The 144,179-nt window shown below is 35.5% G+C and overlaps 8 protein-coding genes across 10 annotated transcripts; 4 read left to right on the top strand and 4 right to left on the bottom strand.

Moving 5' to 3' along the window:
* Positions 1–54,273: 54,273 nt before the first annotated feature.
* LOC111916327 (rubisco accumulation factor 1.1, chloroplastic) lies at positions 54,274–55,946 on the top strand. Its single transcript, XM_023911973.3, has one exon. It carries the CDS (start codon positions 54,388–54,390, stop codon positions 55,714–55,716), a length of 1,329 nt encoding a protein of 442 aa, XP_023767741.1. The 5' UTR covers positions 54,274–54,387; the 3' UTR covers positions 55,717–55,946.
* Positions 55,947–75,231: 19,285 nt separating this feature from the next.
* LOC111916325 (alpha-galactosidase) lies at positions 75,232–78,268 on the top strand. The gene is made up of 15 exons (XM_023911970.3): positions 75,232–75,455; positions 75,790–75,848; positions 75,933–75,989; positions 76,183–76,217; positions 76,297–76,400; positions 76,490–76,565; positions 76,653–76,711; positions 76,801–76,866; positions 76,953–77,036; positions 77,152–77,216; positions 77,304–77,386; positions 77,493–77,583; positions 77,650–77,699; positions 77,800–77,940; positions 78,027–78,268. Exons 1-15 carry the CDS (start codon positions 75,304–75,306, stop codon positions 78,111–78,113), a joined length of 1,209 nt encoding a protein of 402 aa, XP_023767738.1. The 5' UTR covers positions 75,232–75,303; the 3' UTR covers positions 78,114–78,268.
* On the bottom strand, positions 78,138–80,045 carry LOC111916326 (uncharacterized). The gene is made up of 7 exons (XM_023911972.3): positions 79,710–80,045; positions 79,300–79,409; positions 79,015–79,208; positions 78,838–78,929; positions 78,626–78,728; positions 78,397–78,539; positions 78,138–78,309 (listed from the first exon to the last, which is right to left on the bottom strand). Exons 1-7 carry the CDS (start codon positions 80,028–80,030, stop codon positions 78,211–78,213), a joined length of 1,062 nt encoding a protein of 353 aa, XP_023767740.1. The 5' UTR covers positions 80,031–80,045; the 3' UTR covers positions 78,138–78,210.
* Positions 80,046–85,716: 5,671 nt separating this feature from the next.
* Positions 85,717–89,432, bottom strand: LOC111916324 (AT-hook motif nuclear-localized protein 14). Of its 2 annotated transcripts, none has more exons than XM_052768638.1 (6): positions 88,900–89,432; positions 88,544–88,596; positions 88,301–88,432; positions 87,161–87,313; positions 86,803–87,088; positions 85,717–86,011 (listed from the first exon to the last, which is right to left on the bottom strand). In XM_052768638.1, the coding sequence occupies exons 1-6, from the start codon at positions 89,321–89,323 to the stop codon at positions 85,914–85,916; spliced, it is 1,146 nt and encodes a 381-aa protein (XP_052624598.1). In that variant the 5' UTR covers positions 89,324–89,432; the 3' UTR covers positions 85,717–85,913. The 2 variants fall into 2 exon arrangements, with proteins under 2 accessions (XP_052624598.1, XP_052624599.1); XM_052768639.1 differs by having other exon boundaries at positions 85,717–85,978; positions 88,900–89,431.
* A 5,217-nt stretch (positions 89,433–94,649) lies between these two features.
* On the top strand, positions 94,650–96,362 carry LOC111916323 (uncharacterized). The gene is made up of 5 exons (XM_023911968.3): positions 94,650–94,806; positions 95,634–95,706; positions 95,799–95,847; positions 95,930–96,053; positions 96,135–96,362. Exons 1-5 carry the CDS (start codon positions 94,804–94,806, stop codon positions 96,213–96,215), a joined length of 330 nt encoding a protein of 109 aa, XP_023767736.1. The 5' UTR covers positions 94,650–94,803; the 3' UTR covers positions 96,216–96,362.
* Positions 96,363–96,405: 43 nt separating this feature from the next.
* LOC111916322 (receptor kinase-like protein Xa21) lies at positions 96,406–99,640 on the bottom strand. Its single transcript, XM_023911967.3, has 2 exons — positions 96,950–99,640; positions 96,406–96,858 (listed from the first exon to the last, which is right to left on the bottom strand). The coding sequence occupies exons 1-2, from the start codon at positions 99,627–99,629 to the stop codon at positions 96,482–96,484; spliced, it is 3,057 nt and encodes a 1,018-aa protein (XP_023767735.1). The 5' UTR covers positions 99,630–99,640; the 3' UTR covers positions 96,406–96,481.
* Positions 99,641–105,898: 6,258 nt separating this feature from the next.
* LOC111916321 (SWR1 complex subunit 2) lies at positions 105,899–108,638 on the top strand. 2 transcript variants are annotated; one of them, XM_023911965.3, is made up of 11 exons: positions 105,899–106,385; positions 106,551–106,620; positions 106,703–106,774; positions 106,859–106,902; positions 106,976–107,228; positions 107,315–107,390; positions 107,485–107,604; positions 107,696–107,764; positions 107,866–107,908; positions 107,988–108,053; positions 108,113–108,638. In XM_023911965.3, exons 1-11 carry the CDS (start codon positions 106,321–106,323, stop codon positions 108,315–108,317), a joined length of 1,083 nt encoding a protein of 360 aa, XP_023767733.1. In that variant the 5' UTR covers positions 105,899–106,320; the 3' UTR covers positions 108,318–108,638. The 2 variants fall into 2 exon arrangements, with proteins under 2 accessions (XP_023767733.1, XP_023767734.1); XM_023911966.2 differs by having other exon boundaries at positions 105,901–106,385; positions 108,122–108,638.
* A 490-nt stretch (positions 108,639–109,128) lies between these two features.
* Positions 109,129–114,690, bottom strand: LOC111916320 (homeobox-DDT domain protein RLT3). Its single transcript, XM_023911964.3, has 16 exons — positions 114,268–114,690; positions 113,657–113,715; positions 113,250–113,552; positions 113,127–113,180; positions 112,834–113,050; positions 112,638–112,738; positions 112,453–112,539; positions 112,208–112,339; positions 111,977–112,117; positions 111,762–111,884; positions 111,262–111,678; positions 110,796–111,188; positions 110,118–110,717; positions 109,936–110,040; positions 109,643–109,841; positions 109,129–109,566 (listed from the first exon to the last, which is right to left on the bottom strand). Exons 1-16 carry the CDS (start codon positions 114,530–114,532, stop codon positions 109,538–109,540), a joined length of 3,225 nt encoding a protein of 1,074 aa, XP_023767732.1. The 5' UTR covers positions 114,533–114,690; the 3' UTR covers positions 109,129–109,537.
* Positions 114,691–144,179: the final 29,489 nt, after the last annotated feature.

The raw sequence follows: 144,179 nt of genomic DNA, 5'->3' as shown, positions 1-144,179 counted from the left end.
ATGAAGGAGAGACACCTTTTGCAATTAGATTGTATAGTGTATTTGTTCCTATCCATGTGAATTTGTCATAACCATAATCACAAGACAAGGTTTGTGACAAATCCAAACTCAAATGGACTGGACCTTTTCAATCTTAATTTCTTGTCATCTGGTAGCACAAGGGTCCTACCATTGCTTCCAAGTTATTATGCAGCAAACCTATACAAATCAATGTACTTTCAATGACCAAGGTGCTTTGCCTTATGCAATTAATTTGAGAACTTATAGAGCTCACATGCATAGTTAATTAACTGGAATGGGCACATAAACAAAATATGTCAACACGATAGGTTACAAACCTCAAGTCGTGCGCTAGTGATTAACAATAGGTTTACTCTTGATTAGTTCTTGAAACTTTTCAAGATCTTTAAGACTCCCACTGACCTCTTTACATATAATATTCTCTTCTCAAGAAACATTTCGTGACAAAAAAAATATTCAAGAGTTAGTGCGGATTCTTATCAAGAATGACACTTCATATAATTGGTCTCAGTTGGTCTTTGTATTATCCAAGACATCACAACTACCAATTACAAATGTGCAAGAACAAGAAAATTTATACTCCACATTGTATGAGGTGTTATAAACCTGCTTAAGATATGTCTCTCAAGTCATAATCTTGGAGTATGACTCTAAGACTCGATTTTTGAATGAAGTATGACTTAACCATTTCCACAATTCCTGATCCCTCTTTTTAGCCATATAAATGAACTAAGGTGTAATTTGAGGATCAATTGTGACATGTTTCCATAATCATAAGGATGATCATAAAACACGATACTCAAGTACTCTCCTTTCCTTTCAGATTGGAGAAACTTTTATCTTTCTGCCTAATTGATTCCTTTTATTCGTTCTGCTATACATTGAAACTTTTCAAGGTATTAGAATTACACTTAATCTTGTAAGCATAACCATATTTAGTGAACCATTAGTAAATCATGACGAATATCCTTTATCATTCTTTGTAGTGGATTTGACCAGTGCACATCAATGTGTACTAGATCCTCTCATCTTTCACTGGATTTACATTCATATGTAAATAAGGAATTAGTCTCAATTTCCCAAGTACCAAGAATTTCATACATCACATGACTCAAATCATATGATTCCAAGTTTATGTCCAATTGAAACTTGGGCGATGAGAATCTTTCCTTACTTAGAAAAATTACGACAGTACCACAATCGATATAGCTAAGAATCAAACTATTTCTATTAATAGAAACATACAAACAACAATTTTTCACAAATGTCATTGCAAGGAATCATAAAATAAGATAAAATCAAAATTTTATTTTATTTATAAAATGCGGAAAACTTGTCCTTACAATGCGAATTCAAATGACAACTATGTTGCTAAATATTTCTAAGCAATCTATCATAACTCCTAAGCAGCAACTCAAAAATCTGATCATCGAACCATGTGATCGAAATCCATTTCTTCGCGACCAGACTCAACTCACTCTTCCTTTATGCTTCCTTTCATTTCTTCGATCCTACAAAACATCAAAATGCAATCTTATAACATCATGTATTAAGAATCCACAAATCGGAACTTAATAGAGTTAGATAGTGGACTTACCTGAAGTAGAGTCATGCAGTTTGACTTTACCATCCGTACAATCTCTTAGGTAGATACGGCAGCTTCGCATTCAATGCCCCTTCTCTTGGCAATAGAAACAAACAGACTCTTTCGGAATGGTACATGGGACTATCTCAGATTCAGCGTTTCTCTTTACCATTTCGTCAAATGGTTTAACCTTGGCCAACCCCTTTCTATTGGAAAGAGAAAACTTTTCTGGACTTCCACTGTTGCCATTGTCAATGTACAAGGATGTTTGGGAGATTGATCTTTCAGTCAAATTTACTTCAATAGTACGCTAAATCATTGTTGATTCAGCAGCAATTAGTAAATATGTTAGATCAATAAGGTTCACGTCGTGTTCTGTCATATAATAGTCTATAACAAACTGACTATATGACTCGGGGAGTGACTGAAGAACCAAGTCAACGGCCAACTTCCTCAGGAAAATGACACCCAACATTCCCAGCGTGTCAATATGCGACTTCATCTTTAAGATCTGAGCACATACATACCTTCCATCTTGGTGTTTGCTTGCCAATAGGGCTTGAGTGACCTTTGAACTTTTCAAGTCAACGAACACTGGGTCAGGGAGAAAAATTGGAGGAGGTGGAGGAAGAGAAGTTCCACCAAAGCACGAAGAAAGGATTGATCTATCACCACGATCATCATGTGGAATATCATCTTCAAATGGAAAGCCTTTTCCAAAAGGATAAGGAAGACCGTAGTTGTCAGAACTAGACATATAAAAGGGAGAAATTCAAGTTAGTTGATTTAGTCCTTAATATAACTCCCAAATGAAATATCAATGCTAGGACCCGATACAATAATTTTCAATTCGGAAGAGGGATGTCGTAATCCGATTGCAAACTATTTTTCGGTAGGTAAATAACGACTTACCAACTCCACCACGAAAACGAAATTTTAAACGAACTGGATTCTTAAATGAAATTCCTAGATCTTTTGAGATTCATTGAACTTTTCAATGACATGTTTAATCTCGATTGTTCCCTTCAAGTTTGTGACTGGGATACCGAGGATCACAAACAAGGTGTGAATAACCATGCAAACTAGCTTGGTACTCTCGAAGTCATTTATCACCTAATCAATGTGCCGGTTAACCAGACATGTCCCATTGATCTATGACAAACTACGAGCTACCCATTGCCATCCTTTATTAGTCCCATATTAGTGTGACAGTTAACCACACAGGCTCCAGTAACACTACTAGAAAAACACCATTTTACGATGTGCAATGCATGTTGTAAAACGCTCAGACGACGCGCAAATGCGTGTCAAGGAAGGCTGTATCATAACGAGATACGACACGCTTTTACGCGTCATCTATTTATGACGCGCAGTTACGATACGTGTTTACGACGCGTAGTTATGACACACAATGCGTATCAAGGAAGACCCTGTCATAAAGAAAGACGACACACATTTGCGTGTCGTAACCTTACAACACACGTGTTTAAGACATGCAATGCATATCAAGGAAGCCCCTATCATAAAGGAAGACGGCATGCCATTACGTGTCATAATTTTAAATGTTTTAAAAAAATATATATTTTTGATAGAATTAGTAATTTTCAAATTAAACAACAGATTCAAATTATCATAATACAAAATAAAATATAATAAATAAGAAAGATAATTCATTGCACTAATATGTCAAATACAAATAATGATTCCAATAGTAAGTGAATGTAATACATTGCTAATATTGCATAATATTTATTATAAAAAAAACAAGACATGTACAACTGGTTGAATCCTTTTAAATGCTTGATTTGCCATCAATTCCTCCTAATTGTCCGCCCCACTACCCTTGCAATTCAATCAAGACACCTAATCAAGAAAAAACTTCAACAACTAATTTTTTTTCCTTTTTAAAGTTAGTTCGTTTACAACAAAGAAAAAAAAAGGTCAAAGGAGAATACGGAAATATTGAATGGGTAACAGTGTTAGCAATGCCACCATACCTACAAACATGTAAACAGACAAACGAGAACAGTAGCAAGGCCAAGTGGGTAACATCATCCCGGCTACTTTGCTTGACACTATGCACATCAACAAGACTTTCCCAATTCATAGTTAGTAAGAATTTTTAACTAATTTGCATACACGAGATTTACCCCTTTTATAATTCGTGAAGGGTAGTTTAGACATTTACCTCCAAAAAATTATATTGTCTTAGATAGTTGCATGTTACAACTTTCCCTAATAGGCAAGCTCTTGATCCAACCACATGTTTGACCATCCAATACCCTTGTTAAACACAATTATCATTCAACATCATATATTTAAAAAACCCTAGCCAAAAATCAAAAAAGATAAAAATAAATACATCCACAATGCTTGGAATCAATTTGAATCTTGAACCACGAAAAGTGTTTGTTCCATAAATAAATATTTCCAGCAAAGAGTCTTTGGCTATTGACCTGTCAGCAATAAAGTAGAGAACTAGGTTGTAATTTGGTTTAGCTAGCACCTGAAAAGAAAAACTAGAGTTTTCACCATTAGCAAAAAGTCGACCATAAGTCATGTCCCCATTAAGCCAAAAAAATAGAATGTATGAGCAGTTTGGTCAAAATTGTTAAAATCATAATTATTTTATCAAACAAATAGTATGTTGGGGCATTTTGGACAAAAGAAACGACCAAACACTTAATTTGTTAATGAAAAACCTAGTTATATATATATATATATATATATATATATATATATATATATATATATATATATATATATATATATATATATATATATATATCCTTTGAAATCTTATAATTTTTGCATGTTTAATAAATCTGTAAAAAATATAAAAAGATTCCATCACAAACCATCAAAAAAATACTACTAGAACAATGACAATAAAATCAAAAAAATGATGAATTGAAGACTTAATTTATAGGTTTTCAAAAGTAAATACAAAAAACAGAAACAAATCATCATAATTAATACAAAATAAGTATCATTTATAATTGATCTAATTTTACAAAATAAAAAAGAAAACCTTACATACATCAGGTATATACTCTCATTTACAGACAATTTATGATTACCTGAGCAAAAGGAATGCACTTGCTCCCAGGCACATAGACACTTCTTATTCCCTTTCTAGGCTCAGCTGCAACACCATCAAACTTGAAAACAAATCAAAATTAAAAAAACACCATTAAAGCTCATAATATATAATTTAAAATCATCAAATTTGACATTTTTTATACATGGCCTTTGACCGAGCATCTACATGTTGATGTGTTTGGTCTTTTGTGTTCTTTTTAACATGAAACAATCAATAACAATAAATACATCATAAAATGGGACCAAAAAACAAATTGAAATGAATTAAAAAAACATAAAACAACAAACCATCCTATGTAAGATCTTCAAATATTTGCATGACATCGGTATTGAGATGAGAAGGTTCCACAGTAGTAGCAAATTTCCCCATGTTTGTAGAGTCAGATCTCCTAACTATAGGCATGTCATCTTGACATAATTAACTATAAATTGACCTCAATTCTGCCATCAACATCTCTACGGCACTAGGGTAAGCAATGTGAAACAGCCCATATGCAGAAACTCTAGCAGTGAACCACTCACCAACTGCCAACCTTTGTAGATAGAGTAACAAAAGGTGTAAACATGGCATGGACTTACATTTAAAAGGAGAAGGAAAATAAGGTACCACAATGAAAAATTAAAGAAGAAAAACCCCAGTGAAAAGATGAAAAAAAATTTATATAAACAGTCTGTGTGCCTTTTAAGTTGCAATGGAACTGGTGCAGTTACTTAAATATATTGAAAATTCATTTTGAATTCATTCATAGTTTTTCCTTAGTTCTTTGCTTATTTATTTATTTAAAAAAAGCACCATATGGAAAAAATAAGTACCTTTGTTTTCCTCTTCGGTTCTGCCCATCTGACTGCTTTGGTGCAGAGCTGCTCAACCCTCTTGTGAAGAGCATGGGATTTACTGGTTCTTGGGTCTCTTCTTGAGAAAAAAAATCGGCTCCATTCCTCCATCATGTTTAGGAAGAGCAACCTGCAAATCCAATTGAATCGGATGAAGAACCAAAGTGATGTTAAGCCATTCCTCTTATGTCTGGAACACCAGAGGCGACGCCACAATGTATGGCACATCCAGCTTCATCAGCACCTCGATTTTTCTTGGATGATCTTTATTTACGGGTCCTCCCACAAATGCAAACCCATTCAGCGACACCACCGAGTTCACAAACGGCTTCTTTCTGATCGGGTCAGTCAGATACTTCTCGATGGGATCTGAGAAGTCAAACCCACCCGCAAAAAGCGGAATCAAGAGCTTTCATGAACCCTAAGCCGAGAGAAATTGAGAGAAAATGAGGGTGGAGCTTCCTTTGGCGTCATTGATGGATGACCTTGCTTCACTTGTTCTAGTAGTGTAGAAATAAGGCGACGAGAAGAAGGGCTTTTGCAGAAAATTATTGATTCTAATACTTATTGAAGAAATTTGTGAGAAGGGGAGGGTAGAATTTGCTTTAGGATTTCTCTATTTTTCTTATTAGAAAAATCGTAGTTGGGAGATGAAGTGTGGAGATAGAAGCAGCGTAAAAGAGAGAAGGATGGAATGAACCCTAAATCATCGAGGCGGGCTTTTCTAATTATTTTTGGATTTGATTTGCCCCCTTAGTTATTAGAACGTGTGTTTGATGAAAATTTTATAAAACGACATGAATAGAAGACACGCCTTTTATGTTGAGTGCCCTCCGTGTTTTTATTTTTTTGTTCTGACACTAATTTTAAGGGCACACAAAAATAAGTGTCCCAAATCCTTTAAATTTTAGAAGAGATGACGTTATTTCTAGGACACACGTTTTTGCGTATCGTAAATCATTGTGTTTCATGGTTCGTGTGTCATTAAAGGCCTATATTCTAGTAGTGTAACAACCAATAAGGTGCAATGTGCAATATCATGGATTAGCATCAAATTCACATTTTTGCTAAAGTAACTAAGATTGTGAATTTATAAAAGGTTTAGTTACTTTATATGTTCATTATACCTTTAATGAGAGCTTAGTGTCCTATCCTACCCGTTCGGCTAACAACCCTCCATTAGTCAAGTAGCGGTACGTGAGAGTGGACACCCATTTAATCGCCATTTTATAGGCAATTTTTTTTATACCCCCTTATAGACCAACTTCGTGAATAAGGTCTACTAACGGTAAGATTGACTTTTTACTTATACATATATATAATATATTAGACTATTAATTTTATATAGTATAAGAGTGTATTTTACACATTTAATATACTTGGTGGTTTAATCTATTAATAAATTAAACATTTAATTTAAATAAATTTAAACCATGTGATGATGGATTTATTAATTTTCTATTTTAATTAAACATTTAATTAATTTAATAAAATTCATAAAGGTGTATATTGAACTATTCAAAACATCAAGGTTCTCAATATGGAAAAATTCAAAATTAAAACTATTTAATTAAATTTTTAAGTAACGAAACCAAGAGTTGCACCTTTTGATACCTTTTCAATTACTAGGGTTCTGGAATTTAATGTTTCATAAGTAAGACTTTTCAAATTCCAAAACTTAAGGGCAAGTTTTGAAACTCTTCAAAACCTTTTGAATTTTAGAATTATAATGTTTCATAAATGAGACCTTTTAAATTCCAAAACTTGAGGGTAAGTTTTGAACCGTTACCCTTTACCGAGGATCGACGATTTGTTCGATCAGTTGTAGGGAGCGTCTTGGTTTTCCAAGATTAATTTGAGGTCTGGATATCATTAGGTGAGGGTGTTTGATGAGGACATCCAGAAGACAGCATTCCGGACTCGTTACGGGCACTACGAGTTCATAGTGATGCCTTTCGGGCTCACTAATGCACCTTCGGGCGTATCTGAACTCAAATTGAGGATTTGAGGAAATTTTTTGATAATAAAGTAATTTTCAAAGAGTAAAAGATTTTTGAAACAAATAGAGCAGAGCCGTATGTACGATCAACCAGCGCCCGAATGGTGATTTCCCAAAATACCTTACAGTAAGTGTTATGAGATACGTTATGCTATGATATATGATGAGTTATCTTATGCGTGATAGAGTAGACTAGGTATTCTTATTAGGACTAGAGTGGCCTGATTTGTGATGCCTTAGTCTAGGAGTCATGCTACTAGGGAAGCTTGAGAGTGATTAGATAGCAGCGAGGAGTTTATGAGAGATCTGCTAGAGAATAGCCTCTGATTATTGAGAATAGAGTGCTTGGGATTTGGGACCCAGGGAGGAGGACTTGGGGGAATGTTGATGCAGTGTGAACAGTAGTAATGGGCCCGTGCTACTGGAGACACCGGATCAGTACGCAGTCCAAGTAAGAATCTTCGGGGTACCAGAGGTCAAGTAAGGTTGAGTTATCGAGTGTGAGAATACTTAAGCGAGTCCCTGATACTTCTTATGTTGTATTTCAGAGACATCATGGTGGGGACACGCCACACACCAGAGAGCAGCGGTGCTAGTTATGAGGAGATCCGTAGGATCATTCACGAGGAGGTGGCTGCGGCCATTAAGGCAGAGATACCAGAGATGTTTGTGTCTATCAAGACCACGCTGATAGAGACTTTTGATGAGCGATATACTGCTCTTTCTGATGTTGTTGTTGTTGGATTAGTGTCAAAGTCCATAACTATTTTGGTATGTACTTGACCCGATTATGAGCATGGTCCTTTTGGGTTGCCTTCACCATAGCAATATGTAGGATGAATTAAGGATAGAAAGGTTTAAATATGATTTATTAATATATTATGAGAATAATATATTAAAGGAGAAATCATATTGTTTAATTAATATTAGTCAATAATTAATTATGAATTAATTTTGTGGCTAAAAGAGATTAATTAAATTTAGGGGACTGGACTGCAATTATTGGATAATTGAGTTATTGGGCTAAGGAATGCTAAAGGAGTAAGGGGTGAACGAAATTATGATGGAAGCCCATCATATTTTCGTCCATAGCCTTATCCAGAAAGTTCCATGGGCTGCTTAGAGTTTAAGCTGTCCATTAGGGTTTTGACTGAAACCCTAGCAGCCCACACAAGTATATAAAGGACCCCTTAGGCCCCAAAAACGTGTGGAACTGATTCTCTAGGGCTTCTAGTCGTTTTTGGGCAGCCTCTCTTCTTCTCCTCTTCATCCAAGTTGTATATGGTGTTTGTGACTCCATTAGAGGTGCAGCACTTGAGGCACTAAGCTTTCTAAGGCCAATCCAAGCAAGGAATTGATTGTTATTGCTATATAACAATCAAAGGTAATTCCCTAAACCCAAATTCAGTTTATAATATGTTAGATCTAAGTTTATTAGTCTTGGATTCAAAGCATGTACTATAGAGAAACCTAGATCCAAGCATTAGGGTTGGTATGAGCACATAGGATTGTTCTTATGTCTAAAACCCATCAGTGGTATCAGAGCCTTGATTGGTTTCAGTTGTATGTGATGCTTAACTGCTTTATTTGATGAAAATCGAGTTTTTGGCCCCTGCCCGACTCAACTCGGCAAGTTGACCCCTACTCGGCGAGTCCAGGTCTGACTCGGCGAGTCAGTTCGTCAGGCAGAGGGATTTTCGGGTTTTGGCTGCTGTTTTGACTTGGACTTGATGCTTAATTTGTTTTATGAAGTTAAAATCTGAATTTTATCTTAATTAAGTGTTTATCCATGCCAAAACAATAGATAATTTCAAATATTGGTTATTTATGTGATAAATATGGATTATTTAAAGTTATTTGGTAATTATCTAATGACTAAAATAAGATTAGGTCAAATATAGATAATTATGAAATTAATTGTTTAATTTATGTTATTTGATCCCTTATGTTTTGAAAAGTCTCAAAACTTGCCCTCAAGTTTTGGGATTTAAAAGTTGATTAAAAGTTTAATTTTGAAATGTTAAATTCTAAAACCCTAGTAATTTGAAAAGTTCGAATCACAACCTTATGGTTTTGTTAATTAATTAAAGTGTATAATTAAAAGTGATTTAATAAACCCATAAAGTTTACATTTAATTAAATTAAAAGTATAATTCACTAAATTAAACCACCTAGTATTTTAAAAGTGTAAAATACACCCTATACTATATATAACATTAAAAGTCTAATATTATATATGTATGAGTAATCAGTCAGTCTTACCGTTAGTAGGCCTCATTCACGAAGCTGGTCTATAAGGGGTGTTTAAGGAAATTGCCTATAAAATGGCGATTGAATGGGTATCCACTCTTACCCACCGCACTCTTGACTAGTGGAGGGTCGTTAGCCGAATGGGTAGGATAGGACAGAAACCTTCCATTATAAATATAATGAAGTACAAAGTAACTAAATGCTTTTTCAAATTCCCAAATCATAGTTACTTAAGGAAAAATGTGAAATTGTATGCTAATCCATAGAATTACACTTCGTACCCCTGTCAAACGTTAGTGGTGCGTGTGTGGTTAACCGGCACACTAATTTGGGGATGACATTGGTAGCGAAGGGTGACTCGATGTTTTTCATAAATCAATGGAGCGTGTGTGGCTAACCGGCACATTGATTAGGTGATAGTAGCATTGGGTGCACCACGTGATTCGTATGGTTATTCACACCTTGTTTGTGATCCTTGGCATCCCAGTCACAAATAGTAGGGCATAATCGAGATTAAACATGCCATTGAAAAGTTCAATGAATCTCAAAAGATCTAGGAGTTTCAATTCATTTAAAACTTAATCTTCCTTTTCGTTTTTCATGGTGGAAATTGGTAAATCGTCATTTACCTACCTTCAAATATTTTGCAACTAGATTACGGCATCCCTTTTCTAGGTTGTAGAATATTCTGTTGGATCCTAGCTTGATGTTTCATTTGGGTGTTACATCAAGAATTCTAATCAACATAACTTGAATTTTCTCCCATTTTGTAGATGTCTGAATCTTACAATGGTCTTCCCAAATCCTTTGGAACAAGCATTCCAAATGAAGATGACGTTCCGAGATACGATCAAGGAAATGAGAGTCATGCTTCACTTCCTCCACCTCCTCCAATCGTTCTCCCTGACCCACAAGTTCAAAGGCTTGAAAAGTTCAAGCTCACTCAAGCCCTTTTGGCAAGTAAACACGAAGATGGGAAACCTGTGTGTGCACACGTCTTAGAGATGAAGTCACACATTGATAGGTTAAGCATGTTGGGTGTCGAGATTTCAAGCGAGTTGGCTGCTGACTGGGTTCTTCAGTCACTTCCTGAATCATATAGTGAGTTCGTTAGAGAGTACTATATGATGGATCACAACGTGACCCTCATTAATCTCACCTATTTGCTTATAGCTGCTGAATCAGCAATGATTTGGCGTGCTGGTCAAGCAAACTTGTCTGGTGAATCAAACTCCCAAACTTCAATGGACACTGGCAACATTGGAAGTGCAGAAAGAACTAAGTCTGTGATTGTCCGATGTGCTGTGCCAAAGGGGTCCATTTGCTTTTATTGCCAAGAGAAGGGGCATTGGAGACGAAGCTGCCCTAACTACCTGAGAGATCTAAGAGATGGGAGAGTCAAGACGTATGGCTCTGCTTCAGGTAAAATCCATTATCTAACTCTTTTGAGTTCCTATTCTAGATTCTTAAGACATGATGTGATAAGATTAAGCTTGAGGGAAGAAGTGAGCTGAATCTAATCATGAAGAAATGGATTTCGATCGCATTACTTGAAGAAGGGATTCTTGAGCTACTACTTGGAGTTAGAATAGATTGTTAAGAAATATGTAATAACATAGTTTTTCAATTGAATTGCATCGTAAGGACAATTTTTTTTTCCGCAATAAAATGAATTTTGATTTTATCTTATTTATTTATCCTTGCGATGGCATGTATGAAAAAATTGATGTTTGAATGTTTCTATTATTAGCAACAATGGATTTGATCCTTAATTATGTTATTTGTGGACGTATCAAAATTTTACCAAATAGGGAGAGTTTCTCATCACCCAAGTTTTAATTGGACAGAAACTTGGAATCATGCAACGTGTATTGTATGATGAATGAAAAACTTTCATATTTGGGAAATTTAGACTAATTCTTTGACAAAGTGTCAATTGAAGGACACTAGGTCGTACGTTGATCAAGTCTACCACAAGAGTGACAAAGATATTCGTCATGATTTACTAAAGTTTAGTAAATATGGTTATACTTATAAGATTGAGTATAACTCTGAGTTGACTGAAATAGTTTTAATCAATAGCAGAACGAATAAGAAGAATCAAGAAAGCAGAAAGATAAAAGTTTCTCCATTCTAAGAAGAAGGGAGAGTACTTTTTATTGTGTTTTATGATGAAGTCTTAATGATTAAGAACCATATCTCAATTGATCCTCTAAGTGAGTCTTAGTGCATTTGCATGTCTAAGAAGAGGAATCGAGAATTGTAGAAATGGTTAAATCAAAGAGTCAATCATACTTCGTTCCAATATCAAGTCTTAGAGTCATACTCCAAGATTGTGACATTGAGTGACAAATCTTAAGTAGGTTTATAACACTCATCAAATGTGGAATTTGGAAAAGTTTTCTTATTCTTGCACATTAGAAATTGGTAAGTTGTGATGTCTTGGATAAGACAAAGACCAACTAGGACCAATTTGTGAAGTGTTTTGTCTTGATAAGAACTACACTAACTCTTGAATATTTGCTTTGTCAAGAAATGTTTCTTGACAAGAGAATCTTATATGTCATGGAGTCATTGGGAGTCTTAATGGTCTTGAAAGGTTTCAAGAACAAATCAAGAATATACCTTATCGATCATCACTAGCACACGACTTGAGGTTTGCAACCTATCATGCTGACATTATTTTGTTTTTGTGCCATTCCAATTGAGTTAATTACGTATGTGAGTTCTATGAGTTCTCATTTGAATGCATACTAGAGCCTTAGTCGATGGAAAGTACATTGATATGTAAGGACACATTACTAAACTACTTGGAAGACATGGTGGGCACTCGTGTTACCATAAGGCAAGAAATCAAGATTAAGAAAGTTCAGTCCATATGAGTTTGGATTTGTCGCAAACCTTGGTTTTGGCAAATTCACATGGATAGGAACTCATACACCATAAAATCTAAGTGTCATAAGATTCCCTCCTTCATGAAAATGACTGTGAGGAAATGCTTTCACTAAAAGAGATTTTAAGAAGATAGCGATTGTGAAAATTGTATTCTCAAAATTCGATTATGGTTACGGCATCCCTTTCCATAGTTCGAATTATGAGATTTGGCAATTAGTTTCAACATTTGGAACTTAGTAACATAAGTTCTGAATTGTTTAAACACACATATGAGCTATCTAAGACAAAGGTGTATAAGGTTAAGAAGCCTAGATAAAGGCTTATCGAAGCATCTGGTATTAGAAATATGAATTTCAGAAATTCAATAGGCATTGTTTTCTGAAAGTTCATTTGTTTTCTGAATACATGTCAAAGCTAGTGGGAGCATAAGTGTTATGCTTATATGATAATAATCATCATGATAGTGGGAGCATAAGTGTTATGCTTATATGATTATTATGGCGAGTATTGCAAGTTAGCAATATTAATTATAGAAAAACAAAGATTCAATTTGCAAAGTTGCATGGGTTGAAAAGTTGTTTTAATATAATTAAGGGAGAGAATATTATACTTCGTTTCAAAATCTAAAGCTTAGATTGAGAAATTTTAATATTTTCAGTCAAAGGATACATTGTGTGTTCTTAAAATTCGATTATGATTACGGCATCCCTCTTCATAGTTCGAATTGTGAGAACATGACACATAAAATATTATGGCAAAAGATAGGTAAAGTATCATATCTTTATGTAAGACATTATGCATCGCGTTCCATACGCTTCGGGTATAGGATCGATTGCAAATGTTATAATATTTGACCATTCTAAAATTTTCCAAATGTCTAGCGCATTAAGTGGGAAAAAGGATTAGAATCAGTTTTGACTAAAATAATTAAACAACTATCAAAGGACGATCCAAAGTTCACTGAGGATTGGTCGCTTGTGAGTAGTTGGAAGTATGGTATTGGATGGAGCATATCGACATTATTATGAATAGATAAGATTCTATTAAGAATGAGTTGTCATATGGAAAATGTGGAAATGTTTCCATATTGGGAGTTGGATATTGAGATTCTATGCCTAGATTAGAAACTTTTATGCAGGAAGGATGTTCAAATGAATGTACTTTGAATGTGAGACTTCACGTCTATGGAATTGTCTTGTAACAATGTCCGATAGAGTACTTCAAAATTTCATTAGCCAAGTCTTGGTGACTTTTGTGCTATGACTTTATGAAAGGATCGTTGCATAAGATGTTAGAATCTAACATATTCTAATAGTAGCAAAGAACCTTGTGTTCTTACACTAATGATAAGGATTGGGAATTGTGAAATGAGCATCATTGAAAAGGTTTTTCAATTGATCTATTTCATAAAGTAAGGACCATAGGAAACATAGTGTGCATGCTTTATGCATGGGACAGCTATTGTTGTAATTTGAGTAATAAGTTGATTTTCTGAAACAGTAAACGATAATAATGAGTAATCAATATGGTGGTTAAATAGAAGTGTTTTATTTACTCTCACAAGTTTGAGGCCATATAGGCTTAAGTATTATTGTTATGTTTCAATTTGCATGTTTTGACTTCCAGAATAACTAGGTTATTCAAACATCCACAGTCAGTCATACGTTGGGAGTAGGTATGAATAAAGATTGTCATGAATCTGTCTGTAGATTGTCTGAAGTGTTTAGACATAGCACAAGTTTGTTGCAGAGTTCATGAGTGCTTTGATAAGATTAGAGTATTGGATTAAACCCACACTCACTTGGATCACTTCATAGATTTATCACGAGTGATTAGTGAGACGATAATATTGTATATTCTTGAAACCGAGACATGTGAGTTGTTATTTGTTGGTCGGTTGCACATTGATAATAAGTAAACGCACCAGTAACTTGGTGTTATAAAACTTATTGTTGTGTATGATTCGATCAGTAAATGCAAGCAAGCATATTAGTCAAAGTTTATCCATTCCTTTTACTCAAAGTGAGATAAAAGCGAAATCTGTGGGCCTCTCGATGATTTAGTGATGACACCTAAGCGCTTGGCCAAGTCGGGACTAAGTTGATGTGTTCAATTGTAGTCTGTTATCAGTCGTCATAAATCGGAAGTCGGGAAACAGTATAGAGAGAATGATTGAAATTCATGTCTTTTGTCTATACGATATCTTGAGAATGGAGGAATATATAATCTCTTATCTAGAGGACACGCTATCTGATAAGATTAGAGTTGACAGCGGCTTTTGAAAGCTACGATTGCTGATCAGGTTCTGAAGTCATACGGAAAATAGTTATTAGACTTATCCAAGTGGAAGACTGTTGGATTAGTGTCTAAGTCCATAACTATTTTGGTATGTACTTGACCTGATTATGAGCATGGTCCTTTTGGGTTGCCTTCACCATAGCAATATGTAGGATGAATTAAGGAGAGAAAGGTTTAAATATGATTTATTAATATATTATGAGAATAATATATTAAAGGAGAAATCATATTGTTTAATTAATATTAGTCAATAATTAATTTTGTGGCTAAAAGAGATTAATTAAATTTAGGGGACTGGACTGCAATTATTGGATAATTGAGTTATTGGGCTAAGGAATGCTAAAGGAGTAAGGGGTGAACGAAATTATGATGGAAGCCCATCATATTTTCGTCCATAGCCTTATCCAGAAAGTTCCATGGGCTGCTTAGAGTTTAAGCTGTCCATTAGGGTTTTGACTGAAACCCTAGCAGCCCACACAAGTATATAAAGGACCCCTTAGGCCCCAAAAACGTGTGGAACTGATTCTCTAGGGCTTCTAGTCGTTTTTGGGCAGCCTCTCTTCTTCTCCTCTTCATCCAAGTTGTATATGGTGTTTGTGACTCCATTAGAGGTGCAGCACTTGAGGCACTAAGCTTTCTAACGCCAATCCAAGCAAGGAATTTATTGTTATTGCTATATAACAATCAAAGGTAATTCCCTAAACCCAAACTCAGTTTATAATATGTTAGATCTAAGTTTATTAGTCTTGGATTCAAAGCATGTACAATAGAGAAACCTAGATACAAGCATTAGGGTTTGTATGAGCACATAGGATTGTTCTTATGTCTAAAACCCATCAGTTGTTGCTCCGGCCACCGCAGCTGTAGCTACGGCTAGACCACAGGGGTGGTGATGCGTTGTTGTTCCGGGAGTTAAGCAACACAAAACCACCAGAGTTTGATGGGACACAGGATCCGATTGCGGTGATGAGGTGGATTTCGGACATTGAGGGGTGTTTCATCACATGCTCATGTCCAGAGCATTTGTGGGTTCGGTTCGCGCTGAACCAGCTTCGCTTGGGAGCGAAGGACTGGTGGAAGTTTGTGACGGCGCACTATTCGCCTGATAAGCTTGCTGCAGTGACCTGGGAGAGGTTCACCGCTATGTTCCGAGAAGAGTATGTTCCCCAGGTGGAGAGGGAACGATTGGCCCAGGAGTTTCTAACCCTAGGGTACTGAGTCTGTTACAGTGATTACCCGGATGTTCCACGAGAGGGCGCTGTTCTGCCCAGAGCACGTGTCTTCCGAGCAGGCACGTATGATCCGATATCTGAGCATTTTGAGGAGGGATATATGAGAGTTCGTGGCGAACTCGTCGTATCGGACATTTTTCGAGCTTCAGGAAAATGCTCGGAAGAGGGAGATAGAGTTGGAGACTCAGGCTAGGGAGGAGGCAGAGTCTCATGGGAAGGATAGGCGACCGGAACAGTCTCAGCCGGCAGCCAAGCGGGCCAAGCCCGCCGATTCAAGGACAGGGAGCCAGAAGGGTCGCACTTGTGGCAAATGCGGCAAGAGTCATGATGGGGGTGTGCAGAGCAGGGTCTTGCTACAAATGTGGCAAGGAGGGGCATATGGCCAAGGATTGCCCCAAGGGGTTTGCAGTCTGTTTCCACTGTAACCAGACCGGACACCGGAAGGCAGAGTGTCCGCAGTTGCGAGGGTCAGCGTAAGGAGCATATCCGGGATCCGCCATTGCTGTAGTGAGAGCTATTGATAATCGGCCATTGAAGGCCGAGGCACCGAAGGCACGAGGGAGAGCCTTCCAGTTGACCGCAGAGGAGTTCCGCGTAGCGCCCGATGTTGTGGGTGGTATGTATTCTTTCATCTATTTTTTTGAGTATGAGATATTGTGCTTATATTATGATATGCGTACGTACTTTTCTTGTGAGTTCTGTACCTGCCTTGGTGTTGTTTAACTCGAGTGCGAGCCGTTCTTTTGTATATTTGGCTTTTAGTCAGCACATCGGTATTAGTCGAGAGGTGTTGAATCGATCTCTGAGAGTTTCCATAGCTAACGAGAGGGCGGTATATGCCACGGAGGTGATCCGAGGGTGTGTACTCGAGATCTTCGGTGTTGAGTTCCCGATTGATTTAGTCCCTATGGCGATGGGAGATGTCTGTGTCATCGTGGGCATGGACTGGTTGAGCAAATTTGGAGCGGTTATTGACTGCGAGCGACAACTGTGACCATACAAGACCCTATTGGGGGAGTTCTTACGGTACACGGTGAGGGTACGCGTTCTGGGTCAGCATTTTGTTCGGCCACTAGAGCGAGTTAGAGTCTACAGCGGGGCTGCAGTGGGTTTGTAGCATATGTGATGGATATGAGGGTTGACTCAGGGAGACCGAGGTCAGTTGATGAGGTCCCGATAGTGCGAGAGTTCCCGGATGTTTTCTCTGAGGAGTTGCCAGGTGTGCCTCCTGAGAGGCAGGTAGAGTTCCGTATCGATTTGGTTCCGGGGGCAGCGCCTATCGCCTTGCACCTCCAAAGAGGCAGGAGTTATCCTCGCAGCTTCAGGAGCTGCTGGGGAAGGGGTTTATTCGGCCAAGCAGTTCGTCGTGGGGAGCGCCTATCCTTTTTGTCAAGAAAAAGGATGGTTCATACCGGATGTGCATTGATTAACGGGAGTTGAACAAGATGACAGTCAAGAACCGTTACCCTTTACCGAGGATCGACGATTTGTTCGATCAGTTTCAAGGAGCGTCTTGGTTTTCCAAGATTGATTTAAGGTCTAGATATCATCGGGTGAGGGTGCGTGATGAGGACATACAGAAGACAACATTCCAGACTCGTTACGGGCACTACGAGTTCGTAGTGATGCCTTTCAGGCACACCAATGTACCGGCATCATTACTGGATCTCATGAACAGAGTGTGCAGGCCGATGTTGGATCGTTCGGTGATCGTGTTCATCGATGATATATTAGTGTACTCGAGATCCATAGAGCAACATGAGGAGCATTTGAGGGAGATCCTCAGAGTTCTGAGATCGAAGAGGCTTTATGCCAAATTCTCCAAGTGTGATTTCTAGTAACGAGAGGTCCAGTTCCTGGGACACCACGTTAACCAGAATGGGATATTGGTCGATCCGGCCAAGATTGAGGCAGTAATGAGTTGGGAGGTGCCGAGATCACCCACCGAGATCAGGAGTTTCTTATCGTTGGCTGGCTATTATCGGAGATTTATCAGGGATTTCTCCAAGATCACCATGCCACTTACCAGGTTGACCCGGAAGGGTGTTTCTTTTTCATGGGGCTCAGAGCAGCAAGACTCCTTCGACACACTTCGCCAGAGACTATGCGAAGCCCCGGTGTTAGCCCTTCCGGAGGGGATGGAGGACTTTATGATGTATTGTGACGCGTCAATATCGGGGCTGGGAGCGGTGCCGATGCAGAGAGGGCATGTGATAGCATGCGCATCAAGGCAGCTGAAGACTCATGAGGCGAGGTATCCCACCCACGATCTGGAGCTGGGGGGCAGTAGTGTTTGCCCTCAAGATCTCGCGTCACTATCTATATGGGGTTCGGTGTACCATATACACGGACCATAAGAGCTTGAAGTATTGGATGGATCAGCCCAACCTGAACATGCGCCAGAGGAGATGGTTGGATGTGGTGAAGGATTACGATTGTGAGATCCTGTACCACCCGGGCAAGGCTAACGTTGTAGCTGATGCCCTGAGTCGTAGGGCGGAGGGCGCCCCGATACGAGACGTTTGTATGAGACTGACAGTGTTGACTCCGGTGTTTGACACCATTCGAGGGGCCCAGGTTGAGGCCGTGAAACCAGAGAACCGCAAGAGAGAGCAGGTTATCGGACAGGTATCAGAGTTCTTCACCGATAGCCGAGGGCTTATGACCTTCCAAGGACGGATTTGGGTGCCATTTTTGGGCAGGGCACGTACCATCCTGATGGAGGAGGCACACCGATCGAGGTTTTCAATTCATCCCGGGGCCACTAAGATGTATTTAGACCTGAAGAGAGAGTATTGGTGGCCCTGTATGAAGAGGGATGTCGCATGGTTCGTAGAAAGGTGTTTGACCTGTTGTAGGGTGAAGGTCGAGCACCAGCGTCCGCATGGTAAGTTTCAGCCTTTGGAGATTCCCGAATGGAAGTGGGAACAGATTACCATGGACTTTATCACCAAATTGCCAAGGACTGCGAGAGGTGTTGTTGCAATTTGGGTGATCGTGGACAGGTTGACAAAGAGCGCCCATTTTCTTGCTATCAGTGAGAGTTCTTCCGCTGAGAGGCCGGCAGAGTTGTACTTGATAGAAGTGGTATCGCGACATGAAGTACCGATCTCGATCGTCTCAGATCGAGATGTGCATTTCACTTTCAGTTTCTGGAAGAAATTTCATGAGGAGTTGGGTATGAGGCTGCATTTTAGCACCACATACCACCCACAGACCGACGGGCAGAGCGAGCGGACGATTTAGACGCTCAAGGACATGCTTCGGGCATGTGTATTGGACTTCGGATGGAGTTGGGACACATATTTACCCTTGGCTGAGTTTTCCTATAACAACAGCCATCATTCGAGCATTGGTATGCCACCCTTTGAGCTGTTGTATGGGAGGAGGTGTTGGACTCCCATTTATGTTTTATTTCTTTAATTATGTAAGGTGACTCGACGATCTGGTGCTTAGACTCGTCGAGTCTGGTCGCGACTGGATGATGTGGTTAATGAGGGGACTCGACGAGTCAGGGGAGTGACTCGCCGAGTCAGAGCTGACGAAAGAAACCCTAATTTCTCGGGTTTGGGACCTATTTAAAGGCCCTTATGGCCTTCATTTGCGGCCACCAGTCCATAAAGAGAAACCCTAGAGTGCTTGAGCGTTTTGAGAGAGAAAGGAAGCCATTCTTGACCTTTGTGGTGTTGTTTAGCAAGAAGAAGGAGGTCTGAGCCAAGAGGAAGCAAAGGAGGTTGCTATTCTGTGGATTTGAAGCTAAGATCATCGCATTTGAGGTATTAATTCGGCTCTTCTTCTGTTTTATGAAGAATATATGGATTTAGGGTTTCTTGTGCCCTTTGCTAGGTTGATTTGATGTCCAAATAGCCCCTTTCTAGTGATGAAACTTTGGATCTGGATCCATAGAGGTCCAGAGAGCCTTACTCATCAAGCTTTATGAAGAACAATGGAGGTTATGACCTTGGGTTAAGGTATTTGGGGCTAAATCATCATATATCGTCATATAGATGTTGCATGTGCATCAAGATAGAGACTTTACATGATTATTGAACTTGAGAAGGTTAGATCTAAGGATTAAAGGAATAGATCTGGCTTCAGAAGGTTGTTTGAGGTTGTACATGAAATGAACTCGTCGAGTCCATGAGCACACTCGACGAGTTGGAGCGGGTTGTCCCGTGACTCAGATCAGTGGATGACTCATCGAGTTGGGTGAGTGACTCGGTGAGTCAGAAAGGATTCAAAGGACTCGAGTTCACGTATGGAATCGACGAGTCTATGCAAGACTCGACGAGTTGGGTCAAAGGTTGACCGTTGACCAACATTGACCAGGGTTGACTAGTGTTGACTTAATAGTGTTAGTCAAACTAAGCCAAGAAAGTATTAATTAGAGATGTATTTATGATATAGGAGGACGATAGGTCGGGGAATCGAGCACGAGTGATTATCCGACATCCAACGAGGTGAGTCTTCTCACTATACTTTACCTTGAGTGGTAATTAGACTTATGTGACAGAGTTATTGTATGCTATTTATGTGATGTGTTGCACTGAATTATTTCTATGTGATTTATACTGTGTGTATATCAGTGTATATCAAAGTTAGAACCGGAAGGTTCATAGAGCTAGGACCAGAGGGTCCATAGAGTTAGGGCCCAGGGGCCCACAGAGTTATAGCCTCGAGTGGCTAGTATGTGTTATGTGTGGTATTTTGGGGAACTCACTAAGCTTCGTGCTTACATTGTTTTGTGTTATGCGTTTCAGTTACTAGTGAGGATCGCGGGAAGGCGCCGACATGATTAGTACACACACGCGGAGTTTTATATATGTTTTGATCTTGGGATTTTGACTTATGTTTGGATATATGAAACAATGAGTTTTATAATATTGTGAAATAAAGTGTTTTTAAAATGTGAAAATTTGTTTGAAATTTTACGACGTTAGATGCACATACAACCCTAATGCTTTGGATCTAAGTTTTCTCTAATTACACATGCAATTTTCATTTTCCAAAGCATGAAGCCTAACTAGCATACAACATTGATATTTAAAACATAAAAACAAGTTAGATGATTAACTCTTTGTTGTAGCTTGTAGAACTTGGCCTTACAAGAGCTTAGCACCTCAAATGTGATGTGTCAAATAAGTCACAAAACATCACCAACAATGGAGGATTATGGGAGAGAAGCTAGGAGGAACATAAAACGGATAGGGTTCATCTTGGAACTCTTAAGGGCCCTTTTGGTGATGCTAGGGATTACATTTATAGTGTGGAATTCCTAGGGTGGAATTCCTAGGGTTTCACTTATAAACCCTAATTCACTTCCTTGGGCCTTTAGTGCAATAATCCATATGATAAGCCCTTTGGACTAACTCTTCATGGTCTCCCACATAAAATTAGTCCATCCTACTTAACATGGATCATAAGCCCAAACTATATGTATTACTGATTTATTTAATCAGTCCCCGTTAATTTAATCAGTCTCTTTTGATCACTAAATTAATTCCAAACTAATTTTTGACCAATACCAATTAAATAATATGATTTCTCAAATATATTACTCTTATAATATATTATTAATAATAATATATTAATAAATCACAAATAACCTCTTTCTCAAATATCCTTACTATCAAATTGTTCTGGTGAATGCAACCCAAATGGACCATGCTACTATCGGGTCAAGTACATACCAATTATAGTTAAGGGCTTAGACACCTAATCCAACAAGTTATGTGTTGTTTATCAATTCCATACTTACGTGTCGAAGGCACCAAGGTTAACCCATTGGTTTGATAACCTGATATTTGTTGATATGCTGACTATGGAATTGATATGCATGATTATGCTAGTTATTGGTATGCTAGTCTAGTAGATCGGTAGGACTACCTATGATTTTGTCTGCATGGTTATCTGTATATGTTGTTATTGGTAGACATATTGTGTTGGGTTGAGGTTGTACTGCTTTGTGCTGTAGCCAACAAACCCTAGAGTATTTCAAATATGAGCTGAGGGTTGGGTGGGGCATGGCAGACTCATACTGACAGCTCAGATGCATTCCAGATACAAGCTGAGGACTAGATGGTATATCGGACTTGTACTGAGGGTTTAAGGGTATTGGAGCGTTCCACATATGAGCTGAGGGTCGGGTGGGGCATGCCAAACACATACTAAGGGATCAGATGCATTCCAGATATGAGTTAAGGACCAGAGTGTAACATCCCAAAAATTTCTATAAAATTTAAAATTTTCAAAACAACCCCTTTTCTATTGAAGTGTTTACCAAAACCGTTGTTCCAAAAACATTATTTAAAAATCAGAATCTCTTTCAACATAGTTTTCAAAACATTTACATCATCAGAGTTTCCCAGAAATCATAAGTCCAAAACGCGAGGATGTGTACGGCCACGCCTTCACCTTGCCACGATCCACTAAAGCACATGAAACATAATAAAAAACTGTACGCCCAGAGTTTAGTGAGTCTTCCCCAAAATACCACCACATAAACGTAACAGAAAACATCATTCATAAATGATCATTCAGCCTGACTGGACCGCATCGTAGGGCCTTTAGCCTATCTAGACCGCTCCCGAGCCTTCGACATGATTGGAACTCCTCGCAGGGCCTACAGCCTATCCGGACCGCTCGTCGGGCCTTCGGCCTGACGTGACCGCCTTGCAGGCCTTCAGTCTATCCGGGCCGCCTTGGGTCTGTTGGTCTTCAACACAAAGCAGGGCCACCTCAACCCAACCACACACACACACACATGTCGACATATACATAAGTCATAAACACATAATCAATCAAAAGGCAAGCACATATCATACATATCAATAAGCATTGAATTATCCTATCTACCAGGATACCGAGGATATGTCATACTCGTACTGAGGGTTTAAGGGTATTGTAGCATTCTAGATATGAGCTAAGGGATAGGTGGGGCATGCTAGACTTATATTGAGGGCTTAGATGTATTCCAGATACAAGCTAAGGACCGGGCTCAGATGTTTTCAATTAAGGCAATTATTAATTGAGGTGTAAATATGATGTGTTAATTAAGAAAAGATAAATAATGAGCAAAATGACAAATGGAAAAAACATTTATTCAAAAATACCAAAAAATGACATGTGTCCAAGTTAACGAGAGAGTGACATGTATCAAAATTCTTTTCATTTATTAGGGATGAAATCCAAACGATATCAACAATTTTGCTGAAAACTTCTAAGATTTTCTTTTATTTTTATAAATCTTCAGGAAAACCGATACTGAGAAACCCTCGTTCTAGATTTACGCCCAAGGAACAAAAAAACATTGAATCGACGCCAATGCTCTCCTCTACTCTCCTATCCATTAATTGTCTCGCCGTTTCTGTCACCGGAGTCGCTAGAGGCTAGATCAACCACCGCCCTTCAATTCTCTTGAACCACAGTTCTCGTATTCAATCACCACCGCTTGTTCTTTTGTAACTCGCGATGTATCTATTGCTCTCTCCCTATTCTTGTATTGGTTCCTCGTTGACTTCAAGTAAAGATGATATGCTTCTAGTTTTGTTTTTTCTTCATATACAATGGTATTATTAGTTCTCAACTCCTTTTGTGTTTTCTTCATATATAATGGTATTATTAGTTCTCAGTTCCTTTTGTGTTTTCCTCATATGCAATGGTATTATCAAATATGTATTTTACAATCCAGAGTATGCTTTATCACCTATTAGCTCTATTTCTATGTCTTTTCATTGTTCCTTAGGGTTTAATATTGTTTTTTTTCTATCGATGGATGTGATAAAAAACTATAAAAAAAAACATTATAAAATATGATATAATAATCAATTTTAACATAATTTTTTCTTTTATTTATTTAGGAAGTTAGTCGTGATATTTAGATTTTGATTTGGAAATGGTTAGATTATTTTTTCAAGTTTACTATTATGCATATTTATTAAGAAAAGATAATAGGGTTGTGCCACCATTGAAAGTCTCGATTTCGGCCCCCGAGCTTTTGTACTTGTGTTCCGCCCTATAAGTATGTATGAGGCATATTAATGTCATTTTTTATTGTTTGAATATGATGACTAAGCCGCATAATGAGGGAGTCGAACAGTTGCATGAGAGACGTCGGAGAATGGGTGGAGGTTTGCCGGAGAAAACCGTAGACAAAGACAAATATTACTTCGTTCTACGTGTCTAACATTCAACAAGACACCAACGCGAACATACTAAGAGAGGTGTTTCAAAAACACAGTAAGATTGTGGATATCCACATCCCGTGGAGAAAAGATAGAGCAGGCTCCTCCTTTGCATTTGTGAAATACACAGGGTCAAGGATACCCAGGCAGTGGCGTCCCTGGGGTGGTGCTGGCGGTGCAGTCGCACCAGGCCTCCGATCTTAAGGGGCCTCCAATTTTTTGGATAATTTATAGTTATAGTATTGGTATTTTTGTAAAATCTATTTTTATGGTTTATCAATAAATAAAATTAGCCCGGTAACATTTGGTTCCAATTTTAGATGCATTTTAATTATGAAAAAAAATCAACAAAAATCAAAATCTAATCATAAATTTAAAATTTATCAACAATTTAAGGAAAATATCTATATCCAAAAAAAATGCAAATTTGTTTTCTTTATAAATTTTAGATAACGTTTTTATATTTTATAAACTCATCAAAAAGTAAGAAAAAAATCTCATAGATGAATTTTCTTCTAAAAATGCTAGAAGGTTGATGTTTAGAAAATAGTAATGTGTCGTTCTTTTCTTTTTTTAAGTTGTTTATAACAGTTTTACAGTTTTTTTTGATTACCAATGAATGAAGACATTATTTTGTGCTAGTGAGTTTATGAAATGTTTTTTAGCAACTTTATGTTTTGAATTAGTGTTAACGAATGTAGTTAAAAAAATATTTACAATAATTTTTTTATGGGGTCTCACTTTAGTTTTTGCACAAGGTCCCCGATACTCAGGAGATGTGGAACTCAATGAAGCAGGTCAGATGTGGACATTGTATTTTAAAGGTGAATGTTGCCAAATACGAGAAGAGATACAGTAAGTACAAACGGGCATATAGACCTCGTCGAGGCCATCCTGTACAACCTTCAACAAATCCCGAGGTTTGGTCTAAGATAACAAATGGTAAAACTTTCGCAGATGCTGTCATAGGCAGGAAGGATGAAAAATCGGTTTCATCGGTATCTTTGAAGCAGGTTATGGCTATGAAATCTGAGGCGCTGCTTACGGGGGAAGTTATAAGCTTTCTGCTTCTCTATAATCTCCCGGAGTTGCTCAAAGTAGATGGAATTTCACCTAGTGAGGTATTATATGCTAGAGGTTTAAAACTTATATTACAGTTTTCCTTCCAGGAAGTAGCGTCCAGTTATCTAAAGAACGAGCAAGCTTGGAAATAATGGTTCAAATGGCTTAAACCCGACTTTACGGAGGACGAACCATTTGAAAGAATGACCTGGATGAAAATCGTTGTTCTTCCCATCCATCTGATATATGAAGAGAATGTGAACTTGGTTGCAGGAAAAATTGGCAAGGTCATAGAAGTTGGTAATTGTCAAAATTGGCACGGTATTGATCTGTCGTCCCCTCATGCAAGAATATTAACCAGCGTAAAAACCTTAATCAACTTAGAGGTCAACTATAATTTTCTCGATATGAACTTCATGGTGGGTGTGGTTGAAACTAAAGACATTTGGTAGCCGTTTTCAAAATATATCGACTCGGAATCGGAATCTGATACATTAAAGGATGGGGGTGAGGAAGACGACATGGAATCTCAAATACCTGGGAAGATGGTCGTCAACAGGAAGACATGGAGGAAGGGGAAACTGTCATGGAATCAAAACTAATTGTTGGAGTCATCAATGGAACCTCGGTGCCGGTAGAATTCGAAAAGTCAAATCAAAATATTGACTGTAATAGTGCATTAATTGGGGAAATCGGCAAGTCTCAAAATCATGAATCTGTTAAGGATGGTATTCCCAATTTTCCCTTATGGGAATTAAATGATACTGTCATCTCTAAGACCACGTCTCATAGTGGTTCTATTAGAAGCCCACCAGCCCAATTTCCTCCGGAGCCATCAGTTCATATCCGAACCCATAGGAATAACAACTCCCCTGATGATTTTTTTTTTGGAAGCATAAACTAGACAGTCGCGGTCAACCAGAATTCTCGTGCTCACTTCCTGCTCGGTGTCTTGCATCACAATTTCATGAGCAGCCCCTACCATCATCTCTACCTATGTGCTCGCCCGCACATCTGCAAACAACGATACCTTCCATTGACCTAAATGCCCCCGACAGATCACAAGGCTCTACGGGTTTTAATGATGATTGCTTATCTTCTAAAGAAACAGGGAAACTTATCCAGGTTGGCAACATGGTGGGATTCCATATCAATGAAGATAATATGGATATTCTGGAGGGAATCTCTTCCAAAGCGTGTGAAGGTGCATGTGGAACAAATAGTCATCAATGAATTCCCTAAGTATAAATATAAGGGGGTGGGTGAATCCTACAAGGTTGATTGGATCAGAAAAATTAAAAATAAGTACCATATCGATTTCATTGGAATTCAGGAGTCAAGATTCACAGACTATAACACTACTGATTTTGTTGGCTATTGGGGCTCTCTTAATTTTAATTATGAGGCTGTAAATCCTACATGTAGATATGGTTCCCTATTTTGCATCTGGGATCCCCTTATCTTCTCAAAAGTCAATTGTATCAAACAAAAAATAATATAGCTATTTTAGGGAACCGGAAGGGAGTAGCAAGTATAACTGCAGTGGTAAATGTATATGGACCTCAATCTATTGCCGAGGAAAGGGCGTTATGGGCGGAGCTTTCAACTGTCAAAAAATCATATCCGGAAAGCACTTGGATCTTTCGTGGCAACTTTAATGCTGTAAGATTTACACATGAGAGATTCAATTCTATTTTCTGTAAATCTACAGCTGTAGACTTCAATAAATTCATCATGGATGAGGGTTTACATGAATTTAATATGGTAGGCTCAAAATTCACGTTTCTGTGGGAGGAAGGACATAAATTGAGTAAGATTGATCGCTTCCTTGTCTATTTAAATCCTGTCATTCTGCAAGCGCTTACTTCGGTCATTGCTCTTGCTCGTGAGCACTCTGTGTCACACCCACGAACCAGGACGGCGGAAGCGTCCGAGGGCGGATAATGTCATTGTACAGTATCATAACAATTAAATATAAATGAAACATAGCATTCCAAGCGACATACATTGAAAATACACACTTACATAGTTTACATTTTGTACTTGTTCATTAGTTACACAAAAGTGACAAGAAATAAAATTTCATGAATTCGCACCACTTGATCTCATAGCAAAGCTGATTACCTGTTACTGGTTCCCTGAGAATACACGTCGTTTTGAAAAGCGTCAACTAAAAAGTTGGTGAGTTCATAAGCATTTTTGTATAAAAATAGTTTTGCACTTGTTTACAATAGTTCTCATAGTACTTTCAGAAAATGTGATATTTTCTATGAAAATTATTTGTAAGTCTCGTTCCAAAACTATGAGTATATGCATGCATGTCTTTTGTTATCTTTTGTTTGTCAAAGTAAAGAAAATGTTCGCAGAAAAGCCAATATTTTCTGATGTAAGAAAAACTGTAGTCTTAAACCCTAAGACCGGAAGTGTAAGACACTAAATACTTGAAAATGATTTGCAATTTTATAGTTTCATAAAACCGATGAAGTGTAAGCTTCCCGTAAACAAAAATCGTATTGTTATTCCCTATGTGAGTCGCTATAACCATGCTTGATATGACTGATATGTCTGTCATGACATTCTTCAACCGTCGGTTTCGGTAAGATATTTGACATCCTAGACTGGCCCCGTCTAGTTGTAGCGAACAGCTCAGGTGTAGGGGTGTCAACCCCGTATAGATCTATACACAATAACCTCGCTCTCCCTCCAGGAGATTTTGGTTATAACTACACGGTTTACGCCGACTTTGACTCTCATTATTGAATAATGAACATGAGATCACTAGTATAAATTTATGACTGAAGTTTTACGACATGCGTTTACAGCTTTATGACATATAGCTTACTGCTCATGCTTTAACAGCTTTATGATAGACAAGTTATGACACGCTAATCTTTCTGTCACGAAATTCTGTTTTGTATATCATTTTGGTTAAATTATTTATAATACTTTTTATAAATAATCATTAGTGAACATATCTAGTTGTATCATAAGTTGTGAAAAATAGCATAGTATCTCCGGTTTTAATCCATCAAAATAGTGAATACAAGTTTACGACTATTTTACGAGTAAAATCGTTTTTAGTAAAATATCAAGCTTTGTATTTTGTTTTATACCTTGTTGAAAGTTTTGTGCCCAAAATATTTTTATGTTGATTTGACTCTAGTAAGTCATGAATTTTGTATTATCACGAATGATAAACTTTTCAATTTTGTCCAAATCTTTCTGCGGGTTTTATAAAAATATAGTATGTATATATATCCAAAAGTTAAACATGCTTGGACCTAAATATGCCTGTTTTTGCCATTTTTGAGTGAACAACCCTAACCACGAATTTTTGTGTAGCAATTATGTTGTCAAATACGCACACCATGATTTTATGTAGCTAAAAATGATAAAAACCTTATTACCCAAGAATTTGTTCCGTTTTCAACATAATATTTAAGATGCACGCAATTACCCAAAGGTTAAACACAATACACATAGGTACATGCAAATATCCAATGGTTAAACGAGATTTGACTTGTATCCTCCCCCTGAAAACATGAAAAATACAAAAAAATAAGGGGGTATGAAGCTCACCTTGGTGTTTTTCGTGTGATAGGAAGAAGAAGCAAGAAGAAATGTCGAGCCTAGCCTTGAAATTGGTGATATTCTAAGAAGCTACACACAAAAATAGTGTGTAAATGTGATGATCTTAACCTTTTGGTGTATGAAATCACTTGAGTTACATAAGAACTTACTAGATTTCTTAGGACCACTTGAAGATGCAACTTTTATTTGAAGGTGGTTTTTCGAAAATTTGAGAGAAGAAGGAAGAGTTTAGAGGGTGGAATGGCTTGCAATTGAATTTTGGGTGTGTATGTGTGTGAGGGGTGCCCGGCCGAGAATAAAAGAGGGGGGGGGGGAGAGAGAAGAGAGTTGACTTCTTAGGTGTCTGATGGGATACATGCATGGACACATGGGGGTCCAAAGCATTGTTGTATGTAGGATAAACATGAGGTGGCAACCCCATTTCCCCATTTCTTTTTTTTTTGTTTTACACATGCTCTAGCCGAAACCCCATGGGTTTTTCAGCCTTAAAGACTTCTCAAACGGTTTTTAGTTTTAGGGTGGCCGAAAACACCCTAATTCCATAAGGAGTTTGCAATTTTGATATGTGTATGGATCTTCGGGTTTTATTTGATCCAATAGAAGGGTTTTCCACCCAATAAGGCCCCAAGGAAGGCTTCCGGCCCAATAAGGCCCAAGGAAAATTTTTGGTCCAATAGGGCCCAAGGAAGGAGTTTTCGGCCCAATAGGGCCCAAGAAAGAGTTTTTGGCCCAATAGGGTGTTGGGCCGAGAATTCTTGGACCAAGACCCAAAATGGATTGGGCTTAGTTATTGGATCAAGTTTTGGGCTTGCATGAGGCTATTTTAACTTGGTTCTCCATGTATGAACGTATGAACTCAAATAACATTGTAGTTTGAATTTCACTAATTTGGTGTTACAAGGTTACATAGAGGAAATTGTTGTACAAGAAACACCATCTCAACCCAAAATTTTGCTAGTTATGACACTCTGACCATGCCGGTATTATTCTAAGGCCTTCCAATTGTGATTATTAGCCATCCCCATTTCGGTTATTTAATTCGTGGTTACAATTAGAAGACTTCAATGAGTTATTCAAGAGTTCTTGGGTATCCTTTAGGGGTTTTGGGACCCCTGATAGGAGTTTGGTTGCCACAGTTAAATATGTCAAGAATTTCATTCGTGATTGGAGTAGGTTGAAATCCTATAATGAGCAATAGAATTTATTTCAGATTAAAACGAAGGTGGAGACACTGGACTCTATTGCTGAATCTCGTGTACTAAGTAAAATGGAAAGACGGGTAAGGCAGGAAGACTTACACAAGATTCTGGAGATTGAGCAGTTAATAAAGTTGGATCTTCAAAGGAAGGATAAAATTAAATGGGTTAAGGACGGGGATGAAAACTCTCGCTTCTTCCATGGTAGCCTTAAACACAAAAATTGGAAGAACAAAATTCATGGTTTAAACATTAATGGTGTTTGGAATTCAGACCCTAAGGCTGTGAAAACTGAAATCTTTAACTTCTTTGCCGAAAAATTCCGCGACAAATGGCCTCACAAGCCAAAATTCATTAATAGCAAATTCAAGCAACTCTCGACAGCTCAATCAAGCATTCGAGAACCTGAGTTCACGATCCAGAAGATAAAATATGTTGTTTGGCGGTGTGGAAGTGAAAAGGCACCTGGCCCGGATGGGTATTATTTGAAAATCCTAAAAGCTCATTTGGATACCATTGGTGGTGATATAACACGATCTGTTAAGCACTTTGAACTCAATGACACGCTTGCACCTGGATGCAATTCTTCAAATGTCATACTAATTCTAAAGGTACCTGATCCATTAAATCTCTGTGATTATCGTCGTATCAGTCTTATTGGTAGTATGTACAAGGTGATTGCAAAGTTACTTGCTACTAGACTGAAGAAGGTAATTAGGGTGGTGGTAGATGAAACTCGGTCGGCATATATTCAAGGCAGATTCATACTTGATGGTTCTCTAGTAATAAACGAAATTGTATCTTGGGCAAAACATAATAAGAAAAAAAAGTTTTTGTTCAAGATTGATTTCGAAAAAGCCTTTGATTCAATTAACTGGGGTTACTTGGACTCAGTTATGGAACAAATGAACTTCAGTTGTAGATGGAGGAATTGGATCTCTAGTTGGTTATCTTTAGCAAAAACATCAATTCTTGTAAACGGGTCTCTTACAAAAGAATTTCCAATATCCAAGGGGGTTAGACAAGGTGATCCGTTGTCTCTGTTTGTTTTAATATTGGCTATGGAAGGGCTAAATATTGCGGTGAAAAGGGCTTGCGAAAACTTCATTGTATGAGGGATTAAACTACCCGGCGATGGTCACTTAATATCCCATCTTCTATATGCTGATGACGTGATATTTGCTGGAGAATGGGACTGTGAGAACTTAAAAAACCTATTACGAATTCTGAAGTGTTTCCACATTTCTTTGTGGTGTGGGAATTGATAAAGAAACTTTGTCCAGCACTGCTCAGGCACTTGGATGTCGACATGGTGAATTTCTGTTCACTTACTTGGGGGTACCGGTTGGTGCTAATATGGTACTTCATAAAAACTGAAGCCGATTCTGGATAAATTATCTTCCAAGCATTCTAGTTGGAAAGCCACTTCCCTATTATTTGGGGGGGGGGGGGGGGGGTCTTACACTCATCAAATATGTTCTTGGCGGTCTTCCTACATTCTACATGACCTTTTTTAAAGCTTCATTGGGTATGATCGATCAAATTGAATAAATAAGTCGTAGATTTCTATGGGGAGGCAGTAAACTAAAGAGGAAAATTCACTTGGTAGAATGGAGAAAATTCACTACCCCTAAATCTGAAGGAGGTTTATTTTGGATAAGGTGTCTAAGTCCGTAACTATATTTGGTATGTACTTGACCCGACCCGGCATGGTCCATTTGGATTGCACTTCACTGAAACAATTTATATGGATAATCTTTTGAGAATAGTATAAGTTATGATTTATTAATATATTATAAGTTATAATATGCTAATATGAAATCATATTATTTAATTAATATTGATCAATAATTGATTTAGAATTAATTTAGTGATCAAAAGGAACTAATTAAATATGGACTCTTATATATATATATATATATATATATATATATATATATATATATATATATATATATATATATATATAGAATGGGCCAAGTTCATTTAGGATGGGCTAAGCTTGCATAGATAATCCATGGAGTTTTAACCCATGGATCCTATGGAAATGAAAGGTCATCGGTATTAGGGTTTACATGGATGTAACCCTAATCCTCCATACTATATAAAGAGGTCTTTGGCACATGAAATGGCACTAGTGTGTGAGTACAAAAGAGTGAGCCGATTTCTACTTGGTGCATACTATTCTCTCAAGTCTTCCAAGGTGTTTTAGTGATTTGTGATTCCACTTGAGGCATCTACACTATTGGTGCTAGGCTCTCAAGACTCCGAGCAACCAACCACAAGAAGAGGTATGTTATTCTACTAAAGTTTTTATATTACAAGTACCCCATAACATGATAGTTAAGTTGAGAACCTTGGAAAATCAAATTTGCATGTATAATAAATAAAACATAGATCCAAGGTTTCTAGGGTTGCATTTACACCTTAGGAGTGTTAGAATGCTCAAAACCCTTCAGTTTAGGTGTTGGATCAATATTTGTACAAAACAATGCATTACTAATTAAATGGTGGTGGAGACTCATGAACGAAAAGAACAGTTTGTGGAGAGGTGTTATTGTAAGTATTCACAATCTACTTAACAAACCAGCCTCTTATATGGCGAGGAAATCATTAAACAGAGTCTGGTGTAATATTTCCAAGGTAGTCAGGGCTATTAAAACGCTTCACATAGATTGGACAAACATTTTCTTCCTCATCCCAGGGTTAGATGTAAAAATAATGTTCTGAAGAGATCCTTGGTGCAGTAAAACTCATTTCTCTACCAAATTCCCTAACTTATATGCGTTGGAAACATTCAAATGTTGCTCATTGGGTGTAAGACTTTCCACAAATGGTTTCTCGTGGATGTGGAGATTTGAACCAACTGGGTCGGACGCATTAAACGAATTGTTACTGTTATACACGGATATTGGAAGTCTGAATTTTGATGTAAAATCCACATTTGGTTTCAGTTTCCTCCTAAATCCTAATGGGGAATTCACAGTAAATAGAATGAGAAAATTTCTGGAGTCAAAACTAAACTTATACAAGGGGATGACAATTTGGTGGACAAAGACAATCCGTTTGAAGGTGCTATGCTTTGTTTGGTGTGCAACATTAAACGGGATTTTGATGGTTGAAAACTTGGCTTCAAGGGGCATCTTTACTTTGTGACAACAACTCATCGACCATCGTTCCAGCCATGACACTACGACAACCACGCCAATTTTTGTTGTTCATGCTGCCACAACCCTCACCACGCCAACCCCCATGAAACAATACGCTGGAACCCTTCCGAAATGCAACAAGTGTAACTTCCATCACATTGGGGCTTGCCGAAAGATGCATTGCAAAAACTGCGATAGAGAAGGGCACATTGTTCGTTTTTGTAAGGCACCAGCACGACCCATCAACCAAGTCCTTGGCTTTGGAGTAAACCCCGCATGTTACAAGTGTGGAGAAACGGGACACTTTAAAAGGGACTGCCCAAGAACAAGAGATGCCAGTGGTGGTGGAAGGGTGCTTGCGATCACCGAAGGAGAGACCACCCCGAAACCCGCAAATATATGTACGTGTTTCTAACATCGACGTTTAAATTCTAAATTTCTTTATATGTTAAATCTAGCATCGATTAAAGCATGCATAGTATTAATGCCAAGGATTAAACTGAGAGCATAAACAATAAGAAATTCCAAGGCCGTCATGTGACATCAGGCGGGTTATTCCTCACTATAATCAATTTCTTGTACTGCGAAAAGTTTCCCCCATCTTTCCTCCGAATTAAAGTGCAAATTTCTGGACGAAATTCCCTCTAACGGGGGGGGGGGGGGGTGATGTGACAACCGTCAATTTCCGGTCAAGTCAAAGTCAACTGAAGTCAACAAGTCAAACCGGTCAACTCAACTAACCCTTGTGTACTAGGGCTTACGTTATGTAATTACTAAAAAACTCGCTATTCTAATGAGAGATCATAAATCGAAAAGTGTGTACATCTAGATCTCCTTAACCTAAAACTGTGGTACGTGGCGAGCCAAACTGATAAAACAATGTTGCATACTCATTGGGAGTGTGTAAGATCCTTAAACAAGGCTTAATAGGGTTTACGGACCTTGCATTGCGAAGCCGGACACTCACATTTGTCACACATGAAACTGCTCTCAGTCGTTTTCACTCTATCTCTCCTTATCGAGAATCTCTCCCAAATCTCTCTAAGTATGTGAAATCTCTCTCAAATATCTCTTTGTATGTGAAATCTCTCCAAGAATTTCAAATCTCTCCCAAATCTCTCCAAGAATGTGAAATCTCTCCCAAATATCTCTTTGTATGTGAAATCTCTCCAAGAATGTCAAATCTCTCCCAAATCTCTCCAAGAATGTGAAATCTCTCCCAAATATCTCTTTGTATGTGAAATCTCTCCAAGAATGTGAAATCTCTCCCTAATCTCTCTCAAAATTTCCCGTAACTTTTTGAAGTCATTCGGGTCATTCCGACCCTTAACCGGGTTAAAAACCGCTTAAAACGGGGTAAAAACGAGTAAAATAGGCTTAAAGACCCGAAACCCCTCTTAAGGAGTCGAAACCCCTCTTAGGGCCGAAAGTCCTCTTAGGGACCGAACTCTCTTGGACCGAACCCGAAGGCTGCTGAACCGAACCCGAAGCTACTGTTCATTCGGTCTATTTCGCTCCTGATGACTTCGGATCGAGCCTCCTTCTCGCTCCTACTGCCTCGCCTCGCTTCGGACCCAGGATCAGAAGGGACCAAACCTTCGCCCCCCTTCCGAGAAGCCTCGCTGGAAGTTCATTTCTTTCCGGATTTCGACTACGACTTCATTTTAGCTTCGTTTTAATTATTTTAACGCGTGATTTTCACCCAAAACTTTATTTTAACATATAAGGACCCATAATTAATGATTTATCACGTTTTTAACGATAAAACCTTATCCAAAAAGAGTGGGTGAAGTACAAGAGGTGGAGTGTTGACTTTCCTTTATTCTATGACACAAGCAACCCCCATACCCACTCCATGCCTAACCCACACTCCTCCCTACCATACCGTGTCACTTCCTTGTACTTTTTACCTCACTCACAAGTCATTCCCACGTTTTTGAGAGCTGGACATGCATCCTCTCTCCTCATTTTCTTTAACTTTCTCTCATTTCACCAAAAATACAACACAACTTTTCTCTCAAACTTTTTCTCTCTATTTCAAGACTCCAAGGCTGATTTTCAAGCTTTATTCTTCTCTTGGTAAGTATAATTCATCCTCCTTGTGATTATTTCACTTCCTTCTACTCAAATAATAGATTGCTTACACAAATATCATCATATTTGTTGTTAGCTCCTCAAATCTTCAAGCATCTCCCAAGTGTTCTTGAGTTGAACACTTCTTTTCTCCATCATCTATCTACTGAAATCACTCAAGGTGAGTTCATACCCCTACATTTTCATGTTTTCTCAAGTTTTTAGGGGGGGGGGGGGGTGGGGGGATACAAGTTAAAACACCAAGAACATAACTAAACTTTTCTAACAGCTTTCATCAGAAAAGTTGGACTCCATTCACGGACTGTTTTCGACAACTTAAACATTTTAGTTTTCAAAAGTGTTTTAGGTGCAAGTAGTTCCACTTCTTAGCTTTAAAATGACTACTTGCAAATCTCCACACTATTTTTCTATAATTTATGGTGATTTTTACAAAACAGTCTGTCTTTTCAAACACAAATCCGGACCAGTCTGTGAATATGAGCATTTTTATACAAGTTAAAGGCTTCCAAAAATCATGATAAAAATTATGAGTAAACTAGACACATTTTAGGAACTCTCAGAATTTATGGATCTAGTTTTTGACTTCGTATGATTTTTCTATGATTTTTCTAAAACAGTGCAGAAAGGTTAAGAGTTAGTTAACAACTTATAACTTTCAAAACACTTTGTAACATGTTGAGCAAAGTGTTAAATATTTGATGACTTCATATATTACATGTATTTCTTGTAGTGGTATATTTATATAATGGGAAATTACTTATTGAATTTATAAGAATCCTCCATCTTAACCATTAGTACAAAACAAAGCAAGATAAACATAGCTATATTGTACTATGCATTTGACTTACATAGAAAGGGTTCTTCTACACCACAAATAAACATACTAAACTATAATAAGTATAGTTAGGTTGCATATACATTTCAAAAATTTTGATAAGCTATAATAGGTATAATTTATGATCATTTACATTACAAAAGGTTTTCACACGAAATGGGGTACATTCCCAAGTACCGGATTTTCATATAAATGGGGTACATTCCAAAGTACCGGGTTTTCATATAAATGGGGTACATTCCAAAGTACCGGGTTTTCATATAAATGGGGTACATTCCAAAGTACCGGGTTTTAATATAAATGGGGTACATTCCAAAGTACCAGGTTTTCATATAAATGGGGTACATTCCAAAGTACCGGATTCACACAAAATAATTATTATGATATTAAAAGTATATTTCATCTTGAATTGTTAGACTTCAACTATAATCGTTGAGCGTATATGCTAGAGTCGTATAAGAATTTAGTCTCGATTGGCTTAGAATTGGTGGGGCCCGCCTCATCTCCTGTTCCTCGTTGGGTTGTGGACCTAGGGCAGACCCACTATATTCAACGTTTTATCTAACTTAAATCTTATATAACTTATATACGCTGGACGATTATAGGGGAAATCTACGGGTCATTCTAGGGTTCATTAACACATCATATAGGAATATTCTGTTCACACTTAACTAAGAAAATATTGGATTTTCTGGAAATCAAACTCTATCGATTTTACAAGGAAAACGGTTTCTACTTCAAACAAAACTCTTATGAACTCACCAACTTAATTGTTGACACTTTTTCAAAACTACTTGTATTCTCAGGAAATCAGTGAAACATGAAAACTTCAGCGCTTTGAGGATGAGACTTTAAACCGTCAACAATCATAATGTAATTGATTTTGAAACATGTAAACATATATTTTGGTGTAACTTTTTCAATTATATTTATGATGGTTGTATTTACTTTGAGCACTATTATACATGTTGTTGTGATACTGTACATGAAGTCCTCCACCCCCGGACGTTTCCGCCATCCTTGGTTTAGGGGTGTGACATACTTCCAGTTTGTTATGCCCAATGTGCAATTTGGAATCAGAATCGTTCGATCACTTGTTAGTTAGTTGTGATTATTCTAGAGAGGTACAACAATGGATACTCAAATGATGTGGAATTGGGAACATGATTTTCATGTGTGTGAGTGAATTCATAGATTTTGCTGCTACTTAAGGGAACTGTCCAAAGAAAAACGATATCCTAATCTTTATTTTCTACTGTCTAATTTGGAATATTTAGATCTCAAGGAATGACAAGAGCTTTAAGGGTATCATGGAGAACTCCACTAAACTCGCTGACAATATAATATCACTCGCCTATAATTGGTGCAGACATAGAGGAAATGTTGAGTGTGGGTGCTGGGCCGAATGATTTATATCACCTTTTACTCATCTGGTTTTTTAGTTCTCTTTGTATTTGTATCTGTTTTTTCTTTTTTCTGTTTTTTTTTTCTTTGCTTTTGTAGCTCTTTGTTATTGGGTGTTGCCCTCTTTTAATGATATATTTGTTGTTTCTAAAAAATATATATGATGATTGTATTGTTATGTATTGGCTTATACCACGTCTCAAGATTTTTTTTAATTGTTTCGTATGGTTTTGTGTCATTTTACATAAACTGCTGAGAGGAAATTAACAATTTGTAGTAGTATTGGTACAAACGCAACCTCGTAACTTTGTATATATAATTCGAAACAAAAGATAGCGAAGTTCTTTAAACATAAGAAGTCATAAAATGGTTGAAGCGAGTGTGGACTTATATGGGTAAAGTGTTCCAACTCTATTTACTAAAACAAGATATGATTTAATAATGGGAAAATATTATAACTTTTGAATTGAATTTATGAGGACTTAGAAAACTTCTAGAAGTTGGTTGCGTTGTACCATAAATTGTTTGCTTGACCAAGGCTGTGTTAATGGAAGACATCTTTTTTTTTCAGTTTTAGAAACTTTGACTTGGTATTTTATGTTACTGAATTATTTTAATCAGTATTTTTCATACATAAACAGTTTTTTCATACCCAAAACATAAATTATTAGGTATAGAAAAAATTTATTGTGTATGAATTATATCCCTTTAAAATATATTTATTTTGTTTTTTATTTAACCTTTATATTTTATTTCAGTGAATAAAAGCTATTCATTTTTTTTAATCAATGCAACCACTTTGACCCTTTATTTTTTATTTAGCATGTGGTAAACTGACAAAGACTTCTCTCATTTACTTATATAAAATCACATATATTTCATAAAATAACATCTTGTTTTTTGAAATGGATTGTCGTTTGAAGTTTTACATGCATACCATGTGGATTGGTTAGAAACTATTTTAGATATGTTGTTTTAAAATGTACATATGACATCACTTATATGAGAATTAAAATCAGTTTAACATACCTCAAACCAATTAATATAGAGGATCATAGTTGAAATTTCTTTCAAAAATATATAGCTTATAATGGTTAAACTAGGAAAAAACACAAATTAGGGTTTTTGTGTATATTAACCCAAGAAGATTTATCATGCTTTAGTATATCATTGCCATGTGTAATTACCACATCCAAGTCTACCACATCCAAGTCCGTGTAAAACATGGATGTGGTAAATAGAAACTCTCATGTTATGTTTGAGATTTTTTTTTTCTTTTAAAATGTTAACGATATTGATATTTCATGAAAAATAAAAATCAAGAACTTCTTTTAAGCATTATTGTTTATCGACCAGGGGAGTAAGCAAAGAGGGAGAAGGTAGGTCCTAAGACCATCTTTTTTCTTTTCTAATGCATTAAGGATTTAGCAAAAAAAAATAAGGATCTATCTTATTTTTATCAAAGGAACTACCTAATTTTTTTTGGCAAAAAATTTCTATCAACAACTCATATCTTTTATATGGGTAAATAGCACAAAAAACACTCTTTTTACATAGAAATTCGATTTTGACACTGTGTTTTTTTTGTGTCAATTTTGACATTGTGTTTTCCAATTTGTTACAATTCTGACCACTTGACCGGTTAACCAAGTTGCATGCTGACATGACATGATGACGTGACATGCTGACATGGTATGCTGATGTGTCAAAATTGAATTTTTTTTTTCTCACAAAAAACACCAAGTTTTCATTTTTTTCGATTTTGACACTAAGTTTAATTTTTTCTTCAACTTTGACACTGTGTTTTTTTGTTCCAAATCGAACATCATTTTTTCCAATTTTGTTTAATGTTGACAATTTTCTATTTGAAATCGTATAAATATTTTTTTAATACATTTAAACCGTATAAATATGTTTTTTTTTCATTTAAAAACCATAGTTTTGTATAAATACATTTTTATACACTCAAACCATATTTTTATGTATAAATTTGTATTAGTTATATAAAAATTGTATTTTATATTAAATATGCAACTTTAAAATGTGTTTGGAGGTTTGGAGGCGTGTGATCGATCAAAACTCGAATATCAAATTTGCAACCCATCAAATTTTTACATCTTATTAGAAGCTTATGGTTAGTTTGATTCTCATGATATAACTAATGCTTTAAATATAAGAAAAAAAAACGTTTTTTATTTAAATAAAAATGTGGTTTTTAAACGAAAAAATATGTTTATACGGTTTAAAATGTAATAAAAAATATATATTTATACGGTTTCAAATGAAAAATTGAACAAAATTTGATAAATGATGTTCGATTGGAACAAAAAAAACATAGTGTCAAAATTGAAATAAAAAATTAAACTTAGTGTCAAAATCGAAAAAAAAAAAGTGAAAACTTAGTGTTTTTTGTGGGAAAAAAATCAATTTTGATACGTCAGCATATCATGTCAGCATGCCACGTCATCAAAACTGACACGTCATCATGCCACGTCAACATGTAACCTGGTTAACCAGTCAAGTGGTCAGAATTATAACAAATTGGAAAACACAGTGTCAAAATTGACACAAAAAAAACACGGTGTCAAAATCGAATTTCTGTATAAAAAGAGTGTTTTTGGTGTCATTTACCCCTTTCATATTTAAAAGCTCATATCAATTAATCAATAGCCCAATCATCCAATGATCCATTAATTTAAAAAAAGAAGGAAAAAAAGAAATAGAAAATAAGAAACTGAACGTCGTATGGTGTCTTGTTATTCGCTTCTCGTTGTCCCTGTTCCGAAATCAAACACCATCCAACGATCGTCGGCTGCTCCGGTCACTGTCTGGCTAGGCCGTCGGTGTCGACTTCCTCCAGCCGTCCAACGACAATCGACAGCAGTCAAGCCCATCGGTTTCTTCTCCCCCAACACTCAGTCAACAACCTTGTTTCACGCTTGTAAGTTATACAAGTTTAGATTACAACTTTCTTTTTGTTTGAAATCGAAACCCTTTGTGTCTTTGTATGATTAATGATTATATAATCCATATCGATTTCATTGACCTATTGATCAGATTTCAAAAATCAAAACCCTTTGTGGCTTTGTATGATTAACATTTGATTAATATACATTCAATTTTAGAATTTATTTAGAGTTGTTATGTCTATTTGATATAAGAACATTGTTCAATGTGTTAGTTGTTATTGTTTATTTAGAGTTGTTAATTTGTTATTGTCTTTTTAATATAAGAACATTCAATTTCAGAATCAAGAATCAAGATTCAATCATTCAAAAATGTCTTTGTATAAGTTTTATAAAAAGAAAGAATATAGTGAATGCCAACATAAATATAAATATACAAAGGTTGATTTAAACTCACTACCCGTTGATCTATTTGAACGACCAAGTATAGAACCCGACCTGCATACAACCCAACTCGTCACCACTCGTGTTTTTTTAGTTTCATTTATATAAGGAACCACTTGATTTTTGGTTCTAGATTTGCCACTGTTATCGACATGTCTTTCTTATGTGGGAAGTAAGTAGGTCCAAGTAAAGTAACAAGAGCATGCAGACGATGTATTTTTTGATCAACTACTTGACAACAAAGATGATGTATCTACAAGTTGCTACTAAAGGAACATACTACGAAATAAAAATAGCTTAACTATGATTTTGAACCCGCCAACAATAATCTTACACTAAGGCAAAAGAAATCTTAGACTCCAGTAGAGTATCGAATGAATGATACGCCTGGCTCAGTCTAACAAAAGGAAGCACAGACTCTAGACAGTATCAAATGAACGATACAGCTAGCAAAGTCTAAAACATCCGGTAATCCTAAGTGGGTTGGTTTAAAGGTTTATAACGTGACCTAGTATATAACTAGGATAATAGGTTAAGATGGTTTCAAAAATACCGTGTTAATTCTTGTTACCTTAAGGCCATGAATTATAAGGTAAACATAGAGATACTTGTAACCATACTGATTGACAATCAAATACTTGACGCCCTGCAGGCTTCGGAATGAATTTGACATTTGTCACCCATTGGCTTGGTCGGCCGGGACTGTAGCTAGCAGTCAGGGTGTGGGAGTGTCTGTCCCGTATAGATCTATACACACAATGCCCGATCTCCCTCCAGGAGACTCTGGTTACCAACTTGACAACGGTGAAATCCGTGTCCAGAAGATGCATCTCGTATTTCGAATTCTATTATAAGTATTGGAACAATGATATAGACTCACGAATGAACTGACTCCTTCGGAATTCTCCGTACTGGAAAGAGTAAATAGAATCTCCTAACTATTCCTATAATAGTTACTAATGTTTCAGGTATATGATTGATGATTGGAAGGATGCCCTTGCTACCCAAGGGAAATGAACTAGTCGATGGAAACCTTTATGTCTATACATGTATACATGATATATAACTAATGTTTAAACGACCTTCGGACGGATAACCGATACCCCGAAGCCACATCCAAACAAGGAAAAGGAATCAAAGCGAGTTAGCCTTCCTAAGTCCTTTAAACATGACTTATATAACTATACATATACGGGCAGACATTTAACAAAATAAAAGCATAACAGAAACTTGGGTAAAATTTTTGGAAAACTTTATAAACAAGAATTTATGACTCGATATCAGTTTATAAAACAAGCTCTTGAAAATGATTTGATAAAATAGTTTAAGTGAAGAAAACCTTTGGAAAATCTTTACAATTAAGAATATACGACTTGATGTCATTTTATAAAACAAACTTTGAAAAACCTTCGGAAAACCTTTCGAATACTTATGATAATCTAAAAGATAAATTCGTACTTTAACAAGAGTTGAAAGCGAGATTGGAAAACCTTTTGTTAGATGAAGCCGTTAAACATGTAAAAATTCATTTGCTATACAGTTATTAATCATATGTGATTTATCTAATAACTGTATAGTTCAACTTGTATTCCCCCCTATAAAAGCAGTTAAAATCATTTAAAAGGTTAATTCAGGGGTATGAACTCACCTTCTGCGAGTGCATAGGATGGAGGTGTCAGTTGGGTGCTCGGTGTCAAGTAAAGACTTGAACACACTTAATGACCTAATAACATATGAAGACATATGTTTACATATAATTAGTGATTATAACACTAACTAAACACGTATAAGCATCCTAATGTGCGGAAAAACACTTTGGTCAAGTGCTAGGAGGCTATTGGGTTGCAATAAGGGGGTGTATGGCCTAGTTAGGGAGTTTACTCTTCAAGAGTAAACTCTTAGAGGAGATTTCGGCCCAATTACCATATCCCCATGAGTTTACGGTCGTAAACTCATGGGTGGTGTGTTCTTGGTTGCTCAAAAGTCTTATAACACTAGTAGAATTAGACTAGGTTCAATTCTAAGGCATAGGAAGTGGTTAAGTCCTCAAATGGACCATTTATGGGAGTTTATGGCTGTAAACATAGAGTTTATGGCTGTAAACTCTTACTTGTCCCTTCCATTTGTGTTTTGATGGTTCTAGGTTAAACACACATGATTCTAGTCCAATATACAAGCCATGGAAGGAAGTTAGGGCACCATTTGACCTCCTTAGAGGAGTTTACGGCCAAGGGACCAATCCTTGGGGGGTTTACGGCTGTAATCTACTAAGTTCATGGTTTCCTTGGTGTTTAAGGGTCCTACTTCGATGGTGGTTGGTTCTAGACATTATTCCAAGCCATAAGAGGTGTTTAAGGGGCAATTTAACACCTTAAATGGTGTTCACGGCCTATGAAGAGGGGTTTACGGTCCAAGAATGTTCTTGGGCTATAAACTCATGTTTACTCCTCAAATGACAAGTTTTTGGTGCTCTAAGCTCATACATGCAAGTCCCTAAGTCAAAGCTAAGCACTAGGAGTGATTTGGAAGGGTTTTGGGGCTTCAAAACCCCATTTATGGGTATTTGTCGTCCAAGAGTGTTCTTGGGCCATAAACACATGATTTTGAGGCTTTTGGATGATTTAAACACGAATTTGCATGTATATCAAGCTAAACAACAAGCTAGGATAGATTACTTACGATTTTGGAGCTCGAAAGAGGCGTTTTTGGATCAAAATTGGTTTTGTAGAGAGAGGGTGTTAAGATTGGGAAAGGCTTCAATGTGAGCACTCAATCCCTTATATAGGGGTTGAGTTTGTGGCCCGGTGGAAATCTACCCGATACCGACGTTAAACGGGGCTTATGGCCGTACCCGATTAAGTGGTCGTAACTCGACGTGGTCGTAATCTAAAAACTTTTCAAAGGGATACCGAGGATGTTTCACGCGTTTCTAACTCGTTTGGACACTCATGAAGTCATAATAAAGTACCAATTTAATTAACCTAATCCAGAAGGTTAACGGAACAATTTAATAAAGCGAGTTTTATTAGCGGAAAAGGGTTTACTGTGACGGGATAAATTTCAGGTTGTCACAAGGTCGGGGAAGGCCCTTCAGGTATATCCACTTTCTTGATTGAAATGGGATTATTTACTTTTTCATCTAACACTTGGGTATTAGATACTGGTTATGGAACTCATATTTGTAATTCGTTGCAGGGGTTCAGAAAGAGTAAGGAACTGAAAGCAGATAAGATGGTATTACATGTCGGCAATGAAGCACGTGTTGCGGTCCAAGCTTTAGGACATTTTGATTTATGTTTTCCATCTGGTCTGTACTTGACATAAGACAATGTGTGTTTAATTACTTCTATTACTAGAAATATCATTTCAGTTTCGCGTTTGAGAAAATCTGGTTATGATTTCAAATTTGTTGATGATGGCATTCACTCCTTCTTGAAAGGAATCTTCTATTTTGAGGCTAGACCAATAAATGTAATTTATGAATTAAACCTAGATGACACCTCAAACAATAAGTCCCTTTATCATGTTAACACCAAAAGTCCCAAACCAGATTTGAGCGAAACATATCTATGGCATTGTCACCTTGGTCATATAAACAAGAATCGCATATCTCAACTCCAAAAGAGTGGACTTTTGGGGGCAAATGACATTGAGTCATTTGACATATGTGAATCTTGTTTAAGTGGCAAGATGATAAAATCCCCTTTCTTTGTAACAAGTGAAAGGGCAAGTGTTTTATTAGGCATCATACACACTGATGTATGTGGACCTTTCAAAACATTGTCAAGATATGGTGAGAGATATTATATCACCTACACTGATGACTTCAGTCGTTTTGGTTATGTGTATTTGATGAAACATAAACATGAAGCATTTTAAAAGTTTAAATTTTTTCAAAGTGAAGTTGAAAATCAACTCGACAAAACAATCAAAATCCTTCATTCGGATAAAGGGGGTGAGTACTTGAGCCAAGAGTTCCAAGACCATCTAAGGAGTCGTGGGATTATCTCACAACTCACTCCACCTAGAACACCACAGATTAATGGTGTTTCTGAGAGGAGAAATCGAACCTTACTTGATATGGTTCGATCTATGATGAGTCGAAGTACTCTTCCTTTATCATTTTGGAGTTATGCTTTACTCACCGCAACCCGCATCCTGAATATGGCACCAACTAAGAAGGTAGAGAAAAACACCTTATGAGATGTGGTATGGAAAACCTCCATCCTTATCTTATAAAAAAGTTTGGAGATGCGAAGCTTATGTTAGACAAGAGATTTCCAGCAAACTTGAGCCTAGATCTACCAAATGCATCTTTGTAGGATATCCTAAAGATTGTATAGGATATTACTTCTACATCCCTAGTGAGAATAAAATCTTTATTTCAAGAAAAGATGAATTCTTAGAAAGCAAGTTTCTGATGGATGAGGCAAGTGGGAGGTGTGTGGAACTTGAAGAAGATCAAGAACCTAAACCCGATGCATCTTTAGTTGACACTAGTACTGTAACGTCCGCAGATCCGGGCTAGTTAACTTAGAGATAATAGGGGTCGAAAACGACTTTTCGATAAAAGATTATTTAGAATAAATAATCTTAACCAATTTGTATAATATGTATCAAGGGTTCCGTACATATAAAGAACGCCGAAATACGAGTTATAACGAAGAAGTTATGGTCCGTCGAAGTTTTTCGGCAAAACCGGCACGACACCGGGAGATGTAAATAGTGAATTTAAGATAGAGGAATTTCTAGCCTTAGTGATCTAAACAAAAGCTGTAGAATATGTTAAACCGAGAACATCCATAAAAAGAACGCCCAAATCTGACTTCGTATGAGGAAATTATGAATTTTCTAAGATTTTGCATAACAATGCACGACCTGAAACTCGAATTTTAATTCGAGAGGTTTTTGGCTTACGCTAACTAAATGAGAGTTGAATATCTCATTAATAGGAACTCAACAGTAAAAATACAGACGAAAACGGAGTCCGTATGAGGGAGTTACGAATTCTTCGCGGTCATTTAGCAGTCTAATCTCCTTGTACTGTTAAATTTAAGTCGGTCAAGAATTAGCCAACGGAGTCTAAATGAAAGTTGTAGATCTTGTCTTTACCTACGTATGGATATAAAGAACGTCGAAAACGGATCTCGTATGCGAAAGTTATGAATTATTGAAAATCGGCTGATTTCCACCCTATGTGCGATGCCATGTGTCAGCACCAGGCTGCGCCTGGCTGTAGCAAGCCTGGCTCACGACGTCCCCTATAAATAAGTGGTGAGGCCTCCATTCATTCCTTACAACTCCCCTCACTCCCCTCTCTCTCTAGAACTTCTCTCTAGCCCCGAAACCCCCCCCCCCCCCCGAAAAGCCTAGGGAACCTCCCTAACACGAGGCGGAAGCCCCAGAGTGCCCGACGGCTCCGAGAAGAAGAGCCTTTTGGCTCGGGAACGCTACTCCAGCGGCGCCCAGTTTTGAGAAAAACCCGCTGTAAGTGAGCTACGCCTAACCTATCTTTAGTATAACTTATGTTTTAATATGGTAATGTTATTAGGACCTTAAAATAATTATTTGGGCTATTATTATGAGTTATATAGAGTGTTGTTTAACGCTTATATAATAATAATAATAGCTATACTATTAATTAATCGCAGTTAATGTTAGACTAAACCCTAGTGGTATTGATACTAGGTTTTGTCGAGGGAAATTGCTTTGAGATAACGAAGTCTTGTCCGAGTACCGAGTCACCACCTTATCAAGTGAGTGCATAGTCCATTTCATGAACATGATTTTAATACAAGTATTGATTGAAGTATTAATTATATTTTTATGTGCGAGTTAATTGATGTTGCTTGAAATACGTGTTAAAGAACATACCTGATTATATATGTTAATTTAGGATAAAGAGTAGACCTAAATTAATTATGAGGAATATTGTGTAGTATTTTCTTACGAGTACAAGTGAGGTATACTCAGTGAATAGAACTTTAGCATATGTCAATTATCCGGGAGCATGGATTAGACACAGTCATTGTCCCTAGTCCGAGAGTATGGATTGGACATAGTCAACTGTCATTAATTCGGGGGTATGGATTAAGACATAGTCAGTTGTCCTTAGTCCGGGAGTATGGATTAAGACATAGTCATTCGTCCCTAGTCCGAGAGTATGGATTAGGCATAATCATTCGTCATTAATCCGAGAGTATGGATTAGTCATTCGTCCCTAGTCCGAGAGTATGGATTAGGCATAACCATTTGTCATTAATCTGAGAGCATGGATTAGGTAAAGTCGTTCATTTCTGATCCGGGAGTATGGATTAGGTAAAACGGTTAATCTTAGGTTTGAGAGTATGGATAGTCTCGTTGTGAGGATCGCGGGGTGGGATAATAATTGCTTATACATATAAAGTGAAATTGTATATTTTGTGAGTTCTAAATTATATATATGATATAACATTGTGGGATTGAAATCCCTATATACTCACCAGGTTTCCCAACTTGACCCACTCAGTTTATTTATATCACAGGTGTTGATATGAAGTCACATTACACTGAGAGATTTAAAAGAGATGTAGATCACTAGTGTAAATGAATGTAAGTTCTGTTTATGCTTATGTTTCTGTATTGACAATGACATCCCAAATGTTATAAAAGTGAATAAAAATATATTTCTTTAGAAATGCTTTGATAACGCAATTATCATGTTTTTCTGGGAACAAATTCCGCAACATTTTTATTAAAAGAGGTACTCTGGTTTTTATAAAGCATAAACAAAATCGGTCTTTTCTGGCCGTGAAAATAGGGATGTCACAAGTACCGAACAAGAGGTTTTTTGAAGATGAAGAGATCACTGTCCTTCAACCTACTGAAACACAAGGCGTTCACAGATCTGGTAGAATTCATCATTAACCTGAGAGATATGGATTTCTCATTGACGAGTGCTTCGTAATGATGAATGCTAATGAGTCGGTCAGCTACCAGTATGCAATGAAAGATCCCGAATCTACAAAATGGCTTGAAGCCATGAAGGTTGAGATACAATCCATGAGAGAAAATCAATTATGGGACTTGGTTGATCTTCCTCCCAATAGCAAGATTGTTGGAAGTAAGTGGGTCTTCAAGAAGAATATTGACATGGATGGCAACTTACACACACTCAAAGCAAGATTGGTTACCAAAGGATTCACTCAAACTCACGGGGTTGATTATGATGAAACTTTTTCACCAGTCGTTATGATGAAATCAATTAGGATACTATCTTCCATAGTTGCATATTATGACTATGAGATATGGCAAATGGATGTCAAAACCGCTTTTTTGAATGGACACTTGGAAGAAGATGTCTATATGGATCAGCCCGAAGGTTTTGTCGACCAAAAACATCCTAATAAAGTGTGTAAACTCAAGAGATGAATTTATGGATTAAAGCAAGCATCTAGTAACCGGAATCATCGTTTTGATGATGAAATCACAAAGTATGGTTTTATTAGAAATGAAGATGAATCTTGTGTTTACATGAGAGCTAGTAGGAGCTCAGTGACATTCCTGGTCCTATATATGGATAACATATTGATCATGGGAAATCACATTCCAACTTTACAAGGTGTAAAGACTTGGCTTGGAAAGTTTTTCTAAATGAAGGACCTAGGTGAGGCACAATACATTCTTGGAATCAAAATCTATAGAGATAGATCAAAACGATTAATAGATCTAAGCCAAGGTACATATATTGAGAAAGTATTGAAGCGATTTAATATGGAAAACTCTAAGAGAGGATTTGTACCTATGGCACATGGTACTATACTAAGTTCATCTAAATGTCCTAGCACAAAGGCTGAGCTAGATAAGATGAAAGATATTCCATATGCTACTGCAATTGGATGCATCATGTATGTCATGAATTTTAAAAGACCTCATATTGCTTATGTTATGAGCATGGTAACCAAGTTCCAACAAAATCCAGGGGAGAGTCATTGGAGAGCTGTGAAGAACATCCTAAAGTACTTATGAAGAACTAAGGATTTGTTCCTCGTCTATGGAGGCATGAAAGAAAGCTTAAGTGTGAAGTGCTACACTGATGCTTCCTTCACAACTGATCAAGATGATTGAAAATCACAATCAGGATATGTGTTCATTATCAATGGGAGTGTTGTATCTTGGAAAAGCTCCAAGCAAAGTATTGTTGCACAATCCACTACAGAGTCAGAATACATTGCTGCTTCTGAAGCTGCACAAGAGGCTGCTTGGATGAAGAAATTCATTAAGGATCTAGGGGTAGTCCCTACCATTCAGGACCCCCTAGACATTTCTGTGATAATGAGGGTGCTATTGCTTTGGAAAAAGAACCCCGCGCATACAAGAAGACTAGGCATATTAGCCGCATATTCAACTTCATCTGGTACAAAGTTGAAGAAGGTGAAATTAGTATTCCCAAAGTTCACACCGATCAAAATTCGGTGGACCCTTTCATAAAGCCTCTTCCTCAAGCAAAATTTGAAGGATATGCTCGAGGAATAGGACTTCACTATTCTAGTGATTAGATTTGATCTATGTATTAGTATTGAATACTGGAACATTATATAACATCATCTATTGTAATGACTATGATATATATGGCATATTATATTTTCATTAAATATTTGTTGTCTTCTTTATTAACATGTTTAATCCTTGAGTAAATTTATTCACTCTAAAACTCCATAGTCAGTTGTTATTGTGGGAGCAATAATGAAATAAGACTAATATGAAATAGGATGGTTGACAAAGCGTTGTAACCAGTTTCATAGATACTTACTAGAGAATAAGTATTGGAGTAACCCGCTCAAGATCACTTCATGGATCGCTGTCATGAATGATACTTGATAAAAGGTAATATTTGTATATCCTTAATACCTGAGATATATATTTGGGACTTGAGTATGAGGAACGTTATGCTTTGATGTATTCAAAAGTTGTTCTTTTATTAGGCAGTTATAAAAGCTACCATCAGGTATGATGTAAACCATGCAAGAGGCGTATGTAGTCAAGATGGGATTTGTTCCTCTTATTCGTTGGGAGTTATACATCTAGGTCCTGATGTAAAGTTGAACACTTACATGAGATTGACTACGATCCATATCTCATCTTCAACATGATGTATGTAGCAAAGGGATAACTGATAAACTTACCTTACTCACCAATTGTAGCCTTTGGGGCTTTTGGGGAATTGGGTGTTGATGGAATGGCACTACATCATATGTTGTTGGGGGCAGTGAAATGTTGTTAGACGTTCACCACTATCTATATCAATTTGATATGAGTCTTGCGCAAGTGGGAGATTGAAAGATCTAGTATGCTCAAGAGTCATATTAAAATGATATTCCTAATAACATATGATCCTAAGGGTCACACTAATAACAACTTGATACAATTTATTATTTATTAGAACTTGATTTTAATAAATATTCATAAACTCTTATAATAAATTGGGAAAATATTTATTTCAATGAAATAATTATTTTACAATACAAGTAACACATTATTTCATAATGTATGAATTAATAAGTCATGTACAACATTTTGGATTAGTTGAGTCTTTTTTCTTTTACCTAAAGACAAAGTTTATATTTTATAAAATTTGTGTTTATAAAATTTAAACATTTTCTCTTCTTTTAAGAGCCATGGCCGAAACTAGTGTAGACTAGTTAGGGCATGGCCTTTTGTACTTATTTAATGTAAAGAATACAAGCTAGAAGAAACATAATCATGACATAGGGACATGCTTGCAAAAAGTGTTAAGATCTAATGGGTATTGACTCCTCTTTATGGCTATATACGGGATGCACTCTTGCAACCTTTCTTCTTGCACCATTCTTGCTTAAAATCGTGAGTATCACTTCCCTTCTTCATCTTCTCTCTAAAGTCTTGCACTTTGAAGATATAAGTTGCTTCCATCCTCTCTTTAAGTCGTAAACTTGTTTTTTGACTTAAAGCTTTAGAGTTGTAACTAGCATTACATCAAGTTGGTACTTTGTTGGTGTCTTAAGGGTTCATCCTCACTCCATCAACTTCCAAGCCTCCCCTAGAGGACTCAAAGTTCTTTAGAGCTTGTTACCACTTCTTCCTTCTATGGTTGTGTTTTAAATCTTTCTTTCACTTGCAAGATGATCCTTGGTGGGTGATAAAATGTTTATGTTATTTTATAAAACTCAAGTCTTCCGTTTGCCAGTATTTGTATTTTTTCAAACTAAGTTTTAGAATAAAACCCAACACATAAAACCCTCACCGACTCGCCGAGTTTCCGACCAACTCGTCGAGTCTATGCGTGTCCAGAAGTCAGGAAAACCCTAACTGACTCATCGAGTCCTCTGCTGGCTCATCGAGTCCATGCTGAAACCAAACAACGAGAAAACCCTTCCCAACTCGTCGAGTTCCTTATCCGACTTATCGAGTTCATATTGTCCATTTATTGTCTAGATGATTTTGAGCCATTCCAAGGCTCCAAATGGCAGATCTAGCTTCCTAAGGCATACTTATCACGTAGGGTTTCAAACTTTATGTGCATGCAAGGCTCTGTAGGCTTAGAATACCAAATGCAAGCTTAAAATGGGGTTTAACTCAAGGAAAAAGCTCATACTTGCTAAAGTTGGAAACTTTACAGTTATAGAGGCCAAGATAAGTTCAGATCTGAAGTTGCAACTTCAAACCCTAGCCCATACCCGAAAATGGCTATCATATATGCTAGAAAAACCCTAATCTTAACCATGAAGAGATCTAGAAAGAGGAAAGTCAAGGTAACGACTTGTTACCTTCAAGAGATGCTAAAATGGAGTAGAGTTCAGGTCCACAACCGTTCCTTGCCTCATGCTTCTTGTTCTTCAAGCTTCTTTCACCAAGATCCACCTTCCAAGCTTAAAACACACAAATATAGAGAGAAAACGTGTTTTAGGGTTTTTGGACTCAAAGGAGGCTGTAAGGGAGGCTAAGGGGGCTAATGATCCTTTAAATAGGGTGAAAAAACCCCGAAAATTAAATTTTCATCCTCCAGCTCCAACTCGTCGAGTCATGCCTCTGACTCGGCGAGTTGGTCGCTTAAACACGTGGCCAAAACGTTCACACTCGACGAGTCAGGGCATCCAACTCGTCGAGTAGACCTTTTCAATATGAAAATATAGTTATATAATTAATACCTGAGAGTGGGGGTGTTATGCTTAGGAATGGCATCGATAACCAATATTCTTCAATGTTCAGATCTACAACTGGTTGAGTCTAAGTTTGTAGGAATGATTATCGGAGTTGTGCTCTTCTATGTACCTGATTTTGCAAGTTTTGGACTTCAATTTTTGCCAAAACAATTCATTTGTTAGGGATTTTTATGCATTCAACGATGTTTGTTTTCTTTGTTTGACTTTCCTGAACGGAAGAATCTTTCATAAGGTGTTTTTCTTAGATTTTGATTTAGTTTGATGGGCATAAATGATTTTGTTAAAGGATGGATAATCATAGTTGCTCCATATAGGCCTAGTTAGCTGCCACATATACTGAGGTTACAAAAAAAAACTATGATAATAAGTTAAGGGATGTTAACATGTAAAAATGGACTTTACCTCTCTATACTACTAAAAAAATAATTAATGAGAGACCTCATAGAATCCTAGGTGACATTATTTGAAAAACAATTGTAAAGACACCCCTTAGGGGCTGTTTGGTAGGATCTAAATTTTTAAGAGGTCTGATTTTTTAAAAAGTTCTGAATTTTTAAGATCTGAATTTTGAAATGTTGTTTGGTTGGAACCTCTGAATTACAGTGCTGAATATGAAAATGACAATTTTACCCTTTTGTATTATTTTTGTTGAATTTAATCTTTTTGTTTATAAAATAACCAAATCAACTTCTTGAAAAATTATATAGAAAAAAAAATATAAAATCAAAATTAAATAAATCAAAATTAAACATCAATCCGAATCAAACATAAATGTATGAATAATTAATTATTAATTTTTGTACACATCTATAATTCCATCTAGCCATGCATCTAATTACATACAAACAGAAACTCTTCACAAGTGGAATTCTATTTCATTTCAACGCCAATTCATTCTCATTATCTCCTTCAACTCTAACATTGTATGGGCTTTCTTCTTCTTTCACCAATTCCCTTACTCCATTCCAACTTTCTCTAGTCGATCTTTCTTCCTTTTAACCAAAGGTCATTTTGGGAAAATATGTTTTCTCTTCCTTTCTCCCATTTCTATAACCAGTGAAACCACACCTTAAAAACATGTGATGAAACCCGTCAAATTGGATACATGATCTTAAACCATCATCTTATCCACTAATCGCTAATCATAACCCAAAATTTTTCAAAAAAAAAGACCAAAATGAACAAACAGTCCATAACAAATGAATTCATCAAATGAACTAAATTTCAGCAAAGAAGACATTTTCAACAATATTGTTCAACAAATAAACACAAACTCAACAAATTTCAACAACATATTTCAACTATACACACACATACATTTCAAAATTCAACAAAAACAACAAGATCATCAACTTATATTTTAGAATTCAACCCATATCAACATTTGCAGAAAACAACATATACCAAGAGGGAAGACCAATTTCATCAGATTTATCAAGAAAACCCGCACATAACAAGAGACGAAAAATCGCACATAGAAAGAGGGAAGACCAATTTCATTAGATTTATCAAGAAAAACCACACATAGTAAGCGAAAAAACAACATATTGGCGAAGAAACTGTCTGCAGAAGTCGTGGGAGGCAAAGCTGTCGGAGGCGCAGCAGTCGCCGGAGGTAGAGAAAACATCGGCGACGACGATGGCAGTGACGAGCTTCAGCAGATTGTCGATGGCAGGAAATGTTTTTGTGTGTGTGTTTCGATGAGAAAGAACATAATGGAGGCGTGTTGAGAAGAAAAGAAGAGTGGTTTTTAAGGTAGGGCACTTCCGTCTTTTTTATTTTTTAGATGTGATATGAAGTTTGATTTTTTAAGAGGTTATTATGCAATTCAGTTGTAATTTATAAGAGGCAAACAAATAAGCCATATCTAAATTTTAAAAGGTTACCTCTTAAATTTTTCAATTAAAAGATAGAGCCTTAGTCCTAGTAATGGAAGTTGGGGGCATAAATATTGTTGGAATACAAGTTGAAGGGGGGAGAATATAAATGAAGAAAGCATCGATTCAAAATTATTTGTGAAATCCCTTCATCCTACTCCCTACTCCTCTTGAATCTTGATCACCTTCTTCGTAACTATCACACAGGATAAGGTTTCCCCAATTCCCTCCATTTCTTCAACCTTCAACCATGCTCTCTTTAGCTCTGAATTCTCCCAAACCTACCCCCACTTTCCTCCATTCACCCTTCCTTTCCTCACCGCTTCCTCTCACTTCCCACCACAGACCCAATAAACCCTTCCGAAAACCCATCTCAGCCACACTTATCCCCGCCTCTAAGCCACCGTCTCAAAAACTCTACCAACCCTTTCGCCCTCCGACATCGCAATCTCCAATACCACCCCAATATCGTAACCTCGACACAGAAGCTCGCCTCGATGTTCTTTCAAATCGCCTTGGCCTGTGGTTCGAATACGCCCCTCTCATTCCTCCATTGATTCTGGAAGGATTTGCCCCATCCACCCTCGAAGAAGTTACCGGCATCAGTGGTGTTGAGCAGAATCGACTCGTTGTAGCTGCTCAGGTTAGGGAGTCCTTGGTTCAGTCAGGTGTTGATGAGGAAACCCTCGAGTTTTACGATAAGGGTGGTGCGGAGTTGCTGTATGAGATAAGGTTGTTGAGTGTGAACCAGCGTGCCGCAGCTGCGAGATACATGCTTGAAAATAAATTTGAACCAAGTGATGCTCAGGAACTTGCTAGGGCAATCAAGGATTTCCCCCGTCGACGCGGTGATCGTGGATGGGATTATTTTGATTACACGATTCCGGCTGATTGTTTGGCCTTTATGTACTACAGACAAGCTCTTGAAAATCGGGATACAGAGTCGAAAATATCTGTATTGCAAAAGGCTTTGTCTGTGGCTGTGTCTGAGCCAGCAAAAGCGTGGGTGACAAAGGAATTGGATGGAAACGATGGTGATGGAGAAGGACAGGGAAGAGATGGAGGCGTTGTTGATGGAGTGAAAGTTCCTGTAGTGAGGTTAAATCTGGGGGAGATTGCAGAGGCTACGGTGGTTGCAGTTTTGCCGGTTTGTGGAGCGGGTGAGAGAGACAAAGGGGTGAAGGATGCACCATGGGAAACTGGGTGCAAAGGGGATTTTGGTATAGTGGAGGCTGAGAAAGACTGGAGGAGATGGGTGGTGTTGCCGGCGTGGGAGCCAGTGATAGGGTTGAAGAGAGGCGGAGTAGTGGTGGCCTTTTCTGATGCGAGGGCTTTGCCATGGAGAGTTAATAGGTGGTACAAGGAGGAGGCTATCTTGGTGGTGGCTGATCGAAGTAGGAAAGAGGTGGCAGCTGATGATGGATTCTATCTGGTATTGAGTGAAGATGAATTGAAGGTGGATAGAGGATCGACATTGAAGGAGAAAGGTATTCAAGAAAGTCTTGGAACTGTGGTTATTGTTGTTAGGCCACCAAGAGAAGATAATGACAGTGAATTAGCAGAAGAGGATTGGGAATGAAACCCTAGATGGAATTGAATTATTAGATGAGTTTCAATGGAGGAGATTTTGTTGATCCTTCTTCTTCTTCTTCTTCTCATTGGCCTTGAGGTTTGTGTATTGATGCTTTTTTCATTTTAGCTGCAAATATACACTTGTATTTATTTATATGTTGTACCATCTATAATCTATAATTGGTGTTTCATGTAGAAGTACAACGAGTTTTAATTTAATGCTATTTTTCTGAGTAATATGAATAACCTTAAAAGTGGAAAGTGATTAGCAATAAAAGCTTTTCTTGAACTTTTTAATACCTTTGTTTTACATCAAGCTTAATGCTATATTTTTCGATTTTTCGTCTTCAGATGTTCATGATATTATTAAATTTGCACTCAATTGATATCGACACAATTCAAAATGGCTACACAAGACTCGTTATCTTCAAGCCATTTCGAATTCACGACCCATATAATAACATGTGATTTTGGAAAAGTTGGATTCCTTGTGAATCGTGATGATGAAATTCCTGAAGACCATTTCATGATTGTTTTATCTTCTGTCGCTAGATAAATTACAAAACAAGCATCATAACACCATTTAATCAGAGTTTTAAAGAAGAATCATACCTCTAGTTCCAGTCCCCAAGAAAACTCAAATTTCAATTTGACTTTGAGCACATAAAGCTTCGTTGTTGTTAGAATTGAGATATGATTGCTTTGAGTATCAATATAGAGGGTGAACATGAGCAGAAGCCTTCAATGTATATAGAAGAAAACAATATATATACAAGGAAAGCACAAATATACATTGAACTAAGAGACGAGAAAGTTGAAGATATATCCCCCATGCTATCAATATGTACATTTACGTATTTGATCAACTTACAAAAAGTATAAGAAGTAAAGAAGAATAAAAACACACACGGTTTACATGGTTAACATGATTAGGGTAATCGTGTTATGTCAACAAGCGAATTAGAGAAATTTTGTATTGATTTTGTAATAGGTTTTTGATTTCGACCCTAAGATTGTATGTGGCCAAGTCTAAAAAAAATCCATCAATCTCTACAACTCAATAATCTTCCATTTGGAGAGTGATCAACAAACCAACTCTCCTCCAAGGCATGTACTTCTTGTAAACCCAAAACTATGTAAAGTCATCTTTCTAGTCTAGCACCTCAAGGTGAATTAAGCTAGACAAAACTTCAACTTCTCTAGCACCTCAAGGTGAATTAAGCTGGACAAAGCTTCAACTTCTATATTGTCACCATCAGACAAATACTTCTAAATAGATTCTTCATACCTAGGATCTTTCTTAATGACAATTTGTCACACCTATCATGTAACATCTGCGGATTCGGGCTAGTCGATTTAGAGATAAATAAACGTTAAAAATAACTTTTTGATAGATGATTATTTAGAATAAATAATCTTAACCAAGTTATAGTATATGTCACAAGGGTTCCGTACATATAAAGAACGTTGAAATCCGAGTTATAACGAAGAAGTTATGACATGTTAAAGTTTTACGGCTAAACCGACACGGCACCGCGTAATGTAAAAAGTGAATTTTTGATATATTACTTTTTAGCCTTAGGGATCTAAATGAAAGTCGTATTATATGTTAAATCGAGAACGTACATAAAAAACGTTCATATCTAACTTCGTATGAGGAAGTTATGATTTTTCTAAATTTAGCTTAGCAGTGCACAACCCGAAAATCAAATTTTAGATCGATCGATTTTTAGTCGATACAATCTAAATTAGAATTGAAGATCTCATTAATAGGAGTTCAACGCTAAAATGACAGTAGAAAACAGAGTCCGTATGTAGAAGTTATTAATTTTACACGGTCGTTAACAATGTAATCTTCTCATACTGTTAAATTTAAAATCGGTAAAGAATTAGTCGATGGCGTCAAATGGAAATTTGTAGTTCCCGTTGCTGCCTACGCGTGGATATAAATAACGTCAGAAACGGAGCTCGTATGCAAACGTTACGGATGTTAGAAGACAATTAGTTTTTGGAATAACCAGGAGGCGACGTGTGGAGCGATCTGAGCCACTGCTTCCTCACCACGGCTTGCCACCAGATGGTGAAACCTGGCCATGAATGCCCAGCATTCACGAATTCCCTACGTTCGGCTCTTGAATGTCCCGCGTTCGCATTGAACTCAACCTAAATAGAGGCGCAAATCTCCCATTTTCTTCACACCTTTCCACTTCTCTTCTCCCAGTTACTCCCAAACCTTCTAAGCTTTTCTCTAACACCTCCTAGGTGTTAGAAGCAAGTCTCGGAGCGCCAGAAGGCTCCAAAAAGAAGAACTTTCGGCTTGGAAGTTTTGCCCCCGTAGAGCCCGATTCCTAACCAAACCTACTAGTAAGTTAGTTATGCTTACCCTACTTTAAGTATAACTTATGTTTAAATTTATCATCGTTATTATGAACGTATAAACTATATATATATATATATATATATATATATATATATATATATATATATATATATATATATATATATATATATATATACAAACGATTATTATAATATCTTTTAACTACTAGCGGTACGGGGAATCTGGTTTGGAGGACCGCATAGGGTTGTTGGATTTCAGAAGTGCTATTTTGCCAAAATGGTCATGCCCTCCGGTGTTTCATGTATGGTCCATGTCTATACATAGTGGTTGAAAAGTATTGTTTAACACTTATAAAACAATATCGCTCGTAAATAGTCGTAATAAATATTAGACTAAAATCTAGTGGTAATAATACTACGTTTCGTCGAAGGAAAATAGAAATGTTAGAAGTGAAGAGCTGCCCGTTTTTGGAATCATTACTTTAACAAGTGAGTGTATAGTTACTTTCATCTTACATATAGATATGAAGTATTTAATATAAATTACGTGTTATGTGTGCATATTACCTGTGTTCTTGATATCTTATGTTGGATGAAACGAATATACATGTTTTATTTGATGTAAACTATATATGTATTTTATACCTATAAAAATATTGAATAAAGATGGATAGATGAATTATGAGGGATGAAAGATGATATAGATGAACATTAGCAGTTGCGCCACAACCTGTAGATGTTTTTGAACCACGATGTACTCTAAACATTCTAGCAGCTGCGCCTAAAGGATAATATCGACACCTGCGCCTAATAGAGAACATCATAATCCTAGCAGTTGCGCCTAAAGGATAATATCGGTAGTTGCGCCTAATAGAGAACATCATAATACTGGCAGCTGCGCCAAAAAGATAATATCGACATATGCGCCTAATAGAGAACGTCATAACCCTGGCAGCTGCTCCTAATGATAATATCGATAGTTGTGCCTAATAGATAACATTGGCAGCTGTGTCAATGGCAACGATGGACTTCGTGCCTGTTCTTTAGGACAATCCTTACGAATGAATGAGTGAATGATAGATGATTCTTAGGGTGGATGCTTAAAAAAATAAAAAAGATAATGTGGATGGGTAATTGGGTTAATTGTTTGATGATGAAACATAATAACTTTATTATTGTGGGTTGAAAACCTTATGTACTCAACAGGTTCCCAACCTAACCCACTCAGTTTATATGCTTGTGTTTCTATATTGACGATGACATCCAAAGTTTTAATATAAACAAAAATAATTTTCTTCGAAAATGCTTTGCTAATATATTTATCATGTTTTCTGGGAACAAATTCTGCAATATCATTCTTTAAAATGAATACTCTGATTTTCAAATAAGCATAAATAATTTTTTTTTTAATGACCGTGAATTTGGGGATGTCACAGTTGGTATCAGAGCATTAGTTTAAACGAACTAGGAATAATGATTTATTTGTAGACTTAAACTTAGAAATGCAAAGCGATGATTGTGAGATGAGTGTCTTCTATATTTAGGAAGTATGTCTATTTAGACACGAGCACTAACTTATTATAGGAAAGATGCCTAAAATGCTTTTATATGCTAAATGATTTATGATGCATTATGATGTCATTATTTGATCTAATCTATGGTCTGTTGCCGACTGGATCTGGAAGTTTCATGTGTTCAGATTTCTAAACTTTTAATTACGATATTAGGACTGACATATAACTTTTTGGAGTGATAAGGAGATTTATACGTATTTCGTAAATTAAGCTTTCCTATCTAAATTCTCGTCACTGCACACCGAACGTCTAATTTGGTGTATAGATCAACATAGTGGGAACTCGAAGCGGAGTTGGAAATGATAATGGAAATGCTAACGCTAATCAACGACCTGTGATTGAGCATGCACCAGAAGTAGCGGCTACACCCGAGCCAATCATTATGGCAGGAGTACAAGCAATGATTCAAATGATGTTGGATCATCAGATGGAAGAGACAAGGCGTCTACTTCAGTAGAATAGGGATGAACCTATTGTGCCTGGTGTACAGCCTGAACTGAATGAAGGTCAATCAGAGGAAGGAAACTATAGTAGAACCGTTAGCCAAGATGAACCGCCATTAGTTAGGAGAAATAACCAAGACGGAGGGATTGAAAGAAACAGATGCAAGTGCAAAGACTTCACGACTTGCAAACCATCAAATTTTACTAGGAAAAAAGATCCAATCGGAGTTATGGATTGGATCTCTTAAATGGAGCTAGCTTTCATAACGTGTGGTTGCACGGGCAAGCTACAAACCACTTATGCAGTGCGTCAGTTTAGAGGTGGTGTTGTTCGCTGGTGGAACACCTTGGGGAAGACCATGAGACCCAATGAGCCACTATAACTAACATGGGCAGAGTTCTTGGTCCATTTCAAACACAAGTTTTGCTCAGCCCAAAACATGTTGGAACTATAAAACTAGTTTCTGACATCGAAGAAGGGCAACATGTCCAATGACGAGTATACCAATGCTTTCACGGACAAGATGGAGTTTGCTTTGCGCATCATCCCTGACGAACTAACGAAAGTCGATAAGTATACAAAGGGACTACAATGAGAATATGATGTGCTAGTATGCCAGACACCTACTCTTAAGGCGACTATCTGGGCTGTTAAGTCTGTTAAGGAGATAATCAAGAGTAGAGCCTCCAACAAGGTCAAAGTTGGCGAGAAGAGAAAGTTTAAAGGAGCTTCAAGGTCCAATGTGAAGAGAAAATTATCGAAGTCTGGTTCGAAGAAGTTTAGAGGAGGAGGAGGCGAAGCAAGATGGTGCGATAAGTGCAAGAAGAAACACTTTGGAAAATATGGTGAGGAGGTGACATGTTTCAAGTGTGGAAAGTTTGGGCATTATGTCAATGAGTGTAAATTTAAAAAACGGGTGTGTTATAGATGTAATAAAAAAGGGCACTTCAAGTAAAATTGCCCAGAGAGGGAAGGAGCTACAAAGCCAAATGCACCGCCAAAACCAAAGCCAAGAGCATTCCAGATGATCCTCGACGAAGCAGGTGACTGACTCTCTAAGTCATGAGTTAACTCGTCGAGTCCAGGGAGGAACTCGATGAGTCGGAGCAGGATCCGGGATATAGAGTAAGTGACCGACTCGGCGAGTCGGCTAGTGGACTCAGCGAGTCTAGTCTGGACGAGAAAAGCCCTAATCTCGGGGGTGGTGCCCTATTTAAAGAACATTACACCCTTTCCCCAGCCTCTTTACTCCCCTTTTGAGATCCAGAAACCCTAAATCGTGAGTGAGAGTCTTTGGAAGCAATTTGGAGCTTAGATAAGGGAAAGTCACAAGGTTGCCAAGGCGCTAGTAATTGATTCAATTTTATTCATGTATGTCATTACCATCGTTTTGGTGATGACGAAAAAGATGATTGTTGTTCCGACCCTAATGGTCATATCAAATCAAGTTCGACTAATACGAGTATGTTATGTGGTTCATAGAACCAATATCGATGTAGCATCTGACTTAAGTCGGAAGATTGAAGTGAAAGATAATCTAAGTGATCAATATAAGTATGGCAATCACCATGAGAGTAAGAAACTTGTAGCTAGAAATGCTATATGCTAGAATGTGATTATATCACATTAGAACATGAAGGAAGGTATCATCCATTCTGGAATTTGACTCTAAAAGACCAGAGACTAAGCATTGCATCATACAATGAGAGGTCATTAGAACATGTCACATCGGTCTATTATGGTAATCGAATGAAAGAGCCTATCTTAAGGAGAAGAAGGAGTCTCCAATAAGGATTGATTTTATAACTCGAAGGTTACAATTGAAAGTCCAACACGAGGTAGAGAGCGGGTGCAAGATTGAGCACCGCCAGCAGTCAAGCAAGTCCAAGAGTTAGATACTCATTTGAAATGGCATAAGAGTTATGGTTATTACCTAGGATGAAAAGATAATATATGGAGTCATTATACAAGCCATGTTTTGTTGATGATTCTGGGGCGTAATCATCCTAAGGGGGAGATAAATGTAACGGCCATCGATTTGGTCTAGCCAATTTAGAGACAATAAGCGTCAAAAATTAATTTTTGATAGAAGATTATTTAGAGTATATAATCTTAAAAAAGTTATAATATATGTCACAAGGGTTCCGTATATATAAAGAACGCTGAAATCCGAGTTATAACGAAGAAGTTATCACATGTCGAAGTTTTATGGCTAAATCTGCACGGCACCGCGTAACATAAAAAGTGAATTTTTGATAAATTACTTTTTAGCTTTAGGGATTTAAATGAAATTCGTACTATATATTAAACCGAGAACGTACATAAAAAGAACGTCCAAAATCTGACTTCGTATGAGGAAGTTATGATTTTTCTAAGATTTAGCCTAGAAGTACACAGCCTAAAAATCGAATTTTAGATCGATCAATTTTTAGCCGAAACAAACTAAATTAGAATTGAATATATCATTAATAGGAGTTCAACGATAAAAAGACAGTAGAAAACAGAGTCTGTATGTAGAAGTTATGAATTTTACACGGTCGTTAACAATGTAATCTTCTCATATTGTTAAATTTAAATCGGTTGAGAATTAGCCAATGGGGTCAAAGGGAAAGTTGTAGATCCCATCGCTGCCTACGTGTGGATATAAATAACGTCAAAAACGAAGCTCGTATGCAAACGTTACGGATGTTAGAAGATAATTAGTTTTTGAAATAACTAGGAGGCGACACGTGGCGCGAACTGAGTCATTGTTTCCTCACAGCAGCTTGCCACCAGATGGTGACACCTAGCCATGAACGCCCAACATTCACGAATGCCCTGCGTTCGGCTCTTGAATGCCCCGCGTTCGCACCAAACTCATCCTATAAATAGAGGCGCAAATCTCCCATTTTATTCACACCTCTCCACTTCTCTTCTCACAATTACTCCCAAACATTCTAAGATTTTCTATAACACCTCTGAGGTGTTAGAAGAGAGTCCAAGAGTGTCAGATGGATCCGAGAAGAAGAGCTTTTGGCTTGGAAGTTCTGCGCCGCAGAGCCCGATTCATAGCCAAACCTCCTAGTACGTGAGTTATGCTTACCCTACTATAAGTATAGCTTATGTTTAAATTTATTATTGTTATTATGAACTTATAAACAATATATATATATATATATATATATATATATATATATATATATATATATTATAAAATATAATATACAAACTGTTATTATAATATCTTTTAACTACTTGCGGTACGGGGAATCTGGTTTGAAGGACCGCATAGGGTTGTTGGATTTCAGAAGTACTATTTTGCCAAAATGGTCCTGCCCTCCGGTGTTTCATGTATGGTCCCTGTCTATACATAGTGGTTAAAAAGTATTGTTTAACACTTATAAAACAATATCGCTCGTAAATAGTCGTAATAAATATTAGACTAAAATCTAGTGGTAATAATATTATGTTTCGTCGAAGGAAAATAGAAATGTTAGAAGCGAAGAGCTGCCCGAGTTTGGAATCATCACTTTAACAAGTGAGTGTATAGTTACTTTCATCTTACACGTAGATATGAAGTATTTAATATAAATTATGTGCTATGTGTGCATATTACCTGTGTTCTTGATATCTATGCTGGATGAACCGAATATACATGTTTTATTTGATGTAAACTATATATGTATTTTATACCTATAAAAATATTGGGTAAAGATGGGTAGATGAATGATAATGGATGAAAGATGATATAGATGAACATTAGCATTTGCGTCACAACCTGTGGATGTTTTTGAACTATGATGTACTCTAAACATCCTAGCAGTTGCGCCTAAAGGATAATATTGGCAGTTGCACCTAATAGAGAACATCATAATCCTAGCAGTTATGCCTAAAGGATAATATCGGTAGGTGCGCCTAATAGAGAACATCATAATCCTAGCAGCTGCGCCTAAAGGATAATATCGGCAGTTGCGCCTAATAGAGAACATCATAATCCTGGCAGTTGCGCCTAAATAATAATATCGGCAGTTGTGCCTAATATATAACATTGGAAACGATGGTCTTCGTGCCTATTCCTTAGGACAATCATTGGGAATGAAGGAGTGAATGATAGATGATTCTTAGGGTAGATCCTTAAGAAATAAAGAAGATAATGAAGGTGGGTAATTGGGTTAATTGTTTGATGATGAAACGTAATAACTTTATTATTCTGGGTTGAAAACCCTATGTACTCACCAGGTTTCCCAACCTGACCCACTCAGTTTATTTGTATCATAGGTGTCGATATGAAGCTACATTACACTGAGAGATTAAAGGAGATGTAAATCACTAGTGTAAATGAATGTAAGGTCTGTTTATGCTAATGTTTCTATATTGACGATGACATCCCAAAGTTTTAATATAAACAAAAATACATTTCTTCGGAAATGCTTTGCTAATATATTTATCATGTTTTCTGGTAACAAATTCCATAATATCATTATTTAAAATGAATACTCTGATTTTCAAATAAGCATAAATAATTTTTTTTAAAAATGACCGTGAATTTGGGGATGGCACATATCAACTTCTTGATAAAGTCATATCTTTTTTAGTGTATTTTGTATTATTATGAAACACTATATCTCTTGGTAAATGAACATCAGTCTGATTGTCATAATAAAGTAGATTGTCTTCTTGTTTCATACCTAATTATGATAGGAAAATTTTCAATCAAATAATCTATTTGCTAGCTTCTGCATTGTAATGCTCATGTACTATGTTTTTATAGTGAAAGACAAACACTCTTTTGTAATATTGACATCCAAGTGACTATTGTTCCCCTAACTATGAAGACATAACATGTAGTGATCATCCATAAATATGTACAACCACCTAGGTCTGTATCTAGAAATCCTTCAAAGCTAACCCTTTTTCATTTTTCTTCTGAAACACAAGGAAACCTTAAAGTGTTTTTAAGTAGCTTAGTGGCCATTTGACTCCTTCTTAATGCTTTTTGAAACATAAGCAACGCTAGCCATTTCTTTCTTGTCTTTATTTGATTTTGGTGATTGTTTTTCTTTGGGATCTTAATAGACTTCCCACATGTGAAATTTTGGATTTTGCATTTGTTATATTGAACTTCTCTAACATTTGAGGTACTTCTCATGGGAAAGTTTTAGAGTATATCATACTCTACCTCTAATTAATGTTCATGCCATGTAACGCCCGGATCTTGAGGTACATTATTCATAATTAAATTATCATTTTGAGGATTGTCACGGCGTGGTAGAGGCATCACCACGATGTGGCGAGGCGAGAAGGGTTTGCATGTTTCATTTAAGCCACCTCGGCGTGGCAACATTGGCCACAGCATGGTGGACGGCTGACGTGAAACCCCTATTTTTCCGGGTTTAATCCATATTTAAAGGAATGAGGAGGTTAGGGATTGCTCATCCTCAACCTCCATAAGCCCCCTCAAGCCCTAAAGAAAACCCTAATCACTTTCCTCCATTATTGAGCTAGTTTTGGTGTTCCTTGAAGCTAAAGAATGAAGAATGAGGAAGAAGGAAGAAAAGATCAAGCAAGCAAGACTCCATTCTTCACCTTAGCACTCTTATGGACCTTTGTAGTTGTCCAAGACTCGATTTTTATCATGCTAGGTTGCTAGATCTTGAGTTTTGTCCCATAAACTTCTTATTCTTGTTTGTTGGGATGGTGAGATCTCCTAAAGTTTGCAACTTTATGAATCTCCGGGGCATTTAGTGTAATTTGTGCCTTGGATTTGGAGTTTGGTTGAGTTTTCAATCCATGAATGAGATTTGGGTCATAAACCCTCATTTTGATCTAATATGGGTTCAAGAAACGCATTGGACATGCATGTCTATAAAGCACCAACTTTTAGGTTGGTTTTGGTGCTAGAATCACTTATGGAAAGGATGGACTTCATACTTTATGGAGTAAGTGCTTATTGATTAAGTTCTTGCATTTTTAAGCCTTTTGGGACTTAAGGATTTGGGTTTTGGACCTTTTGGATGGTCCTAATGGATAAATTTAGAAACTTTATCCTTCTATATCATATTTTGGACCAGATCTAAGCTTTGGAGCTCTTGGAATCGAATAAAATAGCTTAATGCATTAAGTTGTTTGGAACCTCGGCTACCACGGTGTGGTCATAGGCCACGGTGTGGCGGCTGAGAATTTCCCGACTGTTTGGTCGTATGCGGGCAACGACATGGCCAAGAAAGACCACGACGTGGCGGTCGCTGGAGTTAACATTGACTGTTGACCTTAAGGGTTGACTTTTGACTTGTGGATTTTTAAGGTTTAGGGTTTAGGGTTTAGGGTTAAGCTATTAATGTCCTAATAGGTAGATTAAGGTTTTTCCTTGTATGATTATCTAGGTGACGTTTAGCACCTGTTGTGGGATTTTGAGGCGTGTTGACTTTTGAGCTACTTTTCAAAGACTCTATCTACCATTTTCAATAATTGTTTATTTTGAAATGTCTAATATCACCGGTTTTCTAGCAATATTTTTATTTCTTTTTATCGTATCAATTTTCCATGTACTAAGTTTATTTAAGTTTTTGTTAGTATTCAGCAAAAAATTAAGCATTATCTTGAAATTTCAGGTTTATTCATCGATTTCATATATGTTTTTGAAATTGTAGAATATATTTTTCTCTTTGAATTTTGAAATTTGAATATGAAATGTTTTTTTGTCAAAAAAAAAAGTATTTTTAATGTAACAATCATTTAGTCCAAAATAATTCGAGATGTCCATATTCCAGACTGGGAACCACCCAAAAGGGGTTTAGGGTGTACAATCGGACAAGACTTTAAATATAAAATATATATATAAAAAAGACTGGTTTAATGGAATTATTTAGATTCTAGATTAATGTATTTTAGATTCGTAAAATTGAACGTGTTGGTTGGTTAACTTATTTTTGAACGCTCTTATTTTAGAAGTCACCATTCTACTTCAGTTACCAACCAAGTTCTTAACTTGGAATATATTTTTTACCATAATTTTCTAAGGTTTTTTTCTTTGAAATGTGTATATGGAAATTTGTTTATAAATCTTAACAAAATCGGCATTATTGACTTGGTATGTGTCTTTGTTTCTTATCAAACATAAATACGTGAGTCTAATTTTCATTTAACTATTCCTTTTCTAAAGTTTGTTAGGATATTCATATGATTATTTGTTTCAGTTTTCACGTGAAACTGTTGGTTTAAATCCTAGCGATTAAGATTTACTTTTTAAAATATAGGAAAAAATCATAATAATTGTGGGATTTAGTTATTTATATTTTAAAATTTAGCAAAAATCATAATATCATGGTTTCGGTGATCTATATATAAATATGTCGTCGAGGGTCAATTTTTTATTTTCGCATTGGACCTAGAGTATGTATGAACTCGCCCTGTTCCAGACATGATATTTTGATAAAGAAAATTGGGTAATTGATATAATTGTACACCTTCATCATCCATTTCCTAATCCAAGACCTTTACTTCAAGGAACAACTTTTTTTTTTTTAATCATTTTGCCACTATTCCAAAACCATTTATTTTCTTTCGATGTAAATCACCGAACTAATTGCGATACATTATAAGTTTATACATCAAAATACAATATAAGTTATACATATATAATTAATTGTGATTTTCTATATATATATATATATATATATATATATATATATATATATATATATATATATATATATATATATATATATATATATATATATATATATATTCCTTTTAAGATTGCAAAAAAGCGATAATGTTGCCCAAAAAAAAAAAAAAACTAATAGCATCTAATATGGACAAGAGAGAGGTCCAAACTTTTTGTTGAAGAGGTCCTTTTGGACCGATAACCAGAGTAGAAGTGGGTTTAACTCCTTGTGGACTCCACGTCGCACTATTTGAATTGTTTTTCTATTTATTTGTATTTGTATTATTTAATAGTTTTATATTAACTTAATTTATGATAAACATAAGAAATATATAAAATAAGTTATGCAATTAAAAAGATATTAGTGATACATTTAAATGAAACTGATATTGAATATGTTTGGTGAAAAGTATTCATTGTAAATTTTATTTTTGTTTTATAAAAATAAGAAAAATATCGAATGTGTTTTTAGTTTATTAGGTCTCTTAGAGTCAAATTCCAGAACAGACTATAACTTCCTTCATGTTCTAATCACATCTTAAAAGATAGCATTTCTAGATACAACCAACTATCACGATACATCTAATGATCGCTTTGATTATCTTTTATTTCAATCTTCCGGATTAAGTCATCGAACTTAGTTCACTGAACCATGTATCATACTCATCGTATTCGGACTCAATTTGATATGACCATTAGGGTTGGAATAACAACAATCTTCTTAGTCATTACCGAAACGATGGTAACGACATGCTTGAATAAAACGGAATCAATTATTGGCTTCTTGGTAACCTTGTGACTCTCCCTGATCCAAGCGTGAGTCACGTGCTTCCGGTAGTATATGCATCTACTACCTTTCTCACCTACTCATACTCGTCCCAAGTATTGTCTCGCAGTCCCCAAGTCCTAAAATCACAAAACAATTTAACACATACGAGTGTGTCCAAATAATCATAAAAAATTTCCCTAGACTCTACTAGGACTTCTTCCATCCATAACTTTAATCATCAATTCTGCTTCAACTCGGTTGGTGGTGGAAATTCCAAATGATAGGAAAACTTTAGGATTTACACCAATCGTTCTATCATCCCGCCAATCAAATGTGTACATTCAGATGTACCGTACTTCTCTAGACGTACTGCTATTTTATCAGACGTATTTAAAGGCAAGATACCTCTTATGATATCTTCCAATAGGTATCATTCACTATCATAAGCCATCTAATTTCCTCTATTTTCTCAGTCTATCATGGTTCGCATCAGTTCCTGAACTTCTGCCATTATGATAGGTTCGGGTGCAGGCATAACGACCGATGCATACCCATCACATTCTTAGGCTCAAGTTGTCATCTTCCTCGGATATTTCCTAGTCTGTCTTCACCATGACGTTTTGTACACCCAAACACACGTTCGGTGTACCGAGACGAGAATTTTAAGATAGGAAAGATTTTATTTACAATAGACGTATAGATCTCCTTGTCACACCGAAAAGTTATATGCCAGTTCTAATACTGTAATCAAACGTTTATAAATCTGAACACATAAAATTTCCAGATCCGGTCGGCAACAGACCATAGATCCGAACAAATAATAGCATATAAGGCATCTTTATAGCTATAACATAAAACATTTTAGGCATCTTTCCTAAAATAAACTAGTGCTCACACCTCACAATTATCGCTTAGCATTCTAAGTTTAAGTCTAGAAATCCTACAAATTCCTAGTTCACTTAAACTAATGCTCTGATACCAACTGTGACATCCCCATTTTCACGGCCAGAAAAGACCGATTTTGTTTATGCTTTATAAAAATCCGAGTACTTCTTTTAATAAAAATGTTACGGAATTTGTTCCTAGAAAAACATAATAAATACGTTATTAAAACATTTTTGAAGAAACGTATTTTATTCATTTTAAAACGTTTGGGATGTCATCGTTAATACAGAAACATAAGCATAAACAGAACTTACATTTATTTACACTAGTGATCTACATCTCTTTAAATCTCTCAGTGTAATGTGACTTCATATCAACACATGTGACATAAATAAACTGAGTGGGTCAGGTTTGGAAACCTGGTGAGTACATAGGGTTTTCAACCCACAATAATATAATTATTATGTTTAAACAATCAAACAATCAACCCAATTACTCATCCCCATTATCTTCTTTACTCTTAAGGATTTATCCTAAGAGTCATTTATCCTGCATTCGTTTATCCTGAAGTCCCTCACTTCCAGGGTTATAGGACTGGTACTAAATCCATAGCTACTAATGTTCGTTCATAAAGCACTAATTCCATAGCTGCTATAGTCTATTCATCGGGTACTAAATCCATAGCTACCAGTGTTTATCTAATAGGTACTAAGTCCATAGCTACCAATTCCTAGCAGGTACTAAATCCATAGCTACTAACGTCTAACTAATAGGTACTAAGTCCATAGCTATCAATTCCTAACAGGTACTAAATTCATAGCTATCAGCGTCTAACAGGTACTAAGTCTATAGCTACCGGTGTTTGTCTCATAGGCACTAAGTGTATAGCTGTCAATGTATACTCACATTATCTTATATCTCTCATCATTCGTCTACCCATGTCATACCCAACATATTCGTAGATATAAAATACGTATATAGTTTAAAACATTTAAAACATGTATAAAAACGTTCATCCAGCATAGACAGCAAGTATTCAGATAATATGCACACATAGCATGTAGTTTATGTAAAATACTTCATATCTATGTGTAAGATGAAAGGGACTATGCACTCACCTGAAAGGTGGTGACTCAGCACTCGGACAGCGCTTCGATACTCTCAAAACAATTTTCTTTTGATAAAACCTAATACCAATACCACTAGGGTTTAGTCTAACGATAACCGCGACAAATTAATAGTCTAGCTATTATTATTATTATATAAGCGTTAAATAATACTCAATATAACTCATAATAATAGCCCAAATACTTATTATAAGTTCCTAATAACGTTACTATATTAAAACACATGCTATACTAAAGATAGGATAGGTACAGCTCACTTACAGCGGATTTTCTCGAAAACCAGGCTTCGCTGGAGCAGCGTTCCCGAGCCGAAAGGCTCTTTTCTCGGGACTCTGGGAGCCTCGGGGTTTCCTTCGGGTGCTAGGGGGTTTACCTAGGCTTTAGGGGGGGGGGGGGGGGGGGTTGGGAGGCTAGAGAGAGAAAGTGAGTTTGGGAGGTGTGAAGAAGAGGCTAGACCCGACACCTCTATTTATAGTGAAAATATCTGATGGACTCGCCGAGTAGGGGGACCTACTCGCCGAGTTGGTGCATGTGGCAGCCTTCTGGTGGTGCCACGTGTCCAATTCTGGTGGTGTCGCGTCACCCCCTATCGCGTATCAGCCTTCAAACTTAGAAAAATCATAACTCTCGCATACGAGCTCCGTTTTTGACGTTCTTTTTTTCAACGCGTAGGTAAAATCAAGATCTACAACTTTCATTTAGACTTTGTCGGCTAATTCTCGACCGATCTCAAATTTAACAGTAGGAGGTGATTAGATTGCTAAATGACCGCGAAGAATTCATAACTCCTTCATACGGACTCCGTTTTCGTCTATCTTTTTACCGTTGAGTTTCTATTAATGAGATCTTTAACTCTCATTTAGGTCGCATAAGCCAAAAACCGCTCGAACTAAAATTTGAGTTTCGGGTCGTGCACTGCTAAGCCGAATCTTAGAAAAATCATAACTTCTTCATACGAAGTCAGATTTGGGCGTTCTTTTTATGGATTTTCTTGGTTTAACATATTCTATGACTTTCGTTTAGATCACTAACGCTAAAAAGTCCTCCATTGTAAATTCACTATTTGCGCCTCCCAGTGCCGTGTCGGTTTTGCCGTAAAACTTCGGCGGGTCATAACTTCTTCGTTATAACTCGGATTTCGGTGTTCTTTATATTTACGGAAACCTTGAGACATATTATACAACTTGGTTGAGACTATTTATTATAAACAATCTTTTGCCGAAAAGTCATTTTCGACCCCTATTATCTCTAAATTGACTAGCCTGGATCTAGGGGCGTTACATTTGTCTTCCACCACATGCACAACATCGGTATGGTGCGTCTTAAGATACACTTATATGATTTTTATTTGTTTATATTTTAGGGAAAATGATTTTTAAAACTAATGAAGTTTCGAAAGCATTCACAAAACTTCAATCATGTTTTGTCTGTCAAAAAAAACTTAATGAACTTAACATTTTGTCTAAAAAAACTTAACAAATTTACATTTTTGTTCAATTCTCATTAGAGGCAACCTAATTTATTAGATATACAATTAGCTGGCAAATGACATGACATTATATTTAATGACATGGAATAAACAGATCAGAATTGCCCTTTATATAGCAATTTATTGCTTGGAGAAGAGAAAAACAAACGACGTCTACGTTCGATCTTTTGTAATGGCTACTCCTTCTTCTTCTTCTTCTTCTTCATTGATGTCCAACTCAAGATCTACAGAGAAGATATTAGATGATGCACACCCTTGTGGATGTGGATGCCTTTCTCGGATTTAGACATCTAGAACGAATGATCATCTAGAGAAAAAGTTCAGGGTTTGTTTGAACAGATGGGTAAGTGTAATTGAAAGCTTTATCATGTCCATCTTCTATTTATTTGTTTGGTTCCTTCAAAAACAAGAACTTATTAAGATAATCAACCAAATAGAGAGAAGATGGACATGATAAAGCTTTCAATTATACTTACCTATATGTTCGAATAAGCTCTGAACTTTTTCTCTGGATGATCCTCCATTCTAGATGTCCATATCCTAGAACGGCGTCCACATCCACAAGGGTTTGCATCATCAAATATCTTCTTTATAGATCTTGGGTTAGGCATTAACGACTAAGAGGAAGAAAAAGAAGTAGCAATTACAAAAGATCAAACATAGACGTCGTTCATTTTTCTCTTCTTCAAGCCCTTAACTGATATATAAAGGGAAATCTAATATGTTTATTCCATGTCATTAAATATAATGTCATGTCATTTGCCAACTAATTGTATACTGGATGAATCTGGTTGCCTCTATTGAAAATTGAACAAAAGCGTAAGTTTGCTGGGTTTTCTAGACAAAACATTAAGTTCGTTGGTTTTTTTTAACAGCCAAAATATGATTGAGGTTTTTTTGAACAGTTTCGAAACTTCGTTGGTCTTACAAGTTATTTCCCGATATTTAATTTCATGTCATAAATCATGTCATTCGTTGACTTTCATTAGCCGGTTGACCCTAATGAGAATCAAACAAAAATGTAAGTTGGTTAAGCCTTTTTAGACAAAATGTTAAGTTCATTGAGTTTTCTTAAATAGACATACATAATTGAGGTTTTTTGAACGATTTGTAAAGTTCGTTGGACTTATAAATCATTTTCCTTATATTTTAACTTATAACCCACATGTTTTTAATATACCACATTAAATACAACCAATACGTAATTTCTATTAAAGGGCTTCTAGCCGGATGGATATGCCTAGGTAGAATAATTTAGGTATAGTTTAGTATTTGCAATTTCACAAAAAAAAAAAGAAAAAAAAAAAAAAAAAAAAGTCTATAACAGTCTTATTCAATATCTTATTGCTGTTATCGATTTGCGTTGAATTCCGGCATGTTCTGTGTATAATTTTTAGTTAAATTATAAAACAGATCCGTGTGGGCTGGGTTTGGCTTTTTTTTTTCTTGACAAAGATCGTCAAGAGAAGATGAAATGGGTGATGATTAGATTTCAAAGAAGCTGGTGGTGGAGGCAAGAGAATTCAAAGAAAGACGTGGCGTCACAATTACGGGAAAGTGTTGAAAAAAGCAAATGAGACAATCAAACCTGACAAAAGAGAGAGTATGCAAGCTATATGCGTAAAGGTGAAGCCTCTCAAGTCCCAATTTTTTTTTTTTTTTTTTTAATTCGTTTACATATAAATTAGTATACATTTTGTGCCCATGGGATATTAATTTAACCGAATAGAATTTTTTTTTCAATGCAATTTATATGTCTCAAATAAATTATGGAATAATATTTAGCTTTAAAATGGTATAATTTTGATTTGTTTGAAATAATTTTAGTAACAATTAATAATATATGTGTCATGGTATTTTATTATTTCATCAGAAGAATTCATTCATCTGGAATGAAACTCAATAATCTTTTTATGTATTTAACCTTGAAAATCTATATAGATACACAACTCAACTTAATAAAATAGTAATTTGTTAATAAATTATATTCCAATTATAGTTCTCAACCATCGAAGAGGATGTAATTAAGCAAACACTTGTTGGGCATGGAAAATTTAATGTTTTATTTTCTTGGTGTATACTAACAGTGACATCATACTCATACATAGGGAGATCAAATCGAAATTGAATTTGAGTATATGGGTGTGTTTGATTTTTAGGTTCTTTCTGAGGTGGGCATGGTTTATCTATAAATAGATGGAACTGAAATCCCTTCTTATCTTATTAAATTAAAGATATTTGTAAAGTTGTAAATGCATAATGCTGACTTGTTAATATAAAACTTGATGGAGCGATTTATAAAGGCGGGGGTTTCCATCAAGGTCGGGGGACAAAACAAGACCATACACGCTTGTAAACAAAAAGATAATACTTTATTTTTAAGGTTGGGTTTATATAATAACAAGATACTCCATAATTTAATTATTATATTTAGAGCATTAGATCATTTTTTGTATGTACTTTGCTTATGTGAATGTTTAAATATATTTAAGTAAAAATTACAAATCTTTAACCGTTCATATTCATTTTTGTTTTAACGTGTAAGGTAATATAAAAACAGCGACATTGTTTTCGATTCATCTCATTTAAATCAGTATTTTAACTTTCTAAAACCTATTCCCCAAACCATATTATATGATGACATTTGCATTATATAAATAATCATAATATCTTCTTAACCCAACACTATATTACATGATAACATTTGCACTATATTTTCATGTTGTAGTTTGCTTATACCACTTTGCAACCTCCTCAAATTTCTTTTCTTGTTGCATGTGATGTCATTTTTAAACCTATATATGGGATGTCATGCCAGCTGTAGAAGAAAATATTGTCAAACATATGAATTCCAAGATGCTACTATCCAAAATATAGTTTAAATTTCATTAGATTTGATGATTTAGATCTTTGACGTTCATTTTTGTACCTATCTTCTCGCTTTAACCTTACCTACTAACCACATTATAAGATAATCATTATATATGTCTGATCTTGACTTTTTGATGTCTCGTTTGTAAGTTTTAACTTGGATTAGTCGTTAACCTTATTTTGCCAAATACAACCATCCACAATGTTGGTCGTTTTTTCTTTCAAAATTGTGGGCCCACTGTAAAAAACGTGGCTTTGGGATACATGTTGACGATGACCTCTTAGTCTTACCTCATCCTAAACGGCAAAAAAAAATAATCATAATGCATAATTGCATATGCGTACAATACAATTCAACGAGTGTGTATATAAAATAAGAGTTCCATTTGCTATTTGCTAAGCTCACTACTTGTATACATTCATCTGTGTGAAAGGCTATAGTAATCGAAGATGCATCTAAGGGTTGTACTTTGCTTCTTCTCCTTGCTTCTAAGTATCGCCGGATTATCCACCACCGGCGCAGCACGTACAACCTTTAGCAGCACAAGTGACCGGAGGAGGAGCCTTTTGGATAATGGACTTGGCCGGACTCCCCAAATGGGGTAAGTTAAGTCTGTGTGCGTTAATGTTTGTTGTCGGTATCCATGCATTAGTAGCTTTATCAGTTGTACTCTTTCCTTGATTACTTGTACCACGCATTAGCTACACCATCATTGCCGCCGTCCGCCGGCGACAAAATCTCCAAAACATTACAACTTTTTTGCCGGTTGCCGGTGGATGCCTCCGTCTGCATGATTTGGCAAAATGTTGATTTTTTAGCATTCATCTTTCTATTTTTGTACAATATAATTAACCATGAAATCATAATATAAAATTAATAAACAGAACAAACCCTTTATATTAATTTAATACATACTTAACCTTTTTTTTTTGTAGATGGAATAGTTGGAATCACTTTGCTTGTAATATCGAAGAAAAGTTAATCAGGGAAACAGGTAAATAAATTTAACCATCATTTTGTTACATATTTAAATAGTTTTATTATTTTTTTTTTAAATATTTGTTTTGAATTTCAATAGCGGATGCAATGGTGTCAACTGGACTTGCTGCTGCAGGATACCAATATATTAATATAGGTAAGTAATAAACCATATTATATACAGAATTTGCTCATGTGATGGAGCGTATGATATCTTATCAGATCTTACAAATATTTTTTCAAAAACCGATGGTAAAGGATAATGTTTTTATCTGATTGGTGTTTTTAATATATATGTTTGTAAAATAAATATAAATATTTATAGTATATTTTTTATTGTGTTATTATAGATGACTGTTGGGCTGAACTCAATAGAGATTCAAAGGTGATTTAATCCTCCATTCATTATTTGATTTTTGTAAAATAAATATTTTGTCGTGTATTTAATTATTTGATTTTTGTAGGGGAATTTCGTTCCTAAAAGAGATACATTTCCATCTGGAATCAAAGCTTTAGCTGATTATGTTCATAACAAAGGATTAAAGCTTGGAATTTACTCTGATGCCGGGTATTTAAGACATAATTAAACCTTAATTACAAAAGTTTAATCCCTTTCTCTAAGGAGTATTTATTTACCTTTTTCTTGTTCCCAAACAGATCTCTAACATGCAGCATGCAAATGCCTGGATCATTAGGCCACGAAGAACAGGATGCGAAAACCTTCGCCTCATGGGTACATCCTTATTATTTCAAATCCCCATATTATTATTTCTCTTGGGGCTAAATATATTTAATTTACTAATTATTATCTTGTTTATAGGGGATCGATTACTTAAAATATGATAACTGTAACAATCAAGATATAAGCCCCAAAGAAAGGTAAACTTTCGGTTTAAACAATTTTTTGTTATAACATAATATGATAATGTATATAACTGACAACTTTTTGTGTAATTTGTGACAAAAAGGTATCCAGTAATGACAAAAGCTTTGCAGAATTCAGGAAGGCCCATTTTTTATTCTCTATGTGAATGGTGAGTGTTAAATCTTGCTTCTATATATATGGCATAAAAAACGATACCCCAAAATGACCAAAGGGCAAAACCGTCATTTCATTCAGGGGCCAAGAGGATCCTGCAACATGGGCACATGGAGTTGGCAATAGCTGGAGGACGACCGGAGATATTTCTGATAATTGGGATAGGTAATCACTGTTCACTACCCACAATAATGCACCATATGTATATTTCCATTATTATATAGTATTATTTTATAAAATTCAATTTTATACAAAACAATCATATTTCGCTTTCTTCTAGCATGACTAGTCGGGCAGACGAAAATGACAAATGGGCAGCTTATGCAAAACCGGGCGGATGGAACGGTTTGTATTTTACTTTTTACTGATTTTATGAACTGTTTACAATTTATAAGATCTTACAGTTTTAAGATTCTTATGATTTGGTTCTAGATCCTGACATGTTGGAAGTCGGTAATGGAGGAATGACAACAGAGGAATATCGTTCACATTTTAGCATTTGGGCACTAGCAAAAGTATACCATTTGTTTTTAAATACATTCTTTTTAATATATTATAGCAACGTATACATTCAATATGTAGGTTTTATAGCAAATGTGTTACTTTGTGACAATGTTTTAGGCACCTCTACTTGTTGGTTGCGACATACGATCTATGAGCAAAGAAACATATGAAATTCTGAGCAATAAAGAAGTCATTGCTGTGAATCAAGGTTTGTGTACTAAAAAAAAAAATTGTAATCTTTGTACATTTATTCATAGTCTTGAACTTAATGCAGATCCACTTGGAGTTCAAGGAAAAAAGGTTAAGAAGAACGGAGATTTGGAGGTAACATTTCTCTATGTTTCATGGCAATTTAACCTCTACTGAAACTTAATTCCCATGAAAACATAAAGAAGGAGTTGATTTGGTTATGTTTAAATTGTAGGTGTGGGCGGGCCCACTTGCACATAATAAAGTAGTTGTAATTCTATGGAATAGAGGAGGGTCAACAAGCGAAATTACTGCTTATTGGTCTGATATCGGGCTCAAATCATCGACAGTTGTGAAGGCTCGTGACTTGTGGGCTGTAAGATTTTTACAATTTGTTTTCATTTACTATTAACCGGTTTTTGTAATGATTCTGACATGACGTAATGGTTGTATCTTTTGCAGCATTCGACTAGAAAATCAGTGAAGGAACATATCTCAGCAAGAGTAGAATCCCATGCTTGTAGAATGTACGTTCTTACTCCAAAATAAGGAGGAAGAGAGTGTACACGACGATGAATCAAATAAATAAATAAAAATAAAGATTTGCAATTTTTGTTAAAAATCTTGTGTAGAGTGTAAAATGAAGTTACAATGGTTTTTGGAACTTCCCATGAACCCACACCCTATGCATTGTCTTTTGTTTACGCCTGTTCACTGACTTGACACAACAATATTCAAGCTCAACCTGCAAAATAAGAAACATGAGAATTTTGTTTCAATTTTATTTTTATAAAAATCAAAACACAATGAGAAAGATAAAAAGATTTATTACCTCGATAAAACCAGCAGCTAGGAAGAGATCTCGGGCAGTATTTAAAGAAAAAAAATAAGAACGGGTGCCATCGGATCGTTTGTATTCCCTAAATCCCACTCTTTGATCAGCCTCAAATCGAAGCATGGTCATGTCATAAAGTCCTGAATCAAATGAGACATGTTTTAAGACCCATGTAACTCATGCTTGAATGTTGATGGAGTTGTTAAGTTTATGTATGGATCATTACCATAATCCCTGAAGAAGAGTAATCCACCGGGTTTTAAAACAGAAAAGCACTCAGAAATAGCCATGGGCATCCTATCAACTGGTACAGCCGATAGGGTGAAAATCTGTCGTATAACACAAAATCTATAAAAAAAATACATATATATAGATATTCAAAATATTGTAATTAAAAAAAAGTCAACAAGGGAGAAGATGATATGATATGACACCAACCAATGTAACATAATCCACACCACCTATGCAGCACTCACTTTCCTTTGATGAACTTATAATATCACTTAAATCTCTCTTGTCATCATCAAAGTCTGAAAGAGAGTTCCCAAGAAAAAAAAAATTTGAGTCTGTATCATGTTTATATGTGCATATAACCACCTGAAAGAAATTTATTACCTTTAATCAATGAAGTTTCACGGCAAGAATCACAAATCAGCCACTTAGGGAATGGAGATGTAGAAAAATCACAACAAAAAGGGCGAAAACGACTTTTAGCCAACACCAGATTGGAAGCATATATGATTTCAGTTGCCCTCTCAAGTGCCTCTGTGCTACAATCGCAGGCAAATACAATGATGTTTTCTTTTCCACTACACAACATAAAAAAGAAAAGAAAAATAGCTTCCATAAGGCTAAAGAATCAAGTAGACATGACTTCAAGTTAACACGTTGTTAAGTTACCGCAAGATTGGTAGAGCAGTGCTTCCATTACCACACCCTGCCTCTAATACCTTAGAATGCTCCCCACAAGAATCTAATTCAGGAAATTCCTTCAACAAATAGCGTCTCTCCTGCACGAACAAATATGCTTTGAGCAACTTGACCTAGATTATCTAGAAAAGAAGAAATCTTCTTGTATAAATCATATATCCAACTAGTAAAAGCATAATTATTTTACTCATATGATTCATCACCTGTTTCATTCCGTTTAGTGGGTCTATTCTACAACATCTACCAACAATCATAAGAGCCTAAATAATAAGAGAAAAGGATGAACCTTGGTTTCTCGAAATCAAAATTAGTTCTGCGTCTGTTTATGGAATCAATGGAGTGGTTGTTAAATAAGATGGAGGAGGAAGAAAAGGAAGTACCTTGAAGAATTTTCCGGTAGAGTGACGAGCGTGAAAGTGGTTCCATGATTGGGAGTCTAGGGCAGATGAAGACAGAGATTGATTAGTAAAGGGAAGGAAGTGGTAGTGAAGGGTAGGATCATTCTCGATTCGTTGCCTCAGTTCCTCCCAATCAAAATCCTTTGAGTGATACACCGTTTCTTCGCCGTTCATGAGACTAATGGAAGCGAAGTTAGCAGAGGCAACAGACGGGGGAAGAACCAGATCAATTTTACCTCCGAGCAAACTGGAAAAAAAAAAATTCTTTTTCTGTGAATTGGGAATATGTTTTTGCAAAGACATTTGTTTCTTTGCAAAGACATTTGTTTCGATATATCTTCGCATAGGGTTTAATACTTTTTGAAATTTATATATTTAGTCTTTATTTTTTTTTAAAATAAACTCTTATACTTTATTAATATATACACATTATGTCATTTTCACCGGATTCTACAGATTTTGTTGACGTGGAAGGGTTTATTTTACAAAAAGAAAAAATAAAAAAAATAAAGACTAAATATGTACAATTCAAAAAGTATCTTACCCTATCAAGTCATTCTCCCTTTCTTTTATTTTGTTGAAATGAAATACTCAGGTGTCATCCGCATATCCACAACGAGATTTTTCAAACTTTTATTCATCATGAAAAAAAGAGGGAGAACTCCGATCCCCGACGACTCCTTTGTGTGTTCCTACACATCACTGATAGCAAGGAGGAATGATGGCAAAAACAACAAGGTCGAAGGGGGAGGCAGGAGAAAGTAGAGACGATAGTTGGCGGCGATGAGCTGATCTGGTAGCCCCCTCGTCAATTCTTTCTTTTTTTTCTAGCAAAATATCTCAAAGATGGAGGCAAAGACAAACAGATCGGAGAAACACAACAGGTAAAGGGTGTTTGGTTGTTGCTGTTCGACCGGAAGGAAGATAGACAAGAAAGAGAAGGGTCGCCACCCTTTTCTTGTTCCTGGAGGATCACCCACCTCTGGTGACTAAGCTAATTAATTGTTATTTAGTGCCACTTGTGCTTCCACATCAGCAAAACCTATAGAATCCGGTGAAAATAACATAATGTGTACATATTAATAAAGTATAAAGGTTTATTTTACAAAAAAAAAAAAAAAAAAAAAAAAAAAAAAAAAAAAACCTAAATGTGTACAGTTCAAAAAGTATTTTACCCTATCAAGTCATTTTCCGTAAAAGAAAATTTGTATATGACCGGTATGCCGGGTATAGCCGGTCACAAGGATTGCATTGTTACAAAAAATAAAGTATAAGGGTTTATTTTACAAAAAAAAAATAAAGACTAAATGTGTACATTTTAAAAAGTATCTTACCATATCAAGTCATTTTCCCCATGTATAATATTTAATGAAATTTAATGATATTTTAGGATACTAATATCACATATGTCATCATTTAAATGGATATGATGATTGATGGGAATAAAAGGTAGGAGTATATTTAATTTCTCTTTGTAAAATATTGAAATCGGGTTTTTAACCGTTTTTTTTTAAACCGGCCTAAATTAGTTTTTCAACCGAAAAAACCCCAGATTTATAGGACGATTTCGCTTCCAAAAAAAACCAAACGGATATCTGTGAACCTCTAGGGTACAAAGCATTTTTTATGCATGCATAGGTAGTTGGCCCGAAACATAAATATGTTTATGATTTGGTCTCTCTCAAACATGATTTTTTATAGATCTATCCACATAGCCTAAAATAACTAATGTCTCTTAAGCAATTCCTATTTATTATTACTCCTTTCCTTATATTATTAATAAAACCAAATAGCACTCACGTGTGTAGCATTTGAATGTGACCTCATTCATCTAATTTTGACTTGGGTTCTAATAAACTAATTATGTGGTACGATTTAATCGAGCCCTTTTGGAAATCCCAAGTCCACTCACCCACCCTTAAACATCATCACTCTCTCTCAAACCCACTGGTGAATTTTTTCCGTTTTTAGTTTTGGTCATCGCTATTTCAAACTTTCATGAGAGTTAGGTTCTTACTATAATCCAAATATATAAATTGGGCATACTAGAACCAAACACTTTGAAGGACCTTCAATCAACCTTCACAACAACCAAATTGCAAAAATAAATGATGAACTAACCTATATGCTAGATTTCTTCATCGAAAAACCAATTAGACTTCATGCATCCATTCCCCTACCACTATCAAAATACATATGCATACCTCTTCCTTTTTCATTGTTTCCCTTCAAAACATGTAAGGTTAAACTGGTTCAATTGCTTTGTCGTGCCACTATTCTCGGTATTTTCCATATCTCTTCCCCCATCGCATACCTGATCCATTGAAGGCTGTTAGTCTCCACCATGCTTCCATTATGTGATCTCGTGTTTGTTAAGAATAGGATTGCACATGATGTAATAGCATCAATGATCTTTCTTAAGTCATTTTGGTTCCAAAATGCTCTCATTGTTGGAGGTAAGAATGAAGTGGTTTAAAGACTGAAATGATAAAAATTTTAAAATCAAATATAAATATGGGTTGATGTTTCTAAAATCAAAGATGAATCAGGGTTGATGTTTCTAATATCAGAGATGAATCTTAGTTGATGTTTCCTAAAATCAAAGATGAATCTAGGTTCACATTATTGAAATCAAAGTGAATATAGATTAATGATCCTGAAAAAAACAAAAAGTGGGAATGAGAAATTATTTATCTTCAACCTCTTAACCAACACCATAATTGTCATTATAGGATCCCATATGGTCATAACTTTGCCCTTTTAACTGGTCTCAGATCTCAATATTCTCCATGACTTAACCGGAAAAAAGGACCCCTCGTGTTGCTATTTTCAAACAAAAATAAATAGAATTGTTACCAGATTCGTTCTTTTATCTATAAATCAAAGCATTCCATTCATTTAGGATTTAAGCTACAAAAAAGGGCAAAAATAAACAAAACATGGCTTTGGTTATGCAGTAAGAGATGGAACTGGAAGGGGGTATAGAGGAGGGTGGGTCCCTTTTTATTTCAAACTAAATAAAATATTAATATAAATAGAAAATTGGGAAAAATAAATTAAAATGAGAAAAATAGTCTTTTTAAATTTGATAGGTACAAAATCCAAAAAAAAAAAACCATATGCAAGTAAAAAAAAATCTTTTGGCCCATATTACAAATTTTCACAAACTAGACTTGAATTTAAAGTTTACTTTTTATTTTTTCTACTTTTTCTCTTTTGGTTCTTTCTATACTATAAGAATAAGGGATTTTTTTAAAGAGATGGAGAACTCATGCCTCGTGAATCCATATAAAAGAATCGAGGGTGCTTGGCTTATTTAAGGTTTTTATTGACTTATTACCGGGTTACAAATATAATAAGGAGTTTTAAGTGTTTGGATAATAAGATTTCATAAACACTTATTGATTTAAAGTGTGTTTTGAGTGCTTATTTAAAATGATCAACACTTTTTAACTTAATAACTTATATAGATACCAAAACAAAAAAAAATTAAAAAAAGTGTTTGGGAGCTTTTGATAAGGTAATGAGGAGTAACTTATCAAAAATGATTTATTTTCGGTGTGGAACTGCTTAAGCTATTTTTGGAAAAGTTCATATCCAAACACTAATTTAACTTATACTAGTATGGAACCGATCATAAATTTAAAAAAAAAAAAAAAAACTTTTTAAATAATCTTAGCCAAACATCCTCTTAAATTATGAGTTTTTTAATAAATTACTTATTCATTACTTATTGATTTATTTAAGAAGTTGGTGACACATTATTTCCTAGTTACACAAATAAGCAACATTTGTCAAACACAAAAAAATAATTCATCATCTTATTACGATTTGTTATCAGATAAGCGAAAACCGAATAAAATAAAATAAAATAAACATTAGATTTTGACACCATATAAACTAATAATCACTTTTATTAAATAAAACATAAATCATTTTAAATAAGCAAATCTCAAACACCCCTTAAACAACCGCTTTACTATTTTGATATATCAAAATTTCCGAATTTTGTTTTTTGGGTTCGTTTTCTTAATTTTTGGGGGTTTGGTTTTTTTTACAATAAGAGCATCTCCAACCCATCCCCTAAACTTCATTTATTCCCCCATTCTTCTCCAACCCTACCTCATTTCCACCTCCATGTTTGATTATATGAATAGTATTCCCCCATATATGGGGGAATACTATTCATATCTCCAAAAATTGAGGTGAAGTTTCGTTGCCAATTTTAACCTCTCTCATTTTTAATTTATACATTTCTAGTTTATTTTATTTACTAATTATAATTTAAATGCAATATTTAATATTTATAATATCATGTTGTATACTAATTTATATTAAGTAATCATAAATATAGAGTTTATTTAGTAGAGGGGTGTATATATATACATATATATATATATATATATATATATATATATATATATATATATATATATATATATAAGTTATTAAAATGAAATATTCTAGAAATATATTTTTTGGGGTAAAAAATGGGGTAGAAAATGGAGTAAGGTTGGAGATGGTCTAAACCAAGTGGGCTGGAATCTTTGATAAGACAAATTAGCTTTGATTAAAAAGTTGAAAACAATCTTCATTATATATATATATATATATATATATATATATATATATATATATATATATATATATATATATATATATATATATATGAAATATTTTAGAAATATACTTTTTGGGGTAAAAAATAGGGTAGAAAATGAAATAGGGTTGGAGATGGTCTAAGCCAAGTGGGCTGCAATCTTTGATAAGACAATATATATATATATATATATATATATATATATATATATATATATATATATATATATATATTGTCTTATCAAAGATTGCAGCCCACTTGGCTTAGACCATCTCCAACCCTACTTCATTTTTTTACCCCAAAAAATATATTTCTAAAATATTTCATTTTTATAACATATATATATATATATATATATATATATATATATATATATATATATATAATTTTAAATAAGCAAATCCCAAACACCCAACAACCGATTTACTATTTTGATATATCAAAATTGCTGAATTTGGTTTTTGTGCTCGATTTTGGTTTAATTTTTGGGTTTGGCTTGTTTAAATAAGCCAAGTGGGCTGGAAACAAATTAGTTTTGATTAAAAGTTGAAAACAATATTCATTTTAGAGACAAATATATATATATATATATATATATATATATATATATATATATATATATATATATATATATATATATATAATCTTAGAAATAAATAATATAAGTTTAGGTTGTAAGTAAATGTAGTTTTAGAGTTGATTATTTTATTTCTATATGTATATCATTAAACTATATAAAAACTGTTATTCTTTGAACATAATACATATAGAAAATCAATTTTTAGAATTCTAAAAATAAAACATGAGAATAATGTCTATATGTAGACAAGAAACTAATATCCAAATATGCAATAGTAAAACTAATTTTACTATGCATCACATATTATTAAATTATTAAGTATGGAAAGTGATATTTCCAATTATAAAGTGATTCAACCACTTAAAATGTATGTTTTTACCAACTTTTACGATAGCTATAAAAGTGTTGTATCTCATGTGGACGGATCAAATTATCAAGTGGAAATATCAACATTAATTAATTACATGAGAAACTGTTATCAAGTACAAGAAAATGATAACTTAATACTAATCATTGAATACATAACGCAGTGAGAAAGAAATAAATATTTAATATGTCAACATGAAAATTAAAAATGGTCAGAAAAAGCAATATGTTAAAAAAATTCAAAAGTTTTATCTTAAATGTTTGTGCAACATAGAACAATTGAGTTACTGAGCTTATCTACCAAATCTAGGTGTAAATGTGGTAAGTAGTTAGAAAATCTCACTCTGAATTGGCATATAATCTTATAGTGAATTTCTTCAAAAATAATAAACACCAAAATCAATGTGAAATTAGATGTCAACTTACAAATAAGAAAGAAGAAATAGGAAGAAAAAAATGCATACTTTAAACATGATTTAGGTACATTAGTTAATCCAACAAAACAAAACAAGTTCAAGTAAAGCATATGCTAAACTGCTACAAGTACACATCAAAACATATTCGACAAGTATGTTTTTGGGTTAACTGTACAACTTCCAACCATAACCGGTTAAGCCTTAACCATACTCCCCCAAAAGCTTCAGTCTTGGAACCGATCATAATCCCCATTCTTTGGAGACTGATGCACCCCATGGTTCACCCTTCCTGCAAAACCAAAAGTTCCCGTGAGCCATGGGGCTACGGTTTACATTCACCTTTTTTTATGTAATGAAAAAGTCATCTAAAATTATTGAGTTGTAAAATTAGAAGATAAATCAGACACAAAACTATAAGGTCGATTATAAAAATTGCATACTTAAAGTTGCCTTAAATCCTGGTTATTGATTTGAATGTATTAACAAGTTCTTTATAATAAATAAATAAAAAAAAAAGTGAAAACATAAGCGAATGAGTGCTTGGATATTGCACAAAATAGCTTTTGTTTATCGACTTAAATAATCATTTTCGGATAAGTTTGTTATATTTACACTTATCCATTTATTGTGTTTTGGTATCGCATAAATTGTTTTATTTTAAAACTAAATAATAATTTATCAACATATTGAGTTTCGGCATCAATAAGCTCTTGCAACCGTTTTCTACAGTATTTTAATATAGCTAATAGACATTTAGTTAATTTAGTTAAAGTATAAGTTGTTTTATGTAAGTAATCCCAAACAACCTTTAAAATATAAATTTATAAAGAAAGTAAGTGTAAGAAAAAGTTCTTTTAAATAACATGCTTTTAGATTTATAAAAAAAAAAAAAAAAAAAAAAAAAAAAAAAAAAAAAAAACGTTTAATAATATATTAAAAAAGATTGTTATGCAAGTGGGCGCCCACATGTTTTTTTTGTCAAACAACCCCATATTTACAAATAGATTTAAACTGCCCTATTTTGCAAAAAATATTTCTAAACAGTTCTATAACCGAGAAAAACTCCAAACTGTGTGATGTTTCATTAACCCAAAAATGCAGGGTGATATATACCTGAGAAATCATAACCACCAGTGTTCCTTGAATCATTGTTATTCCTCCAATCACCTACAGGCAAACTCCTATTGGCAATCATGAACTGGTACCCATCAATACTTTGCTGCTCCTCACCACCACTAACCACCACGTTTCTTCCGGAAGACTCTGGCGGCGATAGGAAGCCAAGGTTCGGAACCGGTGGCGGCCCGACATTATGTGGTGGCAACTTGGTAGAAGCATCACCTTTTATGACTGTAACAGCTTCTTTCTTACCCTCAATAGCAAAGGTGCCAACAATTACCTGAAAAAAGCAATCAAAATATGAGAATAAATGTCACAGCAAAAAGTACACCCCAACTTAAATGAATAATACCTGCACGGGGCCCGCGGCTATGAGCGGCCCATCGATGCTGCCGCCTATAATATGCCCGTCTTGACTAGATAGACACACACTTAATCCACCCGTGCTACCACCAAAATCAGTACGTACATATGATCCACAGAGTGATAGGATCTCGAAACGACCCTGGTATCAAATAAAAAACTCAGTGTCTCTGTTAAATCCATTAAGTAAAAAAGAAACAAAAAAATTATCGATATGCCAAAGTGATAGAATTGTTATGACAAAAAATAGTTTAGAGACCTTTAATGGACAAAAAATATCTATAGTTGATTATTACTATATAATTTAATTAGTCATATATATTTTTTTGTAATTATATAAATTCCTTAATTTATATTATTTTTATCCATCAAATTAAGGTTAAATTCAATAAATAGTAGCTTATTATTTGTATATCAATATATAATTTTAGCTGCTATAATTTGGTAGATTATTCATATTATAATTTTCGAAAATTTGGTAGATTATATAAATTACAATGTTTTAACAATTTATTATTGTTATCACCTAATTATTTGTTGTTCATATTTGGCCACTTTAGATTTTTTTTTTGTCCAATAAAGGTCCTAAGCTATTCTTGTTGTATTGATTATACCCAAGGTTGTAAATGGTGTGAGACGGGGCATGACGGCTAGGTCAAGCCTCAAACTTTTACATACATGACGTAGATGTTTTTCAACATCTAACTTAAGACGACAATTTTATATATATATATATATATATATATATATATATATATATATATATATAGTATTTGGTTTTTAGAATAGTCATATGAGCACCTAATAACAAAAAGTTAACCAGTATTCAATGGTTTTATTCATTAAAAAAAGTGTCATAAAAAAACCCGTGTCATAACACGTCTTGACCCGCCATGATACGCACCACACCTAATATTTCTGCCATGAGATGGCGTAAAAACCATGAGTATACCATTATAACCGTCAGACAACATGCTATAAAATTAAAAGGTCATGATGGTGCATTTTTTTATGAGTTTAAAAAGTTTAGCAATTTGGATGTTGACAAAAATATGCGAACACTTATATAAAGGATTTCAACATAAAACCTATAAAAATGGTGGATATAAAAGTGCTTGAACTAGTTTACCTCATAAGCAATATTTCCCCCGGATGTGGCTGGCTGGCTTAAAGATGCATTAGAAATCGAACCAGATGCTGAGAGGACACACATCTCTAGCTTACTTTGTTGCATAAACGACATGATTTTCTGGCCAATATCCTGCAAAGAATCCAAAAATATCACAAAAGCAAAAAGCAAAAAGTGTGGCATTGTTTAAACTTAACACCTTCAACAAAAACTATAAGGGAATTATAGTTTCGTATTTCATACCTCTCCAGCAGTCACTGTAATGACATGAGGTATAAAACCTTGCCCGGTGTTCCCTAAATTAACAGAGAAAGAAATGGAGTTAAGTTTGTAGATGATTTTCCAACTAAATCGAAGAAACAACAATGGACAAATTCATGTTTGCTGAAAAAAACACATTAAAAGTTTGGAGTAATATCTGGAGATATTCCAAGCACAAATCAATAAGCAATGCATCATATGCATGAAAGAAGCAACGAACAGAGACATATAGCTCATATACAAAGCAAATATAACAAAAGAATACTCAACAAACCCTTTAAACTCAATGGGATTTAATTCATAATGGTATAAATTACAGAAGTTAAAGAGATACCCACCAAGAGAAGATTTCTTGAAAGAAGTAGAAGCGGAGGAGCCGCCGACACCCAAAGATAAGTCCTTTTTCCTCGGCGACAAAGGTGGAACAGAGGTGGACGGAGAAGACGAGGAGGATAATCTCTTTGCAGCGGCGGCTTGCTCCGGCGTTCCATACTTTCTGGGTCTCCCTCTCTTCCTCCGGACGGCGGTCTCTAAGGGAGACGAGACGGCGGAGGGGGCAGAATTATGAGCATAGAGTATTTGAGAGGGTCTGGGATCGGTGTTGGTGTTTTGTAGCATTCCATTGGTGATGGTTGTGGGAGGTTGTGATGGTTGCTGGTGTGGGTGGCGTTGCGGTGGGGGCTGGGGCTGGGGCTGGGGCTGCGGCTGCGGGTGGTGGTGGTGGTGATAGTAGGAGCCTAGACCAAGGTCATCCGGTTCCATCAGAATGGTGTGAGAAAAAAAAAGATTTAAATTTTAATTTATTTTATAATTTCGGTTGATATTGTTTCCCTATTTTTGAGGAATTTGGATTGGGATTAGTTTGTGTTTGTGTTATTTTACAGTTCTTTCGGATGAGGTGTTGATCCTCTGCCGCATGATTGGTGGCGGGTGTGAACAGTTGATGGAGTTTGACCCTCGCAATTTTGACTCTTGATCAACAATGTGGTCAAATGTATTAAAAAGTCAAAACTATTATACTTCATAAATTTGGATTATATTTTTTTCTATATATACAAATACTGGTACACTCATACATTAAGTTGTTATCAATAAATTACAATTGAGAAAAAAATAAATTAAACATACCATATTTGAATATACATGGAATGAAACTTAAATAAAATACCTTGTATTCGGTACTACAAAATAATTATAATAGGACTAGTTTGATATTTATTGATTGGGTCATATATGATTACGTCAATACCTAATTAAGTCGGGCACAACCTTTTATCAGACCAATAAAAAACATATCAGATTCTATATGACTTATGCATCTAATTGAGATATCAAATAGTCTAAATTTAACTTAATCTTTGCAAACTTAGTAAGAAACATATCAAAGAGTCTCTAAATTCATGAAAAACATAATATAAGAATTTTGGATCGTAAACAAACTGAATACTCAATTAACCATTCATGAATCATTTAACGTAAAATTCTTTTATGTTTATCTATTTAATAGACCAACAAAAATGAATAACTTTTTTCATTTACTTAAAAAACATTATGTTTGTTTTATATTGATTATTACGTTGTAGTATTATATTATACAACCGATGATAATAAAGAGGAGCTTCTAAGTGTGGTTCGATCTTTGCAACATATAAATATGGTAACATTTCAAAATTAACACCTTTAGATACAATCAAAGAGAAAATGACAATTAATTTTTTCTCAAACAAACAATCATGTAATAAACATTCACATTAATGAGATAAAATATTTAAAAAGCAATCCTAAAACAGTGACAACACGAAATTAATTTATAACTCAATTCCAGACATATATTTCTAGGCTTTTGATAATTATAAAGAAGAGGCTTAAACTTAAAATCAATGATTCAACTTATTTTAATAAAAAAAATAAATTAAACGGTACATTATTTAAACCATAATATTATTTAATATAATATTAAAAATACAATGTTATAACTATGTTAAAATTAAAAAAATTAACATACTTTTGTTAATTATAACATCATGCTTTTGTTTATTTTCTATTATAGCATTGTACTTTTAATATTATATTACATAATATTATGGTTTAAATAATGTACCGTTTAACTTGATTTTCTTAGCAATTTCATAATTTTATTAATTATAATCATACATTTGCGGTTAAGTTTTTCTTTAATAATAACATACTTTTCTTAAAGCATTCTATTTTCACTTCTTTTTGTTATTAGTTTTTTTATCTTCATTTTTCTTTATCTTTTTGTTGTTTTTTTGAATTATAGCATTGTATTTTTTCATATTCATATTATCCAAGCACTTATCAATGTAGAGTTTTTTCCATTTCATATTCAATTATACCATTGTACTTTTCTTAAATTGTATTGTTATCATTAAGCATTTATCAGTGTAGCACTTTATCAATTTAACATTTTAACCATTTAATCACCAAACACTTATCATAAAATGAAATACAACACTTTAAGCACTTATCAATTAAGCACTTTATTACTTCATCTTATATGCACTCAAACTAATAAAACTAAACAACTTACACAATCCTATATATTATATTTTAGACATCCAATTCCAGTTTCCTTCAATCATACAATACTACTTTCATACAATCATACAATACATACAACCACAAAATCAAACAAATTATACCTAAAATTAGTGAATCTTAATCATAAAACATGAGCAAAATCAGTTCAATACAAAACAAATTATACCTAGAATTGGTTTCATACAACCAAAACCAGAAAAAAAAAATGGGACTAAAATGAACTTACCTATGATGTTGGGACAAACGACGGTGGCCGACAATGGTGGTGATGTCTGGTCCCCAAAAAACCTCAAATCTTTCTACGAAATTAAACCCAAAATCCTCAAAAACCTTCCTAAAACATTAGAAAACAACAAAAACACGAAGGAACGAAAAATTTATCAGTTAAAAACTGATGGAATATGTCGGAGTCACATTTTCGTCAAGAGAGAATGTGGTGAAAAGTGGCGATTGTGAATGGGATCGATTAGGGTACCAAAGAAGATGAAACCATATACCAAGGTCGACATAGGGTACATAAACACGACGTCGTTTCGAGTTTTCCTGCTAAATTTCAAATAATAATAATAATAACAATAATAATAATAATAATAATAATAATAATAATAATAAACATACTTCAACGACTTGTTTTCGGCATACATTTAACATGGATCGACCTACCTCTATTCCGACGACTTGTCGTCAACATAGAGGTAAAACACACAACATCGTTTCTCTTTTATATGCATCATTAAAATTTAAAAAGTAGACATTATTTATATAAAATCTATACTGACGACTTGTCGACGGAATATATTTTCAGAAAAGCGAGATTTTTTTTATTTACACGCCCTATCTACGCAGACAATATGTTGTCGGATTTTGGTCAACATGACATTTGGTTAACCCTATTTCGACGACATGTCGTCGATATAGTCTGACTTGTACAGAAGACGGTTGTCGTCGGCATAGGTGTCGTCAGCATAGGTGTGGATTCTTGTAGTGAGATTATTTACTATTGATTATTAAAAGAAAAAACAACCATATTTTATTTGAAGATATGCCTAGAATCAAAGGTGTTTACTCTTAAAAATAGCTATTACGAAGAGACTGAGACTCCGACATATATAGTAACTAGGGGCATAAACGAGCCGAGTTGAACCCGAGCTTGGACAGGCTTGGCTTGGGAAGTTCGGGCTCGTTTAAGTTATGAGGGGCTTTAGCTTTGTCACAACCCTGAACCAGGACAACGGAAACGTCCGTAGGCAGTTGACATCATTGAGTAATATCATAGTAGTTGGATATAAATGATACATAGCAACCAAACATCGTACAATACAATATACCAACATTCATTGTTTACAAAAGTGTATTTGTTCTTTGATTACACAAAAATCACCAAAAAGTATGATGTCTCTAAAAATAGTAACATGTCCAGATCCGAGTTCCGGAGAATACAAGTCCTTTTGAAAAGCATCAACATAGAATGTTGGTGAGTTCATAAGCACAGTTGTAGAAAACTTTGTATTATCTTTGTTCATAGTAAGTTGTAAAACTCCAGAAAATCCAATATTTTCTTTAAAAAGTAGTTTGTGAGTCTCGTTCCAAAATTGTGTATAATTGCATGCATATTCTTTAGTTTTCCTTTGTTCGTTTCTGAAAGAGGGTGTTCCCAGAAAATCCTATATTTTTTGTATATAAAAGATATTGTGGTCTTAAAACCCCGAGACTGGAGTTGTAAATTCAGTTTACAAAATATGCGAAACATAGTTTTGTATATTATAAAACTAGCAGAGTGTATATTCTTTGTAAATTCTAGTGTTAATAGGACCCTACTCTATGTGAGTCGTTACAGCCAGACTAATATGACGAGAACGATTAACCTGACGTTCTTCAGGCGTCAGCTACTATGAAAGATATTTGTTACCTTAGACTGGCATGTCCAGATGAAGGAAAAGAGGACATGTGGCAAAAAAACCTTCATTTATTAAGGAGCGATGTTTTAAAAACCGGTTTTTTAATTGAACCGGTCGGGTTACGTTTTCTGGTTCAACCGGTTTAACCAGTTCAACCGGATGGTTAAACCGGTTCTATATTCTTATATGTTTTTAATTATCTTGCATACATTTATTATAAAACTTGTCATCTTTTTAGTATTACAAACGTAAATAGAATTCAACATATAAAAACAATCATTATAGAAGTTAAAATCAAACAAAGAAGCACAAAACAAACACAAAAATCCAAGAATGTTCGTTCAAACCCGGTCCATTCCGGTTCAATTCAACCGGTTGAACCGGTTTTTTACCAAAACCGGTCGGTTAAATCCGGTCAGGAAATCGTTATAAAACCGGTCCAAATTGAACTGTCCTTACCCCCGGTTCCCGGTTCGACTAGTTCAACCGGCCGGTTCGAATCAATTTTTAAAACACTGTTAAGGAGGATGCTCTCCATTTCTTTTTTTGATAATTATTGGTGATTAAATTATTGATTAAGTTGATAAAAAAATCTACTCACTGTACAAAAATGTGTAACAAAAATTTTACTATATTTTATCTAGATACAAAGAAAAAAAGCGAGAAAGATATTCCGGTCCAAACAAATTCACATCGTATATTTATGCCATCTTGATGATATGAATCACAAAGTATCCATTGAGAAAATTCGCCAAATAACCAAAAGGAATAGAGGATTTGAAGATTTTGACCATTAAAAAAAAACCGATTTTGGTAAATGACCATCACTTCCGCAGAGGGTGCTCTGTGGAAGCCTTAAATCATTACTAGGAAGGTGAGTAATTCTGCGGAAATGAGGTGGAAAGGTAAAATTGTAATATCACACCAAAAAAAACGATTCTCACTTTGTTGGCTGCGGAAATGACGAATTTTTGGAATGGAGGTTGGGGCTTTGCTGCGGAACGAAGGGAAGAAGACGAAGAAGAGATGTCAATGAATGGCAGAACACGAGGATGGTGAGGCGATCCCAATTTTTGCCATGGTTAGCCAAAGAACAGTTCCTCAAAGTCATAGGTGTGCTGACGAAGAACAGATTTGCAGTGCCTCAGCAACCTTTCCGCAGAGCCCCCTCTGCGGAAGTATGCAACAAACTGTTTTTTTTTTTTTTTTTTTTTTTGTCTTTTTTCCCTGCCACCTCAATTCCTCGTTAATATTCACATTCCTGGTAAAAGGTTTCCGTAGAACCCCCCTCTGCGGATCCCCTGGTAATTTTACAAAACTCAAATTTTTATGGTCAAAATATTCAGACATCTCTTACCTTTGGTCATTTTACAAAACTCAAATTTTTATGGTCAAAATATTCAGACATCTCTTACCTTTGGTCATTGGATGAAATTTCTCGTATTTATTTGCTTGAGTCAAATTTAGATATCTACTATAAGATTTAACAAGAGTAGATAAATTATAAATCACGATTAATTTCATAATTTCTTAATAGTGTGTATAATAGATAAATACTTACAAAAATATTTTACAAACAATTTATTGCTATATATTGTTTTAATTTTGTTGTAACAGTATTTCGGGTTTTCTATCTTTTGCATAAAAAAGATGATGATCTTTGGGTAGTTATTCCCCACCCGAAATACCATCAAACATACCTTCCCGACATTTATTGCTCGAGTTGTTCCACATCTATCTCTCCATTCCAGTGATTCAAATCTATGATTCAGTAGAAGAACAATGGTCAGTTTTTACTAAATTTATTCGCTTATTTACTTCTCTTAAGTTCTGACTTGGTCATAATTGTATAAAGATACCGCTTTGATCGATCCGTGTGTTCTTATTGCAACCAAATCGGAGTAACTGTTGTGCTCCTTTTCCTCCCGATTCTCCTTATTTGTGTCTGTAGAATGGATTAGCAACTTAAGTGAGTAGTCTAGCGTATAAATTTGTTGTCGGTGATGCAAAATGAGAGATCCCAAATTCCCAATACCTCCGATTCAGGAAATATCTACGATTTTCAATTGAGATGTCAAAAGGGTTTCCTATAATTTTCTGGGAATATTTTTTGTATTAAATTCAATTCTTTAACAGGTAGTACTATAAATTGCAATAAAATCGCTGTATTGTTCTTGAAAATTGTGGGTTTGACATCCAAAATCATGATTAGGGTATCTACTGTTTCAGTCACACCTGCACAAACTGATTTTTTTTAGTATTTTGTATGCAATCAAATGAGAATCAGCAATGCAGTTCATTTTTTTAGTTTAGATCTATTAGGCCATCTCTCACCAAAAAAAAGCTATCATTCGATTTCTGGTTTTCATATATCTGACTTACTCTTTGCATTTCATCCCATCAGGGAACCAAAAAGACCTTTGGAAATGGCTGCACGTATAAGTTAACATAAGCTTCTATAATCATATCTAAAACATAAATTTTAGAATCTTGATTTACAAAATAATGTGATTACTCAATCATTACAAGCACGTTGTTTCATTTGATTTAGGAGCACATCCACATCAAACCCTACATATTGTTAACTGCTGAACCCTATTTCTTGTTTACAGGAGAAAGAAGCAAAGAAAGAAGCTTTTAGAAAGTATTTAGATTCTAGTGGCGTTCTAGATGCTTTGACTAAAGGTTGACCACATAATGATAATGTTGTTTAGAATTAGATACATTACTTGTTTCACTAAATAACCTGTCTTTTGAACTTTCTATATCATATGTAGTTCTTGTGGCTTTATATGAACAGAGTGACAAACCTTCATCAGCTGTTGAGTAAGTTCAAATGAATCTTTGTTTTTTCCTTTTCTTGAATGTTTCATGTGGAACAACTTAAACCTTATTATTTGGTCAACAGGTTTGTCCAGCAGAAACTAGGTGGTCCTAGCTTGTCTGAATATGAAAAATTACAAGCCGAAATGTCTGATTTGCAAATTAGATATAATGAGCTTTTGGCACTTCATCAAGAAACATGTAACCAGGTATACTTTCTTTTTGTTGATTCTTTTCATCTCATCATAGCATAATAATAATAATAATAATGGAGGTTTGTTTTTTTGCAGCTTGAAGAGTTAAAAAACACCCACACTGTAGTGTCATCAAAAGAGAAGGTTGAAGGGGAACTTCCAACAGATAATTTATGAGGATATTTTGGTAAAATACACGAAGAAACAAAATGTTACAATAACCACTCTGTATACAAAAAATTCATTTTTCCCTTATCTGATGCTCTGCTATGCTGGATGCTAATTTCATTTTTATTTTCTCATATGTTGTACTTTGTGACACTATTTCTGAGTTCTCTCACCTTTATGCTAACTTCAAACGTGCTACTTATTTACCAAAAAGTTGTTAATTTTATGATAAGTATATGAGAATACAAGTACATTCGAAAACTTTAAATAGAAGATTAGAAATCATTAGAATTCCCTAAAATGGCATCCTTGATCAGATGAAGCTCATGGATAACAGTAGCTGTATCTATTCGATGCCTTGGTGACTCCATGGAGCATGAAACTCCAATTTTAAGCAACATAAGGCAACACATGTCGTTTTTCACATAATCTTTATCTTCCTTATTGCTTCTTATGTCATCATCCTTCAGAAGAATTGGATCAATAACCTCAACTGAACCATCATCCATGGCTGCTTTAGCATAGTTGTGTAAACCGACACCATCTTGAAACATGACATATGTAGGTTTCTTACCTGTCATCATCTCCAACAACAAAATCCCATAACTATACATATCTCCACTTGTTGACACCTTGCTTCCAACCCCATATTCTACAATAAATAAATAAAAAATTCATTAAAATTCCATTCACAAGAGATAATGTTATCAAGTTATAAATTAAGAATTAAGAATATAACATACCTGGAGCTGCATAACCGATGGTTCCTCTAACTCCAACTGAGCTACTATGATTCCTGTTTTGATGCTCAGAATCAAGAATCTTTGAGAGTCCAAAATCTCCAACATGTGCAACCATGTCTTCATCAAGTAGAATGTTGCTTGGTTTCAAATCACAATGAACAATTGTTTTTCCACCATGATTATGAAGATAATCAAGTGCGTAAGCAACATCTAATGCTACAGACAGTCTTTGTAAGAGATTGAGTTGAGGGACCTCATGATGCAACCATTGGTCTAAAGTTCCATTCGACATGAACTCATAAACTATGGCTTTGAATTCGTTTCCTTGAAAGTCAATCCCACTGCAACAAGTTATCACCTTTGTTAAGTTTCTATGTTTGGCGTTTCTGAGTGCTTCACACTCAGATATGAAGCTCTTGGAACCACCTTTACGATGGAGGTTTAGTACTTTGATAGCAACAATCACATCATCTTTATCGAGGTATCCTTTATAAACTGATGAAAAGCTACCTTCACCTATGAAGTTCTTGTTGGAAAATCCATCGGTTGCTTTGTGTAGCATTTCGTAAGAAACTTGAACGAAGGATTCCCCAGAATTAGGCTCGGATACTTCATCTTCAATCTCCTTTCTTCTTCGATAGAACACGCAAAACAAAACCATGGCTATACAAATCAGAACTGAAACTATCGAGATGGATAATATAACTGCAAGGCTCAACCGATTTTTTCTCTTAGGGTTTGTGGAAGGGCAATTAGGTAACCGGAGTTCAGGTAGCCCACCACAAAGACCATTGTTGCCGATAACAGAAACTGAAGATCTGTTACCAAACACTCCTTGGTTCGATACCTCCCCTTCAAAACCATTGAATGATAGATCGAGATTCACCAAAGGAATTTCTTCCAGATAACTTGGGATCCGACCAGTGAAGTTATTACGTGAAACGTCAAGGTTTTGGAGGGCGCGTAAAGAGCTCAACGATGGTGGAAGAGAACCCTGGAAGAAGTTGTTGCTTATGTTTAGGTTTTCAAGGCTGCGGCAGTTGCCTAGGGTGGTCGGAAGGTTGCCTGAGAAGCGATTGTTTGCCAGGATAATTTCTTTTACGTTTTGAAGATCGCCGATCTCTCGGGGAATCTGTCCCGATAAATGGTTGCTGCCCAAATTTAGCGTAATGGATAACGACGAGAGTTCAAATAGTTGACTAGGAACGTCTCCAGTAAGGTTATTCCGATCGAGGGTTAACCCTAGCAGCCTGTTACAGTTCCCTAAACTTAATGGAATGGCACCATTCAGTTCATTTAACCCCATGTGAAGTTCAATAAGTAACGATAGGTTTCCAAAAGAACCAGGAATGTTTCCTGAGAAAGAATTGTTTGTAAAATCTAGCATCCGTAGATTTACAAGATTGCCGATGCTCGCCGGAATTGTGCCGGTGAGTTGATTACTCGACAAGTCGAGGGAAGTTAGGCCGGAGAGACTCCCAACTGATGACGGAAGGCCACCGGAAAAAGAATTCGAACCAAAGCTCAGAAAATACAACATAGTCGACAAGTTTCCAAGAGATTCCGGCAAGAAACCTCTCATCTGATTGAACCCAAGATCCAACACTCCTAAGTTATTGCAAATCGACAAAGCATCTATAAATTTCATTTCATCGTTTTCCCCACTCCCGAAATGATTCGTACTTAATGACAAGATTTCAAAACTACAGGCGTCCCGGGAATTGATAACTAGCTTTCCGGAGAAATTGTTTCTAGCTGCATCTATGACTCCTAATTCTGAAGAACTGAGAACAGAGGGTGGAAGAGGACCTGTAAATAAGTTATCGGGTATAGAAAGAACTTGAAGACGAGGCATGATTGAACCTAAGTTCATGGGTAGTCTACCCGAGAGTTGATTACTATCGAGGAATAGTTGTTCTAAAACGGAGAGATTGTAGAAAGAAGGTGGAAGGTTGCCAATGAGGTTATTTCCGGGCAATGCAAGTCTTCTCAGGTTAATCAGTCGGTGGAAGAAATCAGGAATGTTTCCCCCGAGTCCACAATTACCAAGGGAAAGAGTATCTAGGCTGGTAAGATTTCCGATGAACAGTGGAATCCCACCTCCTAGATTGTTCCGGTGAAGAATGAGTAAGTTTAGCTTGGATAACGATCCAATCCCATCGGGGATTTTGCCGATTAGGTTATTGTTACCTAAGTGAAGCGCTTGCAGGTTGGAGCAATTAGCTAAGGTGGCAGGAATGTTGCCTTCAAAAGAGTTGTTGTAAAGACGTAGTTCGTCTAATCGAAACAACCGGCCGATTTCAGGCGGAATCTCGCCGGAAAATGAGTTGTTATGGAACCGAATCGACCTGAGAAAGCTAAGGTTTCCGATGGAAGGAGACAAGGTTCCGATTAAGCCTCCAGAAGAGAGGTCCAAGGCGGTGACTCTTTGGTGGCGGGAGCTGCAAGTGACACGTGGCCATTGGCAGAATTGAACGGAATCGTTCCATGAAGTCATGATACCTTGTGGGTCATCTTGAATCATGGATTTGATTGCTAGCAACGCCGCAAGGTCACCTACGACACCGGTGGTGGTGTTCTGAGCCGCCGCCGTGGGGACGACTGAGGAAAACGCTGCAATGTGCAGCAAAGTGACGAATAGAAACGTAAACAATGATAGCCGTTTGGTTTTGGCACTCATTTTTACTTGAATCAAATCAATTTTCAAATCTGATATTTTTTTCTATAAATTGCTCTTCAATATAAAGGAGGCGTCTCAGCTGACCAAGTCAAAATTATCCGGTTCGATTATGACGTGAGTGGGCTGGTTTTGTTTTGTCTTCCACAATCCAATGTCAACTACTGGATTATTTTTTATTGAACTAATTTATAATTCTTACGAAATCTAAGAGCTCGATTTTGAGATGATTCACCCGTTACTCATACAGTTATACGACAATATGTATTATGATTAACATTATGTATTTATGTTATCTTTTAATATTAATAACAACTAAATATTTAAATTTATAAAAAGATACTTATTATATTCTGCTTAACGGAATCGCATTTATGAATTATGATAGAGTTGAAGTTCGTACCCAGTAAAGTCCAGCTAAATTGATTGTGGGTCACCCCATTCAAGTCAACGCTGCAAACTCAAAAGTCAAAAGTCAACTAAAGTTCATTCTATTTTATTCAGGACGTCTTGGACTTTGGAGGATCTGTATAGGGTTAGGTTCTGTATATAACAAATGAATTATATTACGATTGATCGATTTATTTCACGTTAGACTTTGCAACAGCATGGCGCTTGGCCATACGTTTGAATTTTGGGTTTTATGATATATACAGTATATATTTTTTTTAAATGTATTGAAATAAAAATATATCGTTTATTAATCCATGCTATGATTTAGCCATCTTGATAAAATTTATAAAAAGTACATACGCATAGTATGCCAAACTGCAATCACGGGATTTCGTAGTGGGCTGTATGGATATTGCATATTGTGAAAACACATGCACAAGAATACTTGTGCATGTGTAATACTTAATTTATAAAATTATGAAACACGTGATTTATTCAGAAATCACATCCAGAGTACTAGTCTAGAGTAGTATAATACTTGTCTCTTCTAACATATAATTTTATTATTTATATAAAAGGTGCGTTTTTTGTAAAATTTAAGCGCAAGTTGACGAAGTAATACAAAAGAATGAATGAAACATGTTCTCGATTTTGTTTGAAATTTTAAATTCCCTTTTAACTTTCTCAAATAATAATTTTGATAGTAATGCTAAACATATAATTTATCGTCAAAGTCATTATAGGTGCATAAAATCTGGATTGAATAAAAGCAAATTTTGCCATATCAGATTTCAGATCGTCATGATTTTGGGATATTGGATTGAAATGGTATGATTTTTCAGATAAAATTCCGGTTTCAAATTGTTTTGGGTATCCAATCCATATCCAACGGATCAGATCTACTTTTGAAAATCTAAAAGTCGGGATTAGGTTTGAGCAATTTAGTCGTTGGTTGTTAATACATTGTCAATACTTTGTATTCTAGACGCTTAATGGTTTTGTAGACGTAATCGATTATTCGAGTTTGTTAATATTAATCTCGCCAATCCATGACTGGGATTACCGGTTTCTTTGTTAATTTGACATATATGAATCATACATACCAACTACTAACTATCACCGTAAAGTTATTTTTATTGAGCTTCAAATTATTTTTGTCGAGCAAGCTCATATGCCTTGATTCACAGATATCATCTTCATAACAATTCTATTTATATTATTGTCAGGGCCGGTCCTAAGGAATTAAATATCCTTAAGGCCCATGACGAGTTAGATAAAAAAGGTCTTTATCGTTGTTATAAGTTTTTATTTTTAAATAAATTAGGTCTATGTATTGTTACTCTCGAAACCAATGAGAAGGAAGACATGGCCAGAGGATAAGCCTACCTAGAGTTTGCGGTAATTATTTAGTAATCAAAGGTAATATTATCTATGTTAGACCATCCGTTACCCACCACATACCACATATGTGGTGGGTGCCACATCAGCACCACATTCTTCTACCACTAACTTACCACCTCACCTTATTTTTTTATTTAAATTTAATTCAAAAATACATTAAAACACAATAACACATTTTTTTAATTAAATTTAATTCAAAAAACACAATAAAACATATTTATTTATTAAACTAGTTTTTTATTTAATAAAACAAGATTACATTAATTCAAAACAAACAACATTTAAAAAAAAAACATAAAAAACCTTAAAAATACAACCACAAACAACTTAAAACTATCTTTTAAACCTTATTTTTACTCACTAAATTTTGGGCACTCTCTTAATATTCGCCAAGCTTCAACGTGTTTAAACGGTGTGTGTTTCGTGTCTTCATATTGGTTCATGGTCAAAGCAAACAGGTCGCCTTCGTGTACGTTGTTTATAACAAAGTTATAAATACCATTGAATTCAACGCATTTAGCTTTTATATCGCGATACTTCGAACATATTTCATCAACACTACGATTTTGGCAACCCATTAATTCATGGAAAATGTTTCTAACCTTTATCCAAAAATTAGGACGCGTTACTGGGTCTTCTAAAGCCGCTACCCATGCTCGTGCTAAGTTCTCTTCTTCATTTTCTGACTAATTCATCCTTTTAGGAGCCATTGGTTTTGGAATAATATAAAAGAAGTGTGTGATTTTGTGAGAAAAAAGAAGAAATTATGTGAATATGTTTAATAGAAAGTGTGGTATTTATAAAAGAAGGTTAATATGTTTGAAAGGTAAAAAAGAAAAAAAAATCCGTTGGAATCCAAAACTAGCCGTTGCAACATTGAACCAATAGAAATGTCCGTTTGATTTCGTCGTCGGGAGCACGGACGAGCACGATCACGCCCGACCACAGAACATCGGGGTGGTGTGCATGAGAATCTCTTGTTGCCAACTAGACAACGATTGGCTTCTTGGTATGTATACCACAAGACCTTACTTGCGTTATCTTTAATTTTTATGTTTTCTTTCATGACGTAGGATTCGAAGATGACATCTGACTTCTTTTGAGTGGATTGTCCCAAAACTTCCAAAAATGACACTAATTGATTATTTTGTAAAAATAAAAATAAAATAAAATAATAGAAAAGTCTTTGATATTATAGAAAAAGTTTCACTTTAGTTTTAAATTTTATTTTTTGAACAGAAAAGTCCCGATTATTTGATTTTACACGATAATATGTCATTTCCTGTTAAAAGAACAAAAATTTGAGTTTTTTGTTAATTTGAGCCAAATGAAATAATCGATACTTTTCTATTCAAAATAAAAATTTGGGATAAAAATGAAACTTTTTCGAAAATATTAGGATTTTTCTGATAATTTTCCTTTATAAAAAAATAAATCTAACCAATTTATTAATTACATTTCAAACAATAGCCAAATCTCTCTCTCTCTCTCTCTCTCTCTCTATATATATATATATATATATATATATATATATATATATATATATATATATATATATATATATATATATATATATATATATATATATATATATATATATATAGGAGTAGGATCAAATGAGAACACCAAAAAGGTTGAGAACGCGAGAACAAGTATATTCATTTGTGATTTCATGTATTCATTTGTGGAGAAATGATAAATTTTTACGTCTTTAATTTCAATTGAAAAGAAAAAACATATTCATGTTGATTGTGCGTAAAAATTTATCATTTATCCACAAATGAATACATGGAATCACAAAAAAATATACATGTTCTCGTGTTCTAAACCTTTTAGGTGTTATATATATATAGGGGATGACTCATGCAAAAATACAAATAATTTGCAAAAACAATGAAAACATGTGAGTTTGTGTCACCTCAACCTTATATTTTAGACAATAGTTCATCCAAATTTTAAACTACATGATGATAATCGATGATACATGAGAAATTGTGTCATATTAACAAAACATGTTTTTTCACTTTTTTATTATGAAAATTTGAATTTAAAATGGTTAAAGACGTGAAAAAAAAAACATTTTTTAAAATCACCTTTAAATCTATATTAACATAACTTATTATCTTGCTAATAAATTTAATTTCTAAAGTATATGCGTATATGTGTTTGATTTTTTAAGATAAAATTTGTTTTCGTATTTTCGCAAAATATTTATGTTTTTTCATGAATCTAGTTATATATATATACACACACACACACACACACAAATTGAATATGTTCATTTTTTTGCTAGACAAAATTACAGATGGCATCTGACCAACTACGATTTCCTCTATCCACCTGCGATTTCCTATTGAGTATAATTATTTTCTTCAAACCTTAAATACATTGGAATAACAAGATTGGTGACCAAACCGCAACCCATATAACGTTATGTTATGCATGCTACAATGGACTTACTAAAATGATGATCATATGTTGTTTTAAGGCGATATTATGCGATATTTGGTAGAATTTGAATGATTCAATGTTGAACTATTAAGAGTATTGAATGATTCAATCTTGTTTATTAATGTTGATAAACATAACTGTTGATGAGAAAAATTATCATGTTATCCTTATAACAAAAACAAATTTAAATACATATAATACAATCTTTTACAATACAAATTCAAATACATATAATACAATCTCCGAGAGTTACAACTTGGAATGCGGTGTTCAAGTGGATGGATATTCAGCAAATATGGTTTGTTCGGTGCAATGATTGTTTTTTTTAATTGATAAGTTGGCCATCAATTCGAAGAAGGATATTATCAACACTAATGTATGCATTCCGATATGGTACATTTGGAGATTTAAGAATGATTTGTTGTTTGGAACAGACCGATTGAAGAAATGTGATATTTTTATTCGATTAAAGAGTTCTCTTTTATTCGATATTCTAATAGAAATAGGAAAATGTGTGTTTAAGTTGGGTTAATTGGTTAGAATTCCCTTTAAACCCTTTGTAATTGATTATTTTCTCCGGTTTTTTCATAGAGTTTTTATATTTTTATATGACTGGTTGTTTCTAATAAAAAAAACATTAATAACAACTTAATTATAAAGCATGATCTATCTCCATGAGTATTTTATGCACCTCAATATTGTCTCAATGGTTTCAGAATAACTACCAAACTCGTAAAAATCCATCACAAATGAATCAAAAAGAGATAATACTAATAATCTAATATGCTCAATCAACAAGAATTACAAGGAGAATGTTCCCTTCTTGCATTCACTTGTACTTGAATTCCTATATAAACATTCACACACACTAGTGAACTCGACATGTTTGATGTCATAAATTATAAGGGGATGTTACGTTCTGACTGAGGTTTGCACAACTCATAATCATATCCAAGGTTGTAGAACTCGCTACTCGGTACCTGCCCGGCCGAATGGGGAGTAGCGAGTACTCGGGAGTACTCAGATTTGGTAATTCGTGTAGTTATATTTTTTGGAAAATTATATATGCCAAAATTATAAGTTAAAATCTTAATTTGATTGAAATATATAACCAAAATTAGATACATATGAATACATAAAAACTGAAATACACACAATTGTCTCACTATGTGAATAATTACTGAAAATTTAAGATATATATCTAGTAATAATCACATGTGTGTGTTAAATAATAAATCATTAAGTGCGTTATATATATTAATCTTGAAACTCTTGATTTTTTCTCTTTTAATGACAATTTTGACCTTTTGACCGATTTTGACCGAGTAAGGCCGAGTAGGCCCGATTTTGACCGAATCCGAGTTTTTTGACCGAGTTCACATTACTCGCCTCGGTACATATCATACTTATATGTTCAATACATAAATTACAAGGAGATGTTGCGTTCTGACTGAGGGTTGCACAACTCCTAATCATATCATACTTATATGTTCAATACATATTGACAAAAACCATATTGAAAATTGATGAAAATTTGATTAAATACATAGAAGTAGAGAAAAAAAATATGGAATAGAAATACCATGTTGATTGTTGCGTGGTGACCAACTATAATGTCTTACCATCATCATTTGAAATTTGTTAAAAATCGAGCTTGCCACCATCGTTGATAACAGATTTGTATCTCAAAAAGAGAAGGGTGATGCTATTTACCCACAAGATGCAGAGGTCTTTGAATGATGTTATTTCAATATTTTTTATTTTATTAATTTCGTTTAAATTAATTTTAAATTCATAAATCAACTTATAATTAATATCAATAACATAATTAGTTATAATAAATTTTTTATCAAAAAATGTAATCACATACGACATGCATTTATTTAATTAATTAAAAACGTACTAAATGGTTAGTTGATAGCTTATTCTTAACCCAAAAGCAAACAAGTAGAAAGTTGGGTCGTCATATTACATTTCAGCAATATATTAGGGACTGTGTTTGTAATCACTCTAAAGTATAGAATCCAAAGGGGGCTATTTTCCCCCCTGTATGACTGTATCTATCAGGCTATCACCACTGCCGATATATAAAATTTCTCCGGCGTTCTTCTTCACACCCCCCCTCCGTCAATCTCATTATTTTTCGTTCCCTGCCCACCTCGATCAAACGCCGGATTTGAGTTTTTTGACGGATAAACGAGTCAAATTTTACTAGGGTTCACTCTAAGGGTTCGGATTTCGCGCAGAGGAGACGATTTGGCATTCAAGTTAAACGAATTTGGTAACTTGGATACTATAGTCTAGAGATATTGGTGTGGCCCAGGTTATATTTGTAACGTGTTTGTACAAAATTTCCGTTGTCGTATGGTAGTGCGTATTTTGAGATTGTATCAGGGTCTTCTAGAAAGCGATCTTTATTCTAGAACATAAGGGTTTATCGATTGAATTCATGGAGTCTGATAAAGAGGATGTCGTTTTTCTTGATCGAGCTTCTCGGGCAACGAGAGGAAGACGGTAAGCATCGAAATTCTGCAACTTTGACATGGATACGATTATGTGCATCGATTGCGCTCTTGAAGTATTCGTTAAAACGCATTTCGTTTGAGTACTACAAAACACTAGATTATGCTCTTTAGTACGATTTAATTCGTTGATTGTGGATTTTGACTGTTATTGTAGGATGACCAAATTGGTTGATGAGGAGATTGAAGAAGATGATGAGTTCTGGAACCAAGAAGCTTTGAAAGATGTAATAAACTAAGTGTGATTTGAGTTGTACCACTTACATGATCTGTTATTCATTGTCTCACACCATGGTGCTTTCTTTTTAGGAAGAAGATGATACAAACTACGTAGAAGAAAAGGAGGTTGCTGATGTTTTTGACAGTGACTTTGATGAAGATGTATGTGTAATATGGTTCGCCATGATTTGAATTTGTATTTGAATATAGGTTGATTTTATGACCAATTACTTGCTTTGACTACAGGAACCAGAGCCAGAGGAAGAAGCAGAAAATGAGCCAGATGAAAGGTTAAATTTCTCTAGTGAATATTATAAACTGGAATAAGGAAAAAAAAAAGTTTGAATGTAAGTTTTTATACAGGAAGAGGCCAAAAAAGAGATTGGCATTTCCAGGAAAGCAATTGCCAAAAAAGAAGAAGAAGAAGGTTGTTTCAGAACCTGATAGTTCTAATGAGGAAGAAACAAATGTTGACCAGTCAACGCCCCAAGAAGAGCATGAAGTTCCTGATGATACAGAAGTTGAGAAAACAACCAGAAAGTCAACAAGAACTTCAGTTATTGTTAGGCAAGCTGAAAGAGATGCAATACGTGCAGCACTTCAAGCAACAATGAAGGTTCATATGATTATTCTTCTTGTTCTTTAAATTTGGTGTTTTCAGGATGAATATTGTATTTATGTAATTATGTTACGAGTTCTTAGCCAATAAAAAGGAAAAAGGAAGGTGAGGAAAAGAGAATGACCCAAGAAGAGATGCTTCTGGAAGCTGCTCAAACAGGTTTTTTAACACATAAGCTTGCTGAAATAAATCAGAATAATAAGTAACAAATAGTATAGATTTGTGAGTTTTATGAGTAAATAAAATTTTGCAGAAATTATGAACTTGAGGAACTTAGAACGGGTGTTGGCAAGGGAGGAAGAAGTAAAAAAAAGAGCAATTGTTCATAAAGCTCACTACACAGGCCCTCAGATACGATATCTTTCTAAAGATGGCAAGTTTTCTGGATTTAAAAAAAAAAAAAAAAAAAAAAAAACTGTCCAGTTTAAAAAAAAAGTATGATAAAATTCCTGATTCCTTTTCAGGTTATACATACCTTGAATTTACAAATGGGGTGTCATTTCAATCACAGATTCCTACATCAGCCCCTCCATGTGAGTAGTTGTGTGCATATGAAATTAACATTAAACTGACCGCTTTTATTATTTTTAATGATGCTAATATTGATATATGTTTTTATATGTATATTTTCAAGATCCAGAGAAAGCTGTTTGTGTGGTTACAGGATTACCTGCAAAGTAAGCTTTTTCTATTTGTTCTTTTTCATAAGGTCAACCAACATTGATTATGAGTCAATGATTTTGTGTTTCATGACAGATATCGTGATCCTAAGACAGGCTTGCCTTATGCGACAAAAGAGGCTTTTAAGATTATTCGTGAAAAGTAAGGTTTTTTTTTAAGAAACTCAATATAATGTTGTGTTTGTTGAAAAAACTAAAAAGCTTGTGTAGGTATATGAATGATGGGAGTGGGATTAAAGAGAAGAATAACATGGGAGTGGTTTATGAATTGGCTTGTGGGGAAGGAGGGGGTTTCAGAAAAAAGAAGAGGAGAACAGTCAATCCAAACGGCAAAGAGAAGTCTTATATGAGATCATTGGCTCGTTTTCGCCAGATTCCAGCTTTCGAATACCAAGACTCTGAATGACACTGCAAACATTGAGATGGAGAGAGCTTTTTGCATTTTTTGAAGATGGCTTGGCTTCTAATGTATTTGAGTTGAGTTTCAGAAATGGCTGGAAAAAGAAACGCTAATCATGATTATCAATTTTAGAGGGAAGTTTTTATTAGTACATGCATTCTTGTATTGGTAGGGATTGATTCAGTCTTTTGGTTTCTACCAAAAGGCCTCATCTCTTCTCTTAAGTACAAGAATAAATTACAGTTTTTGTTCTTGTGTACTATCGTTTTTTCCTTGTATAAATTTGCATTTCTTATATTTTAATCTATTACTGTTAGTTTTGTAGAAGACTGATAGGTTTTGTAGCGTTTGGGAATGCTATGGTGATCTTCAAGAAACCCTAAATTACTATGATCTTGGGGTTGATTTGGATAAGAATGATGGATCGTTACTTGTTCAGCTTGGGTTTTCTTTAATTTGTTCTTTGTACTTTTAAAGGTGGTTGAAGATCTGAAAATGAAGCAAGATTGTCGTTTGGTCTATGGGGTATCTTCACTTGTGAAATACAAGCCACCTCATCAAGCCATTTCACAACGGTGAAATATAAACAAAAGTAGAAAACTGTACTTGTATAACTTTTGTCTTCAGTAAAACACCAATCCACTTCAATAAAGGTGGTCAAAGGTTTAAAAGTAAATAATCTATTTACATCAATTATTAGATTTTTGGCTGAAGGGAACCAATCTAACAGCACAAAACACATGTTCATTTTGATGTCCTAATAAAAACAATTTATTTATATATAAGAAATGTAAAGAAAAACACCAACAAGAGATGCTTATTGGGCCAGTTGCAAATTTTGTTAATAGAACAAAAAGTAGGTGTTCTCAAGAAACTACAGCATACATCTCTATAAGGAATGAAGAAATGTAAAATGTAAATACATTTTCTCTGGTAAAAAGTCAAAGAAAGACTTCAGGAGCACCAGTAGTATTATTATAAGGTACCTAAAGCTGTAAAAGTAGTTCAAGATTTAACCACCGTCTATTTCCCTTCTCCCTGTACAAACATATTTCTTTCTATCATCTCCACTAACTCCCTCCCAAGTAATCACCAAAAATGGAACCCAACTCATGCATCTACCAGTCCTTACACCATTATAATTATCGTTTTTTCATGTTCAAATCTAATGGTGATTTTTGCATTTCGTATACATACATTCTTACTCATCACATAGAATAGAATATCTACTTCACTAGAGTGTCTATGTCTTTACCTGAAAATGTACAAATCATAATTATTATTATTATTATCATGATTATTTGTTGGTGGTTGGTAAGACTAAGACATACCTTTTGATCTATTTCTTGTAGTAGTCTTTTCAGCTTCAACATTTTGTAAATGAGGAGCAATTAACAAATCCAATTTCACCAGCCACAATGCAACCGCAGATGATGTTTGTGGCATACATCCAAAACTTGTAATAACATTATCCCCATCACTTCCATACAACCACCCCTTATTGATCGCACCAACAAAATCACCAAGAACCTACATAAGATTATATATAACAGTTATAAGTTATATATATACATAATATATGTAATATAAGTCCACTAAGTTTTTTTTTTTAAAATAAAAATACCTGTAGCAACTCCACCAGAGTTGAAGTTCGTCTTAACCGCTTCACCCATAGATTATGAGCACATTTCGTCCAAGCACCCACCATTGCACCCTCAGGCATACATGACTACATTTACATATATAGATTATATAAATGAAAAAAATACAAGAAATCAAACAAACAGATATGGGTCTATGACTCACCTCAAGTGTGTATGCTGCAGCCTTGAGTGACTGTAACTGTGATGACAACACTTTATGTTTCGGAAACATATCGGGTGCTGACTCATCCCGACACGTGGCAGCATGAATCGCGTATCTTTCTTCCAAATCAAAATCAACCTCAAACGTCGTATGACAAATCCTACAATGTTTCTCATCTCTCCAAAACAAATCATGACACCTTTCACACCTCGCAAGCGAATCAAGAAACGATTTTTTTCCATGTTTCACAGCATTAAGAACAGAATGAAACGAATCCCATAACCAAACATCAAACTGTTGAAGGCGACACCATTTCTGTTTAGCTTGTTCCCTGTTTCCAACAGTGCTAGTGGAAACAAGATTATTATTATCTATATTTAGGACGCCCAGTAGGTTGTCCACGTCAGACACAGCAGATGAGCTGTCGTCTCGGGAAATACTCCTTTCAGATTCAGACGAAAGGGCAGGCTGCCCGTGCCCGACTCTTGCATCACTTGACATGGATTCATAAAGAAGAGCTGCCCGTTTCTCCAAAGATGAAAGAAGATGACCTTCTCGTCTTCCCCTTTGATCCAAACATGATAACAAGTTGGCTAATGCCTGTGACAATTGACAATTTTTATATTTAGTTTTCTTCGATTAAGAAAAAAATAAAAAAATAAAAATAAAAAAAGGTACCTCTTCTGTTTCGATAACCTCCCAATGACCATCTTCAGATGATTCAAAGTAAATCCTTTTGTGGCCTGGATCACATGTGGTACACGGGCCCACGAAAAGCCAGTATCGATTATACCTTCTATCAGATCCCAAAAATATCGATTGCATAGGATGTAAATCATTTATAACTTCTATTTCTGTTGCATTTTGGATTAATGAGATAATTGCTGATGAATCAACAGGTTGCATATCTTGCATTTCATCTTTCTCACTATGAATCAGCTGATTGAACTCGTTCTCAAGTTGCTTTGATGTTGATCTCTTTATTTTTGCTCCAGAACCAATATGATAACCATTGGGAGGAACACACTGAACACCCGATAATGATGATGATGATGATGATGACACAGGTTCCTGAAAGATTATATGAATTATGATGCAGTAAATTTGCAAAATACTATGAAAGAAATTATATTAGTTAACTTACCTCTATTCTTATACTGGAACCTGCTTTTAATAGATCAATCAGAGCCAAAAGAGCATTCAATTTCTCTTCAATATTTAAATCTGAATATTCACCTTCCATCAGTCCAGACAACCACATTTCTCCAGGATGACTCTCATCGATTTCAGAAGTTACAGTTAAAATGTTGTCTTTGCTTTTAATGTTCTTTTGTCCATTTTCACTTGACATTAATGCCCCTGAATCATTCGGATTATCATCAACACTACCACAGTCTTCAAGGTCAGATTGGTCATCTTCAGTATCCTTAACAATGGAGTTGCTACGAACACGATAAGCAGAAGAAGAGATTTTCTCAAATAAGGTGATGTCACTTGACAACATTGAGCTTATCAATTGCTCAATGTCATCACTCGTGGTTGCAAGCTTCAATCCGATGATCTTCATGATTAAAAATGAAGTTATTAGATTAAATATTCAGTGAAACTGACAAGAAAAGATGTGGTAAGTTACTAATTACTTACTGATGGAAATGTAGCCAATTCGGAAATTTTCATCCCATTATTTCCTTTTGATGATAATATTGTGAATATTTCACCCTTCAGAGTACCTGGGCTTAAGCCATAACTAGCCATCAGAGCAGCTTCCTGTTAATCAAATCAAATATTATTTGCATGTGAGAGATGGTGTGTCACGTTTTTAGCAAAAACCAGCTAATATTCTGAATTTTTTTTATTACCTTATTGAGAGGTTCCTTGGATGACATGTCACGTTTTGAACCAAAGCCAGCTGAAACTAACACCTGGCGTAGTATCTCTATCCATGTCAGCGAATTTAAGGATCTTTTCCATAGTTTCAGAACAGATTCTTGATGTTCAACCTGCCAAGAGACATGCTATTATGTTAATAAGAATTATTAATGCCAAAGGTTCTTTTTGAAAATTACTATATCGCCCTCTATGATACTTACTGACTGAAGCAATCCACGATACTTCCAGTTTTTGATGATATGAGATAGATATCCACTTTCTAGTTCCTTTTCAACACCAGTGAGAAGCAGTTTCAGAAGGGCTACATTAAGTTTCCCAAGTAACAAGGAATCCTGAAAAAATAAGCACAAAGAACAAAATATAAATCCTTACTATTAAAAAGTTCATTGAGTTGATATAGTGAGTAACAACCTTATGACAACTTTCCAACACAATAAGCACTAACCTTGTCTACAAATGCTTGCGCCAGCTCATCAAGCGTGAAGGACTGGATACCGATTATTACAGCATAAGTGCTTATAAAGTGAAATATCTGCTAACAAGAGTCAGGTTAGTAAGAATAAACTTAACCCTATTTTTCATTGAAATTGGATATAAAATCTAATGTTTGTTTAAGGACCTGAAATGTACCTTGAAAAGTTTTTTGACAAGTAGTGGAGAAGAATCCCATGGTTGGACATGTAATGGTTGCTTCATTCTTATAGAGTTTGGAGGGAACTTTGCCAGTAAATCTACACCAAATTAAGAGCAATTATTTCACTTTGAAAGGTTTAATCAAGAAAAAGAAATGAAATGAGTAATAAGAAAGCAGCTAAATGAACCAGACCTTTGCAAAGGGAACAACCATGCAACCTATTTGCTGAACAATGAGCACAACATGTTAATGGATTTGATGTTGCTTGTAGTTCTCTTAGTTCCAGCTCCTCATCATCTTCTAGCATAGCATATTGACTTGGGTCTTCTTCATTTCTCCCTTCATTCAGAGCAATTTCACATATTTCTCTCCCTTGTTGCTTTTCCTTACTAACTTGTTCACATCTCACCTTCAGTTTTTAACACAAGTCAATGATAATTGGCAAGCAATATAGTAGATACTTACATCAACGTATATTAAATTACCTTTCTACTTCTGGTTGAAGACTTCTTCTCTTGTAACTTGTTCGCTAGCCTCCTCTGCAAATGAATCACTGTCAGTTGTCATGCTGGAAGAAACAAGAACAATATCTAGAAAAGAACACAAACCGTGACAGGTTGTTGTTTTCTTGACTTCTTTTTCAATTGAATAGGTGGTTTTTGTGATGTAAAAGGTGGAAACTGAGAACAAGCTCCATGACCATTGTCAACACATGTTGGAAGGTTTCCAGAACCAGGATTTATTAACCTCTGAATTGTCATCAAGCCTTTTCCAACACCATGTTTCTTCACTGGATTAGTCTCCTGGTTTGTAAGTCGCCATACCGTCATCAAACCTTTTCCCATACCATGTTTAACTGGAGCACTATCAAGAGGGGTAGTTTGGTCCTCAACATTGGTAGGCTTCAAAGTCTATGATAATAAAAAAAAATGACATCTTTAGATCAAAACTAGAATAAAACAGATGATTTGACAGCATGATACCAACTGAACAAAAAGAGATATACTCTATGTACCTTTTGCCTTTTAAATGCTCTTTGTTTTTCTTGGCAAGCACGATGTGACATCCCTGAATCTGGTAAGAACAAATAAAATATTTCACAATTAACTAGGATTTCCATTATAAAGGTGCTTCAAACTACTACCTACATTCATTCTCAGTATCAGCAAACCAAAACACAAAAACAACAATAAACAGGAGAAAACACTTAAGATAAGAAGCCTATAGAAGAGCATCAAGGGGGAGGCGGGAAATGGAAGGTGGAATTCATGATTATATCATAACCTCAGTTCAGAAAATGTTGCATACGGTTGTATCACTCAACAAAGCAAGACTGATCAACATACTAGGAAGTCAAAAGGCTAACTTTATCTGTATAGCGGAAAGATTGATAACACTTTTAGGAAGCCACAATATCAAAATTGTCAAGTGCAAATGAATTGAAACACACGATACAAGTTGCTGAAACTGATTGCTAACGGTATCTCTGAAATTATTAAAGCCTTCAGACATTTCCGCTCGAATTGAATCCGCGAAACATTAAATCAATCGCTGAAATTAACATTCCTCCGCCTATAATTACTACAACTATACCAAATAAGAGATTGAGAAAATGATTGTAATCACCTTTGACATTACAGAATCGAAAAGCATGAGAAGGAAGATTATCAAACTCCACGCCGAGGGGAGGCCCATCTTTCCTGAACACTTTCCTCAAAATATAATCAGGAGGTAACAAATCGTCCACCAAGCGTAAACCAGATTTCGAATTCAGCTGTTGCGGCTGCTTTCTCTTCTTACGAACATTCGAATTGGCGGCAACCTTAATATTCTTTTCATTACATTTCTTCCGAGGAATTTGCTGCTTACCACGAGATTGCTTGTTCGACATCTCACAAAATTAGAAATAAGAACAGAAAGAAGAAGGCTAATTCGTTAATGACTTCTTGATTTTCATGGTGATTATACAGTCACTCTCCCTGTGTGCGAGTGTTAAGAGGAGAGAATTGCAAACGGACGAAGCGTTTGGGAGGTTTACAGGAGTAGGGTTTTGGGTTTTGTGGTGATATTATTTCGACTCATTTTTACTTTTTCTTTTTCTTTTGGATTAAAAATCAGGTTATTTTCCAAAGGATATTTTGGGCAATATTCACCCCTCCTTCCTGTAAGAAATATCGTGCGTGTTTCAAAAATATTTTTTTTTTACTTAATCTCAAGATTTTAAGAAAAAATAATAAAAAGATAAATTCAAAGCTCAAACAATAATTTTGCAAAAACCCCAAATACCCATCTTTTTTGTAGAAATCCCTGTAAAATTAACAAAGTCTCTACGAAAACATTAAATGATGCCGTTTTTGGCAATTTTGTAGGTTTTTTTATATTTTCACAGGATTTGATGAAAATGAGAAAATTCAAAATTTTCTGTATATAAACCTTAATTTTCATATTTTAAATTTAATTCAAAAATTAAACTTAAAATTCTCTGAATCCATTCTAAACACTTAAATGAGAAACTTAATCACAAACACAAATATAGATTTAAAGTCCTTATTTAAATATATTATTGATTCCAAGTTTCTACAAATCCATTCTCAAAAACTTAAATGAGAAGAATAATCACAAACACAAAATTTAGGTTCAAAGTTCATATTTGAATTTATTCCAAGTTCATATATTGTGTTTAATATGAATAAAATAAAAACCCAAATAAAACAAATAATTGAAAGAGCACTTATGTTTGTAGGAAAATACCATATGTTTGTAGGAAAATATAGTGTTTTTATTTAATAAAACATGAAAAATACCATATTTGCGTAGGAAAGTATGTGTTTACTCGTGAAGACATGAGAAAACACCATATTTTTTATTTTTATGATAACTGAGCTAAGGTCATATATTTGTAGGAAAATATGATTTTTTTTAGGAAGACATGAGATAACATCATATAATTAATTAAGAATATGGTGTTTAAGAAAGCCTATTTGGTAGCAATTTTGGCCTATGTTGTAGAAAAAGGTTGTGAAAATTATGGTTAATGGAGTCTTTTTGTTAATTTTTAGATGAATCGGGTACAATTTATTAGATTTGTCTAAAATTGTATTTTCTCTTTAAGAAATTTCGAGTATACAAACGTTTGGTTAACACCCGAGCTTGAATAAATTTTATATCCTGCAATTAACAGTATTGTTGGTTTACAAAATCAAATAAATTATAATTCTTTAGATTCTATTAAACTTTGTGTTCGAAAAATTGGTTACTTGAGAAATTTTATATCCCATTTCATAATTCTTTTATTATAAAGACATAAATGTTCTTCTACATCATCTTTATTTTAGAAATGATCCGTCGAATTAAAACATATCATCAAAGTTGTAAAAAATAGTTTTTAAGTTGAACCGGTTTAGTAATTGGTTCGAGAACACCAGTGAACCCAGTTTCTAGAATTGTTCATGTCTTTTTATTTTCTTGTATACATATATACATCAATCCACACTCCGTTATCTAGGAGATTCGTGCCCCGCCCACACTCCGTTGTCTAGGAGATTTGGGCCCCGCCCACACTTCGTTGTCTAGGAGATTTGGGCCCTGCCCACACTCCATTGTCTAGGATATTCGAGCCCCGTCCACCCTTTGTTGTATAGGAGATTCGGGCCCCGCCCACACTCCGCTACTAACAAGCATACAAGTATCACATAGAAAACAAGTATATCTATCAAGCAATCACATAACTATCTCAAATAATACTATGAGGTTCGGGCCCCGCCCACACTTGACTACTAACATATCACATATACAGGTCGGCCTTGGTGCCTTAGACCCGTTCCTACTGAAAGGGTGTAACGCCTGTGTTTTCGGGCTTGCCATTTTTAGCAATGTAATAGTCTAGGTTAACCTCTGTAACCCGTTTTGAAATAATAAGATTGTATTAATTAAGTATTGTGTGTTTTGTGCTTAATTGCTTAATTATGTGGTTTGATTAATTAAGAATAAAAATAAGCGTCAAAATTTAAGTGTAAAATAAACTTAATATCTTTGAATAATGTTGTAGTAGTTGAAACGAGATTTCCGAATATATATAGAATGCCCAAATCTGACCTCGTATGGAGAAGTTATGATTTATCGAAGTTTCGGCTTAGCGGTGTGCAGCCCGAAATACTCGATTTGAGATCGAGCGGTTTTTAGCCGAAGCAATCTAAACGAGAATCGAAGGTCTCGTTGTTGGTATCAAAGCGATAAAAAGTTAGGCGAGAACGGACGTCAAACGAAGAAGTTATGAATTTATAACGAAGTTTTTCTGTCGCGGCCTATTAAAAATAAATAATAAAAATAAAGTCGAAATTAGCCGATGGAGTCTAAACGAAAGTTGTAGAGCGTAGTCTCACCTTCGCGTGGATATAAAAAACGTCGAAAACGGAGTTCGTATGAAGAAGATATGAATTTCCGAAGTTTATTAATTATTTTGTATTTAAATTTAATTGAAAATTCAGAGGCATTATCCGAAGACGAGTCACCGGTCCGATGCGACGTACGCCCCGCGTACTCCGAAGAACGTCGACATTTCGGATGACGCATGCAGTGACGATTTCGAAAGCAGTACGCCCCGCGTACTCCGAGGCTCCAGCCTCCTATAAATAGGAACCGAAGGCAGCCGAGTCTTTTGCCAATTTCCTCTCTTCTCTCTCCCGTTTTGCATCGTTTTGCGTGCCAGAAATATCCCGAAGCCCCGATATTGTTCTCAAGCCCCGAGGCAAGTCCCGAGATCCCGAAGATCCCGAGAAGTGCGGTTCCCGAGCCGAAGCTCTGTCCACGAGAAGTTTGATTTTTGAAGAGATCTTCCAGATCTGCTGAGGATTACTACTTTTGCAAGTCGTAGTGTTGTCCGATCATCTTCTGATCAAGTGAGTGTGTGGTTACTTTCTTCTAACGCATAATTATGAAGTATTTTATACGGAATACGTATTATGTGTATAATTTTGTGGTTATGTGTGTGAATGTGTATTCACTTTCTTCTAACTCATAGATATGATTTATTCTCTATGAGATATGTGTTGTGTGTGTGTGTGCCTCATCTGTTATGTGAAATATGTGTTGATTAAAGCATGCTATACAGGTTTTTAAACTATGTATACAAAATGTATATTTTATGTACTAATATGTTGGGTAGAACGTGGGTAGATAGTTGGTGTGTAATAAACAGATAAGAGGCCTCGTTGTTGTTTGATTTAGTCATCTAGCGGAGTTTAGATGACGACCACTGGCTATTCTAGACAGTCTTGTGGAAACATTAGCAGGTTCTCCACCTGTAGGTGTTAATGAACTTGGGTGTTCATTTGCTGTACTCCATCCCCCTCATGGTTGCCTTATTTGACTTATATTGCTGAGGTACCCCAGAGGCATGTGTTGTCGCCCTGATGATATATTCTTAGACTAGGTCCCTTGTGTTAGTTGTTTTAGGGACATAAAGTGAGAATAACGGGAATGGGTAATTGGGTTATTGTTGGTTGGTGAAAATTAAATATGATTATTGTGGGTTGAAAACCCTATATGCTCACCAGGCTCCCAAGCCTGACCCACTCAGTTTCTTTGTATTACAGGAAGTGGCGCGAGGGCATGAGATGGATGAATCATCAGTTGTTTTGTTTACAAGTCTGTATATGTATATATTTGTTGAATGACTTGTAATGTTATCGTTTATGCTTATTGGTCTGTATCGGAACATGACACCCCGAGTTTTGATTATATAATGAAAAATACATTTCTTTTATGAAATGCTTTGGTAAACATTGTTTTATCATGTTTTGTTTTTGGGAACAAATTCCGCAACTCTTTCAAATCAAAAGGATTTACTCTGAAAATATTTTAAAAGCATAAATGAAAATCGGTCTTTTCTGGCCGAGATTTTGGGGATGTCACAAAGGGAACTCATCTCGTATGACTAACTGCTGAAAACTCAAGTGAGGAAGCCCTATCTACTGCTCCGGCGACTCTCCGGCTATCGATTCCATAACAACGCTTAATCAAAATATGGTAATTCTTCTTAGGGTAAAATGACCATTTTACCCTTTGTCAAAGTCAACATCCTGGTCAAATTCAACCTTTCAGGTTGCCCTAACCCGCCGAGTCAACCTATTGACACGTTGAGTTCTAGAACTCATAGACCCTAACATCGCGATTCGGCTCGCCAAGTCACCCTATGACTCGTCGAGTTCCCAGGCTACCCATCATCGCGACTGGACGAACTAACTCGTCGAGTCGTCCTCATACTCGCCGAGTCCTAGCATAATCAGAAAAAGGGACAAGATGATCCACTCGTCGAGTTCCTTGGCAACTCGCCGAATTTCATGAACATCATCGGAGATCCTCGATCGGACTCACCGAGTTCCCTTATGAACTCATCGAGTCCCTTGCAGATCTACCCTAAACAGTTGGTTTCACACTTCTAAGGCTCCAAAAAACATATCCATATTGTTTCCATGGTCCATTTGTATAAAGTTGGATACTTGACGGCTGCGCACGCCTCAAATGGACCCAAACTCAAGTTATAACAACCTACTTCCATGAACATGACCATTGCTTGGACAAAAACGGGTTCAACACCTCCTATATGGTTCTAGCGGCTAAATATCACTAGAAAAAGGGATTTCTTGGCATACAATCCATGGAGAGTAACTCATTCTTCTCAAAGGGGCCAAAAAGACCCATAAATCAACACTAAAAGAAATCTAGGGTATGGGTTATGAAGCTAAGAGCTTTTTACCTCAGAAGGTTGCCAGAGATGGATGAAATCCTGGATCTTGATCTTTCCACAAACTTGATGGATCCAATCTCTTCCAACTATCTTTTAGATCACAAAACACACTTAAAATCTCAACAATCACTCGAGGATGAACCTCACAACGAATTAGGGTTTTTGGAGGACATGGAGGCTGGTAAGGGAGGCCCAAAAGGAGTTAAGTGGCTTAAATTGTTGGATTAGTGTATAAGTCCATAACTATAATTGGTATATACTTGACCCCACCCAGCATGGTCCATTTGGGTTGCATGGCATCATGCATTTGGATAAACTAAAATGAGAGAAATAACACTTAAGGTTTATTAATATATTATAAGTTCTAATATATTAATAAGATTATTTAATTAGTATTGATCAAGAATTAATCTAGAATTAATTAAGTGATCAAAAGAAGACTAATTAAATACATGGGTTGATTGTGTAAATCATCCATACTTATATAGTGGACTGTAGCTCCATGGATTATCAAGTTGGGTTAAAACCCATAGGATGCTCAATGGATGCTCCATGGGGTATTTGAGCCCATGGATCCAAGGAAATGGAAAGTCATGACAATTAGGGTTTACCCTAATTGTGTCACACTATATAAACATATCATTCTTGTCAAAATCGGCCACTAAGTCTATGTGTGGAGAGCAAGCCGATTCCATGAAGTGATGATTTCTCTCTAAGTTATTCCAAGTGCATTTGATGTTGTGTGAACCATTTGAGGTGTCACACTTGGGGCACTAGGCTCTCAAGCTACTTGGAATCAAGCACCAACAAAGAGGTATGTATTTCTACTAGTTTCTATATTACTTATGCTTCATAATATGCTAGTTAGAATAAATACCTTGGAAATTGATATTTGAATGTATAATAGAGAAACACATAGATCCAAGGTATTTAGGGTTGCATGTACACCATAGGAGTGTTAGATTGCTCAAAACCCAACATAAATAGGGTGCAAAACCCCCAAAATAGGGTTTCCTACTGACGGACCTACTCGTCGAGTCCATGCTTCGACTCGCCGAGTAGACCATTTAAATCTCGCGTCCCATCTGGCATCTACTCGACAATTTAGGGCTACCAACTCGTCAAGTAGCTTTTACAAAAATGAATATTAATTGAACTGATGCGTACCAGGAATGGGGCATTATAGGCTGTCTAAGAATGAGAGGGACACTGATATCTAGGGCATTATGTTCTTTATATGGTGCTTAGCCCCAAAAATTAGGGTTTAGGAACTCCGAGCCTACGTTGGGCGTACTTCTCGTACGTTAGGCGTACTCCTCCCACACCTGCGTCCACTTACTCCTCTACATTGGGCGTACCCCTAGCTTATGCTGGGCGTACTTCCGTGTTGGCCACCTTGCATGCATGGTATATTCTTGCCACTTTTCTCCATTAGGGACCAATATTGCCCATAACTTCAAAGTGCTATAACTTATTCATTCTAAGCCCGTTTCCGACGAACTTTATATCCACGAAAAGGTGGCGGGAAGCTCTACACTCCTAGCCACACCCCTAAGCCTAAAACCTTCCAAATAAGACCCGAGACCCATAAAAGACCGAATCGCCTATACCCTTGGCCTCTAAAAACACAACCAATTACTTTCAAAATTGGGTGTTACACAACTAGTAATCGATTGTGGTTTTTAGATTCATGAAAAGCTTATTACAAAAATATAAAAGATGAATAACCATAGATCCTATATTAACAATTATAGATCAAACATTGAGAAATTAGAGAATTAATAATCATAAATCCACTCCCATGTATATTTGTTTCCCTTCACCATCATATCTTTGTACTTTCCACCGTCGTTGTTGGTAATGTAGTAGCATCATCTTTGTTTCTCTCAATTTTCGTTGCTACCATATACTTCATCATTTTTGTCGGTAATGTAGTAGCAGGTGTCTAGATTCTACTTTCTAGTACTAATTTCACGTGTTGAGCAAAAATAAAGGGTGTAAGAGGAATGAAGGGGTTGGATGGACGCGTCAATAGAGTGGTCATAAAAAGGCGAAGGTAGATAGGTACTCACCGAAGGTAAAAGATATGGTTGAAAAGAGAGACATTGATGAACGAAGATTTGAGTATATAAGCAAAGGGAAAGGGAACAAATTAGAGAGTGATAAGAGATGGTGCTTTGTGGTGTAGGCATCGATTTGAGATGCCAAGAGGGTTCGACATGTCATCTTCATATGGGCTAGCAGTTTTAGAGTTTTTTTTTTTTTAAATCTTTTACATAAATGGTCCTTATAGCATAGTAAACAAATAATAAAATACAAAAATGTGAAAAAGAAATGTAAAAATATCTACAAAAATTTAACAACATTTTTTGACGCGGTGTGTCGGAATGACCATTTACACAATATTGTCAAAACAAAAAGACTAAGTTTGTCTTTTTTTTCTAAAGTTAGACTAGAAGCGTTTATTTCCCCATACCACAGGGACTATTTATGTAATTTTGTCTTTAAATAATTAAGAGTTTTAAAAAAGAAATAAAATCCGAGCTCCAAAAACAAGTTCAGAATGGGAGCAGCCGGTTGCGGTACTAATTAATGGCGCAGTTACTCTAGACTCTAGAGCCTCGAAAACCCAGCAGTCGCGCACCCTCCAAAGACAAAGTCCAATCACCTTTTTCTCTCGATCTTTCTTCCTGTTAGCTTTTTCTCAGCAGTCAGGCATCCATGTCGACCTGTATGTGTTGGAAGCTTTATATAAATAGCTTCATATTGTCTTGCAAATAAATCAAGCCAGCGAGGTTTCTGCTCTCTAAAATTCTCTCCCTGTCAAACATTTTTACGTGATAACTTGCATATTAATGGAAAAACGGCCTACCTTCGATCAAGGGCGAAATGGGATCATACCGAAGGAATGGGGAGAGCTCAACTACCAACCATCACCAATAATGGGGGAGAGGTTTGATCCTGACTACTTTGTACCTGATAATTCGGCATCCGATACCAGGGATGTTGTCTATTCCCTTGGATGGAAGTACGCAGCCAATCTTGATAACGAAGAGGAGATTGCCTGCATGTACGCTAGTACCATATCAGCTTTCGCCCTTGAACTGGAAGATGAGTTTTTAAGGTCCATGAAAGGCAACAAAATACGTCCCCACCGAATTCATATCCCAAGTCAAGCAAAAGCGAGCCGAATAGCACTGAACGAGCAGGAGAAATACGGGCCAGATAAGAAGCTTGTGCTTTTCGGAACTGGCCTGCATATTCTGTTTAAGAATATTCACATGGTGAAAGAGGTCAATTATAACCGATTCGTGACAAATAGTATCAATGTGTTAGGAGGAAAGCTGGGCATGCCTCATGAAGTGTTAGCTCGGCTCAAATTCCCACTAACTCATAAGCAGGCTTGTGCTGTGGTAGGAGTGTTTTATTGCTTCGAAGGACTGAAGGCCAAAATCATAAGGTATATATCTGATGTCAGCATGTAAAGAAAAGGGTAATCTGTCTATTGTTGCCAGTTATATGTGTGAAATTCTGGCTTGGTCTGAGATGACCGTATTCTTCACTATCAAAGAGATGCTTCATGAAACCAAGTCGCCTGTTTTGCAAGACATGTTTATACAACACGAAGTTACAGCATTCTATTGCATCAAGAAGAAGATTGACAATTCTGAGTACCCTCAGTTCTTTCGCTACATCTGCAGAGGGTTAGACGATATGTATTTGGAACGAGAGAATTTTCCTGTTTTAGCATTGGTGGCTGAAACTGTGAGGTCTGATGAACTCAGGGCTTCCTCATCTGAACAGGTTGTTGCACAGCCCAAGGTAAGTTCAGCCAATGTTGAACGGTTGGTACGTCGTCACCGAAGCTATGTTGCACTAAGCAAAATCAAGTCTACTGCTAAGTAATTTTCCTTGTTTTTCTTTAAGTTTCAGTATATTAAGCTATGTTCAGGCATGTTTGCGATCCATGTATTGTCTAGGTTGGCAATCTTTTTTTTTTTTTTTTTTTTTTGTAATGGTGGGGGGTTTAGTCATGATTGAAGTAAGGCGGTGGTATGTTTTAGGATCTTTAATATAAGTAATTATCCTTGCCTTGTAATTTTCAGTATATTAAGGTAATATTAACAAGGCTTTAAGTTCCAAAATTCAGTCAAATATATAAATATTATTTTTCTGTTATTTGCATGGGGTTCATGAAAGATAGAAGAGATGGTGTTGGATCGAATATAGAATAACCGCTACTTTGGATAAAGATTTGCAACTTAAATAAAAGTTTTAATTAAGCACCTTATTATTTTTTGAAGCGTATTGTTACGATAACACCTGCCAAATATCTATTTCCCGTTATTCAAACTCTCGGAATTTTTGAGAATTATCAAATAACTCAAACCATTACAAAAATTTGCAGTGTGTGTAATTTCTTTTTGAATATTTAAAATTATTATCTGGGATACTAACTTTCTGAAAGCTTAAGGTTAATTGTAACAAAATAAAACTACAAAATTAATAAAACTGGAAGTGTTCATTTAAAAATATAATGCATAAGAAGCTGTTTCAAAAGTTAAAGAATTCATTTTAGTAAAATAATCATGTATGATATCAACTACTTGTTTTTCCAAGTATATTTAAAACATAGTATTTTGTTTATGAAAGTTAACCCCTCTTAAAAGGAGACGTCTTATATGGACGGGGATAGAGATATTTCATTATTACAAAAGCAATGTAAAAAAATTTGCAATTTAAAAAATATTCATCAATTTGACATATTAGCTAAAAAGATAGTCTTTTTAGCTGATAAATTAATGGATAACTGTTAATCTAGCTTTGAATTAAGCTTAACTGAAAGGAGGCTTGGTATATATCCTAGATGACATGCTTTTGCCCCTTGCGCTCTGGTGCATGAGATTATAAAGGCGGCAAGAGAACTAGGTATCTCAACGAGTCTCTCTTAGGGAGGGAGGAGGGAGTCGTTTCCATTGAACCCACCACTACATCAGCTTTTCTTTTTGATTTTGTCTTCATCTTTCGGAATTCACAACACACGGAAATCCTATCTTTTTCAACCCACTCAATTGAAAAAAAAATATTAAACAACTAAAGTACAAGTCTTAAAACATATGGTACAAGAGAAAATAAGAGAGAGAAAGTAGAGAGAGAGGATGAAGTGAGTTCGTGAAACCAATTAAACAACCCGCCGAAGACGGAGTGGTACCGACGGTAACTCTATTGCTAATTAAGAATTTACCTTGATTATTTTGTATATTTTTTTTTAATTAAGTGGGTTGAGAAAAATAGGATTTCCGTGTGTTGTGGGTTCGGAAAGATGAAAAAAAAATCAAAGAGAAAGCTGATGTGGCAGTGGGTTCGGTGGGTTCAATGGCAACGACTCCCTCCTCCATTAGAGATGGAATCAGAACCAAGAAATGTCGAGGACCTCAATTCTCATCCTCATCTCCGAATTATCATTACAATCCCCATCTTGATCCACATCATGGAATATAAAATGTATTCTCATCCCCACACACAATGGGGCCGTGGATCTTTAGCGGGGAATTGATGTTTTTTTTTTCTATTTTAATATGAAAATTTTACGTAAAAAACAAACTCTAAATTTAAATTTTACCAACATAAGTTTAATGATTTTACAAAACATAAAAATATTTATAGATTGCATAAAAACTGCAAAACAAATTTTCTATCAAATTAAATAGATGCAAGGAAAATCAAGTAGAAAAAAATTACCATAGTGATATTTGAAGTAACAACAGATAAACTAAGGAGAAAAAATATACACGATGTTAAATTAGATAAACAAGGAAGGAAAATTATAACTTCAACCAAATAATTACTAATGAGTTAAGTTACTTGGATCAAATTTTAGGTTTTGTAAATTTTTACTATAAATATATGTTTTGTATTTTTTTTATATATTAACATCTACCGGAATCGGATGTAGGAATCGGATGTAGGGTCAGTGATTACGGGTATCTTAATCCACACTTTGTTTATTTGGGGATTCTCCATTCTTAGTGTTAGGGTACAAAGTCATGCTTGGATGTATTGTTTAGGCTTTTCTCTTTGTATGTGTAAATGGGTTGAGTCTTTCCTATAAATAGAAGTGAGCGACTCCCATTATGTAAGGATGTAAGAGTCCATTTTGGAGTGTTAGACTAGAAAGAGAATTTGTATACAAAACCATTTGTATAATCTTTCTAGATCTAATAAGAGTTTACAAAGAATTATTTACTCCTTGTGTTCTTGAATTTGTATGATGAATCACTAGATCTTTCTAATTCCGCACATGCCATCATAATCAACATTACTACAATTGGTATCAGAGCGGGTGTTCTTGATTTTCATCAAGAATTGATCCTTGATGGCGATCTTGATTCGGTGATTCTTCATGTTCTTATGGATCTTCGTGATTAGAGTGTTTTTGTGTTCTTGAAGTCGAATTTTTCCTTGATTTGATCCATAATTCGACTTTCTCTCTCTAGAATACTTGTTTGTATCACTTTCTCTTACTAGAATTTGGTTCATATTCACTTTCTCTCTCTAGAGATCTCCTTGATTTACACTTTCTCTCTCTAGAAAACTCAAGTTCATAACATTTGATTCAAAAGAAAAGAAGCAATTATGGAGCAATGGTTGGTTCGGAATGAAAGTTTTCTATACGTATACACTTCTTTTGAATGCATTCTTTATCAATTGACTGTTGGATCGCAAAGTGAAGATGCACTTATGTCAAATGGAGAAAGGGATAGAATAGGAGATTTCATTGGTTATCCAATTTATCAAAACAAAGATTTGTTTGATCGATTGATTACAACATATAAAGAAAGACGAAAAAAATAAGAGGAATGGTGAGGTCATAAAAGGAATTCCTCTTGCTAATTGTAAACCGGGAAGAAATAGACTTGAATATTATGCAAATTGTCGTGAAGCGCAAGAACATGTTCTTGATGATGTTCATCGTGTTCATGATGTTCAAGGAAAAGAAGTTCAAAACAATGGAGTTCAATGTGATGTTCTTGATGTTCAAGAAAAAGGAGTTCAAATTGATTCTCAAGATGAAAAAGTTTTTTTCTCAATTGGAGTTCAAACTGATGATATTTTGTGTTCTTGTGATTCGTTTAAAGGAATGATTCCTTATCGGAAGCCGGTGATCCAAGAAAATCACAAGTATCAAACTCCAAAAGATTTGATTCAAACTCAAAATGTTCATGTTGTTGAAAGTGGGTTTGTTCATGAAGTCAAGTCTTCAAGATGCAAAAAGATGAGAAAGAAAAAGAAGAAGAAGATGAATCGGAAGAACAAGCGGGTTTACTCACAAAAGTCATCAAATGTTGTGAAGCCGAAATCCGTGAAACAAATTTGGGTTCCAAAGCAACAATCTCCAAGTGTTGAATTGAATTTGAAGTCAAAAACCAAATGTGTTGGTGGTTCTTTTGAAGATGTTCTTGGTTTGACGAAGAACACGAAGATCATGAAGAACGAGTTGTACATCTCGCATGGTGGGTGGTACAATGTTCGATTTGGAGATTTTCTTATTCCGACAAAAGAACCAAGATCTTCCAAATTTGATTCGTTCGTTGAAAATGGATCTCGATTCATCAAAAAGGTATCTCAAATTCTCAAATGGATTCCAAACATCCATGATTTCAATTCGAATTTTTCGTTTTTCATTTTTGATCGATTTGCCTCATTGGATCTAATCCGTTTCAAACTCATTGTTGATCCAATTATTTTTTTTAGATCAATTCAAAAATCAAAATCAATTTCTCATTGTGATCAATTGCTATGATCAATTAAATCTCGAATTGTTTACTGTTCATTTTCATTCCTTGAGCCCAAAACAAGATGTCAATAATTGATTCAATTGAAAGTCAACCGAGTTTTTTGTTAAAGTCAAAATCGAAATCAATTTGAGAATTAGTTTGATTTTTTTGAAGTCGATAGCAGATGTGTTGCTTCAAAATTGAAAGGTCAATGGCTTGATGACGAATTTGGAGTCAATGTTTGAAGAATTTGGTGATGATTTGCTTGATGTCAGACATTTGGATTGAAGTCGATTCCTTGATGTGTTTATGTCACAGAGTCGAATTGAATATAGTTGAAGTAACGATTGTTTTGTTGTGTAATGTTCGAAGCATCAAGTTTGATTGCGGCTACTAGATTTTCGAATGAACAAGATGATTTGGTTCACTATTGAGGATCGATTAGGAATCGATTATGCGAAGTAAAGGCTTGAAGGCGGAATCTGAATTGATGGTCTGGATAGTCGATGATTTGCAATGAATCGATGGTTTCGATTGTTTGAGATTTGTTTGATTTTGGGATTTGCTTTTGGATGACGAGTTGGAATGATCGAGATTGAAGAACTGATTCTGAAAACTCGATTTTGGGATTCTCTTTTGGTGAAAGTTGCGAATTCGATTTTGAGTTTGATTTACTGAAAACTGGATTTGGAAGTCGATGTTTGGAGTCGATTTCTTGCCTGTATGTTGTATGTGAGTTCATTCGCATCTACAGGAATGGAAAATTTGGTTCGCATCTATGACTTATATTTGATGGGTTCGCAAATGATTGAAGTCGATTGTGGTTAATGGTCTCAACTGAATTCGCATAAGTGGAGTTCGCATCTAGATCTTCATTGAGTTCACATATGAGATCAAAACAATTGTGTTCGCATCTGGTTAATTGATTTTGATTTCGCAAGCTTGGAGTTCACGAACTGGATTGTGTTCGCATTTATGGATTGGTTTCGCATTTGGTGTTTTGTTTTGGAGTCAAAATGCGAAGTCATCTCATTCATGATTCGCATTCATGAAATTGAAGGAACGTGCGAAGTAATTGAAACATGCGAAGTTTTCACTGCATATGATGATTTGGGGAAGAACACAAAGAATTTCAGTTTGCACCCCTGATCTTTTCACGAAATGACAAAATTGACCCAACTTCGCAAAATGGCAATAAAAGCTGAAAAAAAATTGCAGAATTTTCAGTTTTGGTCCCTGCAGTTTGTGCGAATTTACGCTTTATGCCCGGTTTCGCAAATGGGCTAGAGTTTCGCATATTTGGCTGTTTTTGGCGCAACGGGTCCCTGCAAGTTTCAGAAAGTGACAATATCTACTCGATTTTTGAAAAATCTTGCAACTTTCACCCGAAAAGTCAAAAATTTTCATAAATTGGAAAAAAAAATTTGTGGTTTTTTAGTGATTGTTTTTTCCGTGCAAGATTTTTGGTGATTCATTTTTGGTACACATCAAGGGGGAGTATTGTGAAGATTATTCCTCGGGCGCTTCTCATCCTTAGTGGGTTTTATAATCATTTTTTGATTATAAAAAGGGGGAGAATGATGGGTATTCGAAGCTTCTCGGGTTTGTTGAATATTCATTTGCGGATTTGAAGACCGGTGTTACTTCGAGGGGGAGTTTGGTCTTGATCGCGCTAGCTTGTTGGAGATTAATGCCGGACATCCAATCCTAACTTTGAGGGGGAGAATGTTAGGGTGCAAGGTCATGCTTGGATGTATTGTTTAGGCTTTCCTCTTTGTATGTGTAAATAGGTTTAGTCTTTCCTATAAATAGGAAGTGAGTGACTCCCATTATGTAAGGATGTAAGAGTCCATTTTGGAGTGTTAGACTAGAGAGAGAATTTGTATACAAACTCATTTGTATAATCTTTCTAGATCTAATAAGAGCTTACAAAGAATTATTTACTCCTTGTGTTCTTGAATTTGTATGATGAATCACTAGATCTTTCTAATTCCGCACATGCCATCATAATCAACACCACTACACTTAGTCAACCCGAATGTGGGTTTCGGGTTCCCCATCAGATATGTTTTTTTTTCATCCATAGTATCCCTCTTCCTTCTCTCCTTTTTTTTGCCACATTTTTTTGCAATGAACAATTCATATTGAATGACAAGTGTTGTTGGAAATTATAAGGGAACAAGGCAAGTTGACTATTTTCCTTTATCCCATATTGGTAGGTAAAGAAACATTTTGTAGGTTTATATTGCTTTTCTCTTGATAGGTTGTAACGTCTCAAAAATACTAAGTGAAATTTTTTATTTTTAAGTCATCCAAAACTATGAATCATTCATTTCAGAAACCAATCAAGTGTGACAATGTAGAAAATAGTTAACATAGTACAAATCAAAATCAAAGAACCTGAAACACAGGTGGATGTTGTGCGATCATGCCAGACAATTTCCCTTCGAATCAAAGGTACCCAAAACCATAACCATAAATTGTAAGCACAAAGCTTAATGAGTTCCCCCAAAATACCACATACCTTACATACATCGGGCCCTCTCGGTACAGATCTGTTAATAACATGTAATGGGCCCCACCCAACACATATAGTGGGTCCCACCCAAATATACATACAAATACATGCAAGAGTGTGACATCCCCATTTTCACGGCCAGAAAAAACCGATTTGTTTATGCTTTGTTTTATAAAATCAGAGTAATATTTTAAAGAAAACAGTTGCGGAATTTGTTCCCAAAACAAAATATGATAAAATTTATCAAAGCATTTCTTTAAAGAAATGTATTTTCATTATATATAACAAAATCTCGGGATGTCATGTTCAATACAGACCAAAAGCATAAACATAACAAAATAGACCTTACAACAGTTATTCATAACTACTGGCCTATAATCCAAAATCTCTCATCAAGTCCACCAACTTATACTCTTGTGCCATTACCTGTAATGCAAATAAAACTGAGTGGGTCAGGCTTGAGAGTTTGGTGAGCATATAGGGTTTTCAACCCACAATAATATAATTATTATATTTAATTATCAAACAATCAATCCAATTACCCACCCCATTATCTCCATTTGTTTCTTAAAGATTTATCCTAAGAACCGATTACCCTTCTCCCATTCATTCCTAAGGATTGCCCTAAGGAACTGGCACAAAGTCTAGTGCTGCCAAGGTTCTTAGATTACCTCTGGTGAACACGCAATTCACAATAATTAATGAACACCTAGTTTAAGAATACCTAATGAACACTTAGTTCCAATATTACCCAATGAACACCTAGTTCACAAACACTTAATGAATACTTAGTCAAATATCCCTGATGAACACTAAGTTCAAATATCTAATGAACACTTAGTTCGAATATCCCTGGTGACCCCAATCACCTAAGGAACACAGAGAATGAAAGCTCTTAGTTCAAACAACGTGATAATAAAGTATATCTCGATCTTGCGAAACTACTAATATTATGAACACATATAAATTATATTTCTAAAACAATATATCCCATCCCGTCGATCCCCACATACTGACCCTATACTATGATCTTACGAGATCTAGCCTAAGGAATCGATATGAACAACAAACTGACGAAGCTGCTTCGGAAATTCCCTGGCAGCAAACGAGGATCAATAAAGACATCAAATGAGGGGAATGGAATAAGTTTCACCACAAACCTTCGTTCTTAAAAGAAAGAACCACAAGACAATTAAGTCAGGGGTAGTTATCTAGATAACAATGCCTAGGTGTGGTCCGACTATCATGAGGTATTATACCCCCAGAATCTACCTATCCCAGCATCGAACTTTGCCTAACAGTGGCTTGAATACATGAGGTATTTCACCCCCAGACGCACCCTCTCCAGCAATATAACACCAAACATACCTATTAGTGGTCTATTACCGACACACTTTATTAGGCAGTCTACGAAGTTCCCTTAATTACTTCGTGAAAGAAAACGCTAACATATGAAGCTCGGTCGATCACTTCATAAAAGAAACGCTGACTCCAAAGCTATCTCAAAATAAAAGTACACTCCCGTAACCGACACACAAAATTGTCAAAAAGACTTTGTATATGATAGTACTTCTGACACATTATAGTACTCTGGTATGCGAAAGAATCGTACCCGAGAACATAATAGTACCCTGGCACAAGCAGCACTCAAGACACAGAGCTTTGAAAAATACTTCATACATAAAATGTACTTCTGTACGTAGGACATACTCCGCCGATCATCAATCTCACCCCACACGTACTCTTAATAAGAGACTACCCAAAATCCAATCTTAATTGAACTAAACATCCCATTTAAGTCTTAACCCATCACTAGACAAACCTACAATGTTTATAATCAATTTTTTGATACTATCTCCGTTTAGGAAACGCTAACTAGTGTCTACTTAACACAAGGTTTTAAATAATAATATCATATATTCACATCTTAACACATATTAAACCATAAATGATTCGCACGTTGTATATCATCAAACATATCTAATCCGTATTTCGGACAATAACAAATGCTTCACATACATATGTATATTTCATACTTTAATCAATACACGTATTAAAATCACGTTCCTAAAGGAGACTATATGCATGATACCTTATCGTATGAACACATAATTCAAAAATACATAATCCGTACTCCAAGATCTAAAATTTACCTTCTTACCTAATCCATATTCCTGGATCTCAAACTAACCTCTTGATTTGATCCATACTCTCGGATCTAAAACTAACCTCTTGATTTGATCCATACTCTCGGATCTAAAACTAACCTCCTGACCTGATCCATACATCCAGATCTAAAACAAGTTTATCTCTTTATCCTTTTATCTCATGGTCCAATCCATCTTTTATTACCTACCAACAACCTTATATACTCATGTTCTACCCAACATAATTTTTGATATAAAATACATATATAGTTTAACTCATTAAAACTTATATAATTCATCCATTCCACAATCATCTCAAATAAACAACAATATATTATACACATAGCACGTATTTCATAGCAAATACTTAATATTTATGTGTTAGAAGAAAGTGACCACACACTCACTTGATTAGAAGATGATCGGACAACACTACGACTTGTAGAAGTAGTATTCTTCGGTATATCTGGAAGATCTTCACAAAAACTGGCTTCTCGTGGGTTGAGCTTCGGCTCGGGAATCTCACTTCTCGGGATCTTCGGGGCTTCGGGACTTGCTTCGGAGCTCGGGAATGATACCGGGGCTTCGGGATATTTCTTGCACGAAAAACGATGCAAAAACGCAAGAGAAAGGGAAGAAATGAGCAAAGAACTCGACTGCACTCGACTTCCTTTTATAGGGGGCTGGAACAACGAATTACGCTGGGCGTAATTCTATGTTACGCTGGGCGTAATGTGAATAAGGCCGGTGACTCCCCCCCTTGGATAATATCGGATTTTATAATTAAATTAAATACTTTAATTATTTAATAAACTTCAAAAATTCATATCTTCCTCATACGAACTCCGTTTTCGACGTTCTTTATATCCACGCGTAGGTGAGACTACGCACTACAACTTTTGTTTAGACTCCGTCGGCTAATTTTGACTTTATTTTTATTATATTATTTTAGTAGGCCGGGACAGGAAAACTCCGTTATAAATTCATAACTTCTTCATCCGAAGTCCGTTTTCGCCTATGTTTTTGTCGTTTCACTACAATTGACGAGATCTTCGATTCTCGTTTAGATTGTTTCGGCTAAAAACCGTTCAATCTCAAATCGAGTATTCGGGCTGCATACTGCTAAGCTGAAACTTAGAAAAATCATAACTTCCTCATACGAAGTCAAATTTGGACGTTCTTTTTATGCACGCTCACGGTTTAACAAACTCTACGACTTTCGTTTAGATCGCTAAGGATAAATATCTCTCTAACCTAAATTCACTATTTACGTCGCGCTGTGTCGTGCCGGTTCTGTCGCGAAACTTCGACAGGTCATAACTTCTTCGTTATAACTCGGATTTCAACGTTCTTCATATGTACGGAATCCTTGTAACATATACTACAACTTAGTTAAGATTATTCATCATAAATAATATTCTATTAAAAAGTCATTTTTGACTCTTATCGTCTCTAAATTGACTAGCCCGGATCTACGGGCGTTACAAAGAGTCATAAAGATAGCTAACATACTATAAACATAATCCAATGGGCCAACATTGGTGCCTTCGACCCGAAAATACTATGAGGAGACTCACCTCAATCAAAAGATAACTGAATCACACACGCGTTGCTACTACAAGGGCTACTCACACTGAACATATCCAAAACACACCCTAATTAATAATAATGATAATAATCATATAATCAAGGTCCAAATCATATTTTCTCTCATTAAGGGTAAAAGAACATTCTACCCTTTCCAAACTAGACCCAACTAAACATGGCCCAAGGCCCAAAAATGGCCTAAGTGCATTTCTGGGAGTACACTATGCGTACTCCTTGATTACACCCTGCGTGCCGAGTTACCACAGAAAGGAAAACGGGGCATGACTCGTTACATGATGCGTACTCCAGTGTTACGACCTGTGTAACCCTCTATTGCAAAATCCACATTTAAGCTCTTAATACCTAAAGATAAATGTCCAACTCACATATCTTAATCTTGGGAAGGTCTTGACTGATAAATTCGTCGATTTTAAGCTTTTTCATGGCTTAATAGATCCCAAAACCAAACCCTAAGTCCATAACACTCTTTAATAACCTCAATCTCTTACATGAGTGAGAAATAGCAACAAATACTTCATTTTTATGACACAAGATCCTTAGTAACAACATAGTGGCAAACTTGAGCTCTGGAGTAGCTTTTACTCACAAGAACCAAAACCTAGGACCAAAAGCTTGCAAATCAAGGCTTTAACCTAGATCTAATCATAGAACCATATAGGTAAGATCTTTATATATCCAGAAGCTTGCAAAGGTGAAGAGAGTTCTGGATCTTCAAGCTCCAAGCCCACCAATCTTCAATGATGAACTTCTCTGTAACGCATGTGTTTCTGGGCTTGTCATTAATGTTGATATAATAGTCTAGGTTAACCTTTGTAACCCGTTTTGAAATAATAGAAGTGTATTATTTGAGTATTATGTGTTTTGTGCTTAATTGCTTAATTATGTGATTTGATTAATTAAGAATAAAAATAAGTATCAAAATTTAAGTGTAAAATAAACTCGATATCTTTGCATAAAGTTGTAGTGGCCGAAACGAGGTTTCCGAATATATATAGAGCGCCCAAATCTGACTTCGTATGAGGAAGTTATGATCTTCTGAAGTTTCGACTTGGTAGTATGCAACTCGAATACTCGATTTGAGATCGAGCGGTTTTTAGCCGAAACGATCTAAACGAGAATCGAAGATCTCGTTGTTAGTAGCGAAACGATGAAAAGTTAGGCGAGAACGGATGTCAGACGAAGAAGTTATGAATTTATAACGAAGTTTTCCTGTCCCGGCCTACTAAAAATAAATAATAAAAATAAAGTCAAAATTAGCGTATGGAGTCTAAACGAAAGTTGTAGAGCGTAGTCTCACCTACGCATGGATATAAAGAACGTCAAAAACGGAGTTCGTATGAAGAAGATATGAATTTTTGAAGTTTATTAAATAATTAATATATAAATTTAATTATTAAATCCGACATTATTCGAAGGGGAGTCACCGGACTTATCCGAAGTACGCCCAGCGTACAACGAAGCATGACGACCCTCGCACTCGAGTTCTTCGGATGACGCATGCAATGACGATTTCGGAGGAGTACGCCCCGCGTAAGGCAGTACGCCCAGTGTACTGCAAGGCCTCAGCCTCCTATAAAAGGGTTGCAAGGGCAGCCGACTCCATTTGCCAAATTCTCTCCTCTTTCTCCCGTTTTGCATCGTTTTGCGTGCCAGAAGTATCCCAAAGCCCCGGTATCAATCCCGAGTCCCGAAGAAAGTTTCGAAGCCCCAAAGATCCTGAGAAGTGCGATTCCCGAGCCGAAGCTCTGCCCGCGAGGAGCCCGATTTTTGTGAAGATCTTCCAGATCTACCGAAGAATACTACTTCTGCAAGTCGTAGTGCTGTCCGGTCATCTTCTGATCAAGTGAGTGTGTAGTTACTTTCTTCTAATGTATAATTATGAAGTATTTTATACGAAATACGTGTTATGTGTATAATTTTGTTGTTATGTGTGTGAATGTATATTCACTCTCTTCTATCTCATAGATCTGATTTATTTTCTATGAAATACGTGTTATGTGGGTGTGCCTCATCTGTTATGTGGAATATGTATTGAATGAAAATGCTATACAGGTTTTAAACTATGTATAAAAATATATATTTTTATCTACTAATATGTTGGGTAGAACATGGGTAGATAGTTGGGGTGTAATAAACATATGAGAGGCCTCGATGTTGTTGTTGTTGATCTAGTATTCAGCGGAGTATGGATAACGACCATAGACTCTTTCTAGACAGTCCTGTGGAACACTAGCAGGTTCATAACCTGTAGGTGTTGTGAACGATGTGTTCACCGGTGTACTCTATCCCCCTCATGGTTGCCTTTAGGATATCTATTGTTGAGGAAACCCCTTAGCAGTAATGTCCGTCCCGATGAAAATCCTAGATTAGGTCCCTTGAGATAGATGTTGTTTTAGGGACGTAAAGTGAGGATAACGGGAATGGGTAATCGGGTTATTGTTGGTTGGTGAAATTAAATATAATCTATTTATTGTGGGTTGAAAACCCTATATGCTCACCAGACTCCCAAGCCTGACCCACTCAGTTTTATTTGTATTACAGGAAGTGACGCAAGGGCATAAGGTGGATGAATCATCGAGTTGTTTTGTTTACAAGTCTGTATATGTATATATTTGTTGAATGACTTGTAATGTTATCGTTTATGCTTTATGGTCTGTATTGGAACATGACATCCTGAGTTTTGATTATATAATGAAAATGCATCTCTTGATGAAATGCATTGATAAATATTATTTTATCATATTTTGTTTTGGGAACAAATTCCGCAACTCTTTTAAATCAAAAGGATTCACTCTGAAATTATTTTAAAAAGCATAAATGAAATCGGTCTTTTCTGGCCGAGATTTTGGGGATGTCACATTCTCCTTCTTCCACAAGACACCAAGAACACTCTAAAGGTCCAAAACATACTCTCAAGGAGTAGAGTTTCTAAATGACAGAAGGAGTAAGTAGAGGCTGATGATAAGGGAGGTCTCAAGGGTCATAAGTCCTTTAAATAGGTTCTTAACCCTAAAAAACAGGGTTTGAGCTCATCAACTCTATGCCTTACATATGTAAGGTATGTATGGCGTACAACACAAGATTCTCGCGCTAATGAAACTTAGCTCCACCCTGCGTAGTTGTTGGCTACACTCCACGTAAGAACCAAAATTGCAAAATAATTAATACACCAAGCCAAAAAAATGATAATACCATGGAATACATGTGTTATAATTGTTGGATTAGGTGTCTAAGCCAATAACTAAATTATATATAATTGATTTAAAAGCAAAGTCGTTTTTTGGGTTGACCTCAAAACTAATAATTGACATAATGACTTTTTAAGAGAGAGAGGTTAATTTGTTGGTTTATTATAAGATTAATAAATAGCAACACATAATTTATTAATATATTATGAGATTAATATATTAATTATAAATAGTATTATTTAATTAATAAATAAATCAGAAATTAATTATATATAATTTTGGGATTGGTTGTATTAATTAAAAGTGCGATGATCTAAGTTGTAATTGTTCAATAGTTGAACTGGAGAAGGATTCTAGATCCTTCCTAGGGTCGGAAAAAATAGGGAGCCTTCTTAGGGTTTCTAGATTAATCCTTAAGGATAAGTAGGAATGTGGATAATTAACTAATTTGAAATAATAGTATTATATTAAAATTAGGGTTTTCAGGGTTTCCTAATTTAACTATAAAAGGAGCATTAGACCTTAAATTTCCGGCCACTTTTTTCACAAGAAGAAAAACCAAAAATTTCATCCCCTCCTCTCTCCTCTCAAGTCTTCTATTGCTATGGTTTGGGTACAAACCATTAGAGGCACGATATTTCTAGTGTTTGCTTTCTGAAACTTGTTCAATAAGGAATTGTTTGATTATTTACTACAATAATCAAAAGGTATGTAAACCCAAAAAATAAACCTTTGTAATTTCGATTATGTAACATCCAGATTCTTGGAGGCACTTTAATTTATTATATTTTGGATTTTGGGCAGCACTACGTCGTGGTGAAGACATCCCACGACGTGCCTATGGTCGTTGTTTCGCGGGTTTTAAATGGCTGCCACAGCGTGACATTCTATGGCCAAGACGTGGCAGTTGTTTAATGAGAAATGCTAATCTCTAGGGTTTGTGTCGTATTTAAGGGAATGTGATGGTTAGGGTTGTTCACCCTCGGCCTCCATTACACTCTCTTAGCCTCAAAGCAAAACATAGGCTCCATTTTTGCTCTCTACACTTGTTATGTTGATTTTTGGGGGATTGAAGAAGAAGGTGGTTACTTCTATGCTTGGATTCAACCAACAACCCTTCTCACCATCTTATTGTGCATCTTATGGACTCTTATAAGTCCTTAAGTTCCAAGCTTTTTGGTTTTTTGTGCATAGATCTAGTTTTCTATGCCTTAAACTTCATGTCCTTAACTATTGAGTGGTGAGATCCCATAAATTTGCAAACTTTATGAATCTCCAGGTCATTTTGTACCTTCGATGTTTTGGATCTAGATTAGGATTGAGTTTTAGCATTATGCATGGAAGATTTAGCTAAAAACCTTCATTTTGAACTAATAAAGTCCAATACCCGCATTAGACATGCATGTCTAGAAAGTAAGGAATTTTATGTTGTTATTTGATGCTAGAAATGTTCTGGATTAAGGCATCTTGTAGTCTTCAAGAGAAAGTGCTTAATGGGCTAAGCCAAGTTTTGTTCTTTCCCTTTTTGAGGTCTGGAAATGGGATCCCTATCCCTTAGAGAGTCTAGAGAGATAAAGTTGGAAACTTTATCCAGTTTGACCTTATAATGGACCAGATTGGGGTTTGTAGCCCTTAAGATCAAGGAAATCAACTTAATGTATTCAACAGTTGGGGAGTCCAATACCCACGACATGACCAATGTTACCGCAACGTGGCGGTTGGGCTGGGACTCGACTATTTTGTCATTTGGTGGCCACGACGTGGCCAAGGATGGCAACGGTGTGTCGACCTGATGTAGTTGACTTTGACTTTGACCAATTTTGGCATAGGAGTATATTGGGTCTTTTGTGTTGGATTATGTGTCTAAGCTCATAACTATAACTGATATGTACTTGACCCGATACAACATGGTCCATTTGGGTTGTAACACTCTAGAACAATTTGATAGGATGGATATTTGAGAAAGTGGTTATTTGTGATTTATTAATATATTATAAGTATAATATATTAATTGAGAAATCATATTATTCAATTAGTATTGAACTATTGATCAAGAATTAATTTGGAATTAATTTAGTGATCAAAAAAGACTAATTAAATTAACAGGGATTGATTGTGTAAATCAGTGATACATATGGTTTGGGCTTTTGATCCATGATGGACTAAGCTTATGTGAAAGTCCATGAAATATTAGTCCATATGAATTATGGATCATAAGCCTAAGTGTAAGAATTAAGGTTTGCTTATGACTCTTGGAATTCTACACTATATATGTATTCCTCTAAAGCCAAATATCGTGCACTAGTGATTCCAAGAAGCTATAGATGATTTTTGTGTCTCCTTACTTCTCTCTCAAGTTCCTCCTCTTGTTCTTGGTTTGTTATAAGACATTTGAGGCATCACACTTGAGGTGCTAGGCTCTTGAAAGACCAATTCCTACAAGCTACAACAAAGAGGTAATCTTCTAACTTACTTTTATGATTTATATGTTAATATTGTATGCGAGTTGTAGGTTTCAAGCTTTGGAAATTTTTGTTGCATGTATAACTAAAGAAAACTTAGATCCAAAGCTATTAGGGTTGTATGTGCACCATAGGAGTGTTATAATACCAAAACCCAACAGTGGTATCAGAGATATGTGTAGTTTTCTGTTATATAGATGCATAGCTAATTGTTCAAAGTTAGAAAAGTATAAAAACTGCACTCTGACAGGAGGACTCGACGAGTCCATACATGAACTCGTCGAGACCATGTTCATAAGTGATGAACTCGTTGAGTCCATTACCACAAACTGTTTTGTATCATAAAATTTGTTTTTCTGATATAGTAGTGATTATTCTCATCCAATTAAAAGATAAGTTGTCAAATTTTAAGATAATTACTAGTTTGTATGATAAAGCTAATTATTTGTAATTTTTTATTTTAAATTATCTTACTACAAGAATTTTATTATGATCAAATTGGTAAAAGATAAAAATGGTTATTTTATAAGTTTATAATTTGATCTAAATATTTTTAAGGAGTTACAAATTTTGTCATCAAATTTGGAACTCAAAAGTTTTGTTTTAAAGGAGTTACAAATAAATATAAGTTAAATTGATCTTAATGTTTTTTAAGAGTTCCATAAGTTATAGAACTTGAAAAGTCTCCTCTTCATAAAACAAATTAACTCATTAAGTTATGGAGTTCAAAAGTTTTCAAGAATTGAAAAACTTGTCCTCAAGTTTTAAAAGTTGAAAAGTCTCAATTAAGAAACATTGAATGCATAGAAACCCTAGTAATCTGAAAAGTTTTAACTCATAGGTTCATAACTTAAAATTAATTAAATAGTTTTAATTTGATGTTTTGAATAGTTCAATTAACTCTTATGGACTTTATTAATAGTTAATTAAATGTTTAATTAAAAAGTATTATTAAATCCATAATCATATGGTTTAAGTTTAATTAAATTAAGAGTATATAATTTATTAATAGATTAAACCATCAAGTATTTTAAAAGTTTAAAATACACCATTATACTATAAAAAATTAAAAGTATAATATATTATATATGTATAAGTTAAAGGTCAGTCTTACCGTTAGTAGGCCTCATTCACGAAGCCGATCTATAAGGGGGTATAAGGTTACTACCTATAAAATGGTGGTTTAATGGGTGTCCACTCTCACCCACCGCTTCCTTGACTGGTGGAGGGTCGTTAGCCGAACGGGTAGAATAGGACACAAACTTCCATTAAAAGTATAATGAAAATACTAAGTAACGAAACACTTATAAAATCTCAATCTTAGTTACTTAGGAAAAAATGTAAAAATGATGTTATTCCATGAAATTGCACTTTGCACCTTGTTAAGTCATTAGTGGAGCGTGTGTGGTTAACCGACACACTAATTTGGGAATGACAATGTGTAGCAAAGGGTAGCTTGATGTTAATCATGGATCAATGGAGTGTGTGTGGTTAACCGACATATTGATTAGGCGATATGTAACATTGAGAGTACCAAATTAATTTGCATGGTTATTCACACCTTGTTTGTAAGGGGTAGTTTTGTAATTTCACATTCAATTATTGATCAAAGCATATCAGGTACTTTCAACTAAAAAAGATACGAGTGTTTCAACATTAAATGCTAAACCACCAAAACGACATTCAACGAAACCAATCCTTCCTTCTTTGACTCCTAAAACTCAAAAGTTGACTCTTGTTTTTAACATTTAAAAAATATCACAATTTATTTTGTTTTTTAAATCTAATATTATTATTATTAATATAACCAAAAATATATTTTACTCATTAAAACACCAAATCTAAAATCTTAATCTTCATATTCAGTCTCTTCATCATCGTCATCATTATCACCACCACCACCACCACTACCACCGTACCTCCACCCATCCTCACCATTATCCCGATCTTCTTCAGTCTCTTCACTGTCTTCTTCCTCCTCCGCCCGAACATCCTTCTCCACCGGCCACGGCTGCTTCTTCTTCACCACCACCGCTGCCAGTTTTCGCTTCACCATCTTCGCCAAAGATAGTGACATTCCAATCCATCAGCCAATCACTCAGCTTTCGGCTGCAATCCTTAAGTCGATCATAACAATCGCTTATTTCTAGAGTCCCACAACTCAAATGGCACTACCATCGAGCAAATCTCTCAAGACCTCAAACTCAACTAACTCACCTAGGTCTGCACCATTCAAACCCAAACTGACATGGCTACCAAAGCCCAAATAATCACCAGACTCATCATCAGGCTGGACAACAATAACCAAAAGATCGAAATTGTCACGAATCATGGCACTAACCATGTCATCTACCCTCAATCAGCTCCTTATAATCCTCGTGACTTTCCTCGATTCGAGTATGGATCTTGTGATTCCAGTAGTAGGGGCCCACTACTACCTTCCACACCTATCCATACTTTCCTCAAGGATCATCCTGAATCCTCTAAGTTACCTCCTCATAATGATACTACCAAAATCTGCTAAACAACGCACCATGAGTACTACATACTCCTTAGGCCATCCTAGGATCGTCAACTCACCCTGGCATCATTTGCCGAAGGACCCCCATTAGTGCCAGTGAACTACTTCATGAATACAATCACATGTAACATAACTTAAATAATATTAGATTAAAAGACTTAACCCTATAATAGGTGGACTGAAATAAGAGCTACACAATAGGTTCAAACCCTTCACTATGAGATTATTTAACCTTTTGTAACGACGTGAAAATTTAGAACAAATTTTTAAATTTAAAATGCATACTTTTTATAACACTTTGTAAAATAATCTCATTTGTTCACTTTTCAAAACACAACTCCATATTTGAATAATTAATAATCCAAGATCCTCAAAACATAACTCTTCCTCTGGTGTGTACAATCAAGTCGGTGCCGTCCTGCTAATCCTGAAAACCTGAAACACATAACACATAACACTATAAGCACAAAGCTTAGTGAGTTCCCGAAAATACCACATACAACACATACGCCTCTCGAGGCTACAGTACGACCCTCCGGTCGATGTGTCTTAGCGGGACCCTCCAGTCCCGTAGCTCGTTGGACCCTCTGGTCCGGTCATAGCTCGTTGGGCCCTTCGGCCCGGTCTGTATCGTTGGACCCTTCGGTCCGGTCTATATAGTTGGACCCTCCGGTCCGGTTTATACAATCATGTAGCATACATATATCACATTGCACATAATCTTATACATACACATAGCATACAAGACCCCCTGGTCTACACATAAATACCACTCTAGGTAATATATAGTGAGAAGACGCACCTTGGATGAAGAACAGCTCCTATAAACACTGCTGCCACGCACCGACAATTATCTCAATTAGGAGCTAAGTCCAACCTCTCACTTATTTGGGTCTAAAGACAGCCATCCACCAGCCCATTAATGCCCTGAACCCATTGGGCCCACCAAGGCCCAATAATAAATGGGCCCTCATATGACCCAACACCCAAACTAAAAGGCAAGCCCAACTCAAAGGTCCCAAAGCACATATATACACTTCTCTGGTCCAAGACTTTATTGCGTGAAGCCCAAACTCCAGGCCCAACACTCGAGGCCCAAAACATAACTCAAAAGCCCACAGAAGGAGTTACGTGGGGCGTACCTCCTTGGTACGCTCAGCGTACTCAAGCGCGCCTGGAACTGATTGGCGACCTCAACCTACTATGCCGCGCGTTCTGAGACTTACGCCCAGCGTAAGTCCTAAACTTTTCCTTTCTCTATTTTTGGTCTGAATAGGTTAAGACATGGGCTCGTATCACAGATCTAGGCTCTCTTCTGCATCTTAAGCCATAAAGTCGGAACCTTTAAGCCTTTGTATGGCTATAAAGACCACTAACCTCTCCAAACTCTTAACCTCTTTCCTCATTAAGTCCTTAACTCAAGCTTGTCTTACTATTAACAACCAAGAGTGGATTTTTACGAACTTACAACTTATAATACACTGAAATAAGGTAGATTCTAGCTTATGGAGGCCATTTGCTCATAAAGCCTCCATCTTGGGACCAAAAACCCTAAAAGTTGGTCCATTAAGCACAACACAAACATGATAAGGAAAGATCTGAGCTTTTTACATCTAGAAGAAGCTCCACCCTCTGAAGAACTCAGATCCAAACTTGTACTCCATCTTCTAGCCTCCACAAAGACCTCCTCTTCTTCTTCTCTATCACACAAAGGCTCTTTCTAGCTCAAAACAATCATACATCACTATGGAACGATGAAGATGCTCTCTTAGGGTTTCTCTCTATGAAATGGTGGCTGAGGATAAGGTCATAGCATCCCTTATATAATGCACAAGTCTCATTTAGGGTTTTGCATCTGGGCCGACTACGCCCAGTGTAACTTTGGTACGCCCAACGTACTTGATGGAGTCCGCGTCCAACGCCATCCCATGAGTATGCCCAGCGTACTCTTCAGCCACACTCTTCCTTTATGGACTAAACTTGACAACATGGAGAAGAAGAAGGTTTAAATAGATACACCCAAATTCCCGAATGTTACACCTTTGCATCGTGTGACTTAACGTAATCATTTAGTAGTTAATTCACACTCGAAAGGGTCATACTAAACATAAAGCAAGCAAAATTCGAGTAGAAAATCTCTATATGAAATAAGGCATCATAATTCAGGCAATTCTATCATGTAATTCCTGAGGACCCCTACCCTATAACTAGCATGAAGTTTTTATCATAATCATCATAAGCAATAACAATATGGGTATCTTGGGGTACAATTTCTTGCTCCTGCTGATCATACACATATCATCCTACTTTGGTTACCTTTGAAAACAATTTTGAAAACTTTTACAGATCCTTAGTTTGAGTATGGATTCACACAAATGCTTATCCACTTGTCTCAAACTAGAGCTCTAATACCAACTTTTAACATCTTAAAAATCAAGGTAAAATTTTCATTTTTTTCAAAACCAAACCACAAACCATAAATATTTTCAAAACCTAGTTTCCAAAAGTTAAAATCACAAATCAGAGTATCCCAAAATCAAATCTCATAAAAACTGAAGGATGTGCACG

This window comes from Lactuca sativa, chromosome 2 (genome assembly GCF_002870075.4).
Source record: "Lactuca sativa cultivar Salinas chromosome 2, Lsat_Salinas_v11, whole genome shotgun sequence".
NCBI lineage: Eukaryota > Viridiplantae > Streptophyta > Magnoliopsida > Asterales > Asteraceae > Lactuca > Lactuca sativa.
Note: the sequence above shows the minus strand (reverse complement) of the source record. Positions and strands in the feature narration are given on the sequence as shown.

What these genes read in the sequence shown, in the direction of transcription:
- LOC111916327 (XM_023911973.3), top strand. Translation starts at nt 54,388, where the DNA reads ATGCTCTCTTTAGCTCTGAATTCTCCCAAACCTACCCCCACTTTCCTC.
- LOC111916325 (XM_023911970.3), top strand. Translation starts at nt 75,304, where the DNA reads ATGCATCTAAGGGTTGTACTTTGCTTCTTCTCCTTGCTTCTAAGTATC. An exon ending in AGAAGAACGGAGATTTGGAG is followed by an intron (nt 77,700 to 77,799) that starts GTAACATTTCTC and finishes TTTAAATTGTAG; the next exon opens with GTGTGGGCGGGCCCACTTGC. An exon ending in AGGCTCGTGACTTGTGGGCT is followed by an intron (nt 77,941 to 78,026) that starts GTAAGATTTTTA and finishes TATCTTTTGCAG; the next exon opens with CATTCGACTAGAAAATCAGT.
- LOC111916326 (XM_023911972.3), bottom strand. Translation starts at nt 80,030, where the DNA reads ATGTCTTTGCAAAAACATATTCCCAATTCACAGAAAAAGAATTTTTTT. An exon ending in TGAAACTTCATTGATTAAAG is followed by an intron (nt 78,930 to 79,014) that starts GTAATAAATTTC and finishes ACTCTCTTTCAG; the next exon opens with ACTTTGATGATGACAAGAGA. An exon ending in GTGTGGATTATGTTACATTG is followed by an intron (nt 78,729 to 78,837) that starts GTTGGTGTCATA and finishes GTTATACGACAG; the next exon opens with ATTTTCACCCTATCGGCTGT.
- LOC111916324 (XM_052768638.1), bottom strand. Translation starts at nt 89,323, where the DNA reads ATGGAACCGGATGACCTTGGTCTAGGCTCCTACTATCACCACCACCAC. An exon ending in TTACAGTGACTGCTGGAGAG is followed by an intron (nt 88,433 to 88,543) that starts GTATGAAATACG and finishes GATTCTTTGCAG; the next exon opens with GATATTGGCCAGAAAATCAT. An exon ending in TGGTGGTTATGATTTCTCAG is followed by an intron (nt 86,012 to 86,802) that starts GTATATATCACC and finishes TGTAAACCGTAG; the next exon opens with CCCCATGGCTCACGGGAACT.
- LOC111916323 (XM_023911968.3), top strand. An exon ending in AAACCTTCATCAGCTGTTGA is followed by an intron (nt 95,848 to 95,929) that starts GTAAGTTCAAAT and finishes TTTGGTCAACAG; the next exon opens with GTTTGTCCAGCAGAAACTAG. An exon ending in ATCAAGAAACATGTAACCAG is followed by an intron (nt 96,054 to 96,134) that starts GTATACTTTCTT and finishes GTTTTTTTGCAG; the next exon opens with CTTGAAGAGTTAAAAAACAC.
- LOC111916322 (XM_023911967.3), bottom strand. Translation starts at nt 99,629, where the DNA reads ATGAGTGCCAAAACCAAACGGCTATCATTGTTTACGTTTCTATTCGTC. An exon ending in CATCGGTTATGCAGCTCCAG is followed by an intron (nt 96,859 to 96,949) that starts GTATGTTATATT and finishes TATTTATTGTAG; the next exon opens with AATATGGGGTTGGAAGCAAG.
- LOC111916321 (XM_023911965.3), top strand. Translation starts at nt 106,321, where the DNA reads ATGGAGTCTGATAAAGAGGATGTCGTTTTTCTTGATCGAGCTTCTCGG. An exon ending in CACTTCAAGCAACAATGAAG is followed by an intron (nt 107,229 to 107,314) that starts GTTCATATGATT and finishes ACGAGTTCTTAG; the next exon opens with CCAATAAAAAGGAAAAAGGA. An exon ending in ACGATATCTTTCTAAAGATG is followed by an intron (nt 107,605 to 107,695) that starts GCAAGTTTTCTG and finishes ATTCCTTTTCAG; the next exon opens with GTTATACATACCTTGAATTT.
- LOC111916320 (XM_023911964.3), bottom strand. Translation starts at nt 114,532, where the DNA reads ATGTCGAACAAGCAATCTCGTGGTAAGCAGCAAATTCCTCGGAAGAAA. An exon ending in TGGTTGTTCCCTTTGCAAAG is followed by an intron (nt 112,739 to 112,833) that starts GTCTGGTTCATT and finishes AATTTGGTGTAG; the next exon opens with ATTTACTGGCAAAGTTCCCT. An exon ending in CCAAGGAACCTCTCAATAAG is followed by an intron (nt 111,885 to 111,976) that starts GTAATAAAAAAA and finishes TTTGATTAACAG; the next exon opens with GAAGCTGCTCTGATGGCTAG.